The sequence below is a fragment of the Helianthus annuus genome, chromosome 17, assembly GCF_002127325.2.
Source record: "Helianthus annuus cultivar XRQ/B chromosome 17, HanXRQr2.0-SUNRISE, whole genome shotgun sequence".
In the NCBI taxonomy this organism is placed as follows: domain Eukaryota; kingdom Viridiplantae; phylum Streptophyta; class Magnoliopsida; order Asterales; family Asteraceae; genus Helianthus; species Helianthus annuus.
The window spans coordinates 193,712,964-193,857,142 of NC_035449.2; the positions used below are offsets into that span (position 1 = coordinate 193,712,964).

The 144,179-nt window shown below is 37.3% G+C and overlaps 9 protein-coding genes, 1 long non-coding RNA gene, 1 other non-coding gene and 1 pseudogene across 12 annotated transcripts in view; 8 read left to right on the plus strand and 4 right to left on the minus strand.

Annotated features, from left to right (window-relative positions):
- The window catches only part of LOC110926346, a 5,048-nt gene extending 2,664 nt beyond the window's left edge, over positions 1–2,384 (minus strand). Inside the window, exons 1-7 of the mRNA XM_022170089.2 lie at positions 2,203–2,384; positions 1,822–2,031; positions 1,170–1,299; positions 983–1,085; positions 779–902; positions 319–384; positions 172–210 (exon numbers count right to left, since the gene is read on the minus strand). Coding sequence (XP_022025781.1) covers positions 172–210; positions 319–384; positions 779–902; positions 983–1,085; positions 1,170–1,299; positions 1,822–1,974 — 615 coding nt within the window. The 5' untranslated portion in view covers positions 1,975–2,031; positions 2,203–2,384. The remainder of the gene's footprint in view (positions 1–171; positions 211–318; positions 385–778; positions 903–982; positions 1,086–1,169; positions 1,300–1,821; positions 2,032–2,202) is intronic.
- A 4,604-nt stretch (positions 2,385–6,988) lies between these two features.
- Positions 6,989–11,989, plus strand: LOC110921995 (probable apyrase 6). Its single transcript, XM_022166331.2, has 7 exons — positions 6,989–8,020; positions 8,699–8,811; positions 9,045–9,152; positions 9,231–9,429; positions 9,536–9,633; positions 9,748–9,944; positions 11,381–11,989. Exons 1-7 carry the CDS (start codon positions 7,351–7,353, stop codon positions 11,652–11,654), a joined length of 1,659 nt encoding a protein of 552 aa, XP_022022023.1. The 5' UTR covers positions 6,989–7,350; the 3' UTR covers positions 11,655–11,989.
- Positions 11,990–15,531: 3,542 nt separating this feature from the next.
- On the plus strand, positions 15,532–21,862 carry LOC110921051. Its single transcript, XM_022165316.2, has 8 exons — positions 15,532–15,774; positions 17,955–18,210; positions 18,647–18,718; positions 18,956–19,023; positions 19,974–20,130; positions 20,222–20,314; positions 20,743–20,832; positions 21,362–21,862. Exons 2-8 carry the CDS (start codon positions 17,974–17,976, stop codon positions 21,536–21,538), a joined length of 894 nt encoding a protein of 297 aa, XP_022021008.1. The 5' UTR covers positions 15,532–15,774; positions 17,955–17,973; the 3' UTR covers positions 21,539–21,862.
- Positions 21,863–24,944: 3,082 nt separating this feature from the next.
- LOC110921607 (60S ribosomal protein L34) lies at positions 24,945–27,052 on the plus strand. The gene is made up of 4 exons (XM_022165958.2): positions 24,945–25,106; positions 25,244–25,323; positions 26,509–26,618; positions 26,758–27,052. Exons 1-4 carry the CDS (start codon positions 25,028–25,030, stop codon positions 26,849–26,851), a joined length of 363 nt encoding a protein of 120 aa, XP_022021650.1. The 5' UTR covers positions 24,945–25,027; the 3' UTR covers positions 26,852–27,052.
- Positions 27,053–33,091: 6,039 nt separating this feature from the next.
- Positions 33,092–36,638, minus strand: LOC110925478. The gene is made up of 2 exons (XM_035986393.1): positions 33,945–36,638; positions 33,092–33,154 (listed from the first exon to the last, which is right to left on the minus strand). The coding sequence occupies exons 1-2, from the start codon at positions 36,636–36,638 to the stop codon at positions 33,092–33,094; spliced, it is 2,757 nt and encodes a 918-aa protein (XP_035842286.1).
- A 14,219-nt stretch (positions 36,639–50,857) lies between these two features.
- Positions 50,858–55,834, plus strand: LOC110926443 (40S ribosomal protein S9-2). Its single transcript, XM_022170209.2, has 4 exons — positions 50,858–50,974; positions 54,434–54,517; positions 54,736–55,117; positions 55,447–55,834. The coding sequence occupies exons 2-4, from the start codon at positions 54,490–54,492 to the stop codon at positions 55,628–55,630; spliced, it is 594 nt and encodes a 197-aa protein (XP_022025901.1). The 5' UTR covers positions 50,858–50,974; positions 54,434–54,489; the 3' UTR covers positions 55,631–55,834.
- Positions 55,835–90,227: 34,393 nt separating this feature from the next.
- LOC118489402 lies at positions 90,228–90,334 on the plus strand. The gene has a single exon (XR_004887421.1). It is a non-coding gene; the product is annotated as a small nucleolar RNA R71 (small nucleolar RNA).
- Positions 90,335–94,922: 4,588 nt separating this feature from the next.
- LOC110926286 (40S ribosomal protein S9-2) lies at positions 94,923–98,235 on the plus strand. 2 transcript variants are annotated; one of them, XM_022170036.2, is made up of 4 exons: positions 94,923–95,056; positions 96,686–96,769; positions 96,986–97,367; positions 97,851–98,235. In XM_022170036.2, exons 2-4 carry the CDS (start codon positions 96,742–96,744, stop codon positions 98,032–98,034), a joined length of 594 nt encoding a protein of 197 aa, XP_022025728.1. In that variant the 5' UTR covers positions 94,923–95,056; positions 96,686–96,741; the 3' UTR covers positions 98,035–98,235. The 2 variants fall into 2 exon arrangements, with proteins under 2 accessions (XP_022025728.1, XP_022025729.1); XM_022170037.2 differs by having other exon boundaries at positions 95,014–95,108.
- A 2,434-nt stretch (positions 98,236–100,669) lies between these two features.
- LOC118488986 lies at positions 100,670–101,799 on the minus strand. Its single transcript, XR_004885562.1, has 3 exons — positions 101,600–101,799; positions 101,095–101,239; positions 100,670–100,856 (listed from the first exon to the last, which is right to left on the minus strand). It is a non-coding gene; the product is annotated as an uncharacterized LOC118488986 (long non-coding RNA).
- A 2,118-nt stretch (positions 101,800–103,917) lies between these two features.
- On the plus strand, positions 103,918–105,264 carry LOC110925477 (annotated as a pseudogene).
- Positions 105,265–106,874: 1,610 nt separating this feature from the next.
- On the minus strand, positions 106,875–110,005 carry LOC110925476 (protein FAR1-RELATED SEQUENCE 5-like). The gene is made up of 4 exons (XM_022169430.1): positions 109,374–110,005; positions 109,034–109,292; positions 108,340–108,951; positions 106,875–107,510 (listed from the first exon to the last, which is right to left on the minus strand). Exons 1-4 carry the CDS (start codon positions 110,003–110,005, stop codon positions 106,875–106,877), a joined length of 2,139 nt encoding a protein of 712 aa, XP_022025122.1.
- Positions 110,006–110,295: 290 nt separating this feature from the next.
- Positions 110,296–113,577, plus strand: LOC110925475. Its single transcript, XM_022169429.1, has one exon. It carries the CDS (start codon positions 110,296–110,298, stop codon positions 113,575–113,577), a length of 3,282 nt encoding a protein of 1,093 aa, XP_022025121.1.
- Positions 113,578–144,179: the final 30,602 nt, after the last annotated feature.

The window sequence follows — 144,179 nt, forward strand, 5'->3', positions numbered from 1 at the left end:
ATTAAACTGAAAGTTAGAAAATAAAAAGTATACACCAGCAGAAATGAAACCTAATAATCTACGGGTAAAACTAAGAATAACTCCTTTATTACGGCCGAGTATCCAACTTAAATAAAAAAAATATATTATTTTACTTTATCTTCTTTACTTTAACCATGAAGAAATGCTAACCTGCAAACGCCGCAAAACAGGTTTTTGCCATCTTTCACGCTGACAGGAGGAAAAGAAAAAGAAAAAATTGTCAAAAAACATATGCATTACTAACTGTATTAGCATAACTGAAAATGGGAAACTCGAGGTTATTTTCAAGATCAATACCTTTTCTTTCCAGTAATTGTATATGGACTGAAAAACTCCGTATTTAATTGATAGAGATTGAAGGGCCTATCAAGTAGACAAAATAAGATGTAATCAACTATCAATGCCCCCATCGTTATGAAACAAAAGAAAATCTGAAGGAATTATGCGTAAAAGTATCAGCAGGAGCATAATGCTTCAATCCATAGTAAAAGCAAGTAAGCACGTAACTTCAGATATGAAAGCCATAGCGGGTCAAAAGGGTTCATATATGAAAGCCATAACAAGTTGAAACAGGTTCAGATATGAAAGCCATAACGGGTCGAAACAGGTTCAGATATGAAAGCCATAACGGGTCGAAACAAGTTTAGATATGAAAGCCATAACGATTAACCGGGTCAAAACAGGTTCATACATGAAAGCCATAACGGGTCAAAATGGGCATGGGTTAGGTCGTCTTGCAACTAAAAGTAAGACTTACCTCAACGGCAGCATCAAATGTCAAAAGTACAGGTATAGGTGCTCCAAACGTAGGAGTTATAACTCCTGCTTTTTCTCTAGCCTTATGATCTAACACCTCCAATTTAAACATAATAGTCTCGAACCTGCGTAACCATCATAAAAAAAGCCCGACGTATAACCTCAAAGCACCTAACCCAAAACTCAAACTCTTAAAACAACTCACTTTTCATCCGGAAGAATCTTCACTTCCTTATTAAACTCGTCAAGCCAATCCTCATCCTCGTTGTCAAGATCATACTCAACAAACTCCCCGATCTCCGCACGCACTGCAATCATTACAACACCATCAACAAATATTATCAATCAAAGTCCTACAACCAACAATCCACAATCCACATTCATTTACAGACCTCCTCGTGCGCGTAAATAAGACGTCGGTTGATTAAAAGTCGGAGAATAATCTCTCTCGTAAGTATCAACAACAAGATATTCCGGAGTAGGTATTTCAGAAGCTGTTTTCTTACTACCAACATGTTGCACCTAAACACCAGATCCAAAACACAAAATCAATCAATTAAGCATCAAAATCTTGGTTTTTAAAAGCGTGTGGCAATCCGATGCTTTATGATCCCAAAAGCCGATGCGTGATGCGCAATGCGCAATGCACAAAGCGCACGCATCCCATACGCGAGGCGTTTATTACAATCTAATTATTTACAGATAACATTTTAATTATCTATAGTCATATTTGTTCAATCAGATTTGAAAAACTCATACCAATTGCAATCACCGACATTCACCGTCCAATTTGTTCAGATACTGGTCAACTGCATAAGGTGCCGCATCAGATCACATCACGTGATGCGCGCATCACGCAATGTGATCTCATCACGGCATCGTGTAACGCACACATTGCGCGCTCCTGATACGCGCATCATGGAATCGCATCACGCAAATGTGATCTCATCACGGCATCATGTAACGCACACATTGCGCGCTCCTGATACGCACGTTTCAAAACCGAGTTAATTATTATTATCATTGTTATTATTATTATTATACCTGTGTGTCATTATCATGTTCGGCAACGAGCCGGAGCATATGTGTTCTAGTGGAGGTTGGAGTATCATCATCTTCAAAATCCTTAATCGATTTCAATATCGGAAGCTTCTTGTGTATGTCTAGAGGCCTAGGTCTGAACGATGGTCTACTCATATCAGCAGATCATCTCCAAATCAACACCAACTGTCTTCTTCACCAGCAGTTGATCCACTAGTGTTTCAACAATTCATTATACATTAGATTAATACAGTGAAATGGATTGAAATGATTTGGATATTATAAAATTAGAAAAAGTTAGGGTTAGGGTTAGGTTAATTTTGCCCTAATTTTGTAACAATTGTGATATTAGAAATTGGATGTAAAGTAGGTTGCTGTATGTACCGGAGAGTGACGGAATCCGGTCGCCGGTGGTGGTTAACGGGCTCGTGTCGGTTATCGTCGACCGTCGTCGTGATCTTTTGGTTCAGCTTCTTCTTGACCCGAATTGGGTGGAATCGGGCCGGAAAATTTATTGTGTAGGAATTCGTAAGGCTCCGGATCCGAATATATCATCAACTTGAACCATGTTTTTATTGGTTCTTGACTTCTCATGTAACATGTTTTTTAATTTTTTATAGTTTTGTACAACATGCTTAGCAATTAATGTAAATTACGACCATTAAAGTATGTTAGAATCCTCTATTGTTGGTAACATTGTTAGATCATGTGTTATAGGGAGTTTCATTGAGAAAAAGATGACGTCGTGTAGATGTAATCTAAATAACCATCATGTCTCATGCCTCTAACGAATGCTCCATTCATACAACGACGTTTAATCATTCCTTCATTTCTCCATTCTTAAGTCCGCTATTCGCCCCGTGTTACAACGGTGCCTCGCTTGTAACAGTGTTTAGGGTGCGGGTTACGTGTCACCAATAACACCCCTACGGTACCCTACAACATATGGCCTTTGGGTAGGAAGGATATAGAAGAATTGTGGGGGGGGGGGGGTAAGGTTTGTGTCGGTGTTTGGAATACGAATGCAAACAATGTCGATGCCTCATTTTGGAGAGAAATGAGTGGTATATTTTAGATTTATATGATTGAATTTCATGTTTGTATTTTCTTGAGAGGGATAAATAGGTGTTTCTTAGTAATAGAGATGAGTACAAATGTGGAGTGAAACAGTGTGGTCGGGATAAGAAAATTGATATGGAATAGTTTGAATTATTTGTAGAGCTCAATTAATGTGATATTTTAATCGACCAAAGTTGCATGAATAAGATGGAAATAGTGTTATATGTTGTGGTGATGCTCTTAATACAGTTGGCCAAGTCATTTGTCCATTGTAAAAAACCTAGCATATAACTAACGAAGATCTTAGTTTTATAACCTAAATTTTATGCTTAATGTTTTGTTTCTCATGGATTATCACATCGTCTCATACTAAGTTATAGCAATTTGGGAGTTGGAACTAATGGTTTGAGGTGTTTAATGATATTGCTACGAAAAAAACCTATGGACAGGGTCGTTCCTACGTTTTCGGAGACCCTAAGCGAACTCTGAAGTAGGGGCCCTAATTTCGCCGATAAACTCTCCTCCAATCCCGACGCAATGGGTGATTGCCCTTACTTTTTTCGTCTAGTGATAGCCGCTAGCCTAGAAATTGAAAGCAAGTTGCGATGGGAAGTGGGAACGATGATTGCGGCTATATTTAGGGGCTTTAGGCCGCTAAATATTGATGACTAGGTCGATGGTTTTGTTGTAATAGTTGAAAATCAAGGCGAAATGGGTTTTTAAACTTGACCTTTGTTTGCTAAACAATATTTATTTTGGACTTCTTTAATAAAAAATCAGTTTAGTTTTGAAATAAACGTATTTATTTGGGTCTAATACATACATATAGTATATATAAAAAATTTTAAAAATTTGGAGGCCCTTATTTTTTGATGGCCCTAGGCCCGTGCCTAGGTTGCCAAGGCTATAGAGCCAGCCCTGGCTATGGATCTAGTGTCGAGACTTAAGCAACATCATGGAGGAAGATACCTCTTTGGTTCAAAGTCATCTCGATGGACGTGTCGGGTGGCATGTCGTATTCTCAAGCCCAAAGCAAAATGTGAACATGATAAACCTTTAGAAGGTCAACGACTCTTGAGTCCCCTGGACACTCTTAACTCTCAAACCTGTTATATATACAAATACCATCCTTAGTTGTCATATGCGTGTAACACATGTAAGATGTATGTACAAGTTATGAGGGGATCATGCTCTCAAAACAAGGATGAAAGGTTGGAGAGGAAATAGACCCTCAATGTGATGGCCTAAGTACGACAAAGACCTTAACGGGCTTGAATCCTATAGGCCGAAGCTCATTAGACTGACTTGTACATATATCATCTACATATACACCACATGGTGGTGGTAGAATAAGAAGAAGGTGACATACAATTCCATCACATGCTAATAACCAATACCAAATAATAGTGTAGACAAGTTGAACCATTAATTAGTTCGCTAAAAGCTCAAATTGTATTGAGTTTGAATGAGCTTAAGTATATTACAACATGATTAAACTTACGAAACTAAACGAGTATTTTAGTAGTAACAATGTAGCATAATATTCACTTGCATAACAAAGTTAGTGATAAAAAATTTAATAATACATATTATGTTATATACAATTGTAGTTAATTAATTAAATTAGTTTTATTAAAAATGAGTTGAACTCGAGTTTAAATAAGCTTAAGTGTATTAAAGCTTGATTAAGCATACATAACTAAGTAAGTCTTTTAATTGTAGGAACACAACATAATATATAATTCCATAACAAATGTTAATGATCATCATCATTATACTCAGTTAATCCCACCAATAGCAAAGCAAAGGTAGGGTCTGAGAAGGGTAAGATGTAGACAGCCTTACCTCTACCCCGTAGGAATAGAGAGGCTGCTTCCACTGAGAACCTCGGCTCGATAGTAGTTTTGCATCAAGCCTTGGACATAAGGCACATAACACTCAACACTCGGGACAAAGACCGATTAGTGAATGTACCCCTTTGTCTCTCGGCTATCAACGCCACCACATGATGCAAAATTAACCGTCCTCAGCTTTTAACGTTATTTTCACGAAGTTAGTAAAATAACGTAAAAATTCGTGCACTTTCACTTTTTCCCCCCGATGACCCACATATATATACATTATATGCGCATACCGCAAGCGGGGCGTAACAAATGTTAATGATAAAAGGTTTAATAATATGGCAAATTGGAATTAAATAATCCCAACTCACTGTTATTGGCCAATAATAATCTCAACTCATTTAATCACCAATAATAATCCGAACTATTCACTTTTGTTTGTAAAATACTCCCAGTTAAAAAACACTAACTAGGTTAAAAATTTGCTGATGTGGCTTGCCACGTCACCTGCCACATCAGTTGCCACATCATCAAAAAATGCCACATCAACTGCCACATCAGCTGCCACGTCATAAAAAAAGCCACATAGACTGCCACAACAGCTGCCACGTCATCAAAAAATGCCACGTCATATGACACATCAGCTAAAAGGGCCACATCAGATGCCACATCAGCAAATTTTTAACCTAGTTAGTGTTTTAATTGTAGGAACACAACATAATATATAATTCCATAACAAATGTTAATGATCATCATCATTATACTCAGTTAATCCCACCAATAGCAAAGCAAAGGTAGGGTCTGAGAAGGGTAAGATGTAGACAGCCTTACCTCTACCCCGTAGGAATAGAGAGGCTGCTTCCACTGAGAACCTCGGCTCGATAGTAGTTTTGCATCAAGCCTTGGACATAAGGCACATAACACTCAACACTCGGGACAAAGACCGATTAGTGAATGTACCCCTTTGTCTCTCGGCTATCAACGCCACCACATGATGCAAAATTAACCGTCCTCAGCTTTTAACGTTATTTTCACGAAGTTAGTAAAATAACGTAAAAATTCGTGCACTTTCACTTTTTCCCCCTGATGACCCACATATATATACATTATATGCGCATACCGCAAGCGGGGCGTAACAAATGTTAATGATAAAAGGTTTAATAATATGGCAAATTGGAATTAAATAATCCCAACTCACTGTTATTGGCCAATAATAATCTCAACTCATTTAATCACCAATAATAATCCGAACTATTCACTTTTGTTTGTAAAATACTCCCAGTTAAAAAACACTAACTAGGTTAAAAATTTGCTGATGTGGCTTGCCACGTCACCTGCCACATCAGTTGCCACATCATCAAAAAATGCCACATCAACTGCCACATCAGCTGCCACGTCATAAAAAAAGCCACATAGACTGCCACAACAGCTGCCACGTCATCAAAAAATGCCACGTCATATGACACATCAGCTAAAAGGGCCACATCAGATGCCACATCAGCAAATTTTTAACCTAGTTAGTGTTTTTTTAACTGGGAGTATTTTACAAACAAACGTGAATAGTTCGGATTATTATTGGTGATTAAATGAGTTGAGATTATTATTGGCCAATAACAGTGAGTTGGGATTATTTAAATCCAATTTGCCTAATAATATATACTATGTTGTATATACATGTAGTTAAATTAAATTAGTTTTATTAAAAGTGAGAGAACTCGGATCGAACTTTGAGCTTGTAAAATTACTCATAAGCTCAAGCTTTAAAATAGAATTCAAAACAAGCCAAAGCTCGAACTTAATCAAACTCAAACTCGACTCGACGTTAGGCCCTGATTTTGCCACACATTAGGGAAACCGAAACGAAAATTTACTGAGACGACTCCGTCCTCCTTGATACTTCACAACATAAAAATATATCATTAACATTATCAAATGCGTATTTCATATAAATTTTTTGTTTCGCATAATAAAACTGCTAGAATGAATCATTATTAGACAATGGTCAAGGTAAAATAAAATAAAATAAAATAAAAATTCAAGTTTATGTTTCGAGTAAATGAGTATTCACCACACCTCGAGGATAATCAGGTCAAACAACCCCTAATCTCATACGTGTCCAATACCCATAATTTTTTTTAAAACCAACTCATATCTAATTTAATACCCGAATACCAATCTCATTACCCATAAGATTTGGATTTGGGTTTCCAAACAAGATAAAGGACATATTTTGATAACCACCCATAACACAAGGGACCAAATTAGAAATAGAAAGAAAGGGAGGTGCGAAGAAGCCGGTCCACCACCCACACATACCGAAACCTTGAAATACAACCACCATTCTCTTGTCCTCTTTCACAACGCCTGAATCATCATCATCGTCGGTTTTCCCTCCGTTCAGATCAGGAGATCGAGAGAGACCGGCAACAATTCTCCGTCGCCGTTATCTCCTCTCTCATCTCCCAATCACCCTGATAAAAAACACTCACACTCTACTATGATCACAATATCCTCTTAAATCCATAAATTGATGTAAATACCATTTTAACAACAACAATCGAAGTCGTAAATCAAGTTGATATCGCTACATTCGTTCATGCGTTCAAATCATACGTAACAACAACCCGTTCGGATGCGAAGAGTAAACGCTGATGTGGTAAGCATGGTAGCATCAGAAACAGAATCTGAAGCCATCACAATGAAAACAGATAATAACTTGAAGCTCAAGTTTCGCCCGAACCAATCTGTTAGATCCACAAATCTGTTCTCCAGACATAAAAAACAACTTCGTCCTCATCATCCTCAACAACAACAAGCTCGCCACACGAAACCTAACGGTTTCGTGATTGGAATACTAACGCTAGGGTTTGTGATTGTGCTTGTGACATCATGCTATTTCCTTTTCTATATGAATGATTCAGTATCGAAACGGTATGGAATTGTGATAGATGGAGGGAGTACAGGGAGTCGGATACATGTGTTCGAGTATGAGTTTGATAATGGAGGTCCGGTTTTCGATTTTGGTGGGAAGAATGGGTTGAATTCGATGCGTGTTAGCCCGGGGTTATCGTCGTTTGTGGAGGATGTGGATGGGGCGGGTGAGTCGGTTATGGAGCTTTTGGCGTTTGCGAAGAGGCGGATTCCGGATGAGAAGTGGGGGGAGACTGAGGTTAGGTTGATGGCTACTGCTGGATTGAGGATGTTGGATTTGAATATGCAGGAACGGATTTTAGACGCTTGTAGAACGGTTTTGAGGCGTTCGGGGTTTGTGTTTCGCGATGATTGGGCTTCGGTTATTTCAGGTGTGTGGAAAACTATATGCTGGATTTGTCATTGATTATAAGTAGGGCTGTAAACGAACCAAACGTTCGACGAACAGTTCATGAACCGTTCGGCGGGAAGTTCGTTGTGTTCGTTCGTTTATTAAACAAACGAACACGAACAAGAAATTTTGTTCGTTTAGTTAAACGAACAAACATGAACAGAGGTCGCATTCGTTCGTTTATGTTCGTGAACGTTCGGTAACGTGTTCGTTTGTGTTCGACAGATCATTAGTGTTTTTAGTTTTTATATTTATTTAAATACTTCAAAATTCCGACAAATTAAATATTTAATAAGTGTCAGTGTATTATATATTTTGTTCATGAACGATTATTTGTGTTCGTTTGTTTCCATTTGTGTTCATGAACATTAGTTTGTACTCATTTGTGTTCCTCAACGTTTGTTTTTGTTCGTTGCCTAAAATTAACAAATAGATACAAACGAAAACGAACACGTTCATTTCCTTAACAAACGAACACGGACATAAAATCTCGTTGGATAAGTGTTCGTGAACGGTTTGCGAACACATATATTTTCTAACAAACGAACACGAACAATGTCTTGTTCGTGTTCGTTCCGTTCGTTTGCAGCCCAAATTATAAGTTTTTATGTTTGTGATCGTTATGTAATGCAACGCTTTTATTCTTTCCTTGTTTTAGGGTCTGATGAGGGTGTATACGCGTGGATTGTGGCTAATTATGCTCTCGGAACTCTTGGAGGCGATCCTTGTGAAACAACCGGGATAATTGAACTTGGTGGTGCTTCTGCTCAGGTTTTTCTTCTTCTGTTATGTTTATATTTCAAATCATACTTTATTTTTGTTGTGACTATGTGACTCTTGTTCATGATTTTTTTTATGATGTTGTCTTGGTTTTAAAATGCGCGCATGAGGAGCGCATAACGTGTGATGCGCTGCGATTACATGATGCGCTCTAAATCGCATAATGCGCTCCTGATGTGCTCGCATGATGCGCCCTAATGCACACTTTTTTTCTGAAATCTCAGGTAACCTTTTTCTCAAATGAGTCGATACCACTTGACTATTCACAAGCGGTTAAATTCGGAAACGTCAGTTACAGTCTTTACAGTCACAGCTTGCTCGAGTTTGGTCAGGTAAAATCCCAAAAATACCCTTAAGACATAACATACTTTAAGCTGTTTGGTTGATCATAACTTAACTTTTTTTTGCAGAATGTTGCATTTGACTTGGTTCGTGGGTCAAATGTGGTAAAAGTTTCGAACGTGGGTAGGTACAAACACAATTTAGTAACCGAGAATGTCGCTCCTAGTTCTTTAGTAGAAGAAAAGGAGCGATTTTCGACTCTACGTGCACGTGGCAACTTCTCTGCGTGCAGATCTGCCGCCTTAACATTGTTGCAGAAAGGCAAAGGTGCAACTTTTTCGATATTTTATAAACCTCGTTACTTGTAACTTTTTTTTTTTGGGTTTATATTGGCAATTTCTCTTATTTGTTTGTTTTTTCTTTTCGAAAATAGAGGCGTGCGCCTATGATCAATGCTACATCGGCTCAACATTTATACCAAAACTTCAAGGAAACTTTTTGGCAACCGAGAATTTCTTCCATACGTCTAAGGTTATTCTACTTTTCGTTTACTTATCTGGGTGGCAATATATTGATGGGCCGTTGGATAACGGGTCAAATCGGCCCGTTCTAATTTATCTTGTTTGTCCATATGTTTTGTTGTAGTTCTTTGGGTTGTCACCCAAAACATTTCTTTCTGAGCTCACAGCGGCTGGAGAACATTTCTGTGAAGAAGATTGGTCAACGTTAAAGTCAAAACACCCAAAACTTAACGATGAAGATCTGCATCGTTACTGCTTTTCTTCAGCATATATTGTTGCTTTCCTTCATGACAGCCTCGGAATCGCTTTAGATGATACAAGGTACTTTCCTCACCAGTCTAGGGGTGCAAACAAGCCGAGCGGCTCGAGAAAAATCTCAAAACGAGCTGAGCCTTATCGAGCCCGAGCCGAGCTTGAGCCTAAAATAAAGCTCGTTTGTTTATCGAGCCCAAGCTCGAGCCTGGCATGTGAAGCTCGTCAGGCTCGTCGAGCCTTAGTGTAATATTAGTTTTTATTAATAATTTACTAATATTTACACCTTATTTAAAGTTGTCTAGTAAACGAGCCGAACCGAGCTTATTTAAAACATGCTTATAAGCCGAGCCCGAACCTAAAAATAAGCTTGTTTAGTAAACGAGCCCGAGCTTCACTTATTGAGCTCGCGAGGCTAAACGAGTCTATTATTTATATTTAATATATTAATTAGTAGATTATAAACGAGCCGAGCTTAAGAAACTACCAACGAGCCAGGTCGAGCTCGGTCTAGGCTTGGCTCGTTTGCACCCCTCACCACCCTTGTATAGAAACCAGAGTCAAGAGGTGGCAACTTTAACCCGTTTACTTGTGAACAAGTCTATTCGGGTTATCTTTTATCTCTGACGGGTCAAACAGGTAAATCTATAATTAACTAAAAAGGAAACTGGTCAAACAGATTGAAGCTTGCCCACAGTGTGTTTTGAATGCTACAAACCTCCTTAATTATTAAAAAAATACATTAGGATTCAATTAATATAGTTTTGTAGTTCAAAAATGATTTTCATTTCGACCCATTTTCTTTTGAAGTTAAATAATTTTTGTTTTACCCGCTTGACCCGTCAAATATATAAACATAACTAGAAACGATCGATGCATTCATAAGCAAAACATGTCAAAAAGACCCATTTTCTTTTCAAAGTTAAATTCTTTTCATTTTACCCGTTTGACCCGTCAAAGATAAAGGCATAACCCGAACCCACCCATCCATTCATAAGCAAATGGGTCATAAAGACCCATTTTATTTTCAAGCTAAATTCTTCTTATTTTACCTTTTAAAGATAAAAAAATAACCCGGATCAATTCATTCACTAGCAAACGGGTCAAAAATCAAAATCAAAATCTAAATCAAACCTCCTTTTTGTTAAAAGAGTAAATTACGTTTTTGGCCCCTATGGTTATATCACTTTTACTATATTAGCCCAAAATAAGAATTTTTAACATATATGCCCCCATGGTCTCTATAACTAACCATTTTGGCCCCTAAGTCTAACCATTTTAGCCCCCATGGTCTCTATAACTAACCATTTTGGCCCCCATGATCTCTAGACTTAGAGGCCAAAATGGTTAGTTATAGAGACCATGGGGGCAGATATGTTAAAAATTCTTATTTTGGGCTAATATAGTAAAAATGATATAACTACAGGGGCCAAAAACGTAATTTACTCTTGTTAAAATCACGAAAAAAATTCTAAACTCGTTCAACTGTGATATGCGTTAAACAGGATCGGATGTGCTAATCAGGTAAATAACATTCCACTCGATTGGGCATACGGAGCTTTCATTTTTCAGATCACGAGTGATGTAAATATCAAACGATCATACCCGGTAAACTCTACACTCGACGCAGACGCTTCAATATTAGGTGGCGGGGTTTTTGCGATCTTTTTGTTATTTACGGTATATTATGTATCAAAATGGAGGAAGCCCAATGTAAAGACGATATTCGATCTAGAAAAAGGAAAATATATATTTACCCGCGTAAGTAGACACTCATAGGGTCAATTTGATTGGTTGGATGCAACGGAATGGAACAGAATGGAAAGGAATGATCTAGATATGGAATCAACGAGGTAATGGAATCAGTGATTACATTACATGTGTTTGGCTTCATGAGTTTCCGTTTGATGAGCTAAACGCTACAAATGATATCAAGGAGACGACGGGTTTGCTGAAGTCATAGTAAGAGTGGTCCGGGTTCATTGTACCGGTGGGAAACCGATGTAATTTAGCATTTTTTACTGTCGATTCGGCTAGCTTTGTAAAGAGGATGCGTATATTTGTGTTCTAATGTACAAGTATGTGGAATCATCAAAAGTATATTGTTTTCGATTATAATGTGTCTTTGTCAAAGGTTGCATCTTATCTGTGGATTGAAAACAAAGTGAACCAAATCTGTAGCTATGTTCATAGGACGCATTAAACACAGAATCAACTTTAGAGCGAGAACCAATATGCACATGTACGGTATATTTGTAAGCGTGAGAAAAATGGTGGTGAAGTCACAACACTGTTTTATGTATCATAGTTAAAACGATAAGTATACGTGCTTATGTAGTTCAGACACTGCTTAAAATTGATTATGTGTTAAACTTCCAACTACTTTTAAATACTTTCCTTTCACATAATTAAATTCCTTATGAAACTTGACAAATCGAGTCAGGGGACTCATCGTAAGCAGCATCTCTATTCCTACGGGGTAGAGGTAAGGTTGTTTATATTTTACCCTTCTCAAAACCTACCTTAACTTTGTTATTGGTGGGATTTCGTGAGTATGTTGATGAAACTTGACAAATGTGTTGTTTTGATGCGAAATGATATTTTTATAATAAAATTCTTTAACTATAAAGTTTTGTTTTTCAAATAAAGTTTCGATACTGGTGTTGAGTTTTGGTAAGTTAAACTATAAGACTTTTTTAATATACGCTTTTGAATCAAATGACAACTTCTATACATTAATGGATTCTAAAAAGAAGTCATCATATAATATTTTAAATTACACGAAAGGCCCATCTGATTTGCTTAATTCATCTATGTTTAATTCATCTTTCATCCCTGTGTTGGAAAAATTACATATTACATTCATACCATTTGTTACGACCCGCCAAAAAGTGAGTCACATTTTACGAGTTCTAGGAATTTTTGCATAAACCTAGAAATATCTAGGGCACTCCGAAAACGACCAATAACACACTCAGAAGATTCCGGAACGACCTAGAACGCCCCGAAAAGTTTTGGAACAACTTAGAACTCTCAAGAACGGCCAATGAGGTGGTGGTGGAGTGGTAAGGGAGAGTCTTGGTGTTCTAAGGGACCCAAGTTCGATTCCTGCTCTCCCCATTATTTTCTGCGGCACCTGGTGATGATGGGAGACTAGGCGAATAGGTGGAGATCGCTAGTTCGATCCTTGAACTGAGCGGGTTTTACCTCACCGCACTGTCGTGCCTTCGGGCGAGTGTTCACGGGCTTCGGCCCTAGGTGAGGGTTTTCCCCGGTTCGGAGGCGAGTGTATCCCGATGTGGTGAATTTCGCCAGTAACCCATTTGGAGGATTCGTTGGCCGTTCAAAAAAAAAAAAAAAAGAACTCTCAAGAACGGCTCGGTACAATCCAGAACAATGCGGAACAGCCCAACCCAGTCTAGAACAATCAAGAAGACCCAAGAACACTCGGGAACATGCTACGCAACTCTAGACAAGTATGGAGGCATCAAAAACAATTAAGAGCTGGTCTATGTAGTCTCTGAAGTGTCTAAACCTGTGAATGAGTTGCATGAACTTTCTATACATGTAATTAATGTAGAATTATCTAGATTATAAGTATCCAAATCATATTATAATCCCAAGAAAATTCGGGATGTTACACCATAATTCCATCTATGCAGTTAAATAGGCTTGAACCACCGATCATTAAAAGAATTTATGAAAGATCAATAAATTAAAGTAACCCACTCAAGAAAAAGTGGATCCAATCTTTATGATTGACATAATGACGCACCTTATATGATAAACACAAAACACAATTTTTGTAAATACTTAGGGGGTGTTTGAGATTGCGTTTTCAACCTGATTATTTGATTATTGTGTTTTGAAATCGCAAAAAATATATTTTGAGTGTTTGGTAAAAATTAATAAAAAGTGATTTTTTACGTTTTGTAGAGTTCAAAACGTGATAATCCATAAGTAGGTTACCCCTTGCTGCAGGAAAACGTGATAATCTAAAAACTGATTTTTTACGTTTTCACTTATTTATTTTTTTAAATATATATACTTGCCAAACACTAAATAGTTGATTATCTGATTATTGTGATATCAAACAACATAATCAAATCCAAACAATGTTGATTATCTAATTATTGTGATATCAAACAACATAATCAAATCCAAACACTATCTTTTTGCAGCACGTTTTGTTACAGCTAATTATCTGATTCTGATTATTCAAAACGCATAATCTATTTTCAAAACTCAACCCCAAACACCAGGGGCGGAACCAATGTAGTGTTAGCCGTAGCACGGGCTATGGCTCAAGTCCATATTTGGAGTGTATTTTTGTTACCTTTTTTTTTGGGTTTTATATAAAAAAAAGTTCAGCGAACGACTGATTCTCAGCAAAGAAAACAGAGGAAGAAGACGATGAAGTAAACTATTAGGTGAATTTTAGATCTGGTTGCACGATATTCAATACAGTTTTTGACTTTTTTACTAAAGCAATATTATTTTATTCTTAAATATGAGAAAAGCAAAGTAAGAATGACAAGCTGTCAGTACAAGCAATTTGTTTTTCCAAACTTTCTTGCTTCCTGCTATTTGTAAAAAAAATACTCATTTTGTTTATATGTTTATATTAATATGTTGCAATAGACATTGGATGATTATTGTTGTAGTTGTGTTAGTTAACACACATTTAAGCAATATTATTAATTACAATCTGCGCAATAGAGTTTGCAAACTTTTAAATATAATCAATAATATAATAGATATTTTTAGAAAAGAAAATACTTTAGTGCATTCTGTACTTTTGAACAATGTCATGCTTTGTGAGGTCGAAAATGATTTTTTTCATAAAGTAAAAGACGACGAGATGATGAAATGTTTTCAAGCTATGAAAAAAAAAAGGAAAAGAATAAATCTATTAAATATTTGTTTTACTTTATTTATTGTCCTTTTTTTAATATTGTATAATTACACGGTAATTTTTGGGATACCCCTGATTTAATGGGCTAGTTCCGCCACTGCCAAACACCCCTTTAATAGACCATTTAAAAAATTACGCCATCTAAAAAATTTTGTACAAAACTTTTATTTGTTTAAAATTCAAAACTTTTTGGATTTAATCCTTTCTTAAAATTATTTTATACATAAATGCCACGTAACCTTAGGGGGATTGGACTGTTCAATCTCTAACCCGTTTCATCCCTTACCATAAACTAATCATACTGTGACACCTCATCTCCTTTTCACATTTGTTCACGAGTTCAAAGGGGTTTGAAGTAGTGTTGTATTTCCATTCAACCCTCATCACCATCTAACGTTGGTTCATGAGCCCATGGAACCCCTATCTCACATTACCAAGTAGGCTGCGACGATGTTCTAGTCAAACCCACCAAACCCAACGTTCCATCTTGTGAGCGCCCTAAATGCCTTTATACTTGTAAGAATTTGAACTCACACCACTGTTGTAAACCACAAAAACCATACCACCAAACCATTAGCTCATATTATTATTTTTAATTAAAGTCTTAAAATTACAATCACATTAAATGCATTAGATTTAAAAGTAATTAATGAAAACAATTATAATTATTTTTCGATATTTTCAATTCCAAATGGGGGAAACTCAAAGTCAGCTATCATAAAAGCAAAAGCCGTTGAATGAATGACAGAAAGAAATAGTTGATAAATAAAAAAATCCCTAACGTCTCTAAACGCGTTAAATTCGGAAAACAATATTTCTCCCCTAAATTCTTTCACCAATTTTTTCCTACAAAATCAACGCGGTTTTCAGCAAATCGGACAGACAGTGTTAATCGAGAGAAGAACAACAACAAACAATCACCTCTCGATTTCACCATCTCATTCTCCGCCATCCTCTCACATTATTCTCCCACTCCTTCCTCAGGTAATCATCATTCAATTCATTCTTTTTCATCCTGTTTCTAGTCTTTGTCTTGCCAATTTGATGCTTGTTTGCTGGAATTTGATGAAACCCCCCCCCCCTTTTTTAATCCAGCTTTTAGGGTTTGTTTATAAATATATTGGTGATATTTTTTTAAATTGACATATGGGGCCTTGTTGTTTTGTTGAAAATTTTGTGGGTTTGGGTTTTTTAGCTTCAAGATATGTTTTTTGGGAGAATTTGATGAAAATGTTGTTAGTTTAGCTTTTGGGGTTTGTTTATAAAGATATTGGTTTTTTTTTTTTTTTTTTTGAAAATTGACATATGGGGTCTTGTTGTTTTGAAAAAAATTGTGGGTTTGGGTTTTTTAGCTTCAAGATATGTTTTTTAGGGTGAATTTGTTGTAAATGTTGTTAATTTAGCTTTTGGGGTTTGTTTATAAAGATACTGTTTTTTTTTTTTTTTTTTTTTTTTTTTTAAATTGACATATGGGGTCTTGTTGTTTTGAAAAAAAATTGTGGGTTTGGGTTTTTAGCTTCAAGATTTGTTTTTTGTTGGTGGGATTTGATGAAAATGTTGTTAATTTAGCTTTTGGGGTTTGTTTATAAAGATATTGGTGATTTTTTTTTGAAAATTGACATATGGGGTCTTGTTGTTTTGAAAAAAAAAATTGTGGGTTTCGGTTTTTAGCTTCAAGATTTGTTTTTTGTTGGTGGGATTTGATGAAAATGTTGTTAATTTAGCTTTTGGGGTTTGTAATTAAAGATATTGTTGAATTTTTTTCTTTGAAAATTGACATATGGGGTCTTGTTGTTTTGAAAAAAATTGTGGGTTTGGGTTTTTAGCTTCAAGATATGTTTTTTGGGGGAATATGATGAAAATGTTGTTAATTTAGCTTTTGGGGTTTGTTTATAAAGATATTGGTGATTATATTTTTTTTTTTTTGAAAATTGACATATGGGGTCTTGTTGTTTTGAAAAAAAAAAGTGGGTTTGGGTTTTTAGCTTCAAGATTTGTTTTTTGTTGGTGGGATTTGATGAAAATCTTGTTAATAAAGATATTGACATCTGGGGTTTTGTTTTTCTCTTGAAAAAATTGACATCTGGGGTCTTGTTTTTCTCTTGAAAAAATTGTGGGTTTGGGTTTTTTAGCTTCAAGATTTGATGTTTGTTTGGTGGGATTTGATGAAAAGCTTGTAAAGTTAGCTTTTAGGGTTTGTTCATAAAGATATTGGTGAAAATTGACACCTGGGGTCTTGTTTTTTTTTTTTTTTTTTTTTTTTTTGAAGAATTTTGTGGGGTTGGGTTTTTTTAGAATTTTAGCTACAAGATTGATAAGATCTTTTGTGTTTTGTTCTGTTTTTATGTGAATTTGATCACGAAAATACTCTTTTTGAGGTAAAAAAGTTGGTACTTTGTAGTATTTCTGCAAATGGGAATTGTAAATGTAATTGTTATGCTTATTATTATTATTATTATTATTATTATTATTATTATTATTATTATTATTATTATTATTATTATTATTATTCAGATCATGTGGATTTTTCTTTTTCCTTTTTGCTAAGAATTTGTTGTTCTTTTCATTGTTTTCGGGGGATTCGTTATAATATAGAAGGTCAATGTATATGTATGTTGACTTTTTTGTAGTAATTTTGGGTTGACTTTATGATTTCTAACTTGCCCTCAATCCGCATTGAAGAATTCATCATGGGTTGACAGGCCGGCTCTTGGATCATGGAATAGTCATCTTGATAATAAACCCAAAATATAACTTATGCTTATTATCGTTCAGATTATATGGAATTTTTTTTTTTTGTGATTTCCATGGTTTTTCAGGGATTTCTTATAATTAAGAAGGTCAATGTATAATGATGTTGACCTCTAATAGAAATATTGGGTTGACTAAACTTGACTTTATGTTTTCTAACCGGCCCGCATTGAAGAATTCATGAGTTGGCGGGCGGGCTGGATAATATGCTTGAGTTTATGAAAATATTAATCTTAACAAGAAGTTAACTACAAAAAAAAAAAAAAAAAAAAAAAAAACGAAAAGATAAACTTATTATATATATGTCATCGTTCATGTTTTTTTTTTCCTTATGATAATATGCTTGAGTTAATGAGAATATGTGTGAGAATTTTAGTTTTACATTTGTTTCTTTATTCTTTTGTTGTATACAGGCTTTGGATTATAGTATAAATGGGTGATCACTTGATTCTTGATTTGAATCGCTTGGTGAAGCCTGTGGGCGGGGAAACCATAAAAACGACAGAGGAGATGGCGGGCCCCTCATTAGCTCGTGCAGTTGATGAAAGTGGGCCCACAGATGACGAGGAACAAGCACCTTTATTAGCAACAGCGGAATGTCGTATTTGTCAAGAGGAAGATTCAGTTGATACTTTAGAGACTCCGTGTGCTTGCAACGGCAGTCTTAAGGTAATCTATAAGTTTATTAATATGCAAGCTTCTATTCGTGGTTCTTAGTTTTCTACATGATTTTACGATAGAGTTAAATGCCATTTTAGTCCCTGTGGTTTGGGCCATTTTGCCAGTTTAGTCCAAAGGTTTCATTTTTAACCTGTGGGTCCAAAAGGTTTCACAGTTGCCATTTTAGTCCACTTGGTTAACTTCATCCATTTTTTCTGTTAACGAGAAGGCCAATTTGGTCATTTTGTATGTAAATTGGCCTTCTCGTTAACAAAAAAAATGGATGAAGTTAACCAAGTGGACTAAAATGGCAACTGTGAAACCTTTTTGGACCCACAGGTTAAAAATGAAACCTTTGGACTAAACTGGCAAAATGGCCCAAACCACAGGGACTAAAATGGCATTTAACTCTTTACGATATTTATAAAGTTTTATGTTTATGCAGTATGCTCACAGGAAGTGTGTCCAACATTGGTGCAACGAAAAGGGTGACATCACTTGTGAAATATGCCACCAAGTAAGCTTCAATTATAACATTTTCGAACTTTTTTAAGTTTTTCGTCGGTCTTGAATTTACGATGACGGTTTAAATATACAAGGGACAATGAAACCGACAATTTCAAACGCCTTTTTTAGAAAAAAAAATATTAACAAATGGTATATTTATTAGTCTTAAAAAAAGCATGCCAGTTTAGGGATACACGTGGTGTTATTATTTTATATATTTTGCTTAATATTGATTATTGTTATGCAGCCTTACCAACCTGGCTATATTGCTCCCCCTCCCCGACCTCGTTTGGAAGAGACTACTATCGATATCGGGTAATCCGTTTTTCTGTTTTTTTTATAGAGTAAAATGTCGTTTTCGTCTCTGTGGTTTGGCTACTTTTGCGACTTTCGTCCTTGAGGTGCCTTTTTCATCCCTGAGGGACGAAAGTCGCAATGAATTGCCAACCTCAAGGACTGAAATGCACAAAAAAGTCATTTTGGATGTAACAACCGAACAAGCAAATATGCCCAACCCTCAGAGACGATTTTGCCATTTTACTTTTCTATATAGAGATGAATTTTTTATTTTTTTATTTTTCAAAAAGGAACTTATTACTTCTATTCTTTTAGTGTTTTTTATTCTTCTTTTTTTATAACTTGTGTTAAGAGTAAAGTACATTGACGATTCCTATGGTTTGTCAAAATTTTGAATTTGGTTCTTAGCTTTCCAAAAGTACATGGATGGTCCCTGTAGTTTGCACTTTGTAACGCATTCCACCTGTGTACTTTTGAAAAGCTAGAGACCATATCCAAATTTTTTGTAACTTGTTATCTGCTAGATAAGAGTTAATTATTGTTTTCGTCCCTGTGGTTTGTCAAAAATCACTATTTCAATCCATTAGTTTAAAAATTGCGATTTCAGTCCCTATGGTTTCATTTTCGTAACCATTTCAGTCCACCTCGTAACCATTTCAGTCCCTGTACTTAACAGAATAATGGATTGAAATTGTTACGACAATGAAACCACAAGGACTGAAATGGTTACGAAAGTGAAACCACAGGGACTGAAATCGCAATTTTTAAACTAATGGATTGAAATGGTGATTTTTGACAAACCACAGGGACGAAAACAGTAATTAACTCGCTACTCGCTAGATAACCTTAGTTCTCTTTTTTTTTTTTCTAGTCAAACATGGATTTAGAAGAATGCTTCTGTCGATTATTCTTGTTTTTAAATTCATTAGTTTATAATAGTATTTTAATTTATTATTTGTGATTTATAGGGGAGGGTGGCAAATCTCAGGGACACCTATGGATTTGAATGACCCGCGTCTCTTGGCAATTGCTGAAGCTGAACGCCATTTTCTTGAAGCCGAATATGAAGATTATAGTGCATCAAATGCCAGTGGAGCCGCATTTTGCCGTTCTGCTGTTTTAATTGCAAGTCTTCTTATCATATTATTATTATTATTATTGTTTTAAAAAATGTTGATTCAACCTATCAAACGCTGATTATAGTTCGGTTTTGCAGTTAATGGCACTTCTGTTACTACGGCATGCGGTAACTATGCCAGAATCTGAAGGAGACGGAGATGGAGATGAAGATGCATCTACTTTCTTGACGGTAAATTGTCTTTTCTAATCGTTTTTCGTACTTCTTTTATCACGTGTACTTAACAGAATAAATGGATGGGGTTAACGGAGGTGGACTGAAATGGTTACGAAAGTGAAACCACAGGGACTGAAATCGCAATTTTTAAACTAATGGACTGAAATAGTGATTTTTGACAAACCATAGGGACGGAAACAGTAATTAACTCATTTAGATATCTTTTTGTTTTTTTTATTAATAAGGGCATTATGGTCAATTCACGTGTACTTAACAGAATAAATGGATGGGGTTAACGGAGGTGGACTGAAATGGTTACGAAAGTGAAACCACAGGGACTGAAATCACAATTTTTAAACTAATGGACTGAAATAGTGATTTTTGACAAACCACAGGGACGAAAATAGTTATTAACTCTTAATTAATTATCTTTTATGTTTTAGCTTTTCTTGCTTCGGGTTGCCGGGTTTCTTTTGCCGTGCTACATTATGGCATGGGCCATCAGCATCTTGCAACGTCGAAGGCAAAGACAGGTGAGCCTAAATATCATTACAAACGGGTTTTAGTTAAACACGTGGGAAGCTTGGTGGGCCTAAATGCTCTGGGTCACTTGGCCCAGGAAAATATTTAGAAACGTCTTGTGTCGTAGTAGGCAAAAAAACCGGTTTTTAACCGTAACCGGTTAATAACTGACAGAACATTAACCGGTTTTGCGGTTAATTATAACCGCCGATTATTAACCAGTTTTATTTAACGGTAGACCGGTTAACCGAACAAAAAAAATAAAAAGGGAAAATAACCGGTTATTAACCGAACCAGTAAAAGTGATCATCCGGACCAGTTAAACCAATAACCGGTTATTACTTTAACCGGTTATGGAAATTAACCCTCTACCCCCCGGCTCAGTAAATCCCACCAATAGCAAAGCTAATGTAGGGTCTGAGGAGGGTAAGATGTAGACAGTCTTACCTCTACCCCGTAGGAATAGAGAGGCTGCTTCCAGTGAGACCCCCCGGCTCGATACGATTTTGCTAAATTAAGTGTGTTATTTATTTACATCAGGAGGCTGCAGCATTGGCGGCATCACAGATTGCGTTTGTATTGCAAGCGGGTCAAAGGCGGGGCCTACATTTTGCGATAGCTTCTGCGGGGCCACCACCAGCACTGGCATCAGCACAAGCACCAGCAGCAGCAGCAGCTGCAACTCCCGTCGTGACTCCACAGGAAGACAATGTTTAATCTAATTACCGAAAAGACACAAAAGGATAGGGGAGATGGGCTCAAGAAATAACACCTTAGTGTTGCAACTTTTCTGTTTTTCTAAGTTCATTTTTTTATATTTTAAAGAATTCTTGTTTAGTAATGGGTACAAAACTGTGTTAATCATGAATGAGATAGTTTTAGACATGAATCCTTTTTCATATTTTGAAGGTGTTAAGTTTGTTAGGATGCACAAGATACAATGAGAGCAGGAATGAGTGAAGTAAGTGAATAAGTGGAGGAAACGGTTACATATCCGTCTTATGTATCACATTTAAAAAAAACAAGTTCTTGTGTGGTATATGGAATTAATTGGATATTGAAAGTTATTTCGTTATGATCATTTAAATGTATAACCAACTAATCCTAAGGCTAAGTGTTATGCTAAGGTGAAATGAAATGTGAGAAAAGTGTTGCAAGATAGGCATCATGTAGGTAGGAGTGATTTTATCTTACACTTAGACCATGTGTAGTGGTTTAACAATATAATGCCCCCACCATGGGGCGTTTTGCACCATATGGCAGCCCAGTCAGCAAGGGACATTATTGGGCGTTTTTACAAAATGGGTGTAGTGGGGATGTGGGGTATTATGTTAAATGAGATGTAAAATAATTAAATAAAAAAAAACCTCAAAAGATTCTTATTGGATAACATATAAATGAGATGGAAGATGATTGGAGAAGAGGATTGGGGCAAGGCGTTTTAAAAATAACGCTGAATCAATTTTTTTTTTTTTTTTTAAAGGCCCTAAAACGCCCCATGTAATGGGTTCCAGGCGTTTTGGGGCGTTATTTTTGAAAAAATAAGCAATATCATCCCTTATGCCATCATCAGTTTATCACTTCATTGCCTCTTATGCCCCTATCACACCCAAAGGGAGCGGTATTTGCGCCCTCCACTACCTATGTGGCTAGATACCATGCTCCTTTCCCACTACCACAACACATGATCGATCATATGCTTAAAGGGTTCTTACTTGTAACATGTAATTTTTTTTTTTTTTTTTGTTTTTTCTTAGATATACATACATACATGTTCTTTTCAAAAACTTAACGTCAAACCCAAACGAGTATGCTTTTTAATAGTCAAGAGTGTTATTCGCAAGTGAACATCAGAAAGTATAATTATAACTTTCATAAGCTTAAGACCAAAACCACAATATAAAATCTATCACACTTACCATTAGTATATAATAAACTCTTAAATTAGACATGTGATTAAAACTATGGTGTGATGTTTAGATACATCCTCTCTAGAAATAGAGATAAATAATTCAAATCATGCAAGTATATTAAAAGTATATTAGTTTTTCGTAACTGCTATTTTCGTCCCTATAGTTTGTCCACTTGCCAGTTCAGACCAAATTTCAAATTTGTACCATTTTCCGTCCCTCACATTCTTGAAACATGTCAGTACCGTCCAAAAACGCATGAGTTAACTGCCATTTTCGTCCATGTGCTTTGTCCAATTATTCGATTCAACCTTAGATTTTTGGATGGGACTAGCATGTTTCAAGATTGTCAGGGACGAAAATGGTACAAATTTGAAACTTGGTCTGAACTGACATAACTGAACAAACCACGGGGATGAAAGTGGCAGCTAACTCTAAAAAAAGAGTAAAAAAAAGAAGAATAATATGGCAAAATGGTTCCTAAGTTTAGGTCATTTTTGTCACTTCAGTCCAAAAATAATTTTTTTTTGTATCTGGGTCCCTGAGGTTTCATTTTTATATCTGGCAAACCATGTTAGAATTTTCTGTTAAGTTCTCTCCCTTTTGTTGTTTTCCTCACTTACCTACAATATATTATAACATAAAGTAACATAAAATGATTAAACGACAAAAAAGGGAGAAGTTAACAGAAAATTCTAACTCAGTATGTCAATTTGATAAAAATGACAACAAATTAAAACCTAGAGATCTAGATACAAAAAGTTTAAATTTTAAACAAAAACTAGGTTAAGACCCGCGCGCGTTGCGGCGCGAGTACATCGTAAACATTGAATGGATTAGTCCAAACGTTATATGATGCATAAACCATATGAAAACACACATTTCGACGTATCCAGATGAACTCAGTGTAACCTGTATAAGCATTGTGATTGGATCAAACGTAAAGTAAATGGAATTCATATCGAACAATCATAACGTATTATATGTGACCGAACTTATACAAAGAAAACGTAACGGGTATGAAGGAAAGTATGCACATGTAATCGAAAGGGATTAGTTAGAGCTTTCAAAAAAAGGCGAGAAAAAGAAACCATAATTTGACTCCACTCGGTTCGAAACAAACTTTACGAAACGTACATAAAATAAACACGAAAACATATTATATTTGACCTGAATCGTTTCTCAAAAAAGTTTTCGTCGAAACGTAGAACTTGAATTTATACAAAAACGTACATAGAAATATGCACGTAAAAATGGTTTCTTTAAACGAAAACGTATTATATTTGACCTGACTCGTCTATAAAAAAAAGGTTTACGTCGGAATGTAGAAGAAATCATATTTACGCATACCCGTACATAAAATATGCACGTAAGAATAGTTTTTAAGTAAAGGAAGTATGGGGGTAAACCGTAACAAAAAATTATTAAAAAAAATTAATAGGTTAAAAACATTCGTAAAACCGTGCCAAGTAGCACCAATGCCACAACCACATCGACTCTCAACATCGTAAAAATAAAATAGATAAAATGGTAAAAATTACACTGAACGAAAAGCAGACTAAAATCGTTGAACCACTCACACCCGTTACAGTGTCTTAATACGAAGAAATCAACCAGAAACGTAAAACGTAGAAAATAATAACTTAGTCGATCTACGACCCGCCCGTTGCGGCGAACTTTTCAAAAGGGGAAAAATGGACGCGTTGCAATGGGTCTGTCAAATATGAAAAAATAGAGCAAAAACGTTAAATCTCACATGCACGCTACGACATGTTAGCAAAATTTAGAACGAAACGTAAAACGAAAAACTTGCGAAGGATAAAAAGTATGGGGTACGAAAGTTGTAGATAATAAAGTGTTGTGTTAAATTATAAAAGATGGAAAACTTTGGGTTAAAAGTAAAAAATGAAAAGGGGTTAAAATGTAAAATATGAAATGTTTGGGTTAGAAGTGAAAATTTAAGATTTTTTTTTGAAACACTCCCTAAGCACAAGTTACAAGTCAAAGTCATGATAGCACATATAAGTTGCTTATTAATATATGAAATAATAACCTAAGCTCAGCGAGGCATTTTACTAAAAAATAAATAAAATAAACAAACAAAGCAATCATGGTTATGGGCCAAGTTAACATAAACATGGAGCAAAGGCCCAAAGGTTCAGCCCAACTTATCACATAGGCCCAAATACCATAAAACTAGGGCACGAAGCACCCTTCATATAAACATCGTATCATTCCCCCAACTTCCTCTTCAGCCTCCACTGAATCACCATAGAGAGAGCTGCCGGCCGGAAAAATGGTGCAACGATTGACTTACCGTAAACGCCACAGCTACGCCACCAAGTCCAACCAACATCGGGTTGTTAAAACCCCCGGTAATCTTCGTTATTCATCGCAATCTACTTATTTAGGGTTTTATTCGCATCATTTGTTGTATGTCATGATTCGGTTTTTGTGATTTATGAGTTTTATGAAACTGATTTGTTGAATTGATGCTTGTTGGTGTTGATAGGTGGTAAGTTGATTTATCAGACTACCAAAAAGAGGGCCAGTGGACCAAAATGCCCTGTTACTGGCAAGAGAATCCAAGGGGTATTATTCATTATTACTACTACTACTACTACCATTTGTTGATTAATTTTACTTCTTGTTAGAGATTTGCATTGTAATTACAGTTTTTCTTATCTGTTTGTTTGTGTTTTGTTTTGTTTATATCTGTAAAGTGTAAATTATGCAGATTTGTAGTTGTTTTAGATTGGAGGTAGATAGATGAGAATCAAGTGTTTGGATCTGTTATACAGTAGTACATTTTAGCATTTTACTTTCTTGTTCTTAACATGGTATAAAGATTATAACTATATAGGACCAGAGGATGAGATTCTTAGATTAATGTTATTGTTACTTTTATTTTAGGGTTGTTTGGGTTAAGCTGGCTTTGACAAAATTTATGGGCAGAGCCACTAACTACTGTTTTGGTGACTGCAAACTAAACCGGCTGCTTTTTACCGGTTAAATGGAAGTATGAAAATATTTAGTAAAGTACGATGATGTTAGTTAATAGAGTTGTATGTGCTTTAGTAAGGCTAAATGGATTGTTTGCTTTACATGGCTGGTTATGAGTTTTTAATCACACAGAACCATAAGTAATAAGTATGATGATGTTAGTTAATAGATGTATGTGCTTTATGGTATGACAGTAACTAAAGTCTAAAGTCTAAACACCACTCTATGGTTTAGCAGACTAATTACTGTAGTTTTATAATGGTTTAGATGCTGTTCTTTGTCCATTTTTGGAACCTTTTTTCAGATCAACATTTAATTATACACTAAGCATAGTTTTATAATCTGGGATTTTTTTATTTAAATTTGTAGCTATTGTTTACATTCTTAACGATCAGTTTGATGTTTTAAAGGGGGTTTCTGTCATTATATTCTTGATAGGTATTATTTGGATTTGCACCTACTTGTTTTAAACTTGAATAAACAGTTGAAGTGAATGGTTACGTTTAGGTTAGGACAACTAAAATGGATATTGTTGTTTGTAGAAGTTTGAATTATTACGAACAGTTGCCTTTTTTGTTTGTTAATTCTTTGTTTTTAGAGCTGTTTATAGTTTCCTTTTATTTTTGTGTTAGTTAGACAAATTCTATTTTTTTTGTCAAACTCAACATTTGATTCCGCACGTATTTGTAAAAGGTATTTAATTATATGTTGAATGTCTAGAAACTGAAATACCATATAAACAAGTTCTCATATATAAACATGTTGTTTATCCAGATTCCTCACTTGAGACCTGCTGAATACAAGAGATCAAGATTATCTAGGAACCGAAGAACTGTGAACCGTGCTTATGGCGGTGTACTTTCTGCAGGTGCCGTAAGGGAAAGGTATGTTGTTCATTTTTTGTCCACATCATCACTATTTTTGCCATTTGGTGTCGTTAGGGATTTTGGATTCTCATGTTGATCTTATTCCAGTTTTTTGGGTGTGATAGTTACTGATTCTCTTTGTTGGGTTATTATATAGGATCATCCGGGCTTTTTTGGTTGAAGAACAAAAGATTGTGAAAAAGGTGTTGAAGATTCAAAAGGCAAAAGAAAAGACTGCCTCCAAAGCTTAGATTTTTCTCATGAGAGAGTAATTTTGGGTTTCAAGATTTTGAATCTGTAATCTGGCTGTTTGATGTTTGGATACTTTTACTTTGTTGACAATCAAATTTGGTTCAGTCTTTTAGGTTTTTGTTTGCTTTCCAATGGTTTTATGGACTATGTTTTGGACATGTTTTCGTGTTGTATTTACTTTCTTCTAAATTCCAAATTAATATCCCTGCTATTCCATGCATTTTGAAAACTATTTGAGGTTATTGCTAAGGTTGAGTAACAGTCAAATAGGGTAAAAGCTTTATTAGTTAAAACTAAGATAACCACTTAAATATGTCTTTGGTTTGTTGTGGTGCCATACATTGTTAATGCTATATTCTGTTGAATAACAAATAGGTGTTATTATTAGAACTAAGTCGTTTTCCTCGACGTCAGGATGTCATTATCAGGTTCATGACTGCCGTAATGAACCAAATCAATACAGACTGAATTCACACCACATCGTGCTGGGAAATCTCGCGAGTTAGATTTAATAAGGTAAATTGGATGTTCCTAGGTAACATGGTATAGTAGTGAGATATGATGTATGTAAAAAGATCTTTCACATATACATAAGGCATGTGTCATACATCATTTGGCATATGACACATAAGATGACTAATGCGATGAATACATACAAATTGGTAAAAAAATAAAAAAAAAAAAAAATTGACGGATGCCTACAAAACTTTTGTTGATGTGTTATTGACATTTTTTTTCCATATCGATATCTAAAAATAGGGTGTAAACGAGATGAGCCAAGCCTGAGCTCGTCTAGACTCAAGCTCGGCTTGGTTAGAACGTTGTTTATATAGTTTGAGCTCCTAGAGTTTCTTACCCTGATGCACGATTTTGCTTTCAGTTCAAGCGGGGCTGACTGTCTCTTGTGTAATTTTTCAAACTCGAGCTCAACTCGATTATTATTTATTGATTTAATTTATATTAATCATACTTTTTTTTAAATTATATATGTGTGCGTGTGTATGTTGTATATATATGTTTGTGTATATGTATTATTTAGTTATACCAATCACAATTTTATAAATAAAAGTTACATTTGTATAAATATAAATTTAATACATTAGCTAATTATGAAAGGCTCGTTTGAGCTTGCGAGCCGGCTCGAGCTCGATAACTGAAGCTTGGGCTCGGACTTGTTTACTAAACAAGCTTATTTTTAGGCTTGGGCCTGAACTCGTTTAAGCTGAGCTCGTTTCAAGCGTTTGTCGAGGCGATATCGAGTAGCTAACAAGTAGCTTGGCTCATTTACACCTCTAATATCTAAGGCCAAACACCGGTGACATCCAACCGTTACTAGAAGCACTTCCAACCAAACATGAGTTTCCCTAAAATGTTAATGTTGAAACAATGGTTAACACAAGGATAACCAAGAAGGTCGTTTCACTTATGGGGTTCAACCTCTTCTCTTGCTCGTATCTGTGGCCTGAGATCTGCAAAACAGTAAACACCGTTAGTCTCGTTAAGAGGGGTGAAGGGGGTTTTCCCTCTTAACCAGGCTCCGGCGTGAGAATAAGTACTGTTCTGAGAGGAATAAAACAGTGTGTGTATAGAGTGAGTAAAGAGAGCCAAGATCCTGAACCTGAATGATGAAGGGTCCTATTTATAGCCGGAGGGTGAAGAAGGAGGAAGCAGCTGTGCCAGCTGTGGGTGTGCGCCAGCTGTCCGACCAAGGGGAATATCCTCTTGGTCTGCTCTGTCGCGAAGGGTGTAGTGGTACACGTGGCGTCCTTGTATTCGCTTGTGCTGGGTACCTCGTACTGGTCGCGTCAGCCCTGCTCCCTGGATTGCCGCAGGCCTATGTGGCCTTCTGTCAATGGTGACACGTGTTGTCCTTTATGTTGGGCAAAGCATCTTTGATGCCAGCTGTGAACCGCCTAGATGTCTTCTGGAAGTTTCTAGAAGGTTCTGGTGACATGGATGCCTTGTGTGCACAAAAGTGGTGTGGTCCCTGCCATGTAGGCAGGGAATTGGGACCATACCTCTTCAAGTCCCCCCAGTCCAGTGTGCCTTCTAGTTGAGTTGATCGTCTAGGAGGGATTCCGGACTTATGAGAGTTATGATCTCCATGCGTCGCGTTGAAGTTGGTTCATATAAAGTGAGCCAAATGGAGGCGTGCCGCATGGTTTCTACCTTTTGAAAAAGTGAGCCAAATGGACGCATGCCGCATGGGTTTTGGCTTCTTGAAAAAGTGAGCCAAATGGACGCATGCCGCATGGGTGTTGGCTTCTTAAGAAAGTGAGCCAGATGGACGCATGCCGCATGGGTTTTGGCCTTTGAAAAAGTGAGCCAAATGGACGCATGCCGCATGGGTTTTGGCCTTAGAAAAAGTGAGCCAAATGGACGCATGCCGCATGGGTTTTGGCCTTTGAAAAAGTGAGCCAAATGGACGCATGCCGCATGGGTTTTGGCTTCTGAAAAAGTGAGCCAAATGGACGCATGCCGCATGGGTTTTGGCTTCTTAAAAAAGTGAGCCAAATGGACGCATGCTGCATGGGTTTTGGCCCTGTTGTGTTTCCTTCTGTTGGAAGTTTGGTGGTTATGGGGAAGTGTTTGGTGTGACCGTCTGACGTCCCTGTCTTTTCGGAGGCCAACAGTTGCTTTTGCAGTGACTTTCTGTCACATCAGCAGACCCTGTCGCCCATGCTTCCCGAAAAACGAGCCGACGTCTTCTCTCTCCTGTGACGTGTCAATCATCTATTGGGTGCTTTTCCTGTTTCCTGACGGTCCACTATCCATCGCATTAAATGCGATGGGTATAAATAGGGGGCGGTTATCCATTTCTTCCTTCATTCTTGAATTCTAAGTGTGATTTTCTCTCTACCTTCTTCTTGTGTGTTCTCATCGTCCATATTTCCTTGAGTTCAAAACATCTTCTTCTTGACCTTTATCATGGCTGAGAAGAATCCAACTCAGAAGAAAAGGAAGCATAGAGGTAGGGCTCCTCTTGGTCCAGACCAAGCCGTTATTAACTGGAAGGAGGAGGAATTTCAGATGCTTGTGAGGGGGCATAACTTTCGTCCTGAGTGGGGGGCTCGGTACCCTCCCTCTGGATCCACTGCATTGGATGCCCCTCCGGGTTTTATCACGTTGTACGCTGCTTTTTTCCGGGAAGGCAATTTTAGGTTGCCGATTACGAAATTCACTGTTGCTGTTTTGAGGGGTTATGGGCTCCATATTTCTCAGATAAATGCGATTGGGCTCCCTCGGATTACCCATTTCAAATCTGTCTGTAGGTCTTACCGCGTTGAGCCTACGTTTGAGATGTTCAACGCTTTCTACAGCGTTTCGTATACCAGCGGCTTTTACTCTTTTCAAGCTAGGTCAGGGGTTGCTCCAGTGTGTTCTGTGCCGTTAAAGGGCATCCATGACTGGAAACAAAAGTTTTTTTACATCCGTCGTGGTGTGATTCCAACAGATATGTTATATCGGCAAGTGAGTCAAGGGATCCCTAAGGTGGATGTTCTTCCCAACTATGGTGATCAAGAGTGGTATAAGAAGATAACTGCGAAGCCGACTACTATTTCTCAACTGGATGAGATGGCTTTAGTTGGTGCAGGGATGAGTTTGCTGTGGGTTCCTAAACATCCGCCGGGTCAGCCTGCGTACAGCCATAAGGGCAAATGTATTGTTCTTTCGTGTCTTACCACTTGATTATTTCCCTTTATGTTTACTATGTGTCCTTATTTTTGTTGCCATTTTGCAGTTGGTTATAGTTTGTTGAATGCCTTGGACCCTAAATCAGTGGGTGCCATGGTTGAAGCTATCCAGGCTGATGGGAATCCGACATGGTTGGATCAGATACGGGACCGTTTCCTGCATCCTACCGACGCTAGTTTGAGCAGATACGCGAATGAAGTTCTTGGTGAGGATGATTGGGATGACATTGTCGACTCTGGTCGAGAGGAAGTCATCATCCTTTCTAGTGGAAGTTCTGACTGGGATGTTGAAGATCTAATATCTCATTCCGCGCGTGCAGGTACCGCGCCTGGTGGTGTTGCGGAGCCGGTACATGAATTTGTTAAGGATGATGATGATGCGGAGGTGTCTATTGATCTGTCTGCCCAGTTGGAGACGAGGAAGAAGGCACGGACTGATAGATCTGGAAGGATGGAAGAGAAGAAGGAGGGCGGAGCTGCTGGATCTTCTCGTAAGCAACCTTCTACTCTTCCTTATCTAGATTATGTGGTAGTGTCTGATACATTGTCTGGCCTAGGCCCTGGGGAGGTGCGTCAGGGGTCGGATCCTGATGATAAGGCCACTTTGACTGAGCATATGAAGAAGAAAGCTCTCGATGATCACAAACGTCGCCTTGATGAGCAAGCGGCTGCTGCTTTTGCTGCCAAGAAGGCAAAGCTTCAGAAAGAGGTCCCCCCAGCGCCCTCAGAGTCTGAGATTGATTTGGGCGTGTTTAGTGGAGGTCGTGGGAATTTGTTGGAGGAGATATATGCTGCCTCTGCTCCTCTTCCTGGTAATTTTCTTTCATTGTACGTTTGTCGTATCTTTCCTTGGATTGCTCTTTAATTGTTGTCTTTTGGCAGTATCCAAGACTAGCAAGAAGCCGCGGCCGGTGGATATTTCTCAGATTACTCCACCTACTTCTCCTCCTTCGAGGGCTGTTGGCTTGACCCCTCCTCGAGATGGTGTTGATGCAACTGTGAGGGGTGGTGAAGGGTTTGTTGAAGGTATATTTGAGGGAGGTGATGCTGCTGGAGGTGATGTTGGAGGCGATGCTGCTGGAGGCGACGGTGCTGGAGGTGATGTTGCTGGAGGAGATAAGGGTAAAGGTGTTGAAGTGGAGATGGAGTCTAGTGAGACTACTTAGCAACAAACCATTTACACAAAACGTCCTCCTGGTGGGGGTGGAGCCACTTCTAGTTTTGTGCGAAGCCCGCACTTTGAACATAATCCTGATGATTCCTGGGGTAACCCAGCTTGTGATGATTTGCCTCACGTCCCCCGTTGGAGCCTTACTCAGGGCTCTCGAATGACTGACTTACAGAATTGTCATAAGTTTTTCTCTTTGTCACTTCCGCCCGCGGAGAGGATGTTCCAGAAGAATCGTAACCGCTTTGCCCTTATAGACGACCATGTTAGTGCTGGGGTTCACTTCTTTGCCACATCGCAAGAGATTCTTCGCAAATGGAGGTCGATGGGGGAAGAAACTCTTGAGTTTGAGGAGGCGAAGAAGTCGTTTTCCGAAGAGAAAGAGAAGTTTAATGCGGAGAAAAAAGGCTTGCAATGGCGGGTTGCTGAGGCTGAGCGGAAGTTTGAAGAGCAGAAGCAGTTGAACGAGCAAAAACAGAAGGATTGGGAGTCTGCATGTGCTCGTACAAACTCGGAGATGCAGTCGCAGCGTGATGCTATTGTGCGGCTGTCTGGTGAGAAGACGGCCCTTGCTGATGAGGCTCATCAGGCGCGTCTTGCCGCGGAGAAGAAAGAGAAGGAGTATGTTGCTCGGATCGACAAGCTGGAGCTTCTTGCTCAGGAGAAAGCTACGGAATGTGAAACTGCTCAGCGCCTTCTTGATGAGAAGACGGCTGAGTGTCGTGCTTCTGAGCTGCTTGCTGAGGAGGCCTCAGCTGATAGTAGGTGGTTGCTTTCCCGCGGCGTTCCTTTGGTAACGTTTTTTGTTTTCTTATTTCGTTTTTGCCTTTGTATATTCTTGTTCTTATTCGATCTCGTTCTCATGCAGCTTGCTGATCGTATTTTGCATTCTTCTGAACTTGCCCGCTATATGTTTGAACTAGGTAGGGCAGGGTATAATAGTGGACGCAAGTTTGGGTATGCTGAAGGCAAACTTGCGGCCACGAACAATGAGAAGGATTTCCACTTCGAGTTATATAAGGATGATTGTGACGCGGCTTATGCTGAGAAGCGAAAAGAGTTCGCGACGCTTGATTTAGCTGTTGTTCGGGCCTCTGGGAAGTTGGCTCACAAAGCGAATGGGGTGGCTTTGTTGAAAAAAGCCTTGGGAGAAGATGGCGATGATGCTGCTGGAGGTGCTGGCTCCAGCCATACTTGATAGGTTGTTTCCGGCCTGCGTGCCGTGTATGGCCCTGGATGGGCTTGTAATGGGTGTTTTAAGACAATTTTAGTTTTCTTGACTGTGGTTGTGTGTATTGACATATATTTTACCACTTTGATTTTTGGTTATGCAAATTTTGAAATCGTCATAATATGTGCATGTTTAATTACTTTGATCAGGTGTCACGAATGAATGATGGCACTGACAGGTCATGTTGTGTTACTACAACGTTTTTATTCTGTCGTTTAAGTATGCGCGCTTGTATGTGACATACGAAGTGATCGAGTTGCAGGTTATTGTGTGAGCTCAGCTGGGATCACAGCCTTGGGAGCATTACAATGTTTAGTTACCTTGCTATCGATATTTTCGTGTTTATGTGGGCACGAAATTATGTTTTTTGGCGTTTTGTAGGCTTTGGTTGTGTTTCTGACCCGGCTGTTCACTTGGCTGTGACGAGCCTTGGAGGTCTACAACGTTTCCTATGGTCGAGCCATTGATGTTTTCGTGTACGCCCGAAGTAATAAATGCAGTTGTGACAAAAAATTTGCATGAAATAAAGGTAGCCAAACACTTCTTGTATTAGGTAAATGTGTCGGCGATTCGCCCTATACGATTACATGTTTGCATTATATGTAGCATTTTCGTAACTGTTGGGCATTCCAGGTTCGTGGAACCTCTTTGTCGTTCATGGTGCGTAGCTTGTATGCCCCCTTGCCGAGGACCTCATCAATGATGTACGGGCATTCCCATTTGGGAGCCAGTTTTCCCGGTTTTTCTGCGTTGGACGCTTCATTGTCCCTTAAGACATAATCACCTGGGTTGAAGGTGCAGATCCGGACTCGGGAGTTGTAATATTTTTCAAGCTTTGATTTGTATTTGGCTTCACTGATTGCTGCCATCTCCCTCCGTTCCTCTAGGAGATCCAGGTCGATCCTCCTTTCTTCTTCGTTATTGATCAGATTCATGGAGAGCATTCTCGGAGATGGAAGCCCGATTTCTGCTGGTATCACAGCCTCGGACCCATAGACCAAGCTGAAAGGTGTTTCTCCATTGCTTGTTTTTGGCATTGTTCTATGGGCCCACAATATGCTGGGTAGTTCGTCAACCCACCCGCGTCTTTTTTCACCGAGCCTTGCTTTGATGCCATCGACGATGCTTTTGTTGACCGCTTCAACTTGACCATTCCCTTGCGGATGTGCGACCGACGAGAAGGTATGTTCAATGTTTAGTTCCTTAAACCATCGCTCGAGATCATCTGCTGCAAAGTTTGTACCATTGTCGGTGATGATCCGGAGTGGCAGGCCGAATCGGCATATAATTTGTTCCCAAATGAATCGTTTAACAACTGCCGACGTGGTTGATGCGAGTGCCTTGGTTTCCACCCACTCGGTGAAGTAATCTACCGCGACTATGATGAACTTGACTGCCCCCGGAGCTTCTGGGAAGGGGCCCACCATGTCTATGCCCCATTGCTGAAAGGGCCATGCGGTTGTTACTGGTACCAGTTCGTTTTTTGGGCGCATGGTTTTTGGTGCATGCCGCTGGCAGCCGCTGCACTTCCTTAATTCCTTCACGGCATCTAGATGCATTCTGGGCCAGTAGTAACCGGCGTTCATTACTTTTGCCACTACCATACGCGGCCCGGCGTGGATACCACAAATGCCTTCATGTACTTCCCGGATCAGATAATTTGCGTCGTCGGCATCAACACATCTTAGCAGCGGGCCGAGATATGACTTTCGGTATAGTATCCCGTCTGCCATCTGATAATGTTCTGATTTATACTGGATTTTCCGCGCCTCAACTTTATTTTCTGGAAGTATCCCGGACTGTAAGTACATGATTATGGGTGTCATCCAGGACGTGGTTCCTGTTTGGATGACGCTGACTTCTCTGAGTGGAACAGATGGGTTGCTCAAAACTTCTATGCGCACGTCTTTGGCTAGGTGCTGGAAGCTTGTTGACGCAAGCTTGCTTAAGGCGTCTGCCGGCTTGTTTTCACTGCGGTTTATGTGGTGCACCTTGTAAGAATAGAAGGTTTGCAGCAACGTCTTTGCTTGGTTGAGATAGAGTGCCATTATGTCGCCCTTGGCTTCGTATTGACCATTGATTTGGCCTGCTACTAACATGGAGTCCACATGTGCTTCGATGTGTCGGACCCCCATTTTGATTGCCAAACGCAAGCCGGCCAGAAAGGCTTCGTACTCTGCTTCGTTATTTGTGCTCTTGAAGTCTAGGCGTATGGCGTAAGTGAACTCGTGTTTGTCAGGGCTTACTAGCCGTAGCCCCGCGCCTGCCCCATCTTCGTTGGATGCACCGTCTGTATACAGCAGCCATGGCTCTTCCGTTTGTTTTTTCTCAGCTTTCTCCATCGCCTTGCATTCTCTGTCTTTGTCGTCTGGCACTTCCGTCATAAAATCTGCCAAGACTTGGCCCTTGATCGATGGACGTGGTCTGAAAACCACATTGTGTCCCCCTAGCTCTATTGCCCATTTGGCCAACCTTCCTGATACTTCTGGCCTTGCCAGGATATTCCCAATATTGTAGTTTGTTAGCACGTGGATGACGTGGTTGGCGAAATATCTGCGCAGCCTTCTTGACGCGTGAATTAGTGCAAGGACAAGCTTTTCCATGATTGCGTATCTGGTTTCTGGATCGGTCAAGGTTCTAGATACGTAATACACAGGCGTTTGGACACCTTGACGATCAACAAGTAGTACGGCTCCGACTGCTTTGTCGGAAGCTGAGAGGTACAGGACCAAAGGTTCTCCTTTGTTTGGTGCGGTTAGAGTTGGCAGCTTGATTAGACAGTCTTTCATCTCGCGGAACGCATTTTCTGCTTCCGGAGTCCATTGGAACTGGTTTTTCTTCATGCAGTTGCGCAAGGTCTTGATGAATGGGAAGGATTTTGCAGCATGGTTAGCTAGGAACCGATTGAGTGCTGCCAATCGTCCTGCAAGCTTTTGCATGTCTTTGACGTTTGCTGGTGAAGGCATCCTTTCTATGGCCTGGACTTTTTCTGGGTTCACCTTAAAACCATCTTTAGTGACTATGAAGCCCAAAAACTTTCCTTCTTCCATTCCGAATGAGCACTTTGCTGGATTCAGTTTGATGCTTACGCTGCGCAGCGTGTTGAAGGTCTTCTGGATATTTGCCAGCATCGCGCTCTCCTCCTTGCTCATGATTACCAGATCATCCATGTATACTTCTATGTATTTACCAATGGCGTCACTGAATGTTTCGTTCATCAACCGTTGGTACGTAGCACCTGCATTCTTTAAGCCGAACGGCATCTTGGTGTAGCAGTATAACCCCGTTGGTGTGCGGAATGCGGTTTTATCTTCGTCTTGAACAGCCATCTGGACCTGGTGGTATCCTTTGTAGCAATCCAGAAAACATTTCCACCGAAACGTTGCCAAAGAATCTATTTTCTCGTCTATGTCTGGTAAAGCATAGCAGTCACGGGGACATGCTTTGTTCAGATCTTTGTAGTCGACACACATTCTCCAACTACCATTCGGTTTCTTTACCATTACTGGGCTTGCTACCCATGTTTGGTACCGGACTTCCCTGATGATTCCTGCGTTTAGCAGTTCCAACACTTGTTCTTTCATTGCATCATGTTTAATATCGCCTAAGTGGCGTTTGGCGTGTACCACTGGCTTGGCCTCTTCGGAGACGTTTAGACGGTGTTCTGCTATATGCCGTGGAACACCAACCATATCAGCCGGTGTCCAGGCGAACACGTCCATGTTGTCATGCAGTAATTTCTTTAGCGCCGCGCGCGTTAGGTCAGACATTGCGGGCCCCAGAGTGACTGTTTGTTCTGGGTATGCACTGTTCAATACCCATTTCTCTGCTTCTATGCGCGGTGCCTGTTTGCTTGCTTTTGCCGGTCTGATTTCATCTGTTGCTAGCACTTCTTTGCTTGCGTATATCAACGCGATGCCTGTTTCGGTTGGAAAACCTATGGCAGAATGTGGTGCGGAACAGATCATGCTGAAATCTCCTTGGGATTCTCTTCCTAGGAGGATGTCATGTCTTGAATGTGCCGGTAGTACCATGAATGTGACTTCTTCGGTTCTCGAATTTCTCCCATCAGAAAGCAACACTGGGAATGATATTTGTCCTAGGGGAAAGACGACCTCGTTGCAGAAACCAGTTAGTGGGTAATCGACTGGTTCTAGGCGCGCCTTATCCTCTTGGTCAAATTGATTGAAGCACTGTTCATATATGATGTCCGCGGTGCTCCCGGGATCAATGAAGATGTAATTTGTTTGGTAGTGGCCGATCACCCCTGGGATGACTATTGGCCGCTTTTCTCTCGGGCCTCCCCTGACAACTGGGAAAACCACTTGCTTCTCGCGCCATGAATCATCCTGCGCGCGTTTGTTGTAATTTTTTCTTGGTCGCCGTGGACCTCCTTGCACCATATGAGTTTCTAGCTTTCTGAGCTTCTTGTTGTCTGGACCTTCATCTCTTCGTTGTATTTGGTGGTAATCGCGCTTTCCTCCCTTGACTAAGTGACTGAGCTTTCTGTCTCTTAGAGCTCTTTCGATTTCTTGCTTTAAGCTAAAGCAGTCGTCGGTCAAGTGGCCCGTATCTTTGTGGAATTCACAGAAGAGATTTGGCTCTTGACCCCTTTTGTTGCGCATCTGCAAGGGTGGTTTGAACTGATGGTTCTCTGTGGCTAAAACTTCAGAAGGTGTTTTGGTTAGTGGAGTCCACTGCTTTTCTCTATTTTCGCGCTTTACTTCTTTTCGGTGGGCTATCTGATTGATCGTATGGCGTGCATCGTCCCGTGGGGGGCTTCTTTCTCTGTTCCCAGAAGCCCTCCAGGGTTGATTTCTGCCCCTTCTGTTGTTTCGATCGTTATGGTTGTGTGCGCGCTGACGGTGATCGTCACCGGTCAGTTGCCTGTCTGTCTGCGCAATAGTCTTGGCCGCTTCAATGAAGGTTTCCCAGTCTTTGGGTCCTCCATCTCGCCCCTTGATTCTTTTAACCAGATCGTCGCACTTGACCGCTCGCATGAAGTGTGCGCGCATCATTTTCTCTGGTATGTCTCCGATCTCTAGGCATTCTTTGTTGTACCTTGTAATGAAATCTTCTACGCTTTCATAGTCTTTTCTCCATATGTTCAGACAATCACCCGGATCTCTGGCTTGTCTTCGTTGCTGAGAGAAGTGTGCTAGGAACTTCTCTCGGAAATCGATCCATGATTTGATTTTGCCAGCCGGTAAGTTGTCGAACCAAATGCGCGCCGCGCCAACGAATGTCTGAGCAAACAGGTGGCACCATGTTGGTAAGTTCCATCCGCCTGTTGCTCCTGCGCCTTTAAACACCTGGTGGTGATCGTCTGGGTCCGTCAACCTGTTGTACTTACCCACGTTGTGTGGTAATTTCGTTTTGTCGATGGCCGCGCACGCGATTTCTCGAATGAATTTTGAATTTTCAGCCATGTCCTCAGGACGATAGCTCAAGGTGTAATCATGCTCTGCTTTGGGGTTGTACCCCGCGCGCTTGGTTGGTTTGTATGCTTCGTGTTCCGGAGGAAGTCTGCTAAACACTGTGGATTCCCCCTTGTAAGTTGGGTCGTCTTCCTCCTCTTCCCATTCTCTATTCATGTTGCGCGCGCCCAAACGGGTTTGGATCGGCCTTCGTTGTAGATTGGAGGTTTGAACGAAGTTGCTCTCTGTTTCAGCATAAGTATCGCGCGTGTCTTGTATGCTGGGTCTTCTGACCTGTTGCACTGGTTCTCTTTCTGGTCGTAAGTTCCACGCGTTTGTCTGCTGAGCCGTGTGTGTACTCAGAGACCTTGGTTGTGGAGTTACGAATGCTGATTGGTTAGCCTGTGCTTGGAGCAAGGCTTGTTGTGCGCTGAGCTGCGTATAAACGAGGTTTATGGACGCCATTTGTTCGGCATACCAGGAAGCCAGAGTTTTTCCCTCGGGTAGCCCTAAAAGTGCAGAGTAGTTGAGTTGTGCTTGTTCCGATGGAACAGAAGGGCCTGGTCCATGGCTTGCGGTCTGCATCGGCGGAGGTGTTTGGTGTAATATCCCCGTTGGAGATTGGAGAGCAGCTCCGTTTGTGGTTTGAGTGATGATTCTTGCTGGTGTTTGGAAGATGGGTCCAGTTGTGGTTTGGCTAACTGTCACACCCCCCAAAAAACCACATGCGGAACACCACCGCTTGGAGGCGTGACCGACCAGGATCCAGCCACCAATTATAATGAGCATTGATTGATAGTAGAAATATTTGCTACCCAAAGTAGTTAGCAACATCGTAGTTTAAGTTCGATAATTAGTTTTACAAAACAGCGGAAGCATAAACCAAATAGTTTTAAAGATAGTTCTTAGTTCAAGATAATTAAACCCAACACGCGGGTTTTGACAAACACTACACATCCCCAAGCAGCAGCTCCTCAGTCACTGGTTACCTGCAAAGCATGCAGTAAGGGGTCAACAATAATGCTGAGTGAGTTCACTAGTTGTCCAGTTTTAGTTTACCAAAAACTTAAGTTGTTTAGATAAAGCATTTATAATCACGCTGTGGGGAGCTACCCCATCTGTAAGATCACTAAACTGTAGATACCGAAACTGTTGACGGAATGTTATTGTGCCCCGAGTCAATGTCTATCGTCATTGACCAAGATACAAGGTCTACTAGTTCACGCCCGATCTCCCCCGGTCACGGTGTGAGGTTGTCAAACCTAATAGCGCTATCAACTAATAACCCGTTCGCCCCCGGCGATTAATCGGTACTGTAAGCAGGGACTTAAAGTGATAGAGTTTCGTTTAGCATGGCTAGTTGTGATTTATAAATAATATCCAAACGTATCTCCCCCGAAGATAGTAATTACCCATTCTGTTTTCCCCCGGAGTAATGGGTCAAAAGTGTTTTTCCCAAAGTTGGTAGTTTGTTCGTGTCCCTCCGCGGGACGCATGCTTTTAGTGTGTGAACTCACCTTGGGTTGCTCGGCAGATTAGGTTACTTTGTCAAACACGTTGGTCACCACGTCCTAACATGGTTACCGGTATAGGTCAGGTTTGGTGTACAAGCATTCACGTAAAATCTACACATAACTAACACGTATCATGCATGCAATCAGACAGTGGGTTATTGGGCCGGCCCTAACATTTACACAAAGCAAACAGCAACACGTAGTCCAGTCAACAGGTAGCCCATATTACACATTATGGCCCAATAACCAAAGTGGACAGCCCAGTCGCAACCGGGTGATCTCGAGTCGCAACCAGGAGGTCTCGGCTTGTCATGCTGTGGTTGCGAGTCGCAACCGTGTGGTCTCGAGTTGTCACGCTGTGGTTGCGAGTCGCAACCGTGTGGTCTCGAGTTGTCACGCTGTGGTTGCGAGTCGCAACCGTGTGGTCTCGAGTCGCAATGCTGTCTTTTTCTTGTTCACGTGCAAATTCAGACATATCAGGCTAAATTGTACTGTGTAATCAGGCCCAAATCGAGAAACAACCAATAAGGTTTCAACTAACAATTTTCCTAATCTGACCATTAGTAAAAATGGATCAAACATTGCCCTTTTTAAAATCTTCAAACCATATTCAACAAGTTCATCATAAGTTCATCAATTTTAGGGTTTTCATCTTAACATAATCATACATTTTGAACCAAAATCTTATGTTTAACAACATCATTTTGCAGGAAACAAGTGAAACATAGTTAGGTTGGCCCCTAAATACTCTAAGCTACCATTTAGTTTAAACATTCAACTAGTCACTTTGCACATTTTATCAAGCATCATATCATGGTTTACACATATGGTGAAACTCACAAGTCATCCGAAAAATCATGCATAACATTACTAACTAAGTACCTTCTAGTTTATTCAACACACATAATTCCTACACACATAAGAGAACACTAACCGGTTGTGAAGAAGGTGCCGAAATGAAGGAAGAAAATGAGAGAATGAAATGTCCGACTTGTGGTGATGATCTTGACCGAGATCCCGAGATCCTACCGATTTGCTCCAAGCTTGAACCGAGAATTTAGAGAAAGAAAGTGGTGTTGTTGAGGGTTTTCTAGTGAGAGGGAAAGGAGTGTTTGTGTTTGTAACTAATGAAGGAGTGGGGAAAGGTTTGGGATTTATACAAGGGATCTCGAGTTGGGCTTGGGGGTTTCGGCCCAAACCGGTTACGGCTCAAGAGGCCCACTCGAGACCGAGTGGCCCACTCGAAACCGAGTGGTTGCGAGTCATGGTCTCGAGTCACTAGCATAACTCATAAATATATATATATATATATATATATATATATATATATATATATATATATATAATACATACATACAACACATATTTTGCAAAAAGTCATGTTCCCATTTAGTAACATATATATACACAAAGATATTACAAGATGTTCGTTCGGAAAAACCTAGAGTGTCACATTATCCCCAAGTTTTAAGAACTTTCGTCCCGAAAGTTAAGGCAGCCACTGCCAAGCTAGCGTGTTTCAACGGGGTGTCACATCATCCCCCCGTTAGTTTGGAATTTCGTCCCGAAATTCGGTTGTAGCTTCAGTGCTGGGGGTTTCGTTTGGGAACAACTGGGGATACTTGCACTTCATCTGGTCTTCCCGCTCCCAGGTAAATTCTGGGCCACGCCGTGAGTTCCAACGAACTCGCACGAGGGGTATTTGGCTACGTTTGAGGGTTTTGATCTCTCGACCCGTGATCTCAATCGGTTCCTCAGTAAAGTGTAGCTGTTCATCAATAGTGAGTTCCTTGAAAGGAATTATGAGTGTTTCGTCTGACAGACACTTCTTCAGATTAGACACGTGAAAAACATTGTGCACTGCACTCAGCTCTGCAGGCAGGTTCAATCTATAAGCAACCTTACCGATTTTCTCGGTAATTTCGAATGGTCCAACATATCGCGGGTTCAGCTTGCCCCGTTTACCGAAACGAACCACACCCTTCCAGGGTGAGACTTTAAGTAGAACCCGGTCCCCGACCTGGAATTCTAGCGGTTTCCTACGCTTATCAGCGTAGCTTTTCTGACGGTCACGAGCTGCCGCCATGCGTTGCCTGATCTGGGCAATCTTTTCCGTCGTATCTACCACCAGTTCTGGGCCTGTGATTTGACTGTCATCGACTTCCGCCCAGCAAAGAGGGGATCGGCATTTACGACCGTACAATGCCTCAAAAGGTGCCGCCTGAATGCTAGTGTGGTAGCTGTTATTGTAGGAGAATTCCACCAGCGGTAGATGCTTCTCCCAGTTCTTGCCAAAATCGATCACACATGCTCTAAGCATGTCTTCCAGGGTTTGGATGGTGCGTTCAGACTGACCATCCGTTTGTGGGTGATAAGCGGTGCTCATGTCCAATCGTGAGCCAAAGGATTTGTGCATAGCTTGCCATAACTCGGAAGTAAAACGAGCGTCTCGGTCGGAAATAATAGAAGTTGGCACCCCGTGCTTCGAGACTACTTCCTTTAAATATATTTCTGCCAAGGTAGAAAACTTGTCTGTTTCCTTAATGGCCAGAAAGTGTGCAGACTTAGTCAATCGATCTACTATCACCCAAATAGTGTCATTCCCGCGTTGGGATCTAGGTAGCCCCGTAACAAAATCCATGGAAATTTGTTCCCATTTCCACTTCGGGATTTCGGGTTGCTGGAGTAGGCCTGCTGGTTTCTGATACTCAGTCTTGACTCTTACGCAAGTCAAACATTTGCTAACGTATGCTGCTATGTGAGCTTTCATGCCAGGCCACCAGTAAGTGGTCCTTAAGTCGTGGTACATCTTATCTTAACCAGGATGTACTGAATAACGGGACTTATGGGCTTCGTCCATCACAAGCTCACGTAGATCTCCGTAAAGTGGGACCCAAATGCGCCCTGCCACATAGTAGGCGCCGTCTTCTTTTTGCTCTAGTCGTTGTCCCGATCCTCGCAGGGACTCAGCCCTGATGTTTTCCGGTTTCAGAGCTTCAGTCTGAGCGTTTCGAATCTGGGTGGGGAGGTTAGACTGGATGGTAAGTTGTAACGCTCGCACGCGCTTGGGCGTAGTGTCTTTTCGGCTGAGGGCGTCTGCCACAACATTGGCCTTGCCCGGATGATACTCGATGGCGCATTCATAATCATTCAGGAGTTCGACCCATCGACGTTGTCGCATGTTTAATTCCTTTTGCTTGAAGATATGCTCGAGACTCCTGTGATCGGTGTAAATGGTGCACTTGGTACCGTACAGGTAATGTCTCCATATCTTAAGCGCAAAGATCACTGCTCCTAGTTCCAAGTCGTGCGTAGTGTAGTTCCTTTCGTGCGTCTTAAGTTGTCGAGAGGCGTAAGCAATAACTTTGTCGCGTTGCATCAACACACAACCGAGCCCATGGATGGATGCATCGCAGTAAACCACAAAGTCGTCAGTGCCTTCAGGCAACGAGAGAATAGGAGCACTACAGAGATTATCCTTTAGTTTCTGAAATGAGGTTTCCTGAGCTTCACTCCATTTATAAACCATACCCTTCTGAGTAAGAGCCGTGAGAGGCTGAGCGATCTTTGAGAATCCCATGATAAATCTTCGATAGTACCCCGCTAGTCCTAAGAATTGGCGGACTTCGGTCGGAGTCTTAGGGGTAGGCCAATTCTTTATTGAGTCGATCTTAGCTGGGTCGACGTGAATTCCATCCTTGTTAACCATGTGCCCAAGGAAATGGACTTCTCGAAGCCAGAAGTCGCATTTCGAGAACTTGGCATACAGTTGCTCGTTGCGAAGGAGTTCGAGGATAAGGCGTAGGTGCTGTTCATGCTCTTCTTGACTTTTTGAGTAGATCAGGATGTCGTCGATAAACACAATTACGAATTTGTCGAGGTAAGGTTTGCACACTCGGTTCATGAGGTCCATGAATACTGCGGGCGCGTTGGTCATTCCAAAGGGCATAACAAGGAATTCATAATGACCATAACGAGTTCTGAATGCAGTTTTGGAGATGTCTTCATTACGGACCCTTAGCTGATGATAGCCTGATCGCAGGTCAATCTTAGAATAGTAGCTCGATCCTTGCAACTGATCGAATAGGTCGTCGATTCGCGGGAGAGGGTAACGATTCTTGATGGTAACTTTGTTCAGCTCACGATAGTCAATGCACATTCGGAACGTGCCATCCTTCTTTTTAACAAAGAGTACCGGTGCTCCCCAGGGTGATGAACTAGGGCGGATAAACCCTTTATCCAATAGTTCCTGTAGTTGTGTAGAGAGTTCCTTCAATTCTGCGGGGGCTAGTCGATAAGGTGCACGAGCTATGGGCGCTGCTCCGGGAGCTAGCTCGATTTGGAATTCGACCTGACGGTGGGGAGGGAGTCCAGGTAATTCTTCAGGAAATACCTCGGGGTAGTCACGCACCACTGGAAAATCTTCGATCCTCTTTTCCTTTTCCTGCGTGTTGGTGACAAGTGCTAAGATAGCGGTGTGCCCTTTTCGTAAACACTTCTGGGCCTTCAAGAATGAGATAACGCCGGAGATTTCTCCGCCTTTGCCACCTTGCACAATGAGAGGTTTGCCAGAACGGCGGGGTATGCGAACCATCTTCTCTTGACAGAGGATTTCCGCGCGATGCTTGGATAACCAATCCATACCAATGACGACGTCGAAGCTTCCAAGTGTAACAGGGAAAAGATCGATGCTAAACGTCTGACCAGACAGTTCTAATTTGCAGCCTTTGATAACATGTGAGGCCTCGATGTTTCTACCATTAGCTAACTCGACGATATGACGTGAACTTAGTAACGAAAGCGGACGCTTAAGCTTCTTACTAATACGTAGGGACACATAACTAGCATCGGCTCCAGAATCAAATAATACAGAAACATAACGATCATCGAGTAGGAACTTACCCGCCACGACATTAGGGTCATTCCTCGCTTCTCCAGCTCCAATCACAAAAGCCCTTCCCCTAGCACCATTCCCAGCATTGTTGTTCTGATCGTTGTTTCCAGCTCCCTGATTGTTGTTGCGGTTCTGGTTCAGTTCAGGGCAATTCTTCTTATAGTGCCCCTCAGCTCCACACTGGAAACAACCCTTAGCGTTCCCGTGATGCTGCTGCTGCTGGTTCTGCCCCACGGGACGTGGACTCCTACAGTCCTTGGCCTCATGTCCCATCTTGTTACATCGCTGACACTGACTTTTCCCACAAGGCCCACTGTGATGTCGATTGCACTTGTTGCACTTGGGGTGGTTACCGCGATAGCCACCCTGTTGTTGAGTGCTCTTGTTGTTTTCAGTTTTCCTTTGCTGCGCTGGGGCCTGAGTGGGGTTAGCATCCTTGCTTTGATTTCCTTCCCACTTACGCTTGTTGTCACTAGAAGTTCCGACAGTAGCACTGATCCTTTTGGGCAACCTGCCCTCTTCTACGGCCTCAGTAAGTTTGTGAGCAAGTCGAACGATCGGCTGAATGGTAGTGAGGTTGGCTGAAGTTACATGGCTTCGAATTTCTGGAGCCAAACCCTTGACGTACAACTCGATTCTTCGATACATAGGTCGAGACATGTTTGGGCAAAGGGCAGCATAGTCATTGGACAGCTTGGTGTAGGTTTCAATCTCTGACCCAACCATCTTAAGCGCATAGTACTCGTTCTCAAGTTTGTGGATGTCATCCCGGTGACAGTACTCCTCCTTAATCATGTCCTTGAAATCCTCCCACGCAGTAGCATTAGCAGTTTCCAATCCAAACATCTGAATTTGCGCCTTCCACCAAGAAAGCGCGTTTCCTTCAAGCGTAGCAGTAGCAAACTTCACCCAATTCGCAGGGGGACACTCACAGACAGCAAAGACAGCTTCAACTTTCTCAATCCAGTGCAGAAGACCTATGGCACCCTCAGTGCCATTGAAAGGGAGAGGCTTGCAATCCATGAAAGTTTTGAAAGTACACACGGGTGGTTGCGCAGGTGCATGCTGACCTGTTCGTGGGAAGCGAAGCGTATAGATTTAGGGATAAAAGGCGTTGTGGCGGTAGGATCTAAGCATCCTAGGATAACGAGTTTACCTCCAGGGTGAGCTGCGAAAGCTGCAGCCACCGTGTTAAGCAGGTTAGTGAATTGAGCCTGAGTCATGTTGATGTTTCCTCTTCCACGTCCACTCATTGTCTTCATAATCAGAAAACATAGTATGAGTGTGATGTCGTAATGTAGCGAGAATGAGATAGAAGAGAGAGGTGTATCTATCTAATTGGGCACACTAGTACATATAGCAAAATAGGAAACATAAGGTAAGCAAACAAGTAAACACTAGTCCGAGCTATGAGGTCTAATGTGTTGAGCCTTGCACTTGGAGTGTAGTGTCGTCGCAAGTCACAGGTTATAGTCTGGTTTTTTTCCCAAAAAGATTTACCCCTTTTTAAAACCAAGTTCACTATAACCAATGGCTCTGATACCAATCTGTCACACCCCCAAAAAAACCACATGCGGAACACCACCGCTTGGAGGCGTGACCGACCAGGATCCAGCCACCAATTATAATGAGCATTGATTGATAGTAGAAATATTTGCTACCCAAAGTAGTTAGCAACATCGTAGTTTAAGTTCGATAATTAGTTTTACAAAACAGCGGAAGCATAAACCAAATAGTTTTAAAGATAGTTCTTAGTTCAAGATAATTAAACCCAACACGCGGGTTTTGACAAACACTACACATCCCCAAGCAGCAGCTCCTCAGTCACTGGTTACCTGCAAAGCATGCAGTAAGGGGTCAACAATAATGCTGAGTGAGTTCACTAGTTGTCCAGTTTTAGTTTACCAAAAACTTAAGTTGTTTAGATAAAGCATTTATAATCACGCTGTGGGGAGCTACCCCATCTGTAAGATCACTAAACTGTAGATACCGAAACTGTTGACGGAATGTTATTGTGCCCCGAGTCAATGTCTATCGTCATTGACCAAGATACAAGGTCTACTAGTTCACGCCCGATCTCCCCCGGTCACGGTGTGAGGTTGTCAAACCTAATAGCGCTATCAACTAATAACCCGTTCGCCCCCGGCGATTAATCGGTACTGTAAGCAGGGACTTAAAGTGATAGAGTTTCGTTTAGCATGGCTAGTTGTGATTTATAAATAATATCCAAACGTATCTCCCCCGAAGATAGTAATTACCCATTCTGTTTTCCCCCGGAGTAATGGGTCAAAAGTGTTTTTCCCAAAGTTGGTAGTTTGTTCGTGTCCCTCTGCGGGACGCATGCTTTTAGTGTGTGAACTCACCTTGGGTTGCTCGGCAGATTAGGTTACTTTGTCAAACACGTTGGTCACCACGTCCTAACATGGTTACCGGTATAGGTCAGGTTTGGTGTACAAGCATTCACGTAAAATCTACACATAACTAACACGTATCATGCATGCAATCAGACAGTGGGTTATTGGGCCGGCCCTAACATTTACACAAAGCAAACAGCAACACGTAGTCCAGTCAACAGGTAGCCCATATTACACATTATGGCCCAATAACCAAAGTGGACAGCCCAGTCGCAACCGGGTGATCTCGAGTCGCAACCAGGAGGTCTCGGCTTGTCATGCTGTGGTTGCGAGTCGCAACCGTGTGGTCTCGAGTTGTCACGCTGTGGTTGCGAGTCGCAACCGTGTGGTCTCGAGTTGTCACGCTGTGGTTGCGAGTCGCAACCGTGTGGTCTCGAGTCGCAATGCTGTCTTTTTCTTGTTCACGTGCAAATTCAGACATATCAGGCTAAATTGTACTGTGTAATCAGGCCCAAATCGAGAAACAACCAATAAGGTTTCAACTAACAATTTTCCTAATCTGACCATTAGTAAAAATGGATCAAACATTGCCCTTTTTAAAATCTTCAAACCATATTCAACAAGTTCATCATAAGTTCATCAATTTTAGGGTTTTCATCTTAACATAATCATACATTTTGAACCAAAATCTTATGTTTAACAACATCATTTTGCAGGAAACAAGTGAAACATAGTTAGGTTGGCCCCTAAATACTCTAAGCTACCATTTAGTTTAAACATTCAACTAGTCACTTTGCACATTTTATCAAGCATCATATCATGGTTTACACATATGGTGAAACTCACAAGTCATCCGAAAAATCATGCATAACATTACTAACTAAGTACCTTCTAGTTTATTCAACACACATAATTCCTACACACATAAGAGAACACTAACCGGTTGTGAAGAAGGTGCCGAAATGAAGGAAGAAAATGAGAGAATGAAATGTCCGACTTGTGGTGATGATCTTGACCGAGATCCCGAGATCCTACCGATTTGCTCCAAGCTTGAACCGAGAATTTAGAGAAAGAAAGTGGTGTTGTTGAGGGTTTTCTAGTGAGAGGGAAAGGAGTGTTTGTGTTTGTAACTAATGAAGGAGTGGGGAAAGGTTTGGGATTTATACAAGGGATCTCGAGTTGGGCTTGGGGGTTTCGGCCCAAACCGGTTACGGCTCAAGAGGCCCACTCGAGACCGAGTGGCCCACTCGAAACCGAGTGGTTGCGAGTCATGGTCTCGAGTCACTAGCATAACTCATAAATATATATATATATATATATATATATATATATATATATATATATATATATATAATACATACATACAACACATATTTTGCAAAAAGTCATGTTCCCATTTAGTAACATATATATACACAAAGATATTACAAGATGTTCGTTCGGAAAAACCTAGAGTGTCACACTAACAGCCCTGGACGCACTTCCAAAAATGGATAGAAACTCGTTGTTCAGCTGACCTTCTTGGATGGTCTCGTTCCTTTGACCTCGTTGGACGTGTGCCGTGTCCGAAACGAGTTCGAAGGAAGAGACTTCTCCGTCAGCTGGGTGTGAATGATTCTGGTCTGCCATTTTCACGAGTGTTTTTTAGAAGAGAAAAAGAGGTGAAAGTGGTCTTGCAAAAAAGCGGATGGCGCCAATGTTGAAACAATAGTTAACACAAGGATAACCAAGAAGGTCGTTTCACTTATGGGGTTCAACCTCTTCTCTTGCTCGTATCTGTGGCCTGAGATCTGCAAAACAGTAAACACCGTTAGTCTCGTTAAGAGGGGTGAAGGGGGTTTTCCCTCTTAACCAGGCTCCGACGTGAGAATAAGTACTGTTCTGAGAGGAATAAAACAGTGTGTGTATAGAGTGAGTAAAGAGAGCCAAGATCCTGAACCTGAATGATGAAGGGTCCTATTTATAGCCGGAGGGTGAAGAAGGAGGAAGCAGCTGTGCCAGCTGTGGGTGTGCGCCAGCTGTCCGACCAAGGGGAATATCCTCTTGGTCTGCTCTGTCGCGAAGGGTGTAGTGGTACACGTGGCGTCCTTGTATTCGATTGTGCTGGGTACCTCGTACTGGTCGCGTCAGCCCTGCTCCCTGGATTGCCGCAGGCCTATGTGGCCTTCTGTCAATGGTGACACGTGTTGTCCTTTATGTTGGGCAAAGCATCTTTGATGCCAGCTGTGAACCGCCTAGATGTCTTCTGGAAGTTTCTAGAAGGTTCTGGTGACATGGATGCCTTGTGTGTACAAAAGTGGTGTGGTCCCTGCCATGTAGGCAGGGAATTGGGACCATACCTCTTCAGTTAGGAAGCGTCGACCATATGCATTGGGCTTAGGAAAATTACGTAGTTGCGTAGAAAGGCCATTATACGCGAGATGGCCATTGATATCCCAACCATTATGTTAGAGGCAGTAGTAGTATCACATGACTTCTATATAGTGGGCTCTAACAATGATATATATCATGTTGCTTGATCAATCTCCAACCTTCAAACACATCCTTTAAGGTAGTGCGCCTCCATGATATGTATAGCGAAGGAAACACAATATACAAAAAAAAAAAGGATATTGTCTTGCAAATGATATGTATCTATAATAGGGTTGACTAGTAAAAAGTTCTATGTTTCCACAATAACCCAAATATGTAATTAAAACGACAAGAGTCTGCAAAGAAAGGATGTAGAAAGCCCTTCCACTATCAATAGGCAGTTGTATGAGGTCCAACAAGAACTTTGAGTTTGAAAGTGATAACTGATTATTGTATGCATGCATTATATTCCATAATATGATTGTAGAGGATGAAAGTTATGACATATCTAATTAGTCGGTGATGATACCCAGTATAAACCACTAACCCACAAACATCGAGTCAAACACATTCAACTCGTATTAATCATACACTTATCATTCAACAATGCCTTACTGTCATATTAAACACAAATCAAACATCAATTCGGGATATGAAAGTACAACGAAATAATGTCTGAGTGTTGTGCAGGATATCTATCGACCACATACATGCTTCAAAACTCCACTTTAGTATTTCATGTTCTAATAGATGTGTGTAAAGCAATACATGACACACACACTTGGATCATAATTAGAAGTGTACAAAATAACCGGTTTGGACTTGTCAAACAGGTTCCCGATCCAAAATCGATCCACCAAAAAAATTGATTTGGGCCTGACCCAACCCGTAGGTTTGGCACCTATTCGTAGACTCGTTCTTTGAAACTGGTTTATGGCCCAAACCGATTTATAACTCGATTTCAATCGATTTGATTTCATAGGTTCATACATTTTCCCTCCTGAAATCAATTTATAACCAAATCGATTTGTCCAAACCAGTTTGACTCCATTTGTGAAAAAACCAATTCGGTTTAGGAACCAGACTGGTTTATAAAAATCCGGTTTTGTACACATTCAAAAGAGAAAAGAAAGGATTCTCTCATTTTTTTTTTCTCTTTGTTTCTTTCCAAATTGGAAAGATTAATTTTAGACAAAAAACTCTCATTTTCTCTTATTTTCTCTCCTTTAATGAAACTATGGAACACAACTAAAAATTATTTCCTTTTAAATCTTTTCTTTTATCTCATTTAATGAAACTCGGGAACTAAGCGTAAAAGAACCCAAAATACGTTAAAACATTGAAATAACTTACTCAACTAAAAAAGCAGTCCAGGTAAAGGTTGACCGTCCCAATGGGCCTGAAAAAACTCGGCCCATTTAACAAACCCTAGTTGTATTTCTTCGCCTCACCTCACTCTTGTTGCAGGTTGATTTCTCACGGCGTCTCCGTTTTCAGGTTCGAAACTTCTTCCTTCTCTCTCTCTCTCTCTCTCAACAAATCTGTAATTCTGTATGTATCTTCTATATATCTTCTATTCAACATGTTTTAGGTTTTTAATCTCACATCTTTTGCCTCATTCGAATCGTTGATTGTTACGTTTTTTCATTACTTTCGTTGAAATTAAGCATTTGATCGGTGTATCTTATCGTATTTTAGATAATAAATGTTGTATTGTGTAACTTGTTAATTTTAACCTCGTTTAGCTTCTTTGATTCTCGTGATTTGTGCTTTTTGCTTCGTGTTTATTTATGTAAGTTAGTTTAAAATTTAAAATAAGCATTGAATTGGTATATTTATCATTTTTTTTAGAAAATATATGACGTGTTATGCAATTTGTGTGTTAGTTATAATCTGTTTTTGGCCTTTTTTCGATTATTATTATGATGTTTGCTTTGTGTTTAATTAGGCATCAGAAGTATATCTGTTACATTTTAGAAAATTAAATGATATATTATGTGATTAGTGTGTTAATATTAACGTACTTATATGCTACATAGTGAATAGCGAGAAATAGGAGCGCTATTTTAAAAATAACGATACACTAGAAAAATTTTAAAGTTGTTTTAATATGTATATTATATCAAAATACTTTGGTATATACGCTATTTTACATATATATTTAACAAAAAAACTAAAATCCAGCTATTTATAGTATATTTAATCGCTATTTATATTTATAAAACATAAACAATTTAAAATAAAAAACTTTAATCCCGCTATTTATGGCTACATACCTTATAGCGTTATCTAATTGGTGTTTTCTTTGGTTGTCATAGCAGTCAATTCTTATGATTTGTGTATCTTGCTTTATGTTTTGTTTTTAAAGCTGTAAGAAGTCAACACATCAACTTGTTTTCCAAAAATGAAGAGCGTACCAATCTGCTGCTTAATTTCAACAATTCTTTATATTTGTGCTTTTTGTTTCATGTTCGTTAGTTATATTCATATAATGTTTGCTCTTTAGAATGTTTATACATTACATTTGTCGAATTTCAGCATTAAGTTGTTGTATTCCTTTCTCTTTAGGAAATAAATGATGCGTTAAATATTATATCCTTTTTTAGCTCTTTCAATTGTTAAACCCGTTGAATCTCATGATTTGTGCTATCTGTTTCATGTTTACTTTTTTATTTTAGTTAATGTTTAACAGCAAATCGGTACATCTATCACTTTTTGGAAAACAAATTGATTTGTTTTTTTTGTTTTTTCTTAGCTGCTTCTAATGTTATTTCTGATCCTTAGGTTTGTGGTTCCTGCTTTATGTTCATTAATTATATTTGTTTAAAGTAAAAAGTATATGTGTATACCTATGACTTTTTAGGGAAATAATGTTGTGTTACATATGATGTCCGTTTGGGTTATGTTATAAGCTTGGTTTTAAAAAGCGCGCCCTAGGCGCGCCTAGGCGCAAGGCGCAACAAGGCGCAGGGCCTGGGGCTTTTTTGCTTCTCGCCTTGTGTAATTATAGGAAGCGACCAAAAGACGCATTTTTTGATGTTTTTTTGTGGGCTTTTTGGCCTGAGGCGCGCCTCATGTAACTTAGGCGTTTTACTGCATAAAAATGTTGTACCTTGGGTTTTTTGACTTGTACATGTAATTAAAATGGTATAAAAGCCTTGCTTATAGCTATATTTTGGTTAAAGGAAGCTAAAAACCTATGGGATATGTATGGGATATATAAAAAAATTATATAAACATCTTGCGCCTCGGGTACGAAAAGCCCACCGCTTTTGCGCTTTGCGCTTCGCGCCTCAATTTTAGACCTCGTCGCTTTTGTGCGCCTCTCGCTTTTTAAAACCAAGGTTATAAGAATGGTTCTGTGCACATAGTGGTCATTAATCATGTTTTAAATATTCCGCAGCCTACAATATTTTTTTTTGTTGAAATATGAGTTCTGTCATTGGAGTAACACCATTATAACCGTGTTACTACTGCTATGATTGTGCACATATTTGTCAATTTTTAGGTTTGTAACTTGTAAGATATTGACATATGTGTTGTTGTGTTTGCATTTCAATAAGTTGTTATATCTTCTATATATCTTCTATATATCTTCTATTCAACATGATTTAGGTTTTTAATCTCACATCTTTTGCCTCATTCGAATCGTTGATTGTTACGTTTTTTCATTACTTTCGTTGAAATTAAGCATTTGATCGGTGTATCTTATCGTATTTTAGGTAATAAATGATGTATTCTGTAACTTGTTAATTTTAACCTCGTTTAGCTTCTTTGATTCTCATGATTTGTGCTTCTTGCTTCGTGTTTGTTTATGTAAGTTAGTTTAAAATTTAAAGTAAGCATTGAATTGGTATATTTATATTTTTTTAGAAAATATATGATGTGTTATGCAATTTGTGTGTTAGTTGTTATAATCTGTTTTTGGCCTCTTTATTATTATGATGTTTGCTTTGTGTTTAATATGATATATTATGTGATTAGTGTGTTTATAATATTAACGTCCTTTAGGTCTTTCGGTTGTTATAGCTGGCTATGTTTATTATGCTTGCTTTTTTGTATCATGTTTATTCATTAGATTTGTTGAACTCCAGCTTAAAATTGCTGTATCTATCACTTTTTACAAAGTTAATGTTGCGTTCATAGTCGTTAATGGCGAATAGCGATAACGTACTTATACGCTACATAGCGAATGGTGAGAAATAGGAGCGCTACTTTAAAAATAGCAATACACTAGAAATTTTTTTAAAGTTGTTTGAATATGTATGTTATATCAAAATACTTTGGTATATACGCTATTTTACATGTAAATTTAACAAAAAACTAAAATCCAGCTATTTATAGCTATATTTAATCGCTATTTATATTTAAAAAACATAAAAAAATTAAATTAAAAAAATTTAATTCCGCTATTTATGGCTACATACGTTATACCATTATCTAATTGGTGTTTTCTTTGGTTGTCTTAGCAGTCAATTCATAATTTGTCTTTCTTGCTTTAAGTTTAGTTTTTATATTAGTTGAAATTAAGCAGCAAATTGGTACGCTCTTCATTTTTGGAAAACATGTTGATGTGTTATTGACTTATTTCTGACTTCTTATAGCTTTAACAGTTAGCATAGTTCCAATTCTTTATATTGGTGCTTTTTGTTTCATGTTCGTTAGTTATATTCATATAATGTTTGCTTTTTAGAATGTTTATACATTACATTTTAGTTATTTTAGTTAATGTTTAACCGTGTTACTACTGCTATGATTGTGCACATATTTGTCAATTTTTTAGGTTTGTAACTTGTAAGATATTGACATATGTGTTGTTGTGTTTGCATTTCTATAAGTTGTTATAGCGTGTTAGACTTGTATAATTTTTTGGTTACTTTGATTCTCAGTTTTGTTTTACTTTTCAAAATTTTAGTGTTTTATTGTATTAAACTAACATATTCATTTCATGATCAGCGAAGGAAGAAAGTGAGAAGAGCAGCAAGCAGTTGCTGCACTGAAATTGGACAGCAATGGTCCATGTGTCATTTTATCGAAACTGTATGTTGATTTACTTTTTTATTTCTTCTATATACTCATGTTTTTATGAAAATAGAATGATTATTTGCTTCATTTTTATTTGTTAACTTTACCTATAATTTTTTAATCAAATGTGTTTTGGTTGCTAAAATTTTGGAAAAATTGGAATCGCTTTTTTTCAGTAATATTGACCTGTTTTATAAGTTGTTTTTGATATTGATTGCCAAATTTCATACCAGATGGAAAGACTTTCAAGAAGCCCCGTCGTCCATACGAGAAGGAACGTTTGGACGCTGAGTTAAAACTCGTAGGAGAATACGGTCTCCGATGCAAACGCGAGCTCTGGAGGGTGCAATACGCTCTTAGTCGAATTAGAAATGCCGCAAGAATGCTTTTGACCCTCGAAGAAAAGGACCCCCGTCGAATTTTCGAGGGTGAAGCACTTATGAGGAGAATGAACCGTTACGGGCTTTTGGATGAGAGCCAAAACAAGCTTGATTATGTATTGGCACTTACCGTTGAGAACTTTCTAGAACGTCGTTTGCAGACACTCGTGTTCAAAACCGGTATGGCTAAGTCTATTCATCATGCTAGAGTGCTCATCAAGCAGAGGCACATCAGGTACTGTTTTACATGTCATTCACGTTTACTTGCTTTTAGGGGAGCTAAACGTGTTTGTGGGTTCACCCGACCCGAACCTGAAAATTTTAGACGACCCTGAACACGAAAATTGTGTCATACGTATGTACCTGAACACGTCTCGAATGTTTGTGAGTTGACCCACATGGCCTGTTTAGCTAAATGGGTTCGCGGGTTCAACCTGAAACTGACCGAAACCCGTTTATGCTAAACCCAAACCCGTTCACACCTGTACTTGCTCTTATGCTTTTTCGATTCTTTTGTTTTGTTATCATTTTGGTGACGTTTTCAATGTATTGTTGCGGTTACAGGGTTGGAAGGCAAGTGGTGAATGTTCCGTCTTTCATGGTGAGAGTTGACTCACAGAAGCACATTGACTTCTCGCTCACAAGTCCCTTTGGTGGTGGCCGACCCGGCAGAGTTAAGCGAAAGAACCAGAAAGCCGCTGCCAAGAAGGCGGCAGGCGGTGATGCCGACGAGGATGATGAAGAATGAGCTGTTACTTGTATCAAAGGCTTTCTTCATCTCTTATTATCTTTGTGGTCGTCGTTTATTTATTCGTCTTTCGAACCTTTTTATCCTTAGGAAGTTTTGGATGTTTTCGCTTTGATGTTAAGGTTTTGATATCGGATTATGTTTTAATATGTGCTAAAACATGGTGTTTAATGTTTTAAGGTTGGTTAACCTTAACGTTAATTAGCTTCTGGTAGTTAATTATAGTTGGATCTAATACAACTTTGAGAAATAATAGTGCAATCAGACGGGTCAAAGAAACATACTTATTCTAACTACTACAAATACCAAATGGGGACACAGTGCCAGGCAGCTGCCTGCTGCCTGGCACTCCCCCATTGGACCAACCTCATTTTCAATTAATTTTATTTCCAGTTTAAAATTACGCTTTCGTTCTTTGTTTAAAATTACCGTTATGTCCCCAGCTCAAAATAAAATTATAATTTTGCCCCTAGCTAAAAATTACGCTTTTGCCATCGGGTTAAAACCTAACTTTTACTTTTGTTCCCAGTTTAAAATTACGGTTTCGCCATCCGTTTAAAATTACGTTTTTCCCCAAGCTAAAAATAAAATGTTGTTTTTCCCTGTAGCTCAAAATTACGATTCTACTCTCAGCTCAAAATTACGCTTTTGCCCACCGTTCAAAATGAAAATATGTTTTTCCCCCCAGCTAAAAATTATGATTTTCCTCTCAGTTAAAAATTTACCCAAATGGAGGAATAGTGTCAGCCAGCTGCCTGACACTTCCCCATTGGACCAACCTATTTTTAAATTAATTTTATTCCCAGTTTAAAATTACGTTTTCTTCCTTTGTTTAAAATTACCTTTTTGCCCCCAGCTCAAAATAAAATTATACACTTGCCCCTAGCTCAAAATTACACTTTTACCCTTGATTGAAAACCTAACTTATACTTTTGTTCCCAGTTTAAAATTACGGTTTCGCCCTTTGTTTAAAATTACGTTTTCCCCCCCAGCTAAAAATAAAATGTTGTTTTCCCCTCTAGCTCAAAATTACGCTTTTCCCCACCGTTCAAAATGAAAATATGTTTTTACCCCTATCTAAAAATTATGATTTTGCTCTCAGTTTAAAATTATGATTTCGCCTCCGGTTCAAAATATATTTATGATTTTGCCCTCTGTACAGCCATACAGAGGGAGGCCCAAAATTACGGTCATATCATCGTTTTTTTCCCCATAGCAAAATTATAGTAGTCTTTTTGTAATTGGTTGAGAATTATTCGGCCATCGCCCCGCCCAATCGCCCCGCAACGCGGGCGGGGCATCTACTAGTTGATTTTACAAACTTAAAGGCCCAAATTATCGATATAGTAATAATAATTAGTAAATTTTTTTTTTTGAACGGCAAATTTGGATCACTGACGGACCACTGGAGTATCATTGTGCCACCAGTAGAACCACCCGATCATATCCATCTCCACTAGGCAATAATGCCTAAACACCAATTCAGGAGGAAACCCAATAAATCTGGGAAAACCCCCTTTATGAGAATCGAACCCATAACCTAATGATCATAAGCCTTATCCCAACCCCAATACCACTAGTAAATGTAAAGGCCCAAAATATCTTTGTATTTAATATTAAGTAATGTATTATCCTACCTGGCCTAACTCACCACCTTCCTAGTGCGTAACTCATTATTCATATTCCTTTCTAAATACGCTGGTGTGTGCATATGATGTATATATGTGTGTGTTTAGGAGGCAAAAGTGAAATTGCACTGACTTTAACAAGTTTTGCCAATTTCGTGAAAATAACGTTAAAAAGTGCCGGACGGTTAATCATACATCATGTGGTGGCGTTGATAGTCAAATGGCATGGAGATGCATGCATAAATTGGCCTTTGTCCCGGTTGCTAAGTTTCATGTGTCTTATGTCCAAGGTTTGATGCAAAGCTACTATCGAGCCGAGGGTATCATTGGAAGCATCCTCTCTATTCCTACGAGATAGAGGTAAGGCTGTCTACATCTTACCCTTCTCAGACTTTATCTCAAATTTGCTATATGTGAAATTCACTTTTTTTTGAACGATGACTTTCTTTATGAGTGACCCAATGTTACACCGCCTAAACGGCGGCCCTAGCCAAGATCTGCCCAGACTACGTTGTCTTAACCGGGTCCGCGCTGGGTTGGTCAGACTTGGTTACAGCGTTCCCCAGGAAACCATACTGCCTCCACACGAGATGTCTCGCTGAAGTAACCGCCGGATGAAAACCGGGGTGCGGCTCATGATCGAAACCCCCTCGGTGGGTTTGTCACCATCATTGCCCAATATCCACCCCAATATGACACAAGTGGGCATTGAGCTTGAGTCTCCATTGGAAAATTCAAGTCCCCTACCACTAGGCCACAAGTGTGTGTGTGTGTGGGGGGGGGGGGGGGGGGGGGTTGGATTTGTGAAATTTACTAAGTATGAATTTATGATATAGTGATTTCCTTTCCTGAACCTATTGTATCCATCTTTTCCACCCCTTCCATCAAGGTATAAGTGAAGAGAGCATGATAACATAACAGTCAAAAGAGAACATTACATTGGGATGACTTTAGGAAGTTACCATAACCCGGTGTGATATTTGGGTGGTACCACTTCCCCCGGGCAGTTGCGAATTCAAAATCTTTTTTTACTGGGTTTCATTTGATAATATTTTATTAATTTCTCCAAATCATAAAAAATTCTTACTAAACTTTTCATTTTTTTTTCAAAACCAAATGGATTTCTGAAAACCCACAAAAAAGAGGGTTGTTCACAAATGAACCTAACCCTATGTGTGTGTGTGTATATATATATATATATATATAGGATAAGAATCATTACAGAACACTAATTATTGCGAAAACAAAAAGAACAACTCCAAATCACCAAATTTTTGGATTTCAGGTTCATATTTCTTAAATTTTATGTTTCTTACATTCATACATGTATTATATATACATAAAAAAATCATATATTTTTCCCTACACATAGTCTACATACATGTAGGTAATTTAGCCTACACATAACCTACATGTGTGTAGGTTATTTAGAAACTGAAGATTCTTCATATTTTGTTTTAAATTCTAGTGTGAGAAACAATAAATCTTACATTTATAACATTTTTATTTACTTTTTAGGTTTTTAGGATTGAAAAAATGAGTGATTCACTTTGTTCTGCGTGTTCTCGCAATATTTAGTGTTCTGCATAGAACCTTCCCCTATATATATATATATATATATATATATATATATATATATTGGCTAGGATTTGTTTACTTAGTTTTCAATATATACCAGTGTTCACTCTAGAACCACACCCTATATATATATATATTAAAAAAAGCAAAAACAAAGAGAGAAAGAAAAGGTAGGATCACCAAGAAAAAATGTACAAAACCAAACATGTTAAAGAAGGTCTGAGTCTACGAATTATGAATCAAATTCCATTCACTTAAGCAATCAAATATTTTAATACCAATTTCTATTCCTCCTTTCAGACCTACCAAACAAATCAATTATAGTTGTATAACTTTTGACTTTTTGTAACTTTGGGTGCTATATTGAAAGCTTCAAATTACCATTTAAGTTTTCTTTGTTAATTCTGGGTTTTTAATTATATTATAGTTTTATTTTTTATGACTCTTAAAATATGAATGCTAATATTAATTAAAACATGTTGCAATGTTTTTATTTTTATTTACCTTTTGATGTAATTTTTTTTATAACCGAGTCATATAAGTTTATCCATATTAAATTTATATTGAAATGAAGATAAAAAATGTTGCCTTGTGGCGTTACGTAAGCGTATATTTTTTTCGCCTTTTTCACAACAAAGGAGATGTTGTGAACCTTTATGTGAAATGTGATATTGAGTTGAGACGAATATATACGATTGAGTGGGTATGTTATTAAGTTTTAAAGATATATAAGCACAAAATCCTCACAATTGTTCCATGCCCTTGACTCCAGCTGAACCTCTCACCCTGCATCCCTTACGAGCATTGGCGAAGTTTAAGTAGGGTGAGAGGGGGCGGCCGACCCCTCGAACTTTTCACTCAGTAGTTGAGAGTATGTGGTTTTCGTATAGAAATTTTTGGGTATATAGGTTTTCGACACCCCGGTTTTATATAAATTTTTAGGTCTGATGACTTTCGCCCCTCAGGTCAGAAATCTCAAGCTTCATCACTGCTTAGGAGCCCACCTGTTGCGGTGTTCACTCTCTATCATGCATATGAAGATGTCTTAATTTCAAATCATACTAGGATTTTCCAACCGCGCGTTGCGGCGTGGAATCCGCGTATGGACCAAACAGCAATGACCAGTATAAAGATGCAAAATATAAACGTGTTAAAAAACAAAATCGAAATAAAATGTAACAAATGTAAAAATTATATCGTGCATTTATTTTTTCTAAATAAAAAAAGTAACGAACGAAAGTTATAAAAGGAAAATAAAACTATTGAGGTTAAGATGTATATTATCTATAGTGCATAGGAAAAAAAAACCCAATACTGTAGCCGCTACAATACCTTTTGTTATGTAATTTAATTTAATATGCGCAAAATATAGATGTGTAAAAAACCAAAATCGAAACAAAATATAACAAATGTAAATTATGTCGCGTATTTAGGTTATGTAGCCTAAATATTAGCGTATAAAAGGAAAACTAAACTATTAGCGTATAAACGCATATTATTTATAATGTATATGGGATAATTTAGAGAAAAAAACACCTAACATTGTAGCCGCTACGATACTTTTTGTGATGTAATTTGATGAAAGTTATAATGTAATAATAAGAACACCTGGTGTATAATTTGTAGCCAAGAAAATAAAAATAAAGGGAAAACATCATGGTTAAAATGAAAATCGATAAAACCAAGGGGAAAAAAGGAAAACATTGTGGTCAGAATAAAATTATAAAACTACACTGTAGCTAATTTGATGTTATTTAACATACATAATAATAACTAGAATTGAGACCCGCCGCAATGCGGCGGGGATTCTTTAGTTATAACTAAGTTGACCTAGGACCCGCACGTTATGTTAAACCTGTCAAACGGGGAAAAATAGACGATGTAAAAACGTTCACCCATACACGCATGTTGCGTCATATTAACTCGCAAAATTTAGAACGAAACGTAAAAACGTTAAACCAAAGACGCACGTTGCGATGTGTTAAGTCACAAAATTTAGAACCAAGCATAAAGCGGGAAATTTGCGGAAAATGAAAACTATAAAGGATCAAAGTTGAAAGTAAAAAAGTTGTGAGTATAGATTGCAAAAGATAAAAAGTTTTGGGTTAAAAGTAAAAAAAACAAATAGTTTTGGGTTAAAAGTAATTTATGAAATACTTTTGGTGAAAAGTAAACAAAATCAATTATTTTTTGGAAAACCCCTAGAGCCAAGGTTACGACAACCATATGCATAACCATTTTTTCTTTGGAAAATCCTCAAAGTACACCCCGCGTTGCGGCGAGGCAAAAAACGGTGTCAAATAGTACTAATGTCACACAACCGTGATCGACCACCAACACTAACTCAACCTAGGATCTGCGTGTTGCGACGAACCTGCCAAACATGAAAAAATAGAGGTAAAAACGTTGAACCACACATGCACGTTGCGCCGTGTTAACTTGCAAAATTAGAAACAAAACATAAAAAAGTTGAACCACACTCGTACGTTGCGTCGTATTAACTCGAAAAATTTAGAAATATACGTAACGAAACGTAAAAACGTTAAACCAAAGACGAAAAGCATAATTGACAAAAGTTGTGAAGTTAAATTGCAAATAATGAAAAGTTTTGAGTTAAAGTTAAAAAAAACAAATTTTGTAGGGTTAAAGTGCAAAAGGTAAAAACCTTTGGGTTAAAACAAAAAAATCAAGTTTTTTTTTTTTTTTTTAAATCCCCAAAGCACAAGTTACAAGTGTTTATGCATGGAAAGTTGCTTATTAATATATGGAATAATATAGGGGAAGATTCATTTGAGAAGAAAAATTAAATTAAGAAGAAAAAGAACAAAGGGTAAAAATGTAAAACCTTAAATAGTTTTTCTCTCAACTCATTTATTATTATCTTTGACTAATTAATTAGTCATAAACACTATCATCCTCCACACTTAAATTTTTGCTTACACACATCAAAATTTATCCTACAAGTTTTGAAATATCCTACATATATTGAAATTTATCCTACACAGCTCGTAATTCATCATACACACCTCGTAATTTATGCTACACTTTAAATTATATATTTTTTCTTTTTTTGAAAAATATGATTTTTTGAAAATAAGTTACAAATTTAATGTAGTTAGCTATTAAAAAGGAAGACTAACAATTAATGATCCATCTAAGTTTACCAATATACCCTTACAATAATATTAAATGAAAATATTAAATGAACTAAAATGAAGCTTTCTTAGTAGTTGAAATTTCTTTTTTTTTATTCTCACAAAAAGTTTCTTCTTATTTGAACTCTCCACTAATAACATATTAACATATCATATATATATATATTTTTGACAAATTCCTTTTTTATTTATAATAATCGGTCTGACCATCAAACCTGACCAACTCATAAAAGCCAAATCAAAGAGAGGCCCGGTCTTGATTCAACTCGTCTAGCTTGAGCGATCCTATGGAAATTTGTTTATTTTTATCAGGTTAAAAGATTTGATTAAATCGAATACATATATAGGAAATTTGTTTATGTGATGAAATCAAATATTTAATTTCTTTTTGGATCCGCACCTTTCTTTTGTGTTTGGTTACCACACTCCTTAATTTGAAGAACCCCGTTGCCTCTCTCCAGTCAAACTATGTTGTCTTAACCGAATGCACGCTGACTTCAGAGTTTGGCTTGGGCTTCCCCCAGGAAACCATACTGTCGGTTGCCACTTAAGAGTCATTGGGCCACCACAAAAGCAGAACTCTCTGCGTAACACACGGTGGGACGAAAATCCAGATGGGCTCGGTATTTGAACTGACAATCTCGCACAAGGCCTAGCTTAAATCCTTTATTACCTTAATCCACCAAGAGTGACAAAAGTGAAATCGAACTTGAGACTTCACTAGAGAATCCAAGTTTCCTGTAGCCATAAATAAGAATTTAAATCATAATATTTAATTTAATTGAATCGAATAGTAAATATTCCTAAAGTGTGGACAGTCTTAACGCATACCGTACAAGACTTGGATTGAAAGTTAGGTCCCCCTTACCATGTGCTTGCCACCTATGTTATCACATGGCCTATTCCAAACCAACCAAATCATCAATGCATGTTACCGTTTAATCCTGTGTAAATTTCATAAAAGTGAACAAAAAATAAAAACAAACAAGATTTTGTATTAATCGTATTATGATAGAAGTTTAATTTCAGTAAACCAAAAGAATCAATACATATGGTAGAGTTAGTCACTTAGTCTATAAAAAGACATTTTTTTCTAAAAGGTGCGAGAATTCTATCCACGTATATTGTGTTTTAAATTTTGTGCATGATATTTAAGATTCTTTTTGGATGGTATTATATAAAAAAACAACAAACGTAACAATTTAAGACACAATAAAAAGTATTACATGCATGAAATTTAAAACATCCTAATTAACTTTCTTCCCATGATGTTTTAAATTTAATGCCATTATTACATTTGATTGTGTTTTAAATGGCTACGTTTGGTAAAAAAATTATATAATATCACGCAAAAAGAATCTAAACATTTTACATAAATTTTAAAACACATTACCTACATAGACTTCCCAATCATACATGAGGAACCTAGTTATAAAATTACATTTATTCAATCCGTCTAATACATGAGGTTCTAACCTAGTTATGATATTTACACAACTACATTCCAAAAATAATATATGTACATAGGGTAAGGTTATTGTAATAAAATGTTAAAAGTGTGAGAAGTGTGAGAAATATTGTGGAGATGACATGTGTCCTCAATATAAATTAATTCAAAAGGGTAAAAAAATAATTTTATCATTGATTCAATTAATTCAAAATCTTTCATAACCGCCATCTTATTTATAGGAACATGATTTTTTTAAAAGATCTCTATAAAAACACTACGAATAACACTGCAACCACCATTCAGCACGTATATAACACCATTCAATAATTATATAACACCATTCAATAAGTATATAACACCATTCAATAAGTATATAACACCATTTTAAAGATCTATATAAAAACACTACGAATAACACTATAAGATCACCATTCAACACATATATAACACAATTCAATAATTATATAACACCATTCAATAATTATATAACATCATTTAGTAAGTATATAACACTATTAAAGACACTAGATCCATTTCCAGGATGTGTTCTTAGTATAATGTTCATAGTATGGTTATTGTACATGGTGTTTTAAACCTGCATGCATGGTGTTTTACATCTGCATGCTAGTAGATGTTTCAGATTCCATATGTTAAAACATTATGGTGTTTTAAAACCTACATTCCAGTAGATAAAAAAACACCACGTTTTCCAGTAGGTGTTTAAAACACCACGCTTTGAATCACAATACAATTAAAACACCACTATATGACACATAGACAAAACATCATGGACTAAACATCTGATCGAAACATATTTTTTTCTCTATATAAGTATAGCAATATGGTACTCATACTAAAGATAAAAAAACGCTCGTTATTATGGTGTAATTTTTTTAAAAAATTATTTATAAAAAGTTATTGACTTTTAAAAAAGACGGGGGGAGTTGCATGTGCATTAATGTTAGTTTCTTAATTTAAAAATGTTAAATTTACCTGTAAACCCTTAATCTAGAAAATTAATATGTTTAATAGTAAACATGGGAAAAGATCAAATAAGAAGTTTATTTTGGCTAGGAAGTGTAGGAAGCAATAGGATTAGGACATGTGGCAACATTTAAAATAAAGAAAAAGGATATTTTAGTCAATCCAACCCTTTCTTCTTCCTTTTCAAAACCCAATAACTTCAAAACCCACCATTTTCAAAACCCACCATCTTCAACCATTTCTTCACTTTCTATCTCAATAATCACTACATTATAGTGCGATTTTCATCACCAATCAATAATTCAAACACCCGATCAACGTGTTCTTCAGCTTTTTTGAAGAAAACCCAGTTTAATTTCATAAAAAATCTCGTTTTCCCGGTGATTTTGGAGATAATCACTCGATTCGAGCGCTGATAAGTGTTTCAATCATTCAAAATTCGTCAATTGTTGAAGAAATCACTTCGATCCATGTAAGAAATTCTTTAATTTCATTTTTACGATCTGGGTTTTTTTATTTAGTCATTGCGTTTTACGATCATGGCGGGGGTCCGGGGGCAGCGCCCCTGGTAGCGGGGTCCTAGGGGCGGCAGCCCCTGGCTGGGGTTGAAAAAAAAAACACATTTTTAAGTGTTTTTAGTCATTGCGTTTTAGGTAAAACACATTTTTGAAGTGTTTTTAGTCATTGCGTTTTAAGTAAAACACATTTTTTAGGTGTTTTCAGTCCATTGCGTTTTAGAATGAGTCATTTTTAAGTGTTTTCTGGCAATTGCATTTTACAAATAAGACATTTCTTTGTGTTTTTGGTGCATTACGTTTTAGGTAAAAACACTTTTTTATGTGTTTTCAGTCCATTGCGTTTTAGAAAACAGACATTCTAAGTGTTTTCTGGCCACTGCGTTTTACAAATAAGACATTTCTTTATGTTTTTGGTGCATTGCGTTTTAGGTAAAACACATAAAAAATTGTTTTTAGTCCATTGCGTTTTAGAAAGTACATTTTCTTTTGAATTTTTAGGCTATTTCGTTTTAGAAATAAGACATTTCTTTGTGTTTTCTGGCCATTGCGTTTTACAAATAAGTCATTTCTTTGTGTTTTTGGTGCATTGCGTTTTAGAAAGATATTATTTTTTAGGGTTTTTTTCATTGCGTTTTACGTAACTGTGGGTTTTTCTATTGCGTTTTACGCAACTGGGTTTTAATTTTTTTTTTGAAAATATAGCAATAGTATACTCGTTTTAAAGATAAAAAAACGCTCGTTTTTTTGGTGCAATTTTTATAAAAAATAATGTCGTATGAAAGAGTTATTAACGTTTAAAAAATGGGGGGAATTGGAGGAGAGAGAAACTATTGGCTTGGATTGACTAGAATGCCCCTAAACAAACTCACACGCCTCTTTTCTTCCCTTCAATTTCCATCATTTAATCTTAGGCCTTGATTAACTAAATGGATGGTCAAGATCACTTCCTAGCCTTCCTAGCAAAATAAACTTCCTATTGTATCTCCACCCTAGTAAACATTATTTACAATTTTGTCATTATGATCTTAACCATTAGATCAAAGATCTAATGGTGTAGATTCTTTCTTACCTTTCTTACAAAAAATCTTTTTTTTTACAGGAACCTCTACCTATGTACACATATACACATATTATCCCTATATTAGTTTCAAAAATTTACTCTACTCACACAAACACTATTCGAATTTGTATCTCTCATTATGCTTTTGGTGCCACCATTCAAGGGTTGTTTGTTTAGCTCTTAATAAAGCTCTTAATGGTTAAGATCTCTTACGGATTCAGCATTTAATGGTTCAGACTGTTTGTTTCGAGAGCAGATGTCTGAATGGTTCTGACATTTGCCTCTGAATGGTTAAGCATTATACAGAATCTTAATGGTTAAGACCTCTATTCTGAATTGGTCAGACATTTGCATCTAAACTGTTAAGCATTATACTGTATCTTAATGGTTCAGACCTCTTACTAGTTCAACACTTAACCATTCAGAAGTTGCCAAACAGCCCCTCAATGCATAAAGTTTAATGTCTCCTTTCTGACTTTTTGTGTACACTTACCGATCACCAAATGACAGTTTTAATATAACTAATTGCTATATCATTTATGCATAGATAAAGTGGTACAACAACTTTTTTACGCATTTTGCACAAAATTGTTTCATACTTAACCTGCTAAAAATTAAACATATATGTTTTATAGAAGAATGGCTCAATTAGTTGTTTTGAATGGAAGCATGTAGGAAAAGTTTGATGATTTACGCTAGAAAAATCGCTTCTGTTTTTTCTGATTTTGGTTATTAGGTGGGCGAAAAGACTATTTGCATTGTGCGATTTGGTTATCCGTATTCGACGCGAATGAGTTACTCTGGTTGCTACCCAAATGCAAACTCACTTTTCACGTCGGGTGTGCGGATACGTGGCTTTTACGGACCAGACGCAAGTCGCAACGCGCGGGTCCTCACAACTATTAATTTAAATTACACAACTGGTTAGGTTTACTTGACCGTACAAGTTTCAAATCGGATTGAGTTGTTAAATCGGCAAAATGCTAAAAATGAATCGTGAATCAAACCATTTGATTTTCAAATTAGTCAAACTGACCAACTTGTATCTATTTGGACAATTACTTTTAAGGGTTTATAAATAGTTGAGTTTTGAAACAAACACATCCAATAACGTTTATAGTACTTATAACCAGTATAATTTTTATCCAACACATCCTTAATGTTTTGTTAATCTATTTCCAATTAGGTATCTTAAAGTGTCTTAAGAAGATTTTTTTTTGCAATGGCATTGGTGAATTCGTTTATTAAAGAAAATGGTGAGAGTTTTGTCGTAAAATACTATGATAATGCTCAAGTCTTTAGTTGAGTTTTAGGTGATATTGAATCATGGAGTTTCTCTCGCAGTTTAAAAAAGTATATAAAAGTTTTCACTACGATGAGATTAATTGAAAATTATTTTAAATTTAGTTTTGTTGGGAGATGTCTAACTACTGACTAAATCTAGTCAAATCTTTAGAACCAAGAAACATGATATTTATTTAAAATTCAGAACATATATTATTATATCGAATTATCGATTATCACGTCATTACAAAGTATGGTAACATAAAGAGGATAAGATCAAACGTAGTGGGCCTCACATAGCGTCGGAAAACGCCTTGGAACACCGCCACAAAGGGCGGTATGAATGCCAAAATGAGGTGGGGCGCGGGTATTATAGCGGCGCTATTTTGATGTTTTTTTGAAAATTTGACCGTTAAACAACAGTCATAATATTAAAAAAAATCAATTTTTTAATTTCACTCTATAAATAACTCTCAACTCTTTCATTTTTTTACAATTCATACTCAACTATTCTCTCATTCTCTATATATTTTTTAAAAAGTGTTGAAGCTACTCCCACCCTATTAAAAAAAATGGGTTCCCCGTCGGAAGACTCCTTCACCGACATTTACCAAAGTTTTTTTCACCCGAAGAAGACGCGGAGGAGGAAGAAGCGGTTACGAGTGCATGTACTTTTGTGATACAAGCATTTGAGCACGTTCGGCCTAGTCCCCCTCCACGACCCATCTTGCGGCGCACCTATATCTTGCGAGATCGTGAAGCCGCGAACGAGCGTTTGATGAAAGACTATTTTGATGCGACGCCGGTTCACGGACCCAATGTTTTTAGACGGCGTTTTTGGATGAGCCAAAGGCTATTTTTGCGCATTAATAATGATTTGGAAACTAAGTATGATTTCTTTAAGCAAAGAATGGACGCGCGAGGATATTTAGTCTTCACCTCAATTCAAAAGGTCACATCCGCCTTACGCATATTATCATACGGAAACACGTACGACATCAACGACGAGTACTTGAAGATGGCGGAGAAAACAACCCGAGATTGCTTGGAACATTTTTGCTATGGTATTTTTTATAGACTTTTATTTATTTACTTTTATATATTTATTTTTTTAGTAGCTTACTTGTCACACCCCAACCGATGGCGGAATCATCGGGGCGCGGCACTGAGCGAAACAGATTGTTCAGAAGTCTCCACAACAACTATCATACAATTCAGTTATATAACACGTCCCATACCGTGTCCCAAATAATAACAAGTTATCATAGAAATCAACTAAACAATATGGGAACTGCTTCGACAACTCATATTCTTGATTATTACAAACCGAATGTAAATATTGTCTCAAGACTTCTAGACAGCTAACGGTAGATCTTACTGACTACAGGTGCCAGTACAAGATCTACAGATAATTATGGCCCTGGAACAGGTACGAGGTCACTGTCCTAAGGTCACAGGCTCCTAGAAGCTTATTATTGCCTCGCTTCCCTAGCATGCTAGTAGCTTAAACACCTGTCACATACGTTAAAATAAAAGTCAATACATATAATGTAAAGGTGAGTACACAAGTTTGATATAGCATATAGAGTTCGAAAAGTTTACGCATAACCAAGCACGTACACAAGGGCAAACGATGCATGTAAATTATCAACATGGGACCATCGATACCAACGACTTCGGGTTGACTGTCCGAGACAGTTCGCAATACATGATTACCACTGTAATCCATGCAAGTAATTGTCCTTAGCAACCCCCGTGTGAACGGGTGCTGAGTCCAAACTATAGTACTACGTTGCTAAAGCAGGCAGATAGCACTCCACGTGTAAACATAATAAACAGCAATCATTTAGACAAGTAATACATGCAAGTAAGTTAGCGTTCAAATAGATTGTGTCGTTTGTGAATTTGATAGATTACGTATGTAACACCCAAAAGTGCTGAAAGCAAAAAGGGATCGAGTATACTCACAGTGGTTGATTGTGGATTGAAGGGAGCACTGAGAATAGGTTAGCCTGAATAGTTCGATAACACAACGATGAGTAACGCGGAAAAAGTAAACAATGTACTTGGATCGAGTAGGCCATTCGATCGGACAGCAGTTCGATCGAGTGGGCTGTTCGATTGGTTGGAAAGTCCGTTCGAACATCCATTCGATCGGCTGGCTGGCTCGATCGGCTGGTTCCTTCAAGTGGATTGTTTCTTCCTTTGATGAGAAGGATGTGTTTGTGTATGATGGTTGTACTACCTTTCAAGTTGGCCGATCGAACAGCTGTTCGATCGGTTAGCCCAACCGATCGGTTAGCACTTCTTTGTTTTCAAGTCTGTCACTCGATCGGTTGGCATACTCGATCGGGTGACATTCCAATGTTTTGAAAAGTCTAAGTGTCTTGAAATGTAGTATCTCATGATTCGAGCAGTAATGTTTACAATCGAGTGGCGTAGTCGATCGAACAGTACCTCGTCAATACTACACTTCATGAGTTTGTGGGACTAAGTGCTAGTCGATCGGTTAGCCTAGTCGAGCGGCTGCCATAGTCGTTCGGTTGGGCTGTTCGATCGAACAGCCTAGCCGTTCGGCCAGCTTCTCGATTCGGGCAACCTTTCACTTAACACTTGGTTATTCCCGTTAATTGTTGATGTTTTAGAGATATTTTGACTACGAGTTGAACCACAAAGCTGAAATCCCTACTTAGCCTACTGACTCGAGCAGGAATCACCCAAACTCGGTCAGAGACGGTTTTGAACCCAAGTTTAACGTTTAACCCGGAATCGGTATATCTCTCGGTAGAATCCGAATCTTGAACCATGTGTTGGTGTAGATTGATTTGTAAATCGGTTCAAGTCTCGTTTTCACCTTCTTGAGTGTAAAAGAGTTGAAAGATAGACGAAAACCCATCTTCCAATCCTTTTCCACCGTGAAATGTTAAGATCTTTGGAAGATTTTAGGTTATTTATGTGGAAATCGGTTAGATCTAAGTTATTCATGGTGGAATGATGCCCAAACTTAGTGTTCTTGAAGAACACATGATGACATCACCCAAGAACACCTAGATCTTGGTGATTTCATGGATGAAATTCAGATTTTGAAAGATAGAAAGGTGGAGAATCGATTAATGAACAAAAACGTACAAGGATTAGAGCGAAATACTTACCGGTTTTGAGAGAAATCTTGGATTTAGTGAGAAGAAGAGGCTGGTCGGTCAGAGCTTTTCCAAAAGTGGAAAGTTTGACAAGGACAGCCCTATTTATAGGCTTCCAAAAGAGGAAAGGGTCAGCTGATCGAACAGCATCCCTGATCGAGCAGCTGTTCGATCGAACAGCCTGTTCGATCGGCTAGCCTGTTCGATCAGGTTGCCCTGTTCGATCGGCTTGCCTAGTTTTTGAGTGTTTCGCGACGATTTTTGATATTTCGACTTCGATGAACGATGATTTGAGGATGATAGAATTCCTAATCAAATTACTTTTAGTCCCAACTACTATATCTAACATACAAGCATCCTTACAATCATTTCGGGTTTGATTTCCATTGAGTTTGATTCACCTTTGAGTCTTGATTGATTTGATTGATTCACCACACACTTTAACATAAAAGCAAACATGCACAAGTAACACACAAGGCACACACACACGTATAAAAGTACTAAAATCCCCACACTTGAGCTTGATGATTGATTCGATTCACCTTGGTTATTGATTGATTAGCTTTATTGCATTGTTACTTCCTATCATTCACAGTCGGTCGTTGATTCACAGTTCGATTATCGGTCGATTAGTTTGATTATACAACACTTACTCCAAATAATATGAAAATCAAAATGAAACTAAAATGAAATTAATCTTTAATTCCAATAACAGTCAACACTTGACTTTGACTTTGACTTTTGGAAAACACGGGGTGTTACATTACTAGTAAAACTTTTATATATTAAATTATATTTTAGGTATATGAAAACGTTATTTGAGAAATCCCACTTGGAACGACCTTCAACAATTATATGAGGTGCATCTAGAAAAGCATGGAATACCCGGCATGATTGGTAGCTTGGATTGTCGTCAATGGCGTTGGTATAATTGTCCAACCGCATGGCGAGGTCAACATACAGGGGGTGATCAAAAAGGGCCAACTTTGGTATTACAAGTTGTTGCGTCATACGACCTTTGGGTTTGGTCGGCCTTCTATGGTGTAGCCGGGTGTTTTAACGATATTAATACGTTAGAGGCTTCACCATTATTAGAGAGGTACATTTCTGGAGCTATACCAAAGGCCGGTTTTTATGCGAATGGGAACGACTACGAGCATGGCTACTAATTGGGCGATGGTATATACCCGGAGTATTTGATTATTGTTAAAACGTTTTCTGAAACGTTCGATGAGAAAAGAGAGTATTTTAAAAAATTACAAGAGTCTTCGAAAAAGGATATCGAGAGGTGTTTTGGGGTTCTACAGCAATGATGGCATTTTATCATAAATCCTTTTCGCATGTGGCATAAGGATAGAATACGAATGACCATGTATGCTTACATCATTTTGCATAATATGATCATTGAGGATGATGGAAGAGCGATATGCCAAAACTATATTCCGGAAGATTTAGTCGAAGGAACCCAAGCAACAATGGAAGAGAGACTCGCAAATGCTCAACTATTGCGATCTAAGGAAGTACATAACACGTTGAAGGCGGATTTGGTTGAGCATGCTTGGGCAATTCGCCCTATGCGATACAACAGTGACGACGAAGAAGATTCCGAGGAAGAAGAGGTTGAGGAATTCGAAGACGGGAACTTTGAAGACGTAGGTTTAGATGCCGGAGAAAACGAAGAGGAAGAAGGAGAGAACGACAATGAGGAAGAAGGAGAGAACAACAATAAAGACGAAGAATAAATTTATTTTTTTAGGTGTAACGTTTTTATTTTCTTTAACGTCTTTTTTATTTTAATGTATTGTTTTTTATTTAATGCAATGATTTTTTATTTAATGCAATGATTCTTTATATAAATAAGTTTTATAAAGAGAAAACATCATTGGTGTGCAACACATAAAAATCGATTACAACATTTAGTATTTATCAGTTGTAGAGATAGAAAAAAATTGTAAAACGTTACATATTTTTTAAATGTGTTGAGCACCTAGGAAATATGCTGGTAGAAATAAAATATTTATTTAATTAAGATTATGAGTGTAACTAACTAATACTTATTCTGAGTGGCTTGAGTAAAGAAACTTTTGGTTCATAGCATTATAATTACAATTTGGTGGGTAATTTTAAGGTTTGGTAACGATACGTTATTCGATTGGGGGTGGGGGGGCACTGGCTTCTGTTTTTCCTTAGAGCGAATTTAAAAGAGTAGAAGATGAATTACAAATTTGGTACATATGATAAGATTTTTTTATTTGACCGTTTTCAATAAGATCACCAGCATTTTAGTTTTATAAAATTTAGAGGTTTAAGTAGATTTTATTTTTATAAAACTGATCTATATAAAAATTAGAAATTAATTTCTGTCTTAGTTTATAAACATCCTTCGCCTTAATAGAAAAACTAACTTAGTTAGTGGTTGGATGAAATTTTATAAAAATTATGTGACAAAGCTATTATTTTTTTCATATAAAAATTGCATATATATTCTTTTTTATTATATATGTAACAAAATTAATTAAATAAAAGAAATTTAAAAGAGTTTGAGTAAATTGCCAAAATCGTCCCTGCGGTTTTATATTTGCCAGTTTCATTCAAATATCCTCAACTTAATAGAAAAAATAAACTAAGTTAGTGGTTTGGATGAAAATGGCAAAAAAGTTATAAACATTAGGGGCAATTTGGTACAAAAGTGTAGTTTTGGACGAAAATGACAAACTTGCCCAAACCCCAAGAACGATTTTAGCAATTAATTCTAAAAAATATAATGATGGTTTGCTTAAAATCAATAACTAAAACAAATTGAATCAAATTAAAGGAATTATGGTTAAAATTTAAATTAAGAAAAACTAAAAAAACAAAAAGAAGTTAGAAAACATATTTGCTTAACCAAACAATAACGTTATAAATGTTTTCAAAGCATGGAAGTAAATCAATTTTCAAGCATCAGATTAACCTATTCTTTACCATTATTATTATTATTATTATTATTATTATTATTATTATTATTGTTGTTGTTGTTGTTGTTATTGTTGTTATTATTATTATTATAATATAAAAACAATAAGTTATATAATTAATAAATATTTTAAACATAGTGTAAAAGAATCATTTTAAAAGATAAGGATCTTTAATCACATGACACTATTTTTAATTGTTTATTATAAATAGAATTGTTATTAAATATTTAATTATATTTTAGATATATAAATCAAAAGTAAATCATCAGTAGAGTAGGAGTTGGCTACAAAGCCATTTTTCCTACAAAGTGTAGGAACCCACCACATAATGACATGTGGCAAGTAGTTATTTTAATGAAAAGGGCAACAAGGTAATTTGATATTTATTATATTTATGGTATATATTTATTATAACTAACGCATGAGAAATTTAAGGAAACCAAATATCACATTGAAATTGAATTGACAAGTTATATTAGGATCGATTCATTGTTTATAATTCAAGTCACAGTGGTTCGCTGAAAAAAACCATGGCGTCACAGTGTGTGTTATCACTAAAACACACTGATATTAATACATCTACGTTGTGTTTTAGCAGTCAGTAACTGGTTCGTCACATTATGTTTTATCAGTCAATAACTGGTTTGTCATTGTGTTTTATCACTAAAACACACTATTATGAACACACCTAGTATCCAACATCAAGTGCAGTAAAACACACTACTATGATCAAACCTAAAAAAACGTTGTCTTCAACAAAACATACTCAATACATGTATACGCATGATCTAATCACAATGTAGCTTTCACACATCAATCCTTAAAACAATATCAATGTAAAAAACAACACCTTTACCAAGTTAGTCACTTATTCATCACATTGTGTTTTATCACTAAAACACATTACTATGAACATATCTAGTATCCAACATCAAGTGCAGTAAAACACAATACTATGATCAAACTTTAAAAAAACACATTGTCTTTAACAAAACACATTGAATTCATGTATATGAAGGATCTAATCACAATGTAGCTTTAACACATCAATCCTTAAAACAATATCAATGTAAAAAACAACACCTTTACCAAGTTAGTCACTTGTTCATCACATTGTGTTTTATCACTAAAACACACTACTATGGACACATCTAGTATCCAACATCAAGTGCAATAAAACACAGTACTATGATCATCTCTTACGCTTGTATTTCATGCCGAATTTATAATCTTGATCCATGATTCTAGCTAAAATTGGTATGCAAGATGGTTATCAATAGTGAGTTTTAGATAGAGAGAAGGAAATGTACAAGATTATAGGAGGTGTGGTTTTTTTGGCAGTTATTCGATTGATTTAAAACACGGTAAATGACCAGACTACCCTAACCTATTATAACAATTAATTAATGACACACAAAATATTACAAAAATGCCACCAACGTGATCTCAGCCATTAAACACACCCATCCAATGGCCAGAATCGCTTCCTACACTTTATAGGAAAAACATACTTTGCGCAGGAACCCCACTCACATCAGTAAATCATAAAACATTTGTATATGGATCAAAGGATTTGATCATTTCATACTTTTCTCTCCAATACATGCGACCCCTAATCAAGTGACAAATAAATCGGACCCTTACACCAAACGTGGTTACTATCTCGTGGATGAAATCTACCCTACATGGTCCGTGTTTGTCAAATCATTTCCACGTCCTCACCTACTAGACGAAAAGAAGTTCAAGAAGCAACACGAGGCGACAAGAAAAGACGTGGAACAAACTTTTGGTATTTTGGAGTCAAAATAGGGTATAATGAATCAGCCAATGCATGCTAGGAGTGTGAAAAAAAATAGATATGTCACACCCCCAAAATCCACCTGCGGAGTATCACCGCTTGGGAGCGTGACTGACCAGGATCAAGCCACCAATCATATTGAACATGCATTTAATATTAAGTAAAATAACTAAAAACCATCCATTCAATACAAAAGGTGATCAAACAAATCATCGTTTCAAAATGTAGCGGAAGCATAGTAAATAAACCAGTAGTAGTTAACAGTTTTAAGTATCATAATAGTTCAAGAGAAAAGCCACGATCCTTGTCCACAACGACCCGCTTCTCCAGTGCAAGCTCCAAGTACCTAACGATCTGCAAGGCATGTAACAGAATGATCAACAAACTAGTTGAGCGAGTTCACAGTTAATAGTTTAGTTTGGGTAATAATGCGTTCGTTCAGTTAAGTCTCATATCTTATCAGTTCCATCGTGGCCTCCCAGGCATATGTGCGAAGATTAGGTTCATTAGTTCGCGACCGTAGTCTTTACCGACCAGGGTGTGTGCGAAGGCAATTTATCAGTTCGTTCGCGACCATAGTCTTTACCGACCAGGGTGTGTGCGAAGGCAGTTGAGTAGTTCGTTCGCGACCATAGTCTTTACCAACCAGGGTGTGTGCGAAGGCAGTTCGACAAGTATCATTTAAGCATGCACAACAATCATCCAACCCATTCCCACCCTGGGAACCCATGCCTTGGCTGTGTGAACTCACCTTGATTTGCTCGGTATGCTAGGTTATGCACTCACAAGTAATTAATCACGTCCTATTGTATGCACGTATAACAAATCAGTTCATGTTCGCAATGATACGCGTGCAATTTAATGTTCACATAACAGTCAGTTTGCATATCGGCACAACACGTATTGTTTCACATCAAACCATCAGCTAGTGTACACGAATACCAATGTTAACATTCATCACTAATCATGGCATGCCAAATAAATCAAACATACATTCCAACATTAAAATATGTTCATAATTATATATCTTTCGATCCACCCTTATCTTTCGGTACATTAGTGATCTTTCGATACACAGTTATCACAGTTATCCTTCGGACCGAAAGTTATGTTTCGAACCAATGCCATCTTTCGACCAACTGTCATCTTTCGGTCAACTTAATTATGTTTCGGTCAATGCTATCCTTCGGTCAATGCTCCTATGGTTCGGTCAAAGCTATCCTTCGGTCAACACTACTATGGTTCGACTAACAAGCATCTTTCGACCACAACTATGTTTCGAGTAGCAATATCTTTCGACAATTAACAGTTACGTTTGATCACAATCAGTTACGGATATCATGCAGTCAATTACAGAAACAGAAACCCTAATCATCTACAGCCGTCATCATCATTAACAAGCACATTTCATATATTCAATCTCAAGAACCCTAACCGAAATCATGAACAATAACCATATTCATTCGGATTACTATCAAGACATAACAACCTCATGTAAACTGATTTCATAATAACCCGATTTCACTAATATATCAACAAGTTATCAATCCGGAGCATACATCGTCACAGTAACATAACAAGCACCATTGAATCGATTTAAACTTATTATCATGCCATACAACTACAAGATCATCTTTATACGATTCCTATCATTCAACATACAATCAATTCGAGTCGTTCTTAATCAAAGCATGTAATAATAATAACATCATGTCATCAACGATGATAGTGAAACACTAACCGGATTAGGGGATTGAAACTAGTGGGGTTTCGGGTGCACAAGAACTTTCAGCCGACTCCAAGACTTCGAGAGAGAGGGAAAGGTATTAGGGTTTTTTTAGAAACTAACTGCCGGTTACATGCATCACGTATTTAAACGTATTACAGAAATGGGCCTAGCCCATTAGAAAGGCTGGGCCGAAAGATGTCGAAGGATGGAGTCTTTGGTCGAAGGATATGTTTCGAGATCCTTCGAACCGGAAGCTGATCCTTCGAGTCGAAGGATATGTTTCGAGATCCTTCGGACTGTGTGCCATGCTTCGTGATCTAGACTAAGTGTTTTTAATAATAAATCTAATATTATATTCTACCACAGCAAGTAATCACATATGACAAAACGACAATACGTTTCATTAAAATACATCGCGTACAATTTCAAGTCCACAATCCAAACAACTAAACAGTCAAAGTCAACGCGCATTTAATGCGAAAGTGAAAGTCAGAAACTCGAGTTGTCACATTATCCCCAACTTAAAAGAAATTTCGTCCCGAAATTTGGTACGCACTCACTGAGGAAGCTAGGCAAGTTACATCGTTCACTGGTTTTCCTGGGGTGTCACATCATCCCCCCGTTGATTTGGAATTTCGTCCCGAAATTCAGTAGTAGTAGCTTCAGCCTCAGCAGTGGATGCATTGGTTTCGAATAACTGGGGATACTTTTCTTTCATCTGATCTTCGCGTTCCCAGGTATACTCTGGACCACGCTGGGAGTTCCAACGAACTCGAACAAGAGGGATTCTCTTGTGTTTGAGGACCTTAACATCCCGGTCCGTGATTTCAACTGGTTCCTCGACGAACTGCAACCGCTCGTCGATAGTGAGTTCCTTAAAAGGAATGATGAGGTTTTCATCTGATAGGCATTTCTTCAGATTCGACACGTGGAATACATTGTGAACTGCACCGAGTTCAGCTGGTAGGTTCAACTTGTAGGCTACCTTGCCAATCTTTTCTGTAATTTCGAATGGTCCGACGTACCGCGGATTTAGTTTGCCCCGTTTGCCAAAACGTACCACACCCTTCCAGGGTGAAACTTTCAATAAAACCCGGTCCCCGACCTCAAATTCCAATGGTTTTCTACGCTTGTCCGCGTAGGCTTTCTGACGGTCGCGTGCTGCCGCCATGCGTTGTCGTATCTGTGCTATCTTTTCTGTGGCGTCCACTACAATCTCTGGACCCGTAATTTGACTATCCCCCACCTCTGCCCAACAGAGAGGTGACCGGCATTTACGTCCGTACAATGCCTCAAATGGAGCGGCTTGAATGCTGGTATGGTAACTGTTATTGTACGAGAACTCCACCAAAGGGAGGTGCTTTTCCCAGCCGCTGCCGAAATCGATAACACACGCTCGAAGCATGTCTTCTAGAGTTTGGATAGTTCGCTCAGACTGCCCATCCGTCTGAGGATGGTATGCTGTGCTCATGTCTAAACGTGAGCCGAAGGATTTGTGCATCGCTTGCCAAAGCTCTGACGTGAATCGTGCATCGCGATCCGAAATAATGGAAGTGGGCACTCCGTGCCTCGAAACAACTTCTTTCAAGTAGATGTCTGCTAGGGTAGAAAATTTATCCGTTTCTTTGATAGCCAAGAAGTGAGCAGACTTTGTGAGTCGATCAACGATCACCCAAATAGTGTCATTCCCACGCTGGGATCTTGGTAAGCCCGTAACGAAATCCATGGAAATTTCTTCCCATTTCCACTGCGGTATCTTGGGCTGCTGAAGTAGACCAGCTGGTTTCTGATATTCAACCTTGACTCTCGCACAGGTTAAGCATTTGCCAACATAGGTGGCGATGTGGGCCTTCATACTAGGCCACCAATAAGTAGTGCTGATGTCGTGGTACATTTTATCCGACCCTGGATGTACCGAATAGCGAGACTTGTGAGCTTCATCCATTACAAGTTCGCGTAAACCGCCATAAAGTGGGACCCAAATACGCCCCGTTACGTAGTAGGTGCCGTCTTCCCTTTGTTCCATGCGTTGCCTTGAGCCGCGTAAGGCTTCAGCTTTGACGTTTTCGGGTTTCAGTGCTTCTAACTGAGCAGCTCGTATTTGTGCAGGAAGACTGGACTGAATAGTAAGCTGTAGCGCTCGCACGCGCTTAGGTAGAGTGTCTTTCCGACTGAGGGCATCAGCCACAACATTGGCCTTGCCTGGATGATACTTGATGGCGCATTCGTAGTCGTTCAGAAGTTCAACCCATCTTCGTTGACGCACATTCAAATCCTTTTGCCTAAGAATATGCTCGAGACTCCTGTGATCGGTGTAAATCGTGCACCTGGTACCGTACAGGTAGTGTCGCCATATCTTAAGCGCGAAAACAACAGCTCCCAGCTCTAAATCGTGCGTCGTGTAGTTCCGTTCATGAACCTTGAGTTGCCGAGAAGCGTAGGCTATCACTTTATCCCGCTGCATCAATACGCAACCCAGACCCTGTATTGATGCGTCACAATAAACCACGAAGTCATCCGTGCCCTCTGGCAATGAAAGAATAGGTGCGCTGCAAAGCCTATCCTTTAAGTACTGAAAAGCGGTCTCTTGAGTATTACCCCATCTGTAAACGACACCTTTCTGTGTTAACATAGTAAGTGGTTGCGCGATCTTGGAGAAGTCTTTAATAAATCGCCTGTAGTAACCCGCCAAACCCAAGAATTGGCGTATTTCAGTCGGTGTACGCGGTGCTGGCCAGTTTCTGATCGAATCAACCTTGGATGGATCGACATGAATCCCATCCTTGTTCACCACATGGCCTAAGAAGTGGACTTCACGAAGCCAGAAGTCGCATTTTGAAAACTTTGCGTACAGTTGCTCTTTTCGAAGAAGTTCCAAGATAAGACGTAAGTGCTGCTCGTGCTCCTCCTGACTCTTGGAGTAAATCAAAATGTCGTCGATGAAAACAATGACGAACTTGTCGAGATAGGGTTTGCACACCCTGTTCATAAGATCCATGAAGACTGCTGGCGCGTTCGTAAGCCCGAATGGCATGACAAGAAACTCGTAATGACCGTAGCGAGTTCTGAAAGCGGTTTTGGAGACGTCCTCATCCCGGACTCTCAGCTGATGATACCCTGACCTTAAATCAATCTTGGAATAGTAACACGACCCTTGCAACTGGTCGAATAGGTCGTCTATGCGCGGAAGAGGATAACGGTTTTTCACCGTCACCTTATTGAGTTCGCGGTAGTCGATGCACATCCTGAACGTACCGTCTTTCTTCTTCACAAATAACACTGGAGCTCCCCAAGGCGAAGAGCTTGGACGAATAAAGCCCTTTTCCAAGAGCTCTTGTAGCTGCTTCGACAGTTCTTCCAGTTCGGTTGGAGCTAAACGATACGGTGCGCGGGCTATTGGTGCTGCTCCAGAAGCTAACTCAATCTGAAACTCGACTTGACGATGAGGAGGTAAACCAGGTAAATCTTCAGGAAACACTTGAGGAAAATCACGCACAACTGGTATATCCTCCAGCTTCTTTTCCTTTGCTGATGCGTCAGTGACAAGTGCCAGAATGGCGGTATGTCCCTTTCGTAAACATTTCTGCGCCTTTAAGTAAGAGATGATGCCAACCACAGCACCACTCTTGTCACCTTGTACTTCGAGAGGTTCCTGACTGGAGCGAGGAATACGAATAACTTTTTCTTTGCATAAGATCTCCGCATGATGTTGGGATAACCAATCCATACCGATGACGACGTCGAAACTACCCAAAACTATGGGTATGAGATCAATCGAGAAAGTCTGACCCGCTAGAACAATACTACAACCCTTGACTACCTGTGCGGCTTCTACACTTTTACCATTGGCTAGTTCTACGACGTGTTTGGTGTCTAGAGGTGTTGGTGTACGTTTTAATAATTTACTCATTTTCAATGACATATAACTTGTATCAGCACCCGAATCAAATAAAACAGTAACATAAATATCGTCGAGAAGAAACTTACCCATAACCACATTGGGATCATTCACTGCATCTCCTCGACCCAACACAAAAGCACGACCTCGAGCTTCATTGCCGTTGTTGTTGTTACCATTACCCTGATTGTTGTTATTCCCGTTGCCCTGGTTGTTGTTGTTATTGCGATTCTGGTTCAACTGAGGGCAATCGCGTTTGTAGTGACCTTCAGCCCCACACTGGAAACACCCCCGGTTTCCACGCTGTGGCTGCTGCTGCTGATTCTGTGGAGCTGGCGGTGGAAGTTGCTGGTTCTGATTCACTGGTCGCGCGCTTCTACAATCTTTGGCCTCATGGCCCATCTTGTGGCATCTTTGACATTGACTCCTGCGACATCTTCCACTGTGGTGTTTGTTGCACCTGTTGCACCACGGATGATTTCCCTGATAACCACGTTGTCCCTGACTTCCCGATGATTGCTGACTCGGACTCTGGTGATCGTTGGTGCGACGTTGCTGAGTTTGGGACTGAACAGACACCGATCCCCTGCTGGAATCCCCATCCCATTTTCTCTTGTTGTCGCTGGGTGTAGCAGAAGTAGCAGCTGTAGTGACTGTAGCAGTAGCACTGATTCGCTTTGGCAGTTTGTTCTGATCCACTGCCTGATCGGTGATGCGGTGAGCGAGACGCTGTATTTCCTGGATATTGTTGAGGTTAGCCGAGGTAACGTGGCTCTGTATTTCTGGCACCAAACCTTTGAGATACAACTCGATACGCTTGTAAGGAGGGTCCACCATAGTTGGACATAACACAGCCAACTCATTCGATCTCTTGGTGTAAGCTTCGATCTCCGAACCAACCATTTTCAAATTATACAACTCATCCTCCAACTTGTGAATGTCTTCTCTAGTGCAGTATTCCCGCTTGATCAGTTCTTTGAATTCATTCCAGGGTGTGGCGTTAGCAGCTGCCAACCCTAAGATCTGCACTTGTGCGTTCCACCAAGTGAGCGCAATCCCTTCAAGTGTGCCAGTGGCGAACTTCACCCTGCGAGCCTCAGGGCATTCACACATTTCAAAAACCGACTCGAGCTTTTCAAACCAGTGGAGGAGTCCAACTGCCCCCTCCGTGCCACTGAACGAGCTAGGGCGACAGTCCATGAAATTCTTGAATGTGCACCCAGGTTGTTGCTGAGCGGGTTGACCTATTGTGTACGAATAGGGCAAAGTTAAGTACGAGAATTAATGTAGGATCTAAAGATCCTAGTGTCTATACTGCAGGGTGTACTACCTGCTTGGGCGGCTGCAACTGCCGCAGCAACGAGAGCCTCTAGCTGGGCTTGAGTCATGGTAATTCGTGCGGCCATTGATCTTCACATCAAAGGCAACATAAGTGAGAAAGGTTCGCGAATAGTGCGATGACAGAAGAGTGTAAGCACATAAGTATTCTCATGCAATGACAAGTTGTGAGCAAAGTAATGTAAGCATACTACGAGCAAAGTTCTAAGCAAATTCTAGCATGTAGGCAATAAACATAAACCTTATTACCTAGGAAGTTGAGTCTTGCACGTGGAGCGAAGCGTCGTTGTGGATCGTTGAGAGCACTGTTCTGGTTATAGTCTGGTTTTAATAAAAACGTTTTTTTCCATATTAAAACCAAGTTCTCTATAACCAATGGCTCTGATACCAATCTGTCACACCCCCAAAATCCACCTGCGGAGTATCACCGCTTGGGAGCGTGACTGACCAGGATCAAGCCACCAATCATATTGAACATGCATTTAATATTAAGTAAAATAACTAAAAACCATCCATTCAATACAAAAGGTGATCAAACAAATCATCGTTTCAAAATGTAGCGGAAGCATAGTAAATAAACCAGTAGTAGTTAACAGTTTTAAGTATCATAATAGTTCAAGAGAAAAGCCACGATCCTTGTCCACAACGACCCGCTTCTCCAGTGCAAGCTCCAAGTACCTAACGATCTGCAAGGCATGTAACAGAATGATCAACAAACTAGTTGAGCGAGTTCACAGTTAATAGTTTAGTTTGGGTAATAATGCGTTCGTTCAGTTAAGTCTCATATCTTATCAGTTCCATCGTGGCCTCCCAGGCATATGTGCGAAGATTAGGTTCATTAGTTCGCGACCGTAGTCTTTACCGACCAGGGTGTGTGCGAAGGCAATTTATCAGTTCGTTCGCGACCATAGTCTTTACCGACCAGGGTGTGTGCGAAGGCAGTTGAGTAGTTCGTTCGCGACCATAGTCTTTACCAACCAGGGTGTGTGCGAAGGCAGTTCGACAAGTATCATTTAAGCATGCACAACAATCATCCAACCCATTCCCACCCTGGGAACCCATGCCTTGGCTGTGTGAACTCACCTTGATTTGCTCGGTATGCTAGGTTATGCACTCACAAGTAATTAATCACGTCCTATTGTATGCACGTATAACAAATCAGTTCATGTTCGCAATGATACGCGTGCAATTTAATGTTCACATAACAGTCAGTTTGCATATCGGCACAACACGTATTGTTTCACATCAAACCATCAGCTAGTGTACACGAATACCAATGTTAACATTCATCACTAATCATGGCATGCCAAATAAATCAAACATACATTCCAACATTAAAATATGTTCATAATTATATATCTTTCGATCCACCCTTATCTTTCGGTACATTAGTGATCTTTCGATACACAGTTATCACAGTTATCCTTCGGACCGAAAGTTATGTTTCGAACCAATGCCATCTTTCGACCAACTGTCATCTTTCGGTCAACTTAATTATGTTTCGGTCAATGCTATCCTTCGGTCAATGCTCCTATGGTTCGGTCAAAGCTATCCTTCGGTCAACACTACTATGGTTCGACTAACAAGCATCTTTCGACCACAACTATGTTTCGAGTAGCAATATCTTTCGACAATTAACAGTTACGTTTGATCACAATCAGTTACGGATATCATGCAGTCAATTACAGAAACAGAAACCCTAATCATCTACAGCCGTCATCATCATTAACAAGCACATTTCATATATTCAATCTCAAGAACCCTAACCGAAATCATGAACAATAACCATATTCATTCGGATTACTATCAAGACATAACAACCTCATGTAAACTGATTTCATAATAACCCGATTTCACTAATATATCAACAAGTTATCAATCCGGAGCATACATCGTCACAGTAACATAACAAGCACCATTGAATCGATTTAAACTTATTATCATGCCATACAACTACAAGATCATCTTTATACGATTCCTATCATTCAACATACAATCAATTCGAGTCGTTCTTAATCAAAGCATGTAATAATAATAACATCATGTCATCAACGATGATAGTGAAACACTAACCGGATTAGGGGATTGAAACTAGTGGGGTTTCGGGTGCACAAGAACTTTCAGCCGACTCCAAGACTTCGAGAGAGAGGGAAAGGTATTAGGGTTTTTTTAGAAACTAACTGCCGGTTACATGCATCACGTATTTAAACGTATTACAGAAATGGGCCTAGCCCATTAGAAAGGCTGGGCCGAAAGATGTCGAAGGATGGAGTCTTTGGTCGAAGGATATGTTTCGAGATCCTTCGAACCGGAAGCTGATCCTTCGAGTCGAAGGATATGTTTCGAGATCCTTCGGACTGTGTGCCATGCTTCGTGATCTAGACTAAGTGTTTTTAATAATAAATCTAATATTATATTCTACCACAGCAAGTAATCACATATGACAAAACGACAATACGTTTCATTAAAATACATCGCGTACAATTTCAAGTCCACAATCCAAACAACTAAACAGTCAAAGTCAACGCGCATTTAATGCGAAAGTGAAAGTCAGAAACTCGAGTTGTCACAAGATACGTGGGGTATATGTGCATTATTTTACATAACATGATTTTAAAAGACGACGGAAAAGCGATAGCACAGCTACACATTCGGGATCCTCCAGTCGGGCCCACTCTCGATGACAGTGTGTTAAACGAGCTTATGGACGAAGATACGCATTAGAGACTAAAACATGATCTCGGTGAGCATCTCGGAACAATAGATTTACCCCACCTATTGGTGGAATCCGACGAAGAGTAGTAATTTTAGTTGGTTTAATTTAGTTTATTTTTAATTTAATGTAATGTTTTTTTTAAGTTATTGTACTTTTATTTTGCTAAAAATATGTTTCATTTGTTAACTAAGTAGTTTATAAAAAAAGGAAAAAAAAATTCGTTTACCCCATCTCATGAGTACTGACCACCCTTTATGTTTTTTGGGCAAGAGAGAAGTTAAAAAGGGGAATTGACATAACAATAGATGATTGGGTAAGTGAAAATTTACCCCATCTTATGAGGGGTGTACCCCTTTCACTCTTAGGTTAGGCGGTGTGGGGGTCGGCTTGGGTGTACCCCTTTCACTTTTGAAGTTTAACGGAGACGGGGTGACGACGTGTCAAACAACGGAAACACTCCAAGTCCAGCTCAGTCGATCGGGTGGGAATCACCCCATTCGATCAGACTAACTGTTCTTGAGGGAGTTTCATATTCAACCCGTTAATCGGTCATGTCTCCGGTGGAAATCTGTTTTTAAATCGGTTCTCAACTAGAGAATGAGCAGAGAGCCTGAATGAGTCTAGATTCCATTGATTTTGAGTAAAAAGTAAAGAAAAGTTGGAGAAAAGCTGAAATCAGTTGAAATAAGTGGAAATCTTGTTGAGATTTGTGTTTAAATGTATGGAAATCCGGAGTGAGAATAGTTTGCATAAACAACTGAGTGAGAACCATCTTCAAGTAGTCCAAATTAGACGATTTCAAGAAGAAAACCAGTGATTTTGATGGAGAAGATGATGTAGAAGTGTGTAGTGATGAAGATTGTACAAGATTTAGGGAGAAACACTTACGAATAGGCCTTGAATCGAGAGAAATAGTGCTGAGAATGACTTGGGAGCGAGCTGGTCGAATGGAGCTGTCACATCAGTGAACAGTAGTGTACGGCGGGTATTTATAGGGTGAGCGAGAATGTTAAGGTGGTGGAGATGCGAAGTGACGAATGGGCGTCCGGTCGGATGGCCATCCGGACGGATGTCCATTCGGTCGGATGTCCATTCGAACAGCCGCGCGGTGCGAGTTAGTTTTTCCAACTTTCGTTTCGTGCGTAAGCATTGTGTTGCGTTTAAGCGACTTGCGAGTAAGCGTTGCATTGAGATAACCACATAACATTAAACAAGTAATCACACAAATAACACACATAATAACTAAGATTCATAAAAGTAAATCTGCGTTTCGAGTTTACGTTGAGATTGCGTTATGATAGCGTTTAGTATAAACATGCGATCTGATATGCGATATAATGCGTTTAAGTAGTAAGCGTAACTGCGTTTTGAATAAGTGTTGTGAATGCGTTGTAAAACATAGTTTAAAATATCGTTTAAACCCTTTTGCGATAATCGGAATCTCGAGAGTACAAGTCAATTAAGCAAGAAAAGACAGATACAAGTAAGAACCTGGAAAGTCGGGTTGTTACAAAGATGGTGGGTGATGTGCGTGTAGCGTAATATATTTTTGGTATATATTTTTGGTATATAGTCCAAGGACACAAGAGCTTTTAGTACCGATTTATCCTCAACGTCTAATCAAATCAAAAATGTTAGAAAAGATTTTTAAACTAAGAAAATAAGACTAACTAAATGCTGAAAAATAAAATAAAAAAAAACAGATAGACAAGATGAATCACTTGGATCCGACTCGTGTATTAGTATAACCTTTGATTATTTTCGCACTTTTGCACTTGTTTAGGAGATTATCTTAGTTATTGTAGTAGGCCCCTCTTTCGAAGGCGACGTTACCCTCAACCCAGTAGTTTGAGTCAGCAAGGATACAATCCTAAAGGGTTGGATTATGCCTCATTTGATGTAATTTATATGTTGCATTTTACACACATCAAATATTCCCACACTTGAATTTTTGCTTGTACTCAAGCAAAACTCTTTAATATGTGGCTTACATTCCCAAATGGAATGGGTAGAAGAGAAGGTTTTGGCTTGTCATAGAGTGTCGGGAATCCAAGATCTTTATTGGGTTTTATTTTTATTTATTTACAATCCTATTCGTCATGATTTATTAAAAACTTTTCATAAGGTAAATTATTTATTAAGGCATAACATACCTTTTTAAAATTTTATTTATATACAAGTTCATATACCTCACGGGAGAAATCATTCACATCGGCCGAAAGGGTATTTTTTAGTGAATCACTCGAGAGCGGCATGGAACTTATTCCTACCATAAGCTTGCCAAGCAATCAATCCTCCTCCTTTTGAACTTTATACCTTTGTAAATATCAAGAGGACTTTTTGGGGTGAAGGGTTAAGCTCGGGCTAAAGGTGGGTAGTTGGGTTAGTGGTTAGTAGAAAAGGGCGAAAGTCGTAAAAAGCGTCGGTTTTCGTAAAACAATTTGTTTTTGTGACGTTTTATTTTTAATGAAGTATTTTTTTCAAACAAGCTTTTGTTTGAGGAGCTTTGTTTGTTTATTTCTAACTTCATTGTATATATATATATATATATATATATATATATATATTAGTCACACGAAAACCGAGCTTGTTACTAAAATAAAGGGTAAAAAAAATTAAAAGGGTTTTTGGTGGGTAAAAAGGGTTTTTGGGGGTTAAGAAACGAAAAGGTTTAGGCTCAAAGGGGCTAATCTAGGGGGAGTTTTTGGGTAGGTGAAAAGAAAAATAAAAATAATGGTGTTGAAAGAAAAAGGGTTAGTCCTAATGCCTCCATCATTTACTTACTTGGGTTTAAGTTGGTAAGGACTGGGAATGAATTGTCGTGGCAAGTTCTAGAGTCGTAAGAACCAAGCGGCTATTCACACAAGAAACGAAAAATGAGCATTTAGCGTAAAGATATATATTTGTATGCTCAATAAAGGCTCAAAACTCACTTTTGTGGGAATGGGTTTTTATGTGATCAAGTATATATAATCGAATTTTAACTAAGTTTGTCATGCCGTTTCATAATTTTCTTATGTTGGTTCTTTTTATCACGACGCTATTGGTTGTAAACTCGTAAAAATATAACCTTGTTAATCTTAGAATTTCCAACTTAAACTTTAGACAAGTAAAAAAAATGAAAATGTTTTGAAAAAATTTGGGGTGATTAGCGGTTCCAATAGAGTTTTGTGTAAGGCTTATTATTAGGACTTGCAAAATTCAAGGTTTTAGCATCTCCCCCACACTTAAATGACACATTGCCCTCAATGTGGCCAAAAATAAATTTTTAGGTTGAGTGAATGTGTAACATGGTGTTAAAAGCAAAAATTTATGTTACTGGCAGTCTGAACACGGCCCCGTGGTGACCGGGCACGGCCCCGTGTTCAGGTGCCAGTAACAATAATTAAAGAAAAGAAACAGAAGCCTGGACACGGGGGCGTGTTAGGTGAACACGGCCCGTGTCCAGTTACCTGAACTGGGCATTTGTCTGCAGGGTGTTCAGTATGGGGCCGTGTTGGTTGGGCACGGCCCGTGCTGAACTTACTGTAATGGAGAAATTGTTGTCGGGTGGCCTTGTTTTTGTGCATGGGGCCATGTTTCTCGTTCCCCTTGTCATCCTTGACCACCATGAGTGTGTTTTATTTCTGCAAGTTAAAACTAAAAGATTAAACTAAACTAAGGATAGTTCTGCGGAATGCCTCCGTGGTGCGCCACGTTTATAAGGGTCCTTGGCTAGACCCAAGGTGAGGTTATATATTTTCTGAGTGGGATGTTTTGCATCCCATGTTGCACCGTCGTAGAGCAGCATCCAAACTCGAATCAATAACCTTCATGTAATTGACCGGGTCATCGTCCTCTTTCTTCTTCCCAACCCCGAATTTTACTTCATTATCCCCATATTATAAAGTGAGCGTTCCGTCATTCATGTCCACCACTGCTTGTGTGGTGGCGAGAAAGGGTCTCCCTAGTATGAGGGGGACTTTGGTATCTTCTTCCATATCAAGTATGACAAAGTCGGCCGGGTAAACGAAATTGTCCACCTTGACTAGAACATTTTCAATGACACCTTGTGGGAATTTGACGAATCGATCAGCAAGTTGTATACTCATTTTTGTAGGACTCGTTTTTCCTAGGCCGAGTCTTTTGAACATTGATTCGGGCATGAGGTTAATGCTAGCCCCAAGGTCGGCTAGTGCATTACGAACGGGGGAGTCCCCGATCGAGCAAGGAATTGTGAAGCTTCCGGGATCAATTTTCTTTTGGAGGAGTTTGTTGAGTACGAGAGCGGAGCATTCTTCGCCTAAGTTAACTAATTGCAATGTTTCAATTTTCCTTTTATGAGTGAGGAAGTCCCTCATAAACTTAGAGTATTTAGGCATTTGAGTTAGGACATCAATAAAAGGAATGTTGACATGCAATTGTTTTAGTAGACTTTCAAATTTTGCGAATTGCTCGTTGGTCTTTTGACGGATTAACCTACCGGGGTACGGAACCGGAGGAGCCTTGGTGGGCTCTGATGGTGGCGGAGTAACCTCCTCTTGATGGGACAGCGATGTGGTCTCCTTAGTAGGCGATGGCCCTTCCGTGGTACCCACGGTACGGTTCCGTATGGTGATGAGATGTACTTGTGCCTTTGGGTTTGTTTCGGTATTACTTGGTAACGCGCCTTGCGGTCTCTCGGAGAAATTTTGGGCTAGTTGACTTATTTGTTTTTCGATGTTTTGTATACTAGCTTGTTGATTTCTAAAATTTGATTCTAATTGTAGAAATCTATCCGAGTTTTTCTTTTCGGTGTCGGAGATAAGGCGAGATATAGTATCTTCAAGCCTTTCTCGTCCACCTTGTTGTTGAGGGAAATTTTGTGACTCATTTCTTTGTTGTTGAAAGTTGGTTTTTTGATTTTGTTGGTTACTACCATTGCCGGGTTCTCTCCAACCAAGGTTAGGGTGGTTTCGCCATCCTTGGTTGTAGGTGCCCGTTGGAGGACCCGACGGCCTAGGTCTATTATCAATGTAGTTTACCGATTCTGTTTGATCATACGTTTCTTTCATACAACTCCAATTTTCATGTGGCCCACCACACCCCTCACAAGCCATAACCGAGACTGTTTTTGTCATTTCTAACTTTTTAATTTTAAAAGAAAGGGCCTCGATTTGGTCTTGTAAAGAGGTGCTTTCATCAACCTTATGGGCGCCCGGGGCAATAGATTTATTGCCTCGGGGAGTCTGCCACTGGAAATTGGTTTGAGCAATTTTCTCAATTTAATTATATATTTCATGCGGGCGTCGATTACCTAAAAGTCCCCCGGAGCTAGAGTCAAGTGTTTGTCTTGTGTGTGGCAACAACCCATTATAGAAAGTGGATACTTGTTGCCATGTCGCAAGACCGTGATGAGGACACTTTCGCAATAGCTCCTTGAACCTTTCCCAAGTTTCATATAAGGATTCCCCGTCCTCTTGTGAATAAGTATTAATTTCAGTCATTAATTTAGCCGTTTTAGCGGGAGGGAAAGACCCTTACCAAACCGCTGAACAAGGGCAAGACCCTTACCAAACCGTTCCCTTAACCCCCGACCAGGTAGCCAACATACCTCCATATAGACCGTGGAGATATGAATGGTGAAAATCTTTTATTTTATATAGACAGTAAAATAATGCCAAGACACCACGGACAAACGATAAGGAAAAGTGACCTTCAACATAAGAAACTAGTTATTAAAGTCATTAATACAAAACCAAATAAAAAGTGCAAAAGATTAAAAATAAAAAGTATTATACTAAACACTTGTCTTTACCAAGTGATGTAAGAGACTTAGGCAAACATGGCCTTGATTGTCAAGAACTCTTACGATCAATCTTGGATCACAAGACGACTGGCACACTCTATGATGGACAATGGATGATGGTGGTGGATGATGGTGTTGTGATGGTGGTGGATGGTGGATGAAGTGTGAGAGAGGTGGTGTGCCAAGGGATGAGTTGCAATGAAGCCAAACACTCCTATTTATAGGCTGAACAGAGGCCTGGGCACGGCCCCGTGCCTGTCTGACACTATCTCTCCTCATTAATTGTAATTCGCAATTACAATTAATGCGCCTGCAGTACTTTGGGCACGCCCCCGTGTTCACTGGGCACGGCCCCGTGGTGAGCAATAGAAGCTTCTACAGGTTTGTCTTTTCTGCTGCTTCTTGGGCACGGCCCCGTGCTCGCTGAGCACGGGGCGTGTTCAGTCTTCTGCCTTCTCTGTTTTGCTTGGGAGAATGCTGTTGAGGGGTCGGGCAATCCACTTTTGTTCCTTTCCTTGTATTTATGTTAGATTTAGCTGTCTTTTTGCTTCTTTTGTTAATTTGAGCTCATTTAATCCTGAAAATACAAAAGGAAATAAAAACACACTTTTTCCAACATTAGTATTTAAAAAGGGTTAGTTTTATGCCTCATTTGATGTAATTTATATGTTGCATTTTACACACATCAGTGGGGTAGGATCATCCTCCATTTCCAGTGTTTCTACCTTGGAGGGGCATCCTCCAAGGACTATGATGTGGCGCCTACGCAACAGATCATCCTCCAAGGAAGGGTTATCGCCATACCGCATAGCCTTAGGGACCATTTATCAAACTTATAAACTATATTAAAGTACTTAATTTTTTCTATTAATTTTAAATATAAAGAAAACATGAGTATCACTCTTAGGGACCATTTATCCATCTTAGGGACCATATATCCATCGATAAAAAAATGAATATATCTTACACTATTCTTTAAAAAGCAAATTTCGCGTACACACGACACAGCTTTAAACGTAAAACTGATATATTAAGTTTTCAAATCGTAAATAAAAACTTTATTCAAAGTTGAACTGGCCATTCTCATTTGTTTTATAACTTTTAATATATAATGTTTTATAAAGTTCTGAATATAGTGTTTGGTTCAAAAATTAGAGATTCACATCCTGTTAAAATCGATTGTTCGATTTGGTTAAAGATCAACTTCAAATATTCAAAACAGAAATCCGAATATGTTATTTAAATTTCGCTTTGTTCGACTTTCCTGGTTTCCGAGTTATAATATCTTACCTCCATGTATTTACCGTTGCAACGTGGCGTCATGATATAAATTTTATTCAAAATCGTAGAACTACAAATTTGACAATGATTGATACTAGCGTCGGTGTTATTTGAAGCGGTATACCGGTTTTTATTTAAATGGTTCTCAATCGATGTCTTTTTGGACATTTAGGGAGTGAATGTGGCGAGTGTCAATACCATATAGAACCGAATCAATACCGACAAAATTCTCGCACGGGTAGTGTGGGGTAACCCCACTAGTTAATTATAAAGGGTTACTTTACCTAGTTTAAAAAAATAATGTAAAAGATGTTAGTTTTTATGTTTTTATTTACGATTTGAAAACTTAAAATATCAGTTTTACGTGTAAAGACGTGTCGTGTGTACGCGAAATTTGTTTTTTAAAGAATAGTGTAAGATATATTATGTCAAGGATTAGGATTAAATACAAAGGCTCTTAATTGTAAGAAAGGTACAAAGGCTCCTAAAAAAACCCACCACTAAAAAAAAAAAAAAAAACTTAAACATTCACCACCACCCAAAAACCTAAACCCCTACCCCCTCCCCCATCACCCACCCAAAAAAAAAATTTTTTTTGCCGAGGGGGTGGGAGGTGGGGGTTTAGGTTTTTAGGTGGTGGTGGGGTGGGGTGGGTGTTTAGTTTTTTTTTTTTTTTTTTTTGGTGGGGGTTAGGTTTTTGGGGGGTAGTGAGGTTAGGTTTTTTTAGGTTTTTGGGGGGGTGGGGGTGGGGGTGGGGGTGGGGGGGGTGGGGTTTAAGTTTTTGGGTGTGTGTGTGTGTGTGTGTGGGGGGGGGGGTTAGGTTTTTGGGTGGTGGTGGGGTGGGGTAGGGTAGGGGTGAGTGTTTAAATTTTAGGTGGTGATGTAGTGGGTTTAATTTTAAGTTATTGGACACTTGTCACTTTATAAATCCTTCTTACACTTCTTACAATTAGGAGCCTTTGTAGAATAACTTGACTCGTCAAACATGAGACCATAATCATTCTATTTATTCCTTTTTCTTCGTGTTTGTTTGTTAAGGAGATAAACGTGTTCACATACGTTTAAGAACACTTACCGAACGAGATTTTATGTTCTTGTTCGTTCATTAAAGAAATGAACGTGTTCACGAACACAAAAAAAAAAAAAAAAATCGACAAAAGCAACATAGTCTAGAGGTGTATGGCGAAGGAAGCGACACTGGAACTTAAAGCCATAATAGTAGAAGGGGAGGTTGATAGTGCTCGTCAATGTGAATATTGATGAAGGAAAGGGGAACGGTATATAAGCATGATGGGAATATGGCTTTCTATTTTATTTTTAGGATAATAAAATAAATTAAAGTTATAGAATATAAAAAACTTTAGATAAATTAAATAAAATTACAAAAATCTCATGAACAATACAAACAAAAGAACATGAACAAATGTTCAAGAACACGTTACCAAACATTCATGAACATAATTGAACGAATGAGACATCTGTTCATGTTCGTTCATTTAACTAATCAAACAAAATTTCTTGTTCATGTTCGTTCAACTAACGTACTGGATTTCTTCTTCATGTTCCTTCATTTATTAAAATTTATTAAACGAACGAACATAACGAACTTTCCACCGAATAGTTAATGAACTGTTCGCTGAACATGTGATTCGTTTACCGCTTAAGTAAAATATTAGTTCAGTACTTTCTGTGACAATTTTTTATTTAATGATACCATTTCATTTTGTTTCTCTGAATTCTAGTTGATTTTTGTCTGGTTTTGCCTATTTGGCTGGTAGAAGATGGGAAAAAAGACCAAGAATAACCATTTTTGGTCAGATATGGTGGGTGTGAGTTGTTTTTCTTTAATCCAGCTTTCTTTGTCTTGGTCTTTTCTTTATTTAGTTTGAAAACGACACAATAAATACAATAAATTTTAGTTACGTCTCTTTAATGGAAATAATATATATACACACACATAGATGTGTTACATACAAAATGAATTTAATAAAGAATTGTTAAAGTTGATAATGCATTTATACATAAAAAAAATTTACAGATGTAGTAAGAGTTACAAATTAGTGGGATAAGCGATTATATAGCTGTTGATGTAACAAACACGGGACCAAGGATGGTAGCTAAGCTGGTTAGGCAAAAGGGCTGAAAGGTTCAGTTTTGCCTAACGCAGGTCGCGGGGTCCCTCCACGTTTGCAAAACGTGGAAGGAGGTTCACTAGTATGTACTTGTTATTTGCTTTGAGGTTCTTTCTCCGAGGCCAGCTCGAATCCAGAAAAGAAAGCAAATAGAATGAATGTGCTGAAGAGTTGTTTGGAAGTGACAAAGAACTCTTTGAATGACAAGAGATTAAGGAATCTCTGCCTTTTCGGAATGTCTTAGAAGTGAACATGAGCTGTCTTCTTATAGGGGAAGACATCTCCTGAAATGGCATAAACAAGACTAGCGAAACCTGTTTGCAATGGAGGGTTTCCCCTTTTGGGGTTGAAGGCTTTGGACCCCTGGTTAATAGAGTGTGCCTGTGCAGACCTGCTCTGAGTTTGTGAGTTGGTGAGCATGAGTTAATAGATGTGTGTAAAGCAATACATGATACATACACTTTACTTGGATCACAACTAGAAGTGTACAAAAAAACTGTTTTGGGCTCGCCAAACAGGTTCCCGATCCAAAATCGATCCACCAAAAAAATTGATTTGGGCCCGACCCAACCCGTAGGTTTGGCACCTATTCGTAGACTCGTTCTTTGAAACTGGTTTATGGCCCAAACCGATTTGTAACTCGCTTTCAATCGATTTGATTTCATAGGTTTAAACATTTTCCCTCCTAAATCAGTTTATAACCCAAACCGATTTGTCCAAACCAGTTTGACTCCATATGTGAAAAACCAATTCGGTTTAGGAACCGGACTGGTTTATAAAAACCCGGTTTTGTACACATTCAAAAAACCCGGTTTATAAATTCACAACTAACCCGAACTAAAAGAACCCCAAAATACATTAAAACATTGAAATAAAAAAGCAGTCCAGGTAAAGGTTGACCCAATGGGCCTGAAAAAAACTCGGCCCATTTAACAAACCCTAGCTGTATTTCTTCGCCTCACCTCACCTCACTCTTGTTGCAGGTTGATTTCTCACGGCGTCTCCGTTTTCAGGTTCGAAACTTCTTCGTTCTCTCTCTCTTTCTCTCAACAAATCTGTAATTCTGTATGTATCTTCTATATATCCTGTACTCAACATGATTTAGGTTTTTAATCTCACATCTTTTGCCTCATTCGAATCGTTGATTGTTACGTTTTTTCATTATTTTCGTTGAAATTAAGCATTTGATCGGTGTATCTTGTCGTATTTTAGATAATAAATGATGTATTCTGTAACTTGTTATTTTTAACCTCATTTAGCTTCTTTGATTGTTATTTTTGCCGTTGATTCTCATGATTTGTGCTTCTTGCTTCGTGTTTATTTGTGTGTTAGTTGTTATAATATATTTTGGTCTTTTTCGATTATTATGATGTTTGTATTGTGTTTAATTAGGTAGCAGAAGTATATCTGTTACATTTTAGAAAATTAAATGATATGTTATGTGATTGGTGTGTTAATATTAACGTCCTTTAGCTCTTTCGGTTGTTATAGCTGGCTATTTTTATTACGCTTGCTTTTTGTACCGTGTTTATCCATTAGGTTTGTTGAACTCTAGCTTAAAACTGCTGTATCTATCACTTTTTACAAAATTAATGTTGTGTTCATAGTTGTTAATTGAAAATAGCGACAAATAGCGGTAACGTACCTATATGCTACATAGCGAATAGCCGAATAGCGAGAAATAGGGCGCTACTTTAAAAGTAGCGATACACTAGAAAATCTTTAAGGTTTTTTAATATGTATATTATATCAAAATACTTTGGTATATATGCAATTTTACATTATATTTAACAAAAAAAACTAAAATCCAGCTATTTATAGCTATATTTAATCGCTATTTAAATTAAAAAAATTAAAATAAAAAACTTTAATCTCGCTATTTATGGCTACATACCTTAATAGCGTTATCTCATTTGTGTTTTCTTATTATTTGTGTTTCTTGCTTTATGTTTAGTTTTTATATTAGTTGAAATTAAGCAGCAAATTAGTACGCTCTTCATTTTCGGAAAACGAGTTGATGTGTTATTCACTTATTTCTGACTTCTTATAAGCTTTAACCGTTATCGTAGTTTCAATTCTTTATATTGTGCTTTTTGTTTCATGTTCGTTAGTTATTCTCATATTATGTTTGCTCTTTAGAATGTTTATACATTACATTTGTTGAATTTAAGCATTAAGTTGTTGTTTTCCTTTCCCTTTAGGAAATAAATGATGCGTTAATATAACCTTTTTTAGCTCTTTCAATTGTTAAACCCGTTGAATCTCATGATTTGTGCTTTCTGTTTCATGTTTACTTTATATTTTAGTTAATGTTTAACAGCAAATTAGTACATCTATCACTTTTTGGAAAACAAATTGATTTGTTTTTTTGTCTTTTCTTAGCTGCTTCGAATGTTATATTTCTGATCCTTAGGGTTTGTGGTTCCTGTTTTATGTTCATTAATTATATTTGTTTAAAGTAAAAAGTATATGGGTATACCTATGACTTTTTAGAAAAATAATGTTGTGTTTGCATTTCAATAAGTTTTTATAGCATGTTAGACTTGTATAATTTTTTGGTTACTTTGATTTTCAGTTTTGTTTTTCTTTTCGAAATTTTAGTGTTTTATTGTATTAAACTAACATATTCATTTTATGATCAGCGAAGGAAGAAAGTGAGAAGAGCAGCAAGCAGTTGCTGCACTGAAATTGGACAGCAATGGTCCATGTGTCATTTTATCGAAACTGTATGATTTACTTTTTAATTTCTTCTATATACTCATGTTTTTATGTAAATATAATGATTATTTGCTTCATTATTATTTGTTAACTTTACCTATAATTTTTTAATCAAATGTGTTTTGGTTGCTAAAATTTTGGAAAAACTGGAATCGCTTTTTTTTCAGTAATATTGACATGTTTTATAAGTTGTTTTTGATATTGATTGCCAAGTTTTATATCAGATGGAAAGACTTTCAAGAAGCCCCGCCGTCCATACGAGAAGGAACGTTTGGACGCTGAGTTAAAACTCGTAGGAGAATACGGTCTCCGGTGCAAACGCGAGCTCTGGAGGGTGCAATACGCTCTTAGTCGAATTAGAAATGCCGCAAGAATGCTTTTGACCCTTGAAGAAAAGGACCCCCGTCGAATTTTCGAGGGTGAAGCACTTATGAGGAGAATGAACCGTTACGGGCTTTTGGATGAGAGCCAAAACAAGCTTGATTATGTGTTGGCACTTACCGTTGAGAACTTTCTAGAACGTCGTTTGCAGACACTCGTGTTCAAGACCGGTATGGCTAAGTCTATTCATCATGCTAGAGTGCTCATCAAGCAGAGGCACATCAGGTACTGTTTTACAATTCATTCACGTTTACTTGCTTTTAGGGGTGCTAAACGGGTCGTGTTTGTGGGTTCACCTGACCCGAACCCAAAAATTTTAGACGATCCGGACACGAAAATTGTGTCATACATATGAACCTGAACACGTCTCGAATATTTGTGAGTTGACCCGAACACGACCTGTTCAACCTGTTTTTTTATGCAAATTAATACATTTACATTTATAAAGTCTCATGTCAATTTTTTTAACATATTGAAAAAAATATAATTTAATATAAATATGTTACGGATCAACCCGCCAACCTGACCAGGTTGAACCAAACCCGACCCGTTTAGCTAAATGGGTTCGTGGGCTCAATCTGAAACTGACCGAAACCCGTTTACACTAAACCCAAACCCGTTCACACATGTACTTGCTTTTATGCTTTTTCGATTCTTTTGTTTTGTTATCGTTTTGGTGACGTTTTCAATGTATTATTGCGGTTACAGGGTTGGAAGGCAAGTGGTGAATGTTCCGTCTTTCATGGTGAGAGTTGACTCACAGAAGCACATTGACTTCTCGCTCACAAGTCCCTTTGGTGGTGGCCGACCCGGCAGAGTTAAGCGAAAGAACCAAAAAGCTGCTGCCAAGAAGGCGGCAGGCGGTGATGCTGACGAGGATGATGAAGAATGAGCTGTTACTTGTATCAAAGGCTTTCTTCATCTCTATTATCTTTGTGGTCGTCGTTTATTTATTCGTCTTTCGAACCTTTTTATCCTTAGGAAGTTTTGGATGTTTTCGCTTTGATGTTAAGGTTTTGATATCGGATTATGTTTTTATATGCTAAAACATGGTGTTTAATGTTTTAAGGTTGGTTAACCTTAACGTTAATTAGCTTCTGGTAGTTAATTATAGTTGGATCTAATACAACTTTGAGAAATAATAGTGCAATCAGACGGGTCAAATAAACATACTTATTGATTTTACAAACTTAAAGGCCCAAATTATCGATATAGTAATAATAATTATAGTAATAATAATTAGTACATGTAAAGGCCCAAAATATCTTTGTATTTAATATTAAGTAATTGTATTATCCTACCTAGCCTAACTCACCACCTTCCTAGTGCGTAACTCATTATTCATTTTCTTATTTCCTTTCTAAATACGCTTTGATTGTGGTGTGTGCATATGATGTATATATGTGTGTGTTTGGGAGGCAAAAGTGAAATTGCACCGACTTTAACAAGTTTTGTCAATTTCGTAAAAATAACGTTAAAAAGTGCCGGACGGTTAATCATACATCATGTGGTGGCGTTGATAGTCAAATGGCATGGAGATACATGCATAAATTGGCATTTGTCCCGGTTGCTAAGTGTCATGTGCCTTATGTTCAAGACTTAATGCAAAGCTACTATCGAGCCGAGGGTATCATTGGAAGCATCCTCTCTATTCCTACGAGATAGAGGTAAGGCTGTCTACATCTTACCCTTCTCAGACTTTATCTCAAATTTGCTATATGTGAAATTCACTTTTTTTTGAACGATGACTTTCTTTATGAGTGACCCAATGTTACACCGCCTAAACGGCGGCCCTAGCCAAGATCTGCCCAGACTACGTTGTCTTAATCGGGTCCGCGCTGGGTTGGTCAGACTTGGTTACAGCGTTCCCCCGGAAACCATACTGCCTCCACACGAGATGTCTCGCTGAAGTAACCGCCGGATGAAAACCGGGGTGCGGCTCATGATCGAAACCCCCTCGGTGGGTTTGTCACCATCATTGCCCAATATCCACCCCAATATGACACAAGTGGGCATTGAACTTGAGTCTCCATTGGAAAATCCAAATCCCCTACCACTAGGCCACAAGTGTAAGTGTGTGTGTGTGGGGGGGGGGGGGGAGAGATTGGATTTGTGAAATTTACTGAGTATGAATTTATGATATAGTAATTTCCTTTCCTGAACCTATTGTATCCATCTTTTCCACCCCTTCCATCAAGGTATAAGTAGAGGTGTACAAAAAATCTGATTTTAGAATCGAAACCGGAAAAAAAAAAACCGAAACCGGTTTTTTTTAACCGCCGGTTTTTATACCGGTTACTATTCTTGACTTCAAAAACCGGTTATTAACCGAACAGGTTATTAAAAAACCGGTTAAAACCGGAAAAAAACCGGTTAAAAACCGGTCCCAACCGATTATACCGGTTATTGTTTTGGACCTCAAAAACCGGTTAGTAACCGGAACCGATTATAAAAAAAACCAGTTTTTATTTTGTGTGAAAAAACTAAAACTGGTTAATAACCGAAACCGATTTTAAAAAAAAAAACCGATTTGTACACCTCTAGGTATAAGTGAAAGAGCATGATAACATAATAGTCAAAAGAGAACATTACATTGGGATGACTTTAGGAAGTTACCATAACCCGGTGTGACATTTGGGTGGTACCACTTCACCCGGGCAGTTGCGAATTCAAAATCGATTTCTACTGGGTTTCATTTGATAACATTTTATTAATTTCTCCAAATCATAAAAAATTCTCACTAAACTTTTCATTTTTTTTTTCAAAACCAAATAGATTTCTGAGAACCCACAAAAAAGAGGGTTGTTCACAAATGAACCTAACCCTATGTGTGTGTATATATATATATATATATATATATATATTTTGGCTAGAATTTGTTCACTTAGTTCACAATATACTAGTGTTCACTCTAGAACCACACCCTATATATATATATATATATATATATATATATATATATATATATATATAGGGTAGGGTTCAAGAGTGAACCAACCCTTATTTGAGAACTAAATGAACCAATATCAACCATTGATATTGAATGGCAAGATTGTAAATACATAAAATTAATTTAAACTAACCTTTTAAAATTAGGGGTAATATGGTACTTTGTTATTTGTCAGTTTTGGAATCTAGTAATAACTATCTCCGTTTTTTTAGCATGGTTCCACCAAAATATCAACTTTTTTTAGTTTGCCCACTACATTATATTTTTTTATTTTCATTTTGCTCAACCGTTTTGTTTTAATTTGTCCACTCCATCGTCTTTTTTTTATTTTTATTTTACCCATTAGATGCATTTCATATTTGAATAATGTGTATGTTTTTATTACATGAAGGATCAACTACTATTATAATAGTTATATTAATATATTAATGTGATAAGTGAATACATATGTATAATACTAAATTTTTATGTCCAACTGAAGGTATGCTTTATATTCTTTTATGCATGTACCATTTCAGAAGTACATATATGTATAGTTATGTACCGCTATGCTTTCATAAAATACGTATATGTATTTACAAGTTATTACTTGGTTTCATGATGTACAAATGTGTAAAATAAAAATGTTAACAACACACATGTGTAAAGTAAGGAATGTGTTAACAATACACATGCGTAAACCTTTCAGGTTCTATGAAAATGTTCTATAGAAGTTTGTGATTTTTTTGCTTCAACTCTACGTTCCTCTCATCACTGCCTTTGATCTACACATATGAAAAGAACGAGACTGTCTGTTAGTGTGAAAACATAACATATGATACAAACGAGACCTATCGTTCAGCATAAATAACTGTACACATGTGTATGACAGTATCTTAAACTCTTAGTATACATATACACTTATGTAACATCTGCACCAATACATATATATTATGGTGACCACCCTTTAAAATCACGTAAATAAAAACATGAATGTTGAAGATTGGAGGAAGTGTGACTTACATTTTTGTTCTTGTGACATGCTCACAGCAGCACTGTGTTTATAGCCTTATATGATAAAACTTTTTATGAACAAGTCATCCAAGAAATGTTTGTAAATATACCTACGAGGAGCGTGTGGGTGAAACAACAATCTGATCGTTCGTATCTGTAGCAAACAATACACAGATATGTAATAATTATACGATGATGATGTGCTTCTGGTTCATACAAACTAAACCAAACAATACACATCTATGTAATAATTTTAGGATGATGATCTGCTTCTGTTTCACCAGAAAATCTGCTTCTGGTTCATACAACTAAACCAAACAATACACAGCTAAGTAATAATTATATGATGATGATCTGCTTCTGTTTCATACTGATTTGTATAAATCTTAGGGTTTATACAAACTAAACCAAACGCTACACAACTATGAAAGTAAATCTTAAAATTTAGTTAAACGAACCACTTGACTATTTCAAAATCTATTAAAATTGAAGCATCATCGGATACTGAATATACCTTGATGTTGATCTCCCGGTGGTTGAACGGTCTGATCGATTAGGCAATTCGATGAAACAATATTCTGTTCACTAGAATGTGTCATGGATTGCTGAATTTACTGTTGATAATCTGCAAAACGAATTGGAAAAATGGTGATTGGTGTTGATAAGAACGAATAGGAAGATATCTTCAAAAGAAATTTGAAATTGCACGTTATGTTGAAGAGTGGGTGGTTTACTAGATAACTGCCATGATAAATTTAAAAAAAGAAAATTATAAATAAACTATATATGTTAAAAGACGATCCTACCCTTATTTTAGATTAAAGAAGATCTATGGCCAGGATTTGTTCGTTTTGTTCATTAATTAAAAAGTGTTCACAAAAGAACCTAAACCTATATATATATATATATATATATATATATATATATATATATATATATATATATATATAATGTAAGTATCTATAGAAAACCCACTTTAATTTAGAAAACCCGGGAAACTCAAAGCTCCCGATGTTTTTTTTTCTTGAAAAAATTTACACATGTTATATACATGTTTTTAAGGGTTTTGGGCAAAAACAATCAAAAAAGCGTCGTGTAGATAATTTTTTAAAAAATAAACAAGTTTTGGTGTAACACATGTTACAAATATGTCAGATGAATGTAACATGTGTTACACCAAAACTTGTTTATTTTTTTTTTAAATATCTACTTGGCGCTTTTTTGATTTTTTTTGCCCAAAACCCTTAAAAACATGTATATAACATGTGTAAATTTTTTCAAGAAAAAAAAACATCGGGAGCTTTGAGTTTCCTGAGTTTTCTAAATTAAAGTGAGTTTTCTATACATCCTTCCCCTATATATATATATATATATAGTGTGGGGTTCATTGGGGAACACCAAAAAAGTGGGGAACCGGGGAACACCCTTGGATTAAGTTAATCAAGGGCTGAGATTATAGATCAAATTTTTTAAGTCTAAAAAACGCGGAGGGGCATTATTGTCATTTTGAAAAGTTTCAATTAGGTCGTTCACATCTCCTCCACCGTCCTTTCCCCTCTGCCTTCCCCACCGCCGCCGCCACCACCTCTCGCCGCCGTCCGTCCTTCACGTTTTCTGTTCAAATACACATGCTGTATGTATTTAAAACCTGATCTGCACCACAGAAATCACGATCTGTATAGCCATAACAATTACACAACGAAGGATTATACTCTTTGTGAATGTCGCCTGTGAATCGGTGAGGTTCATTCTACACTTGATCTTTCTCGTTCTAGTTTTCATATTGATTTCAAGTTACCTTATCTGGATTTTGTAGTTTATAACGAATTCATCATAATTCTGATTGAATTGCCAATTTGTTTTATGTAAAAACTTTTTTTTAACATGTTAAATTTTCTCAAAATGAGTTTTAGTGATGCGGATTCTATATCTTACTTTGTATTATGTAAAAACTTTTTTTTAACATGTTAAATTTTGTCAAATGAATTTTAGGTCTTGATTTCGTGTTGTGTTTAGGTCTAATTGTTTGAGATGATTTGAGTTTGAGGTAATTTCGCATCATGTGCATACGCCTGCCAAGTGTTTGATAAATTGCCTTAATGAACAGGTTTAGCAATAAAACTTTAATTAATTATTCTTGGCTACTTGTTGGTTAAAGTGCTTCATAATGTTGTTTATATTTACTGGTTCTCACATGATCGTAATACTCTATATAGACCTATAGGTATGTGATCACAGACTGCATTCATGTCACATGTTTTAATGCTTGTTCTACATTTGTCATGTCACGTGTTTTATACGTGTTCAATAGTGAGTGTAATAGATCGTAATACTATATATAAAGCTTGAGTCACTTGTTTATTTTCTTACCAGATTACATGTGCATTTGGCTTGTATATTTTGGTGTGCTGGTGCTGATCCAGCAGATGCAGGGGTTTTCAAGTCCAGAAAGTATTGTATAACCCCCAACAGCCAAACAGATGCTAGAAAAGAAGGGTCAAACCATGGTGGAGAATCTCTAACTAAAGACGCGAATGATGAGAGGTCTAAAACTGTAAATGCCACGTTGTCACCGTCTTGTTTAATGGTAGTTTTTGTGTCTGATTCCTCGTGCTCTCACGTGTCATTGTTTGAGTTCAGAAGAGGAGTCTTCTCAACACCAAACAAGTGAAGATGGCATATTTTTCTGCAGTTTGTGCGAGGTTGAGGTGCGTTTGACTTTTGAGGTCAACTATCGTTTTCTGACTTCAAACTTGATTTGATGTCTTTGGAAAGAAGCTCCAGGAGTCACTGCATGGTTTGTTTGTTTGTTTGAATATCTTGTTGCTTGCTTTTCAAGTTTTAATTATGAAAAATGACTTGAATGAAATTTGTGTGCAGATAATTCTTGACGTCCCAACTTTCGGAGGACGGCTAATGCTTGTCGATATGGCTGGGTCTGAAAATATCGAACAGGCTAGTCAAATTGGATTCGAAGCCAAAATGCAGGTAGTTAGCTACAAAATTTTCATAACTTCAATCTTCTATGAAAGACCCGTGTTGTATTAATTATTTTGAATTTGCAGACAGCAAAGATTAATCAGGGCAATACGGCATTGAAGAGAGTGGTGGAGTCGATTGCCAACGGTGATTCTCACGTGCCGTTCAGAGATAGCAAGTTAACCATGTTTTTGCAGGTAGATTAGATCATTGGATCATCCATCTCTCTATATTATGTATGATTTATGCTAGATTGGGTGAATAAATGATATTTTTCAACAGGATTCGTTCGAAGACGACAAGTCAAAGATTCTTATGATATTATGTGCAAGCCCGGATCCAAAGGAAATGCATAAGACAATATCGACATTGGAATACGGTGCAAAAGCCAAATGCATTGTGCGTGGGCCTCATACGCGAATCAAGGGAGACGATTCGTCTTCGTCAGATGTGATGTTGGGTTCGAGAATCGCGGCTATGGATCAGTTCATTAGCAAGCTGCAAATGGAGAATAAGATACGTGAGAAGGAGAAGAATGAAGCGCATAAACAGCTTCAGAAAAAAGAAGAAGAAATCACAAGTCTGAAGGCGAAACTTGCAGAGGCAGAAGGGAAAAAGAGCGAGGAGGAGATTAACGTCAAGGTTAACGACATGTTTGAAGCGGGAATTAGTGAAAAGATAGAAGAGTGTCAGAAAATGGCTCACCGCGTCATTGAGATGGAGCGGAAGAAGATGGAACGGAAAATCATTCAACAGCAGGAAGAACTCGAAACGCTCAGGCGACGTTTAGAAGAGATCGAATTTGAACTGACTCATTCCCGAGAGGGAAAACGAAACGAAAATGAAAGCAGAAATCTTTCATCGTCGTTTTCTTTGGAAGGAAACGGTTTCGCTAAGAAACTGATCGACATGTATGCTGACGAGGATCCGGGGATGGAGAAGTCGATGGATCTGGACAAGTCACTCGATATGGAGATTGGTAGTAAATGAGAGTACCAAAAAGCTGCTAATAACAGCATACAGGCGATTCTCGGGTATCCGTATATAGAGAATGATGAGGATGTTTTCGTCCCCGGTTCAACGGGTAAATCGTATTTGAGTACTGTGTTTGAGGAGGATGAGGAAGAAGTAGAAGAAGTGCAGAAAGATGTTATCGAGGAGAAGATGGTGTGTGTCAGTTTTGATGTTATATTTTCTTAACATGTTAAATAATTCGTTTTAGTAACTACAAAAAAGTATTCTTATAAAACAAAACACTAAAAAAGTGGCGAACCGAGAAACACTCTAAAAAATTAAACTTAACATGTTAAAAAAAACATGTGTTTTAAAGTTATATTTTCTTAACATGATAAATTATTGTTTTTACTAACTGCAAACAAGTAATCTTATATGCGTATGGTTCATTGGGAAACACTAAAAAACTGGGGAACCGAACAACACTCTTAAAAATTAAACTTAACATATTAAAAAACATGAGTTTTGATATTATATTTTCTTAACATGTTAAATTATTTGTTTTTACTAACCGCAAACAAGTAATCTTTACTAACTGCATACATGTAATCTTATAATATAAATCACATAAAATAAATGACAAACAACATATCCAATTTTTAAACTTTACATTGATATCTCATATAAGCACAACAAGTTATATTAAAAAGTTATATTGTTAATATTCTAACTGTATTAAAAAGCAGATAAACATTTTATTAACATGTTAAATAAATGTTTTTACTAACAGTATACATGTAATCTTATATTATAAATCACTTAAATTAAATGACAAACAGCTTACGCAATTTTTAACCTTGACATTTGATATCTTATATAAGCACACCAAGTTATATTAAAAAGTTATTTTCTTAACATGTTAAATATATTTAATTGCAGTAAAATATTTTCTTAACATGTTAAATAAATGTTTCTTCTAACTCCATACATGTAATCTTATAATATAAATTACTTAAACTAAATGACAACAAAACTTATGCAATTTTTAACCTTGACATTTGATATCTTATATAAGCATAACAAGTTATTTTCTTAACATGTTAAATATATATAAATGCAGTAAAATATTTTCTTAACATGTTAAATAAATGTTTTTTACTAATTACATACATGTAGACTTATAATATAAATCAGTCAAATTAAATAACAAACAACCTATGAAAGTTTTTAAATTTAAATTCAATATCTGATATAAGCATAACAAGTTATATTGATTAACTAGTATTTTTAATTTTTATTAATCGCAAGGTACGTCTTGTGTCACCATGGTTTCCTAGATCACCAGTGATCCGGGTGAGATCAGAGATACATCACCTCGTAGAAGGTTAGGAGCTTTCCCGACAATATACCATTGTGAATAATTATAAATAATACAGATTATTTCCTTAACATGTTAAATAAATGTTTTTTTCTAACTCCATACATGTAATCTTATAATATAAATAAATTAAACTAAATGACTACCAACTTATGCAATTTTTAACCTTGACATTTGATATCTTATATAAGCACCATACATGTAATCTTAAATAAATGTTTTTCTAAAAGAACTCTTATATTCTAACTTGTCAACTTTCTTCTAAATCACACATTGCTAAATACTTTTTCAGTCTGTTTCCTTATAAAATACATGTAGAAACATTTAAACATATAAAAACAAATAAAAGATCTTAAAAAAAGTCATAATATTTAAACTATAATAATCTCCAAGTCACTACATTAAACCATCATTAAAGATTAAAGATCGATGATTTTCAAAATAAACGACCATTTCTTTTCTTGCTCTCTTCACATTCCTAATTTACTTTTTCTTTGTTTTTGTTTTCTTCAGCCTGTCTTTCTAATTCCTCATGATACTTTCTACAATTTCTACTATCATGTGTATCTGTGTAAATTCCACATAAATTGCACTTTCGTATAGTCCTCTTTTTCTTTTCAATAGCCTTCTCGCCTGGACCCTTTAATCTTTTGCCTGTACCAGAACCTTTGTTTCTAATTCCAGTTGGATTTTGAATTTCATTTTGTTCTCTAACACGTACTCCAAGCATTGACTCATACCTAGCTTCCTTCGGTAATTTTTCTTGATTTAAGCCTTTATCTTCTATTTCTGCTCTCATATTCTCTATTTTTTCCACAAACTCTTTAAGTTCAGCTTTGTTATTCATCAGAGCCCTTAAACAATAATCAACAGAAGATATTGCTTTGTTAGCCATTTCTTCAGCTTCATTATCTGTTTCACTGTATAGAACCTTTTTTTGTCTTATATCTGCAGGAATCAAGTCCTTCATCCAACGCTTGCATATATACTTTTCAGGAATTTCTTCAATATCACACTTATTTAAAACATGGAATATATGTTTGCATAGTATTCCAAGTCTCAAAAACATTTGACATGAACATTCAATATTTCCATCTTCTGTATTACGGGTAACCTGAAATTAAAGTTTTAATTTAACATGTTAAAAGTCTTTCTTTAACATGTTTTTTTTTTTTGTTTTTTGCTAACTTCAAAACGAAACAAAAAAACAATATGAAAAAGCTTTAAACAAATAACTAATATGGACTTGGGGAGAGTTCATTGGGGAACACTAAAAAAGTGGGGAACGGGGGAACACTCTTAAAAATTATACTTAACATGTTAAAAAAAATGTTTTTCTAACTTTTTTTCAGCGCTTTTTCTTATAAATACATGTAGAAACATTTTTGATAAAAAAAAATCAAAAACTGAAAATATTAAAAAAAAATGTTTAAAAGACAGTTATATCTTATAGAATTAACTTAACATGTTAAAAAAAATTAAAATTTTCAGCGTTTTTCTTTATAAAAAAGAGGAGAAACTAGTCTAACAAAAAAAATTATTTTTTCTAAAAAAACATTTTTTAGCCTTTTTTAATTGTTTTTTTAATATTTTTAGTTTTTGATTTTTTTTATTAAAAATATTTCTGCAAGTATATATAAGGAGAAGCGCTGAAAAAGATTTTTAAAAGAAATTATTTTAACATGTTAAGTTAAATTTTTAAGAGTGTTCCCCTATTCCTCACTTTTTTTAGTGTCTCTCAATGAACCTCACACATATGGACTTTATAAAACAAATAGTATTTAACATGTTATATATTTATGAAACTAAAATAAAACTTAAAACAAAAATTTTGTATTTTGTCAACCTCAAATCGATACAAAAAACAATATGAAAAAGCTATACATAAATAACTAAAATGTACTTTATAAAACAAATAATAACTTACAAATATTGAAACATACCTTGAATTCATGTATTGGTTCAGTGTTATACATCTGCAAAGGCACTAAGTCATCTTCAACAGGTTGACTTTTTCTCTTTTCTTTTACGATTGTAGTTTCAATTACTCCTTCAGTATTCACAACATTATGAGAACATCTCCAAACAGATTCTTCGATTTCAACTTGAATCAATCTAAATATTGTTCTAGTATATAATTTTGCAGCATGCTTTTCAATATTCAATGGAGTTTTATACTTTGGAGTTGTGTTTTTTGTTTGATGATCTAGCGTTTCTTGTATATATCTTTGTTTGTCCATAGCAGCATCAAATGAAAACATAAATTGTATCAACGTATCTCCATAGTGAGTAAAACTGTTGAAAAATGAATTCTCACTTTCTGATCTTGAAGTTGTTCTCATTAATCCACAAAATTCAACATCTTTAAAATAAGATGGAATCCATCGATGTCGAATTTCATACATATCTGACAGCCATTTGTTTCCCAAAAGATTGTATTCTTCCATCAACTCTCTCCATCTCTTCTCAAATTGTTCAGGTCCAGTATAAATACTCCAAACAAGTTTATGAAACTTACTTTTAAACTCAGCATTGTTTTCTACATCTCCACAAACCTGAAAATATTTATTTTAACATGTAAAAAAATTTCAATTAAACATGATATTAATAAATATAAAAAAGAAACTAAAGTTTTACCTTTGTTGGAAGTTTGTTTGTAATGTGCCACGTGCAAAGTCTATGTTTTGATTCAGTGAATACTTTTGACGCAGCAACCTTCATTGCCGGATCTTGATCCGTAACAATTATGTTTGGTTGTTTTTTGAATGCTTTCAGAAAACTTTCTAGCAAAAATGTAAATGATTCAATATTTTCTTTTGCAATCATCCCAGCTCCAATCGTAACACATTTCCTATGATTATCCACACCAGTAAACGGTACAAAAACCATACAGTACCTGAAACAATTAAATAATAATATTAAAAATTAAATTAAATTAAAATTCAATAAATATTTAATATAAAAAAATATAACAAACCTGTTTGTCCTATAAGTTGCATCAAAAGATATAATATCACCAAACGCTTCATAATTGCATTTTGCAGTTTCATCAGCCCAAAAGAAAGCAGACAATTCACTGTTTTCTAACTTATATTCAAATGAGAAATTATGCAAATGATCTCTTCTTCCTTCCATTTTATCCTTTAACATTTGAGCATCATTCTCACCAATAAAAACATTAAGATCCCTTCTGCAATTTTTAAAATCTGTTATTGTTCCATGCACAAGATATCTAGAACCTCTAATACTGCTTAATACGTTATGAGCACGTGTTGCTCCTATATTATTTGAAGCAACCCTATGAATGAACTTTTCTTCCATGTCATCCAATTTCCTTCTTTCTCTTAACAAATGCTTGTATTCTGAAGAAACTAACTCATGATTATGTCTATCTTCAAATTCATACAGGAAATAACAATCTTTTTCATCAGTTAATCTAAATTTCACTCTAGCTTTACAATCTGTCTTTTGAACATTGGAGTTTCTGATACGGATCCGTCCCACAACATAAAGCCCGATAGCGAGGAGGCCCGAGATAGTGTTGGAGAGGAAGAAAGTAGCTAAAGGATATCGGGCCGGCCCAAGACTTGGTTCCAGCCGATGATGCATTTTATTTATTCTGTTTATTTTTTTTTTATTTTGTTTGTTTAAAATTTGAACGTGGGGTTTATCTTGTTTCCTAGTATTTTGGACTTTGGTTATTTAATCTTTTGATCGGCTGGAATGCAATTCAGATTTTGAAGTTTAAAGAATTTTGTTCATCTTTTTTCGGCCGATTGGAACCTTAATCGCCGGCTTCTCTCGTTGTCGATTACGGGGAAGGATTATCTAGCTAGGGCTTCTAGCTTACACTTGTACGAATCCGTATCAAGTGGTATCAGCAGCTTCAGGTTGCCAGGATGTCAAATGCACGGAGAGATCGTAGGCAGGGCTACAGATTCGCCGCCGGAGGCAGTGGTCATGATCAACGTGATCCGCGAGACATCGAGCTCCAACGTTTGCAAGATCGGATTTGTGATCTCGAGTTCGAGAATGATTATCTTCAACAACAACATTCACGCAGAGATGACGAACGCACGGTCACCAACTCGGTTGTTTGGGACGAGTATGACCGCGACGATCTCACTCACCACGATGACTTTCACAACGTTTTTGCCCGTCCACCGCGTCACCAGCACTCACCGATCCGTAACCCTACTGACCCGTTGTGTGCTATTGGTTTGCGGACCGAGATCCCAGAATTCGAAGGAAGATTACACGCGGACGATTTCATTGATTGGCTTCAAACAGTCGACCGTGTTTTTGATCTACGCGACATTCCAGAAACCCTAAAGGTAAAAATTGTTGCTATACGTTTTAGAAAATATGCCTCCTTGTGGTGGGAAAACTTACAGAAACAACGTCAGCGGGAGGGAAAACGAAAGGTTGACACTTGGGAAAAAATGCGACGCCTTTTACGAGCTAAATTCCTACCCGTTAACCACAAACAAGAATCCTTTTTAGATTACCATACTCTAAAACAGGGTTCTTTAACGGTGGAGGAATTTATTGCCACGTTTGACCAAGCTCGTTTACGATGTGGGATAGAAGAAGAGGAAGAACAGGTAATCGCGAGATTTTTGGGAGCCCTTAGATCCGATATTACCGACATCGTATGCCTCCAACAATATTGGACTTTTTCGGATGTTTGTTTGTTGGCCCATCGGGTAGAAAAGCAACTCACCAATAAAACTAAGCCCACTAACCGTTTCCCACCCACTCGCACCTATCCAACCCAACAACCTCCAACCAAAACAGAGCCCACTGTTACACCCGCGGCCCAGCCCGCCCAATCCACCCAACCTCAGCGATGTTACAAATGTCATGGACTTGGACACTTGAAACGCGAATGCCCGAACAGGCAGGTGGTTACCCTTGTCGACGACCCGAAACCAGTTTACGACTCAGAACCCGAGGATGATTCGGCTGACCCGTCTAACCTTGTGTTACCCGACACCGGAGAGGCCTTGGTCATCCAACGTGTTCTCACCACCACCCTACCCGATTCCTCCGATGACACCTCATGGCTTCGGAACACCATTTTCCGAACTAAGTGTACTGCCAAGGGCAAAGTTTGTACGATTATTATCGATGGCGGGAGTTGCGAAAACATTGTCTCGACAACTATGGTGGATAAATTGGGTTTACAAGTCCACGACCATCCCGAGCCCTACCAACTCACATGGCTAAAAAAAGGTACTATTTTAAAGGTCACTCACCGTTGTCTCGTCCAGTTTTCGATCGGTGACAAATACGCCGACGAGGTTTGGTGTGAAGTTTTGCCAATGGATGCGTGCCACGTTTTACTCGGCAGGCCATGGCAATATGATCGTCGGGTTAAACACGACGGATTTCGTAATACCTATTCTTTCAAAAAGGATGGAGTTCATATCACGTTAGCACCTTGTGACCCGCGCAAGGAACCCGGCCCCTCCTCCCTAGTTTCGAAGTCCGTTTTCACCACGTTGCTAAAGGCCGAGGCCCCCCAGCTTGTTCTCGGACTTTTTTTGACCGAGCCAAACCCGACCGAGACAACAATCCCGCCACAGGTCCACCCGTTACTCGCCGAATACATGGATGTTTTTCCAACCGAGATTCCACCGGGTCTTCCACTCATTCGGGACATCCAACATTGTATCGACTTCGTTCCAGGTGCGAGCATCCCTAATAAACCCGCATACCGTATGAACCCAACTGAATTTAACGAGCTAAACCGTCAAGTACAAGAGTTGTTAGAGAAAGGGCTGATTCGCGAGAGTATGAGCCCATGTGCGGTACCGGCCTTACTAGTCCCTAAGCCAAATGGAACGTTTCGTATGTGCATTGACAGTCGGGCAGTTAATAAAATCACAATCAAATATCGGTTCCCAATTCCGAGATTTGATGACTTACTTGACCATTTGCACGGGGCACGAGTTTTTACAAAGATCGACTTACGTAGCGGGTACCATCAGATACGGATGCGTGAAGGCGATGAATGGAAAACGGCTTTCAAAACACGTGACGGCCTTTACGAATGGATGGTGATGCCTTTTGGATTGTCTAATGCCCCTAGCACGTTCATGCGCCTTATGAACCACATCTTCAAACCTTTTATCGGTACGTGTGTAGTGGTTTATTTTGATGACATTCTCGTTTATAGTGCAGATATTCCTCAACATTTACAACACCTACGGTCCATTTTTGATGTTTTGCGGGTACAAAAACTTTTCGCGAACAAAGAGAAGTGCCAGTTCTTACAACCGGAGGTGATTTTTTTGGGTTTCTTTATTTCGGGGGATGGCTTACGGATGGACGATTCTAAGGTTAAAGCAATCACCACGTGGCCCGCTCCTAAGTCACTACATGACATTAGGAGTTTTCACGGGCTCGCTTCATTTTATCGACGGTTCATACGGGATTTTAGCTCCATTGTCGCTCCCATCACTGAGTGTTTGAAGAGCTCAAAGTTTATATGGACACCGGCGGCACAATCCGCTTTTGAAACTCTTAAATCAGCTGTTACTCAAGCGCCGGTTCTTGCAATCCCAGATTTTGACAAGGTTTTTCAAGTGGAATGTGATGCTTCGGGCCTTGGTATTGGGGGAGTTTTGTCACAAAACAACCGACCAATCGCTTTTTTTAGCGAAAAGTTTAGTGACACCCGTCGGCGTTATAGCACCTATGACAAGGAATTCTACGCCATCGTGAGGAGCTTGGAATATTGGCGTCATTACTTATTGCCTAACGAGTTTGTCTTATTTTCTGATCATCAGGCTCTTAAGTTCATTCAGGGACAAGCGAAGTTAAATCCAAGACACGCCAAATGGGTTGAAACGCTTCAGGATTTCAACTTCGTAATTCGCCACAAAGCAGGCACTGCCAATTCGGTAGCGGACGCCCTTAGCCGACGCCCCGCTTTACTCGTAACGGTCGCGGTAAATGTACACGAGTTTGATTCGTTCCCGGGCTTATACCCATCGGACCCCGACTTCGCAGCCTTGTGGAAGTCCACAGCCTCCGGCCCACAAAACAAATTTTTGCGCAGGGGTGATTTTTTGTACAAAGGGGCGCGGTTATGTGTCCCGAACTCGTCTTTTCGGGAATCGATTATTTTGGAATATCACCGGGGTGCTCTAGCCGGCCAATTTTTTAAGAGATAAAACTGTTGCGCTTGTAAAAGAAAGATTTTTTTGGCCAAAGCTATCGAAGGATGTCGCAACAATAGTCAAACGATGCCGGATTTGTCATCTCGCAAAAGCGAGACATAACAACCAGGGGCTATACACTCCGTTACCGGTTCCAGAGCGCCCGTGGGAAGATATTAGTCTTGATTTCGTTTTGGGTTTACCGCTTACCCAACGAAAAAAGGACTCCATTATGGTGGTGGTTGACCGTTTTTCGAAAATGGCTCATTTTATACCGTCTGTTAAGACTTATGACGCCTCACAGGTGGCACGTTTGTATTTTGCGGAAGTTGTTCGTTTGCATGGCGTGCCTAAATCAATCACTTCAGATAGAGACGTCAAATTTGTAAGCCATTTTTGGAGAACTTTGTGGAAACGTCTCGGGGCAAAGTTGCAATTTAGCAGTTCACATCACCCGCAGACGGATGGCCAAACTGAAGTCACAAATAGAAGTTTGGGAAATCTTTTAAGGAGTTTGGTCGGTGATCACCCGAAACAGTGGGACTTAGTCCTCCCTCAAGCAGAGTTTGCTTACAATCGGTCAAATAACAGTTCGACGGGTCGAAGTCCGTTTTTCATCGTCTATGGGAGACAACCTTTTACACCTTTGGATCTTGTACCCCAACTTGATGTGGAACACTTCAGTGCCGAGGGGGAAGACCAAGCAAAACAAATCAAAGCAATACACGAACAGGTGCGCGATCAAATTGTGGCTCATAATTTACAATATCAACAAAAAGCGAACAAGCACCGAAAGAAAAAAGTTTTTCAAGAGGGCGACTTGGTATGGATATTTCTGCGGAAAGACAGGTTTCCTCCCGGCAGGCATGGCAAGTTAAAACCGAGAGCAGATGGTCCTTTTCGAGTGCTAAAACGAATCAATGACAACGCGTACAAGATTGAGCTTCCGGGTCATTACAACGTCTCCGCAACCTTTAATGTAGCCGATCTGACGCCTTTTGAGGGAGACGATGTTGACGACTCGCAGGCGAGTCGTTTTTTAGAGGGGGAGGATGATACGGATCCGTCCCACAACATAAAGCCCGATAGCGAGGAGGCCCGAGATAGTGTTGGAGAGGAAGAAAGTGGCTAAAGGATATCGGGCCGGCCCAAGACTTGGTTCCAGCCGATGATGCATTTTATTTATTCTGTTTATTTTTTTTATTTTGTTTGTTTAAAATTTGAACGTGGGGTTTATCTTGTTTCCTAGTATTTTGGACTTTGGTTATTTAATCTTTTGATCGGCTGGAATGCAATTCAGATTTTGAAGTTTAAAGAATTTTGTTCATCTTTTTTCGGCCGATTGGAACCTTAATCGCCGGCTTCTCTCGTTGTCGATTACGGGGAAGGATTATCTAGCTAGGGCTTCTAGCTTACACTTGTACGAATCCGTATCAGTTTCTTTTCTGTTTACCGCTATCTTTTTCATCCAACGTATCAACACTAACATTTTCAGGAGCGAATGCTTTGTTGCAAAGTATATATTTTAGTCTAATATTTCCATCTTTATCGTGCTTTTGCGTAGACAATCTGGTATCAAAACCATATTTTTCTGCATATTCTAAATATGCTTGAATTGCACTCTCTAAGGTTTTGAACTTTTGACCAATAGACAGTCTATTTTCTTCTGGCACATTTGGTACCCAAAATAAAGATCCATGAGGAGTGCTACTTGCATAACTGTTGTAAGATTCACTTGTTGAGATATAATTAGATGCTGAAAAGAAAAACAAAAGAAAAATCAAAACATATATATAATTTTAAAGATAATGAGATTAATAACAATAATAATTATAAGACAGAGAAAAATTTTAATACCCTCACCTTCAAATTCACTTGGTCCTTCACTTGTACTTACACTTGGTCCAACTATAAGATTATCATTCATTGCATCCATTTTGAATTTTCAATCTAACCTTTATAAAACAAAAATTATAAGGTCAAATTCTTAACATCCATTAAATCCATTTATAAATAATTCAACACTAAACATGTGTGTATAAAGCAGATAAATATTTGAAGTTTATATTAATTGCAAGGTACGTCTTGTGTCACCATGGTTTCCTAGCTCACGCAATATAATTTTTTTCTTAACATGTTAAATAAATGATTTTACTAACTGCATACATGTAATCTTATAATATAAATGACAAACAACATATCCAATTTTTAAACTTTACATTGATATTTGATATAAGCACAACAAGTTATATTAAAAAGTTATTTTCTTAACATGTTAAATATATTTAAATGCAGTAAAATATTTTCTTAACATGTTAAATAAATGTTTTTACTAGTTACATACATGTAGACTTATAATATAAATCAGTAAAATTAAATAACAAACAACCTATGAAAGTTTTTAAATTTAAATTCGATATCTGATATAAGCATAACAAATTATATCGATTAACTAGTATTTTTAATTTTTATTAATCGCAAGGTACGTCTTGTGTCACCATGGTTTCCTAGATCACCAGTGATCCGGGTGAGATCAGAGATACATCACCTCGTAGAAGGTTAGGAGCTTTCCCGACAATATACCATTGCGAATAATTACAAATAATACAGAATATTTGCTTAACATGTTAAATATATGTTTCTTCTAAGTCCATACATGTAATCTTATAATATAAATCAATTAAACTAAATGACAACCAACTTATGCAATTTTTAACCTTGACATTTGATATCTTATATAAGCACAACAAGTTATATTAAAAAGTTATTTTCATAACATCTTAAATATATCTAAATGCAGTAAAATATTTTCTTAACATGTTAAATAAATGTTTTTAGTAATTACATACATGTAGACTTATAATATAAATCAGTAAAATTAAATAACAAACAACCTATGAAAGTTTTTAAATTTAAATTCGATATCTGATATAAGCATAACAAGTTATATCGATTAACTAATATTATTAATTTTTATTAATCGCAAGGTACGTCTTGTGTCACCATGGTTTCCTAGATCACCAGTGATCCGGGTGAGATCAGAGATACATCACCTCATAGAAGGTTAGGAGCTTTCCCGACAATATACCATTGCGAATAATTATAAATAATACAGAATATTTGCTTAACATGTTAAATATATGTTTCTTCTAAGTCCATACATGTAATCTTATAATATAAATCAATTAAACTAAATGACAACCAACTTATGCAATTTTTAACCTTGACATTTGATATCTTATATAAGCACAACAAGTTATATTAAAAAGTTATTTTCATAACATCTTAAATATATCTAAATGCAGTAAAATATTTTCTTAACATGTTAAATAAATGTTTTTAGTAATTACATACATGTAGACTTATAATATAAATCAGTAAAATTAAATAACAAACAACCTATGAAAGTTTTTAAATTTAAATTCGATATCTGATATAAGCATAACAAGTTATATCGATTAACTAATATTTTTAATTTTTATTAATCGCAAGGTACGTCTTGTGTCACCATGGTTTCCTAGATCACCAGTGATCCGGGTGAGATCAGAGATACATCACCTCGTAGAAGGTTAGGAGCTTTCCCGACAATATACCATTGCGAATAATTATAAATAATACAAAATATTTCCTTAACATGTTAAATATATGTTTCTTCTAAGTCCATACATGTAATCTTATAATATAAATAAATTAAACTAAATGACAACCAACTTATGCAATTTTTAACCTTGACATTTGATATCTTATATAAGCACAACAAGTTATATTAAAAAGTTATTTTCATAACATCTTAAATATATTTAAATGCAGTAAAATATTTTCTTAACATGTTAAATAAATGTTTTTAGTAATTACATACATGTAGACTTATAATATAAATCAGTAAAATTAAATAACAAACAACCTATGAAAGTTTTTAAATTTAAATTCGATATCTGATATAAGCATAACAAGTTATATCGATTAACTAGTATTTTTAATTTTTATTATACAAGTGTATTATTTTAAGTAACTTTTTAAATAATTTTCTTAACATGTTAAATAATTATGGAATATTTTTTTTAACATGTTAAATAATTTTTTATATTTAATTTTCTTAACATGTTAACTCTAATGTTTTCATTTTATGTCTTTTTTATATTATGAAAGTTTTTAAATTTAAATTCAATATCTGATATAAGCATAACAAGTTATATTGATTAACTGATATTTTTAATTTTTGTTAATCGCAAGGTACGTCTTCTGTCACCATGGTTTCCTAGATCACCAGTGATCCGGGTGAGATCAGAGATACATCACCTCGTAGAAGGTTAGGAGCTTTCCCGACAATATACCATTGCGAATAATTATAAATAATACAGAATATTTGCTTAACATGTTAAATATATGTTTCTTCTAAGTCCATACATGTAATCTTATAATATAAATCAATTAAACTAAATGACAACCAACTTATGCAATTTTTAACCTTGACATTTGATATCTTATATAAGCACAACAAGTTATATTAAAAAGTTATTTTCATAACATCTTAAATATATTTAAATGCAGTAAAATATTTTCTTAACATGTTAAATAAATGTTTTTACTAATTACATACATGTAGACTTATAATATAAATCAGTAAAATTAAATAACAAACAACCTATGAAAGTTTTTAAATTTAAATTCGATATCTGATATAAGCATAACAAGTTATATCGATTAACTAATATTTTTAATTTTTATTAATCGCAAGGTACGTCTTGTGTCACCATGGTTTCCTAGATCACCAGTGATCCGGGTGAGATCAGAGATACATCACCTCGTAGAAGGTTAGGAGCTTTCCCGACAATATACCATTGCGAATAATTATAAATAATACAGAATATTTGCTTAACATGTTAAATGTATGTTTCTTCTAAGTCCATACATGTAATCTTATAATATAAATCAATTAAACTAAATGACAACCAACTTATGCAATTTTTAACCTTGACATTTGATATCTTATATAAGCACAACAAGTTATATTAAAAAGTTATTTTCATAACATCTTAAATATATTTAAATGCAGTAAAATATTTTCTTAACATGTTAAATAAATGTTTTTACTAATTACATACATGTAGACTTATAATATAAATCAGTAAAATTAAATAACAAACAACCTATGAAAGTTTTTAAATTTAAATTCAATATCTGATATAAGCATAACAAGTTATATCGATTAACTAATATTTTTAATTTTTATTAATCGCAAGGACGTCTTGTGTCACCATGGTTTCCTAGATCACCAGTGATCCGGGTGAGATCAGAGATACATCACCTCGTAGAAGGTTAGGAGCTTTCCCGACAATATACCATTGCGAATAATTATAAATAATACAAAATATTTGCTTAACATGTTAAATATATGTTTCTTCTAACTCCATACATGTAATCTTATAATATAAATCAATTAAACTAAATGACAACCAACTTATGCAATTTTTAACCTTGACATTTGATATCTTATATAAGCACAACAAGTTATATTAAAAAGTTATTTTCATAACATCTTAAATATATTTAAATGCAGTAAAATATTTTCTTAACATGTTAAATAAATGTTTTTACTAATTACATACATGTAGACTTATAATATAAATCAGTAAAATTAAATAACAAACAACCTATGAAAGTTTTTAAATTTAAATTCGATATATGATATAAGCATAACAAGTTATATCGATTAACTAATATTTTTAATTTTTATTAATCGCTAGGTACGTCTTGTGTCACCATGGTTTCCTAGATCACCAGTGATCCGGGTGAGATCAGAGATACATCACCTAGATCACCATGGTTCTCATGGCGGTCGAGGAGTCGACCTTGGACATAGCCCCGGCAGGGTGGGTTTACACGTGAGATTATTTGCCATTCAAAAGAAAAACTAAGTTTGCTTACACCATAGGCTGCATATAAATTATATGATAGTTATATAAGAAACACAATCCACCGTGCGCGCGCGCGGATGAAGATGCAACTGAAGTAGAAGTAGCAATAGGCAACACCATTAATGAAGGTTAAACCTAAAGTAAACTAACCGAAAATAATTAAAATTTGGAAACTTGATGATGAAAGTGGTGAAGATGGGAGAAATTTATGTATAAACGGATAATCAAAGGTGAGGGGCACCTGACACTACAAGAAAGCGTAGTAATACCGGCGACACCAATAGCTGCGATGTATGAAGCAGATGCTTGTGGCCCTTGATGAAAACTTGATCCAAAGGCTGATGTCTAGCCTTTAAGAAAACACATTTTATAACAAAATCCACCTATTTATCCTCAAAATCATACAAGTAATTATTATAATATATCTTCATGCATGTTTCATAATGGTTCACAAAGTCAATCAGAGGCTCAAGAAAGAGAAAAAAGGCCTTTCATGCTATATGTCAAACCACTATCTGGAGCATTGGAGGCTGCGAAATGCAAATGTCTTCGCGAGTCGGGATATGTGTTGTACAGTTCGGTAGGGTTATTGTGTGTTCCGATGCGGCTGCAGAAGCCGCTCGTCTCGGGTACACATCAGTGGACAGACCAGAGGGATTTCTAGTTTCAGCAGTTGCTTCTCTAGGGGGCGAAATTACAGAACTGACCTCACCACCTGAGGTACATGAATCCTGAATATTTCGTCACGCGTACAATAGTACACGATTTATGTAACATTAAGTACACAATTTCACAGGATACAAAGTCACTAGAAGATAAGAAAGCTGGAGTGATGGTGTTAGGGAGGAAGAAAACCGATGAAAAGGAGCATTTCGTCTGCAAAGATGACATCAAAGTGCCTTGTCGTAGTCTAGTTGCATCTGAGCATAAAAACAGCACTCTCGAGTACAATGAGTATGCTGTTTACAATCCGAAACAGGTGAGTTAGTTTGTTCAACAGTTTATATATTTGTTTTTACTGCGGTTGTTATGTAAGTTGAGTGATGTTTGTAGGTGTGCATGAGGAAATTTTATAATATAAAACACTACTCTATGTAGACTATTTTATATGATATTATAATATTAACCATACCAGTACTAAAGGAAATTTTGGTTGAAGCATTTCATCGAGCAGTTGGTGTGCACCTTCTAACTTATCAGTTTTGAGCAACATAACAGAATACACTCCTCTATGTGTTGTATATAATATTAGCATTTGCAGATCAACAAAAATATATGATAAAATCTAACCTAGATAACATCTCTATATAAATGAAATTTAATTAAAAATTATTAACATGTTAAAACAATGTTTTTTTCTAAAAAAGTTAAAAAAACAGAAACATAAATATACATATAATCATAATTTCCTAAAATCAGGTTAAATTAAATAAAAATTAATTGATAATCGCAAAATAAATGATATCTTAACCTGAAATTTAAGATCTGAAACCCTAGAAACAAGATCTCAGTCAAAATCAGCAACAGCTATAGTTTTGTAATAGTTTTCCTCAACCAGATCTGAAAAATATGAAAAATATGAAGATTATTAGTGTAGATTCAAAATATCTCAGCCGCAATCTGAAAAATTGAACAGATCTGAAAAATATGGTGCTAGACCTTCTCTTAAATCGCAGTGGTTGTTGCTAGTGGTGTTTAATATTTGCGTTCGCGGATGCTGGTGGCGTATTGTAGTGGTGGTGGTGGTTTATGGTGGTGACGGTGGCAGCGTATGACGGTGACTCAGAGAACCTAGGGTTTCAAAGAAAGAATTCTGTTTGAATGTGGTGGAGTAGTAGATATATTATTTTGGACAAAAATGCCCCTGTTCCCTTGTTCCCCACTTTTTTAGAGTTCCCCAATGAACTCTCCCCTATATATATATATATATATATATATATATATATATTAAAAAAAGCAAAAACAAAGAGAGAAAGAAAAGGTCAAGATAGGATCACCAAGAAAAAATGTACAAAACCAAACATGTTAAGAAGGTCTGAGTCTACGAATTATGAATGAAATTCCATTCACTTAAGCAATCAAAAATTTAAATACCAATTTCTATTCCTCCTTTCAGACCTACCAAACAAATCAATTATAGTTGTATAACTTTTGACTTTTTGTAACTTTGGGTGCTATATTGAAAGCTTCAAATTACCATTTAAGTTTTCTTTGTTAATGCTGGGTTTTTAATTATATTATAGTTTTATTTTTTATGACTCTTAAAATATGAATGCTAATATTAATTAAAACATGTTACAATGTTTTTATTTTTATTTACCTTTTGATGTAATTTTTTTATAACCGAGTCATATAAGTTTATCCATATTAAATTTATATTGAAATGAAGATAAAAAATGTTGCCTTGTGGCATTACGTAAGCGTATATTTTTTTCGCCTTTTTCACAACAAAGGAGATGTTGTGAACCTTTATGTGAAATGTGATATTGAGTTGAGACGAATATATACGATTGAGTGGGTATGTTATTAAGTTTTAAAGATATATAAGCACAAAATCCTCACAATTGTTCCATGCCCTTGACTCCAGCTGAACCTCTCACCCTGCATCCCTTACGAGCATTGGCGAAGTTTAAGTAGGGTAAGATGGGGCGGCCGACCCCTCGAACTTTTCACTCAGTAGTTGAGAGTATGTGGTTTTCGTATAGAAATTTTTGGGTATATAGGTTTTCGACACCCCAGTTTTATATAAATTTTTAGGTCTGACGACTTTCGCCCCTCTGGTCAGAAATCTCAAGCTTCGACACTGCTTAGGAGCCCACCTGTTGCGGTGTTCACTCTCTATCATGCATATGAAGATGTCTTAATTTCAAATCATACTAGGATTTTCCCACCGCGGGTTGCGGCGTGGAATCCGCGTATGGACCAAACAGCAATGACCAGTATAAAGATGCAAAATATAAACGTGTTAAAAAACAAAATCGAAATAAAATGTAACAAATGTAAAAAATATATCGTGCATTTATTTTTTCTAAATAAAAAAAGTAACGAACGAAAGTTATAAAAGGAAAATAAAACTACTGGGGTTAAGATGTATATTATCTATAGTGCATAGGAAAAAAAACCCAATACTGTAGCCGCTACAATACCTTTTGTTATGTAATTTAATTTAATATGCGCAAAATATACATGTGTAAAAAACCAAAATCGAAACACAATATAACAAATGTAAATTATGTCGCGTATTTAGGTTATGTAAAAACAAAACTAACGAACGAAAGTTATAAAAGGAAAACTAAACTATTAGCGTATAAACGCATATTATTTATAATGTATATGGGATAATTTAGAGAAAAAAAAACACCTAACATTGTAGCCGCTACGATACTTTTTGTGATGTAATTTGATGAAAGTTATAATGTAATAATAAGAACACCTGGCGTATAATTTGTAGCCAAGAAAATAAAAATAAAGGAAAAACATCGTGGTTAAAATGAAAATCGATAAAACCAAAGGGAAAAAAGGGAAACATTATGGTCAAAATAAAATTATAAAACTACACTGTAGCTAATTTGATGTTATTTAACATATATAATAACAACATATTAACATATCATATATATATATATATATATATATATATATATTTGACAAATTCCTTTTTTATTTATAATAATCGGTCTGACCATCAAACCTGACCAACTCATAAAAGCCAAATCAAAGAGAGGCCCGGTCTTGATTCAACTCGTCTAACTGAGCGATCCTATGGAAATTTGTTTATTTTTATCAGGTTAAAAAGATTTGATTAAATCGAATACATATATAGGAAATTTGTTTATATGATGAAATCAAATATTTAATTTCTTTTTGGAACCGCACCTTTCTTTTGTGTTTGGTTATCGTACTCCTCAATTTGAAGAACCCCATTGCCTCTCTCCAGCCAAACTATGTTGTCTTAACCGGACGCACGCTGAATTCAGAGTTTGGCTTGGGCTTCCCCCAGAAAACCATACTGTCGGTTACCACTTAAGAGTCATTGGGCCACCACAAGAGCAGAACTCTCTGCGTAACACACGGTGGGACGAAAATCCATATGGGCTCGGTATTTGAACTGACAATCTCGCACAAGGCCTAGCTCAAATCCTTTATTACCTTAATCCACCAAGAGTGACAAAAGTGAAATCGAACTTGAGACTTCACTAGAGAATCCAAGTTTTCTGTCACTAAGAGCATTCACATCCATTCCATCATTTTTTCATCCTAAATTCCACTAAAAAACACTACATCTTCTCTCTCCTTTTCAATTAAATAATATTTTTTTATATCTTTATCATTACCTTTTCTCTCTCCCCACTTACAACCACTTTCAAAATATATTAAAAAATTATAGGGGTGAACAGTGTCCCCTCAAATATACAGATGAACAGTAACATTTTCTCTCTCCTCCACTCATAACTACTTTTTATACTCTTTATATTATAAAAACTTCACTCACATATTTTAGTGGGTTGAATGTGAATGCTCTAAGCCATAAATAAGAATTTAAATCATAATATTTAATTTAATTGAATCGAATAGTAAATATTCCTAAAGTGTGGACAGCCTTAACGCATACCGTACAAGACTTGGATTGAAAGTTAGGTCCCCCTTACCATGTGCTTGCCACCTATGTTATCACATGGCCTATTCCAAACCAATCAAATCATCAATGCATGTTACCCGTTTAATCCTGTGTAAATTTCATAAAGAGTTAAATGCGATTTTAGTCTCTGTGGTTTGGGCTATTTTGCCGGTTTAGTCCAAAGGTTTCATTTTTAACCTGTGGGTCCAAAAAAGTTTCACAGTTGCCATTTTAGTCCATTGGGTTAACTTCATTCATTTTTTCTGTTAACGAAAAGGCCAATTCGGACATTTTATATGGCTGAATTGCCCTTTTAGTTAACAGAATTACATACAAAATGACCAAATTGGCCTTCTCGTTAATAGAAAAAATGGATGAAGTTAACCAAGTGGACTAAAATGGCAACTGTGAAACCTTTTTGGACCCACAGGTTAAAAATGAAACATTTGGACTAAACTGGCAAAATGACCCAAACCACAGGGACTAAAACTGCATTTAACTCTTTCATAAAAGTGAACAAAAAATAAAAACAAACAAGATTTTGTATTAATCGTATTATGGTAGAAGTTTAATTTCAGTAAACCAAAAGAATCAATACATATGGTAGAGTTAGTCACTTAGTCTATAAAAAGACATTTTTTTCTAAAAGGTACGAGAATTCATTCCACGTATATTGTCTTTTAAATTTTGTGCATGATATTTAAGATTCTTTTTGGATGGTATTATATAAAAAAACAATAAATGTAACAATTTAAGACACAATAAAAAGTATTACATGCATGAAATTTAAAACATCATAATTAACTTTCTTCCCATGATGTTTTAAATTTATGCCAAAATTACATTTGATTGTGTTTTAAATGGCTACGTTTGGTAAAACAATTATATAATATCACGCAAAAAGAATCTAAACATTTTACCTAAATTTTAAAACACAGTACCTACATAGACTTCTCAATCATACATGAGGAACCTAGTTATAAAATTACATTTATTCAATCCGTCTAATACATGAGGTTCTAACCTAGTTATGATATTTACACAACTACATTCCAAAAATAATATATGTACACATGGTAAGGTTATTGTAATAAATTGTTAAAAGTGTGAGAAGTGTGAGAAATATTGTGGAGATGACATGTGTCCTCAATCTAAATTAATTCAAAAGGGTAAAAAAGTAATTTTATCATTGATTCAATTAATTCAAAACCTTCCATAACCGCCACCTTATTTATAGGAACATGATTTTTTTAAAAGATCTCTATAAAAACACTACGAATAACACTGCAACCACCATTCAGCACGTATATAACACCATTTAATAATTATATAACACCATTCAATAAATACATAACACCATTCAATAAGTATATAACACCATTTTAAAAATCTCTATAAAAACACTATGAATAACACTATAAGATCACCATTCAACACATATATAACACCATTCAATAATTATATAGAGACACTACATCCATTTCCAGGATGTGTTCTTAGTATAATGTTCATAGTATGGTTATTGTACTTGGTGTTTTAAACCTGCATGCATGGTGTTTTACATCTGCATGCAAGTAGATGTTTCAGATTCCATATGTTAAAACACTATGGTGTTTTAAAACCTACATTCCAGTAGATAAAAAAAACACCACGTTTTCCAGTATGTGTTTAAAACACCACGCTTTGAATCACAATACAATTAAAACACCACTGTATGACACATAGACAAAACATCATGGACTAAACATCTGATCGAAACATATTTTTTTCTCTATATAAGTATAGCAATATGGTACTCATACTAAAGATACAAAAACGCTCGTTATTATGGTGTAATTTTTTTTAAAAATTACTTATAAAAAGTTATTGGCTTTTAAAAAAGACGGGGGGAAGTTGCATGTGCATTAATGTTAGTTTCTTAATTTAAAAATGTTAAATTTACCTGTATACCCTTAATCTAGAAAATTAATATGTTTAATAGTAAACATGGGAAAAGATCAAATAGGAAGTTTATTTTGGCTAGGAAGTATAGGAAGCAATAGGATTAGGACATGTGCCAACATTTAAAATAAAGAAAAAATGTATTTTAGTCAATCCAACCCTTTCTTCTTCCTTTTCAAAACCCAGTAACTTCAAAACCCACCATTTTCAAAACCCACCATCTTCAACCATTTCTTCACTTTCTATCTCAATAATCACTACATTATAGTGCGATTTTCATCACCAATCAATGATTCAAACACCCGATCAACGTGTTCTTCAGCTTTTTTGAAGAAAACCCAGTTTAATTTCATAAAAAATCTCGTTTTTCCTGTGATTTTGGAGATAATCACTCGATTCGTTCGATTCGAGCGCTGATAAGTGTTTCAATCATTCAAAATTCGTCAATTGTTGAAGAAATCACTTCGATCCATGTAAGAAATTCTTTAATTTCATTTTTACGATCTAGGTAAAACACTTTTTTATGTGTTTTAGAATGAGTCATTTTTAAGTGTTTTCTTGCCATTGCGTTTTACAAATAAGACATTTCTTTGTGTTTTTAGTGCATTACGTTTTAGGTAAAACACTTTTTTATGTGTTTTCAGTCCATTGCGTTTTAGAAAACAGACATTTTAAGTGTTTTCTGGCCATTGCGTTTTACAAATAAGACATTTCTTTGTGTTTTTGGTGCATTGTGTCACGGCCCCCGACCCGGTTTGACCCGTTTCAGGAGCCGCGGGACAGAAATCCCGTGGTATTTAATTTAGGCAACAGCGGAAGTCTTTTTAAAACAGGATCTTTTATATTTTAATTTAAAACTGCCCGTGTTATAACTGAGGGATAAAATCCCCTAATTTACAATAATGTGATTTCTCCGGGAAATCTTTATTTTCAAAACATGTTTCTTTTATTTATTTACAATGAGCCACATTTCTAAGCTGGTAGTGCTTCCTGGCACTTTCCTTTGCTTACAACAAATCACCTGAAACCTGATTGAAAAAGGTTTTATCAGCGGGGAAATACTGAGTGAGTTCATTCAGGTTTTTAGGAAATGACCCATAGTTATAAATTACAGCATAAGAGCGATTACAATGGTTCATATCTTATTTTTATCTGGCTTCCTGTCACAATGGTGACAAGTCACAATGGTGACGATGGTCATACCACTATTAGGTTAATGAACTCTAATAGTGACGTTCCTCCCTAGTAGGTCAATGAACCTAACTGGGAGAAATAGTAACGTGCACAATACCCCACTAACCAATAAATCAAGACATCCACGACTTAGTCCCTGTAATTATAACTTTTTGAAAATAAATTTGGAGTATTGTAAAACAGTTGATAAAAAGAGAATGACTCACATTGCAGATTTAACGGGCAAGGTATAAGCCTTACTGATTAGCCTTGATTATTCCTAATTTAACAATAATGCACACACAAACGGGTTAGTAACTAATACAGCAGTTACGTCAATTCACGAGATCAAACCCTCACATCGATTAACAAGTGCGATACTTAATAATTCAATCGGATTCACAACGAATAACAGAGCATAGTCCGAATTCGAACAGCACTCAAATATTCAAGTCGAAATCACGACGAATAATCAAAGTACAAGCTCAATTTGAGCAGCACTCGGACAATTGTTGGATGGTTATAATCGATCAGACGTTGAATCGTAATAGCTATCGAGTTATTACCCTGATTGCGGCAGCACTTCATGACCCGTGTGTGTTTAATTGTAGTATTATAGCTCTAATTCGACGTACACAGAACTTCTGAGCGTCGTTTCAACTTCTCTGTTTAAGTTCCAAGGTCGGCTATTTATAGCCAAATTTTGGTCTAGCTTACGGACCGTAAGCCTGACCCCTTACGGTCCGTAAGGGGTACAAACCGACTATAGGTTGCCACGCGTGGGACTAGCCTAGCCGAGTCAATGAATGGACCAATTAAATCTATACAACGTTTATTTTAGATAAACGTCCAACTAGGGTTTGCCCCCCTCGAGTTTTAGGGGCCCTGATCCTGATTCCGATTGTTCTGAAAATTTTAGGGCTAATGCAGAATTACTTGGGTGTCTCAATTAGGGTTTTCTTATTGTCTAATTATTATCCTAATTATTGATTTTTGTGACAGTTGTTACACATTGCGTTTTAGGTAAAACAATTTTTTATGTGTTTTTAGTCCATTGCGTTTTAGAAAGTACATTTTCTTTTGAGTTTTTAGGCTATTGCGTTTTAGAAATAAGACATTTCTTTGTGTTTTCTGGCCATTGCGTTTTACAAATAAGTCATTTCTTTGTGTTTTTGGTGCATTGCGTTTTAGAAAAATGTAATTTTTTAGGTTTTTTTCTCATAGCGTTTTACGTAACTGAGGGTTTTTCTATTGTGTTTTACGCAATTGGGTTTTAATTTTTTTTTTTGAAAATATAGCAATAGTATACTCGTTTTAAAGATAAAAAACCGCTCGTTTTTTTGGTGCAATTTTTATAAAAAAAATAATGTCGTATGAAAGAGTAATTAACGTTTAAAAAATGGAGGGAATTGGAGGAGAGAGAAACTATTGGATTGGATTGACTAGGATGCCCCTAAACAAACTCACACGCCTCTTTTCTTACCTTCAATTTCCATCATTTAATCTTAGATCTTGATTAACTAAATTGATGGTCAAGATCACTTCCTAGCCTTCCTAGTCAAATAAACTTCCTATTGTATCTCCACCCTAGTAAACATTATTTACAATTTTGTCATTATGATCTCAACCATTAGATAATGGTGTAGATTCTTTCTTACCTTTCTTACAATTTTTTTTTTTTTTTTACAGGAACCTCTACCTATGTACACATATACACATATTATCCCTATATTAATTTCGAAAATTTACTCTACTCACACAAACACTATTCAATTTTGTATCTCTCATTATGCTTTTGGTGCCACCATTCAGGGGTTGTTTATTTAGCTCTTAATAAAGCTCTTAATGGTTAAGATCTCTTACGGATTCAACACTTAATGGTTCAGACTGTTTGTTTCGAGAGCAGATGTCTGAATGGTTCTGACATTTGCCTCTGAATGGTTAAGCATTATACAGAATCTTAATGGTTAAGACCTCTACTCTGAATTGGTCAGACATTTGCATCTAAACTGTTAAGCATTATACTGTCTCTTAATGGTTCAGACCTTTTACTGGTTCAACACTTAACCATTCAGAAGTTGCCAAACAGCCCCTCAATACATAAAGTTTAATGTGTCCTTTCTGACTTTTTGTGTACACTTACCGATCACTAAATGACAGTTTTAATATAACTAATTGCTATATCATTTATGCATAGATAAAGTGGTAAACTTTAAAAGAATCTTTTACGATACAACAACTTTTTTACGGATTTTGCACAAAATTGTTTCATACTTAACCTGCTAAAAATTAAACATATATGTTTTATAGAAGAATGACTCAATTAGTTGTTTTGAATGGAAGCATGTAGGAAAAGCTTGATGATTTACGCTAGAAAAATCGCTTCTGTTTTTTCTGATTTTGGTTATTAGGTGGGCAAAAAGACTATTTGCATTGTGCGATTTGGTTATCCGTATTCGACGCGAATGAGTTGCTCTGGTTGCTACCCAAATGCAAACTCACTTTTCACGTCGGGTGTGTGGATACGTGGCTTTTACGGACCAGACGCAAGTCGCAACGCGCGGGTCCTCACAACTAGTAATTTAAATTACACAACTGGTTAGGTTTACTTGACCGTACAAGTTTCAAATCGGATTGAGTTGTTAAATCGGCAAAATGCTAAAAATGAATCGTGAATCAAACCATTTGATTTTCATATTAGTCAAACTGACCAACTTGTATCTATTTGGACAATTACTTTTAAGGGTTTATAAATAGTTGAGTTTTGAAACAAACACATTCAATAACGTTTATAGTACTTATAACCATGGTTGTAAAAGTCCCGCCTAGGCTCCGAGTACTCTCCGAGTACTCGCTACAAGGTAGGCTGCCGAGGCACGAGTACTGGTCTCCCAGGCCAATTACTCCCCGAGTAATCTCCGCCTAAGCCGAGTACTTCCCGAGTACTCCCGAATCCGACTAGGGAGCGCCTAACGACTTTTGCAACCATGCTTATAACCAGTATAATTTTTATCCAACACATCCTTAATGTTTTGTTAATCTATTTCCAATTAGGTATCGTAAAGTGTCTTAAGAAGATTTTTTTTTGCAATGGCATTGGTGAATTCGTTTATTAAAGAAAATGGTGAGAGTTTTGTCGTAAAATACAATGACAATGCTCAAGTCTTTAGTTGAGTTTTAGGTGATATTGAATCATGGAGTTTCTCTCGCAGTTTAAAAAAGTATATAAAAGTTTTCAAAAAATTATTTTAAATTTAGTTTTGTTGGAGATGTCTAACTACTGACTAAATCTAGTCAAATCTCTAGAACCAAGAAACATGATATATTGATATTTATTTAAAATTCAGAACATATATTATTATATCGAATTATCGATTATCACGTCATTACAAAGTATGGTAACATAAGGGTGTCCGGGGCACTCTCGGTGACCCCATGCGGTGAATGCTTTTGCCGAGCGGGTACACCGGCGCCATCCAATGTTTACCGCGCGGGGACTTAAATAATCGGTGTGTGTTCACCAATTAAGAGAGAGGAGAGAGAGAACAACTGATTGGTTTGAGTGCTGTCACCATCCAAACTCCACCAATCACATTTTTTCCTATTTTTATAAAAAAAAATAATTGTGTGAGTGGAGTGCCGCCATCAAATTGAGGGTGTGAGGGGAGTTTAAGAGGGGAGTTGACGTGGCATAACCTGATTGGGTGTGTGTAAGAGAGGGGACTCCCCTAAGTGGGGAGTGCCCCTCTCACCCTAAAGAGGATAAGACCAAACGTAGCAGGCGCTATGCCCGCACATAGCGTCGGAAAACGCCTTGGAACACCGCCACGAAGGGCGGTATGAATGCCAAAATGAGGTGGGGCGCGAGTATTATAGCGGCGCTATTTTGATGCTTTTTGAAAATTTGACCGTTAAACAACGGTCATAATATTAAAAAAAATCAATTTTTTTAATTTCACTCTATAAAATAAATAACTCCCAACTCTTCCATTTTTTTTTACAATTCATACTCAAATATTCTCTCCTTCTCTATATATTTTTAAAAAGTGTTAAGCTACTCCCACCCTATTAAAAAAAAATGGGTTCCCCGTCGGAAGACTCCTTCACCGATATTTACCGAAGATTTTTTTCACTCGAAGAAGACGCGGAGGAGGAAGAAGCGATTACGAGTGCATGTACTTTTGTGATACAAGCATTTGAGCACGTTCGGCCTAGTCCCCCTCCACGACCCATCTTGCGGCGCACCTATATCTTGCGAGATCGTGAAGCCGCGAACGAGCGTTTGATGAAAGACTATTTTGATGCGACGCCGGTTCACGGACCCAATGTTTTTAGACGGCGTTTTCGGATGAGCCAAAGGTTATTTTTGCGCATTAATAATGATTTGGAAAATAAGTATGATTTCTTTAAGCAAAGAATGGACGCGCGAGGATATTTAGGCTTCACCTCAATTCAAAAGGTCACATTCGCCTTACGCATATTATCATACGGAAACACGTACGACATCAACGACGAGTACTTGAAGATGGTGGAGAAAACAAACCGAGATTGCTTGGAACATTTTTGCTATGGTATTTTTTATTGACTTTTATTTATTTACTTTTATATATTTATTTTTTAGTAGCTTACTAGTAAAACTTTTATATATTAAATTATATTTTAGGTATATGCCAGTTATATGAAAATGTTATTTGAGAAATCCCACTTGGAACGACATTCAACAATTATATGAGGTGCATCTAGAAAAGCATGGAATACCCGGCATGATTGATAGCTTGGATTGTCGTCAATGACGTTGGTATAATTGTCCAACCACATGGCGAGGTCAACATACAGGGGGTGATCAAAAAGGGCCAACTTTGGTATTACAAGTTGTTGCGTCATACGACCTTTGGGTTTGGTCGGCCTTCTATGGTGTAGCTGGGTGTTTTAACGATATTAATACGTTAGAGGCTTCACCATTATTAGAGAGCTACATTTCTGGAACTATACCAAAGGCCGGTTTTCATGCGAATGGGAACGACTACGAGCATGGCTACTAGTTGGGCGATGGTATATACCCGGAGTATTCGATTATTGTTAAAACGTTTTCTGAAACGTTCGATGTGAAAAGAAAGTATTTTAAAAAATTACAAGAGTCTTCGAGAAAGGATATCGAGAGGTGTTTTGGGGTTCTACAGCAACGATGGCATTTTATCAGAAATCCTTGTCGCATGTGGCATAAGGATAGAATACGAATGACCATGTATGCTTACATCATTTTGCATAATATGATCATTGAGGATGATGGAAGAGCGATATGCCAAAACTATATTCCGGAAGATTTAGTCGAAGGAACTCAAGCAACAATGGAAGAGAGACTCGCAAATGCTCAACTATTGCGATCTAAGGAAATACATAACACGTTGAAGGCGGATTTGGTTGAGCATGTTTGGGCAATTCGCCCAATGCAATACAACAGTGACGACGAAGAAGATTCCGAGGAAGAAGAGGTTGAGGAATTCGAAGACGGGAACTTTGAAGACGAAGGTTTAGATGCTGGAGAAAACGAAGAGGAAGAAGGAGAGAACGACAATGAAGACGAAGAATAAATTTATTTTTTTAGGTGTAACTTTTTTATTTTCTTTAACGTCTTTTTTTTATTTTAATGTATTGTTTTTTATTTAATGCAATGATTTTTAATTTTATAAAACTTAGAAATTAATTAAAAAATGAAAATTAAAATAATTGAGTAATGAAGACAAAGGGGCTTTATGACTACGACCTCAACTTGCATAACGCCCCATAAAGCCCCGTGGTGACCTGGCATGCCACATGTCGCATAACGCCCCCAAAAGGGCCTTATGACTACGGATGGCCTAATAAAGTATGAGTTACTCGAGATTAATTTATGTCAACTTGTATCGAACTGAACGTGCTCAACGAATTGGAGGATAAATTAAAATTTATTTATTTACTAGATTATTAGATCCATGTATAACACCGATTTAAGGATATAAATTATTTATTTAATTGCCAAAATCGTCCCTGAGATTTGGTACGTTTGTCATTTTCGTCCAAAATGACACTTTTGTACCAAATTGCCCTCAACGTTTGTAAGTTTTTGTCATTTTCATCCAAACCACTAACTTAGTTTATTTTTCTGTTAAGTTGAGAATATTTGGATGAAACTGGCAAATATAAAACCACAGGGACGATTTTGGCAATTTACTCAAACCATTTTTAATTTCTCATATTTAATTATTTTTGTTACATATATAATAAAAAAGAATATACATGAAGTTTTTAGAAAAAAAATTAATAGTTTTCTCACATAATTTTTATAAATTTTCATCCAAATCACTAACTCGGTTTATTTTTCTGTTAAGGTGAAGGATGTTTTAAATTTTATAAATTGAGACAAAAATTAATTTATAGCTTCTTTATATAAATCAGTTTTATAAAGAGAAAACGTCATGGGTGTGCAACACATAAAAATCAATTACAACTTTTAGTATTTATCAGTTGTAGAGATAGAAAAAAATTGTAAAACGTTACATATTTTTTAAATGTGTTGAGCACCTAGGAAATATGTTGGTAGAAATAAAATATTTATTTAATTAAGATTATGAGTGTAACTAATTAATACTTATTCTGAGTGGCTTGAGTAAAGAAACTTTTGGTTCATAGCATTATAATTACAATTTGGTGGGTAATTTTAAGGTTTGGTAACGATACGTTATTTGATAAAGGGGGGGGGGAGAGGACTGGCTTCTGTTTTTCTTTAGGAGCGAATTTAAAAGAGTAGAAGATGAATTACAAATTTGGTACATATGATAAGATTTTTTTATTTGACCGTTTTCAATAAGGTCACCAGCATTTTAGTTTTATAAAATTTAGAGGTTTAAGTAGATTTTATTTTTATAAAACTGATCTATATAAAAATTAGAAATTAATTTCTGTCTTAGTTTATAAACATCCTTCGCCTTAATAGAAAAACTAACTTAGTTAGTGGTTGGATGAAAATTTATAAAAATTATGTGACAAAGCTATAATTTTTTTCATATAAAAATTGCATATATATTCTTTTTTATTATATATGTAACAAAATTAATTAAATAAAACAAAATTTAAAAGAGTTTGAGTAAATTGCCAAAATCGTCCATGCGGTTTTATATTTGCCAGTTTCATTCAAATATCCTCAACTTAACAGAAAAAATAAACTAAGTTAGTGGTTTGGATGAAAATAGCAAAAAGTTATAAACGTTAGGGGCAATTTGGTATAAAAGTGTCATTTTGGACGAAAATAACAAACTTGCCCAAAAACCTCAATGACGATTTTGGCAATTAACTCTAAAAAATATAATGATGGTTTGCTTAAAATTAATAACTAAAACAAATTGAATCAAATTAAAGGAATTATGGTTAAAATTTAAATTAAGAAAAACTAAAAAAACAAAAAGAAGTTAGAAAACATATTTGCTTAACCAAACAATAACATTATAAATGTTTTCAAAGCATGGAAGTAAATCTGTTTTCAAGCATCGGATTAACCTATTCTTTACCTTTATTATTTTTATTATTATTATTATTATTATTATTATTATTATTATTATTATTATTATTGTTATTGTTATTGTTATTATTATTGTTATTATTATTATTATTATTATATGAAAACAATAAATTATATAATAATAAATATTTTAAACATAGTGTAAAAGAATCATTTTAAAAGATAAGGATCTTTTATCACATGACATTATTTCTAATTGTTTTTTATAAATAGAATTGTTACTAAATATTTAACTATAATTTAGATATATAAATCAAAAGTTAATCATCAATAGAGTAGGAGTTGGCTACAAAGCTATTTTTCCTACAAAGTGTAGGAATCCACCAGATAATGACATGTGGCAAGTAGTTATTTTAATGAAAAGGGCAACAAGGTAATTTGATATTTATTCTATTTATGGTATATATTTACTATAACTAACGTATGAAAAATTTAAGGAAACTAAATATCACATTGAAATCGAATTGACAGTTATATTAGGATCGATTCATTGTTTATAATTCAAGTCACAGTGGTTCGCTGAAAAAAACCATGGCGTCACATTGTGTGTTATCACTAAAACACACTGCTATGAATACATCTACATTGTGTTTTAGCAGTCAGTAACTGGTTCGTCACGTTGTGTTTTATCAGTCAATAACTGGTTTGTCATTGTGTTTTATCACTAAAACACACTACTATGAACACACCTAGTATCCAACATCAAGTGCAGTAAAACACACTACTATGATCAAACCTAAAAAAACGTTGTCTTCAACAAAACATACTCAATACATGTATACGCATGATCTAATCACAATGTAGCTTTAACACATCAATCCTTAAAACAATATCAATGTAAAAAACAACACCTTTACCAAGTTAGTCACTTATTCATCACATTGTGTTTTATCACTAAAACACATTACTATGAACATATCTAGTATCCAACATCAAGTGCAGTAAAACACAGTACTATGATCAAACTGTAAAAAACACACTGTCTTTAACAAACACATTGAATTCATGTATATGAAGGATCTAATTACAATGTAGCTTTAACACATCAATCCTTAAAACAATATCAATGTAAAAAACAACACATTTACCAAGTTAGTCACTTGTTCATCACATTGTGTTTTATCACTAAAACACACTACTATGGACACATCTAGTATCCAACATCAAGTGCAATAAAACACAGTACTATGATCATCTCTTACGCTTGTATTTCATGCCGAATTTATAATCTTGATCCATGATTCTAGCTAAAATTGGTACGCAAGATGGTTATCGATAGTGAGTTTTAGATAGGGAGAAGGAAATGTACGAGATTATAGGAGGTGTGGTTTTTTTGGCAGTTATTCGATTGATTTAAAACACGGTAAATGACCAGACTACCCTAACCTATTATAACAATTAATTAATGACCACAATTATTACAAAAATGCCACCAACGTGATCTCAGCCATTAAACACACCCATCCAATGGCCAGAATCGCTTCCTACACTTTGTAAGAAAAACACACTTTGCCCAGGAACCCCACTCACATCAGTAAACCATAAAACATTTGTATATGGATCAAAGGATTTGATCATTTCATACTTTTCTCTCCAATACATACGACCCCTAATCAAGTGACAAATAAATCGGACCCTTACACCAAACATGGTTACTATCTCGTTGATGAAATCTACCCTACATGGTCCGTGTTTGTCAAATCATTTCCACGTCCTCACCTACTAGACGAAAAGAAGTTCAAGAAGCAACACGAGGCGACAAGAAAAGACGTGGAACAAACTTTTGGTGTTTTGGAGTCAAAATGGGGTATAATGAATCAGCCAATGCATGCTAGGAGTGTGAAAAAAATTAGATACGTGGGGTATACGCGCATTATTTTACATAACATGATTTTAAAAGACGACAGAAAAGCGATAGCACAGCTACACATTCGGGATCCTCCAGTCGAGCCCGCTCTCGATGACAGTGTGTTAAACGAGCTTATGGATGAAGATACGCATTGGAGACTAATACATGATCTCGGTGCATCTCGGAAGAATAGATTTACCCCACCTATTGGTGGAATCCGACGAAGAGTAGTAATTTTAGTTGGTTTAATTTAGTTTATTTTTAATTTAATGTAATGTTTTTTTAATTTATTGTACTTTTATTTTGTTAAAAATATGTTTCATTTATTAATTAAGTAGTTTATAAAAAAAGGAAAAAAAATTAGTTTACCCCATCTCATGAGTGCTGACTACCCTTTATGTTTTTTGGGCAAGAGAGGAGTTAAAAAGGGGAATTGACATAACAATAGATGATTGGGTAAGTGAAAATTTACCCCATCTTATGAGGGGTGTACCCCTTTCACTCTTAGGCTAGGCGGTGTGAGGGTCGGCTTGGGCTCGACCTGCCCCGTCGCTGCCTCCGACACCAATTCGCCCCCCCCCTCATCGTCCTCTCCGTTTGGCTTTAGACATTTGAGCCGCCCTACTAGAAGACAAAAAATGTGTACGTTATGGCTTGTGGACTGTTGCAAAAATAAAAAAATAATTTAAATGCCTAAAATAAAAAAGAAATGTGATGTTTTATACTTGTTCTGCCATTGTTGAGGAGAGATTTGGAGCTTTGCAGCGGCGGTACACAGGTACAGGAAAGCAGCAATAAACCCTAGGTGATGATGATATTTGCTATACCTATTTAACGTTGAGGTCGATTTGTTTTACTGGACCATTTGGGATGGGTTGGGTTGAATTAGTTTATATTTATTTAGTTTTATGTAATACTTGGTTTATAATATTATGTAATGTTTGGTTTTCAAAATTTATGATTTTATTTTTACATCTTATTTAATAAATGTTAAAAAGTAGATAAATTTAAAAAAAAAATTAAGATTGTCACACCCCAACCGATGGCAGAATCATCGGGGCGTGGCACTGAGCGAAACAGATTGTCCAAGAGAATCCATAGCAACTATTAATGACGATATATTTAACGTTAATGTCCCATACCACTAACATATAAAGTAAAATTACATATAGCGTGTCTCAAAAACAAATATATTGTTCCGACAACTTAGATTTCTTATTCGATGGGTTTCTAGACTTCCTACTTGATTCATCAAAGCAAGCTTAGCATCCTATCAACCTGTCACATACGTTAAAATAAAGTCAATACATAAAATGTAAAGGTGAGTGCACAAGTTTGAGTAGCATATAGTATAGCGAAAGCGTTTACGCATAACCAGCATGTAACACGTAGAAATGTGAATCAAGTAAGCTATCGACAATGACGCATGCAACTGACATGACTGCGAGTTGTAGAATGCGCAACACATAACCACTGTGAATATGTGAAGTAAGGCCCTTAACAACCCCTGAACCAACAGGTGCTTAGTCTAAACTATAGTACTATCGTTGCTAAGGTGTCAGGCAAACAATCACTGTGTAAACATAGCATACAAGCATTCATCGAGTCATGTATAACATGCGAGAGAGGTTAGCGTTTATAAAAGAGTTGAGTATTGTGTGCGTTGTATGTTGATATAGAACGTATGTAACACCCAAAAGTGCGTTAAGGAAAAAAAAAAGGGTTCGAGTATACTCACTATGCGTGTTTAAACAAGTAAACACAACTTGATTGGATTGAAGGGAGCGCGTTGGAGTTAGCCTGAGCATAGAACAATAGAGTAAGCGTTGAACAGCGTGTAAACAAGGTGTCGAAGGTGCTGGGGGTCAAATGATGAGTCGAACGGGTGAATACCCATTCGATCGGATGGTCATCCGAGCGGATGACCATTCGAACGGATGGCCATTCGAATGAGATGTGGGTGTTTGTAAATCGTTTCAAAATCTTTTGAAATTTTCGTTGTAGTATTTAAACAAGTCATCCGGTCGGATGGTCATCCGGTCGGATGGCCATTCGATCGGATGGCTATTCGATCGAGAAGTTTGGTAGTTTGAAGTTTTAATCAAATTGTTTTGAACAAGAGATAGTACGAAGGACAAGTAACCTGGTCGAATGGTCATTCGATCGGATGGCCACTCGAGTGGGCAACCTGTTGTTTTGAAAACTTTTGTAAAATTTTCTAAGGTTTTGAAGTTTAACGGAGACGGGGTGACGACGTGTCAAACAACGGAAACACTCCAAGTCCAGCTCAGTCGATCGGGTGGGAATCACCCCATTCGATCAGACTAACTGTTCTTGAGGGAGTTTCATATTCAACCCGTTAATCGGTCATGTCTCCGGTGGAAATTTGTTTTTAAATCGGTTCTCAACTAGAGAATGAGCAGTGTCACACCCCGACCGCGTATAACATGCAACCGCGGTGGAAAACGTCGGGGAGTGTTGTGGACAGAATTAATTGTTATACAACCATGGAAATTAAAGTTACATTTTATTTATCAAACACGGGTGTTACATTGTCTTAAAAGGAAGTACAGAATTCAAAACATAGTTATACTAGTTCTATCTTCATTTTTTAGTCTCTAAGGCACAGCTCCGCCCTAGTATCGTGATCAACATCTTATGGAACAGCTCCTGAAAACACATGTGAAAGTAGGTACGTCAGCATAAAAATTCCTGTGAGATACATAGGTTTTGTGAAAGTGGGATTCATGACTTGAGTTTTAAAGAAATGTTTAATAACAGTCAGTCATGAACCTTGTAATTTGTCTCGCTTTGTAAACCATTTGAAAAACGATAATATCAGATGATATGTATAGATAAGTGCAAGGTTAAACGAGTAACCAAGTAAAATGAGTTGAATAAGATAAGTTGTTTGTAACAATAATGTCTTGTGAAAAGTATGTTATTTATGTGAAATGTAATGTATCTAAACTGAAATGACTTGGGTAACGCTACGATATGTAATATTATACAAACATTTATATATAGGAAGTACCAGCGGCGTATCCACCATGTTTGTATCATATTACATACGCCACGTTACTCCAACCATTTACCCAAAACCAACCAGCATGTAAATTGTTCATGTACAAATCAGTTGTCAAGTGTTTTTGTGTAAACCATGTCGAAATATCCATGTTCAATGTAAACCACCAAGTATGTATATCAATGTCAAAAATGTTTATGTTCGATGTAGATAATGTAATGTGTACCCAAAATATATCTTGTATGGTAATTGAGATGTATCAACTTAAACCATATGTAAAATGCACAAAGCAAGGTGTTGAAGTAAAACATGGTTTAAATCAACGTTATGTTTTGTGGAACAATGCATGCTCTACTGGTATAAACATTTATGCGGTATTGTAAAATATGCATACATCCAAGCCTTGAGACTGTGGCGATAAACCCTTAAACAAATTAAAGGTTTATCAAAGTTATGTATATCGAATTCGGTCATTCCTTACAATCCTATCAAACCCAAGATTTCAGGAACGGGAGTTGTCAATTCCTATGGTACCACTACCTACTAACGAACGGCGTGATCAATGTTAATGAATGCATTGTCCCATGTTAAACAAACCAAATGTCATAACAAAATGAAGGCATGTGATGTAAACAATTGTACTAGGTATGCTAAGTAAACATACGAAGCAGAAATGTTCATGTAAATCAATGTGCCCATATGCTGAGTAAACATATGCAGCAGAAATGTTCATGTAAATCAATGTGTCCATATGCTGAGTAAACATATGCAACAGAAATGTAATGTAAATCAATGTACTAAGTACGCACACAATGGGCATACATAGCATGAAATGTAAGGAAATCGTGTACTATAATGTACTAACAACATAGCAGGCATATGATGTGAAAACATGGAAAGCATGAATGTAACAGATAGGCACATGTGTTTCACCCCAAAACAGTTTAGAAACCAGTAAAAGAGGGGTTCAATGTACTCACATTGACTCCTCGAAAACATGTAAAAGATGGGGTTCTATGTACTCACCTGAGATTGCTTTGTAGTTCTTGTATAATAACCAAATAATGCTAGAGATCACGGAATATCAAACGACACCTAATAGGTAGCTATGTTAATATACCGGACCGAAAACGGAAGGATCGGATAGTATGGGGGTTCGTAAACCAAACGAGCATGGAGACTCGTGTAACATGGTTTAACAAAGCCTACATACTAAAATGAAACCTAACCTAAGTGCTTGCGACCCATCACGACCCGTTTAGGTAGCTTATGCTACCCTAACGCGTCGTTCGCGTAGAACTCGTTCGGAACGCCTAACATCGTGACCACAAGGCATAACCTCGGAAGGTTATAGCTATGGTCACCTAATGTGTTTGGTCGGATCCTAATGATCGACCAAATGGGTCGGGTTCGAAAGTATAAGCGATGGTTTAGATCGCTTACCTTACGACCCTATATAAGCACTAAACTAAAAGTGACGAGCTAAGCATGTTAGAACATGCTTAACTAAGATTAGAAAACAGGTTTGGCATCAAAACAAACGGCTTTGATGCTCACGAGTAGTTTGGTTACAAAATATGCAAGAATGCACATTTTGGCCGAAACTACGACTCGTCACTGAGCCTAGATAACGTGGTAATCAGTAGGTATAGTCACTACGGACTATAACCATCGTGATCACGCTCACGTTATGAAGTTCCACGAACTTCTTGTTGACCATAGGCTGGTCAATGCAGAAAGTCAACAAAACGTTGACTTTCGGACTCGAAAAGCGAATAAAAGAACGAAAGAATACTTACGGAGGGTCCCCGAATGCTAATCTAGATCAAAGAGCTCAGGTATGAAGCAATGGCATCAACTTAGAGCATTTTGATCAGATTGTGTGGGTTTTTAGCAAGAAGGGGGGGGGGTATTTATAGGAAAAGTAGAGCCGTTAGGATCGTTTCTTGATTTTCGTGCCACGATCCTAAGCGTCCACTTGTCAAAATGTTGTGGTTACTGAAAATGGCCCTTGGCTCTTGATTGGGTGAAAGGGCATTGCCCTTTGGTGTGTTTGAAAGGTTATTTAAGGTATGTTGGGTATATGTTGATGTTCCGGAGTATTTGTCGCATTAAACTGAGCACGTTTAAGCACCAGTTAGCGTATAACTCTCCAGAAAGCAATGTAGAGTTTGAAATTGAACAAAAGTCAAAACATGAAAAATGTAAAACACAACCAAACAAACATTGGGATAAAATAACATTGTTTTATTGATAACTGAACTGTTCATAATGATTACAAGTACAAATGTTACAGTCTCCCCTACTTGTGGAAATTTCGTCCTGAAATTTATTTAGAGGAAACTCGTGGAAATAGATGCGGATATTTCGCCTTCATTTGATCTTCACGTTCCCAAGTAAACTCAGGTCCACGTTTAGATTCCCAGCGAACCTTGACCAAAGGAATGCGCTTGCGTTTAAGCCACTTGACTTCACGTTCCATGATTTCTACCGGTTTCTCAACAAATTTCAGTGTTTTATCAACACGAATTTCGTCAAGCAGTATGTGGAGGTTTTCATCAGCTAAACACCTCTTGAGATTGGACACGTGGAAGGTTGGATGAACATTTCCAAGTTCAGGAGGTAACTCAAGTTTGTAGGCTACCTTACCGATTCTTTCGACGATCTTGAATGGTCCAACGTATCTGGGTGTAAGTTTTCCTTTCTTTCCAAATCTGATCACACCTTTCCAAGGTGAGACCTTAAGTAATACACGATCACCGACTTGAAAATCCAAGGGCTTGCGTTTTAGGTCCGCGTAACTCTTTTGACGGCTTCTAGCTGTCTGAAGGTTATCACGAACTTTCTTAACCTTATCTGTTGTCTCTAAAATGAGGGCAGGTCCAGTAAGTTGAGCCTCGCCAATCTCATTCCAGCAGACTGGTGAACGACATTTTCAACCATAGAGAGCCTCGAAAGGAGCCATGTTGATGCTGGAGTGATAACTGTTGTTGTAGGAGAATTCAATCAGCGGAAGATGTGAGTCCCAACTACCACCAAAATCGATCACACAAGCTCTAAGCATATCCTCCAGTGTCTGGATTGTTCTTTCAGATTGTCCATCCGTTTGCGGATGATAAGCTGTGCTCAGATTAAGTTGGGACCCCATAGCAGATTGCATGGTTCTCCAAAAATGAGAAGTGAAACGAGCATCTCTGTCAGAAATGATGTTCAAAGGAACACCATGTCGAGCTACAATTTCATCCACGTAGATTTGAGCAAGTTTGCCAGCCGAAAAATCCTCACGGATTGGCAAGAAATGCGCTGACTTGGTAAGACGATCAACGACTACCCAGATGGCATCGTGACCCTTCTTTGTGCGCGGGAGTTTAGTAATGAGATCCATAGTAATGTTTTCCCACTTCCAAACTGGGATCTCTGGTTGCTCCAATAAACCAGAAGGACGCTGATGTTCAGCCTTAACCTTAAGACAAGTAAGGCATTTTGATACGTATAAGTCAATGTCTTTCTTCATACCAGGCCACCAATACTGAATACGAAGATCCTTATACATCTTATCTGAGCCAGGATGAATAGAATAACGAGACTTATGGGCTTCATCCATAAGCAAGGTACGAAGATTATCTTGGCTTGGGACCCACAAACGGTCCATGAAGTAATACGATCCATTGTCCTTCAGCTCTAGAGCAGGAGTTATGTGATAAGGAAATTCCTTATCCATTAAACCTTGTGAAACACCAGCTTGTTGAGCCTGAGAAATACGGGCTTGGATATCGGTTTGAATAACAGATTGGACACGTACACAATGAAGCTTAGTACGTTCCTTGCGACTTAAAGCGTCGGCTACGAGATTCGCCTTACCAGGATGGTAGCGAATCTCGCAGTCGTAGTCGTTTAGAAGTTCAACCCAACGTCTTTGCCTCATGTTGAGTTCTTTCTGATTAAAGATATGCTGAAGACTCTTGTGGTCCGTGAAAACCACACATTTTGTACCGTACAAATAGTGTCTCCAGATCTTAAGAGCGAAGACAACTGCACCCAACCCAAGATCATGAGTGGTGTAGTTCTTCTCATGTATCTTCAACTGTCTCGATGCGTATGCTATGACTTTGTTTCTTTGCATCAGGACGCAGCCAAGACCTAATTTAGATGCGTCGCAATAAACGACGAATTCATCATTGCCCTCAGGCAATTATAGGACAGGCGCGTCGCAAAGCCTTTGTTTCAAAGTCATAAACGCTTCCTCTTGTTTGATTCCCCAATCAAATGGCTTGTTCTTCTGAGTTAGAGCAGTTAGAGGAACTGCAATCTTTGAGAAGTTCTCAATGAAGCGGCGGTAATAACCCGCTAGACCAAGAAAAGAACGAACCTCAGTAGGGGTAGCAGCGTATCCCAATCCTTAATCGCACTGATCTTGGAGGGATCTACGTGACTACCTTGTTCGTTGACAATGTGTCCTAAGAATTGAACCTCTTTAAGCCAGAATTCACACTTGGAGAATTTGGCGAAAAGCTGCTCTTTCTTTAGGAGTTCCAACG

What these genes read in the sequence shown, in the direction of transcription:
- LOC110921995 (XM_022166331.2), top strand. Translation starts at nt 7,351, where the DNA reads ATGCGAAGAGTAAACGCTGATGTGGTAAGCATGGTAGCATCAGAAACA. An exon ending in ATTGTTGCAGAAAGGCAAAG is followed by an intron (nt 9,430 to 9,535) that starts GTGCAACTTTTT and finishes TTTCGAAAATAG; the next exon opens with AGGCGTGCGCCTATGATCAA. An exon ending in ATCGCTTTAGATGATACAAG is followed by an intron (nt 9,945 to 11,380) that starts GTACTTTCCTCA and finishes TGCGTTAAACAG; the next exon opens with GATCGGATGTGCTAATCAGG.
- LOC110921051 (XM_022165316.2), top strand. Translation starts at nt 17,974, where the DNA reads ATGGGTGATCACTTGATTCTTGATTTGAATCGCTTGGTGAAGCCTGTG. An exon ending in GAGACTACTATCGATATCGG is followed by an intron (nt 19,024 to 19,973) that starts GTAATCCGTTTT and finishes TGTGATTTATAG; the next exon opens with GGGAGGGTGGCAAATCTCAG. An exon ending in ATGCATCTACTTTCTTGACG is followed by an intron (nt 20,315 to 20,742) that starts GTAAATTGTCTT and finishes TTTATGTTTTAG; the next exon opens with CTTTTCTTGCTTCGGGTTGC.
- LOC110921607 (XM_022165958.2), top strand. Translation starts at nt 25,028, where the DNA reads ATGGTGCAACGATTGACTTACCGTAAACGCCACAGCTACGCCACCAAG. An exon ending in TCGGGTTGTTAAAACCCCCG is followed by an intron (nt 25,107 to 25,243) that starts GTAATCTTCGTT and finishes TGGTGTTGATAG; the next exon opens with GTGGTAAGTTGATTTATCAG. An exon ending in CTGGCAAGAGAATCCAAGGG is followed by an intron (nt 25,324 to 26,508) that starts GTATTATTCATT and finishes TTGTTTATCCAG; the next exon opens with ATTCCTCACTTGAGACCTGC.
- LOC110925478 (XM_035986393.1), bottom strand. Translation starts at nt 36,638, where the DNA reads ATGGTTGGTGTTCCACGGCATATAGCAGAACACCGTCTAAACGTCTCC. An exon ending in GAGAAACACCTTTCAGCTTG is followed by an intron (nt 33,155 to 33,944) that starts GTCTATGGGTCC and finishes CTTAAACGACAG; the next exon opens with AATAAAAACGTTGTAGTAAC.
- LOC110926443 (XM_022170209.2), top strand. Translation starts at nt 54,490, where the DNA reads ATGGTCCATGTGTCATTTTATCGAAACT. An exon ending in TGTGTCATTTTATCGAAACT is followed by an intron (nt 54,518 to 54,735) that starts GTATGTTGATTT and finishes ATTTCATACCAG; the next exon opens with ATGGAAAGACTTTCAAGAAG. An exon ending in ATCAAGCAGAGGCACATCAG is followed by an intron (nt 55,118 to 55,446) that starts GTACTGTTTTAC and finishes TTGCGGTTACAG; the next exon opens with GGTTGGAAGGCAAGTGGTGA.
- LOC110926286 (XM_022170036.2), top strand. Translation starts at nt 96,742, where the DNA reads ATGGTCCATGTGTCATTTTATCGAAACT. An exon ending in TGTGTCATTTTATCGAAACT is followed by an intron (nt 96,770 to 96,985) that starts GTATGATTTACT and finishes GTTTTATATCAG; the next exon opens with ATGGAAAGACTTTCAAGAAG. An exon ending in ATCAAGCAGAGGCACATCAG is followed by an intron (nt 97,368 to 97,850) that starts GTACTGTTTTAC and finishes TTGCGGTTACAG; the next exon opens with GGTTGGAAGGCAAGTGGTGA.
- LOC110925476 (XM_022169430.1), bottom strand. Translation starts at nt 110,005, where the DNA reads ATGCATCATCGGCTGGAACCAAGTCTTGGGCCGGCCCGATATCCTTTA. An exon ending in CAAACAAACTTCCAACAAAG is followed by an intron (nt 108,952 to 109,033) that starts GTAAAACTTTAG and finishes AAATATTTTCAG; the next exon opens with GTTTGTGGAGATGTAGAAAA. An exon ending in AACCAATACATGAATTCAAG is followed by an intron (nt 107,511 to 108,339) that starts GTATGTTTCAAT and finishes CTTTAATTTCAG; the next exon opens with GTTACCCGTAATACAGAAGA.
- LOC110925475 (XM_022169429.1), top strand. Translation starts at nt 110,296, where the DNA reads ATGTCAAATGCACGGAGAGATCGTAGGCAGGGCTACAGATTCGCCGCC.